This window comes from Mesoplodon mirus (genome assembly GCF_964341445.2).
Source record: "Mesoplodon mirus genome assembly, chromosome: 3".
NCBI classification, from domain to species: Eukaryota; Metazoa; Chordata; class Mammalia; order Artiodactyla; family Ziphiidae; genus Mesoplodon; species Mesoplodon mirus.
In genome coordinates, this window is record NC_138978.1 from 85,311,263 (window position 1) to 85,426,714 (window position 115,452).

A 115,452-nucleotide genomic window follows, 5' to 3' on the forward strand; every position below is an offset into this window, starting at 1 on the left:
AGTTTAAATTTGATAAAACCAAAATAAGCTGTTAGATTGCTTTTGTTACTTCTTAATCAGTTCTTTTGGCATTAAAAAGACACAATCTCAGATTATTTCTTTGGTTAAAAAAAGCAAACAAAAAAACCCCAGAAATCCCTTGACAGGCGTAGCCCTACAGGAGAGCTTTATAGGGCAATGTCCAGATTCAAAAGATCCACAAAAGCCTGAAACTTTGTCCTATGGTTATAACTGTGTATATTTAGAGGACATTGATTTTGTTTAACAGCAGGTATACTGAGATGCAATTCACAAAATTCACCTTTTTACAGTGTACAATTCACTGTTTTTTTCATATAGTCACAGAGTTATGCAACAATCATAACTATCTAATATCAGAACATTTTCATCACTCCCAAAAGAAACCCTGTACCCATTAGCAGTCACTTTCTGTCCCTTCTCTGCCAACCTCTGGCAACCACTAGCCTTCTTTTGTGTGTGTGTGGATTTACCTATACTGGACATTTCATATAAACGAATCACATATTATGTAACATTTCATGACTGTTTTCTTTCATTTAGCATAATGTTTCCAAGGTTCATTTATGTTGTAGCAGATATCAATATTTCATTATTTTTATGGTCACAAAATATTCCATTGTATGGATATACCACAATTTGTTTATTCACTCATCAGTTGGTAGACATTTGGGCTGTTTCTACCTTTTGGTTATTATGAATAATGCTACTATGAGCATTCATGTACAGGTTTCTTTGTGGCCATGTGTTTTCAATTCTTTTGAATATATTCCTAGGAGTAGAATTGATGCATCATATAGTAATTCTGTGTTCAACACTTTGAGAAACTGCCAGGCTGTTTTTCAAAGTGGATACACCAATTTACAGTTCCACCAGGAATGTTATAAAGGTTCCAATATCTCCATATCCTTACTGAGATTTCTCATTTTCTTTTTATTTTAGTCATCCTAATGAGTTTGAAGTAGTATCTCCTTGTGATTTTGATTTGCATTTCCCTAACGACTAATGATATTGAGCGTCTTTTCATGTGCTTATTGTCCATCAGTATCTTTTTTTTTTTCCCAAGAAATGTTGATTCAAATACTTTGCCATTTTAAAATTGGGTTATTTTTCTTTTTATTGTTGAGTTTTGTTTTTATATACTCTGAATACAAGCCTCTCATCAAATATACAATTTGTGAATATTTTCTACTATTCTGTGTGTTGTCTTTTCACTTTCTTAACATTAATATTTTATTTAATGCTACCCTTCTGTTTTTATTTAAAATGAATGAGAAAGAACACAACATTTGTACAAATGTGTAGATACAAGTGCTCTGGAGAAAGAGCAGAAATGCAAGGCAAGGAAAAGAGTCTTGGGTTTTAGTGCAAATCACTCCATTCTCAATGCCATAACACCAAATCTGTACTTGCAACACAGCAAAATATGTCTACCTACTATATTCTATTTCTAAAATCCAAGACTTCTGAACTCAAATAAGAATCTGCCATCAAAAATCCAATCTATCATGAATTCCTGCACTATGAATATCTCCAGTAGAGAGCACTAATGTTTCTTAAATATTTTGTGTAAGTAGCTTTAAGCTAGAAAAAGCTTAGGAAGCAGTTATGACCCTTTTCTATTCCTACACACCTGGGAACATAAGACACAGGCATTTATTCCACATTCATTAATGGTTTATAGAGCACTCACTCCCCCCAGGTACCATGTTAGTCCTTGGGATCCTGAAGAGGAAAAGATATACTTCTTAACCTCAAGGAATTTAGAGTCTAGTGAAGAAGCTTATCTCAATCTCCCAATAGCCCCATCTTCCATCAGTCAAGGAAAGCATTTACTCATGCACTTCCCCATCTCTAACCACATACATATATGGTAGAAAAATGCCTGGACTGTCTTCACTTGAAAACAGGAGGGCCTTAGAGATAATCTAGTCAAAGCCTCTCATTTTATACATGGAAACTCTAAACCCAGTAAGTTACTTCCCCAAGATCATGATAAAACCTAAGATTAATATGGGATTTACTATGTGTTTGGAGCTACTCTAACCATACTATTCATTTAATCTTCACAACCCATTTTCCAAATAGAAAATTAAGGCACAGAGAAATTAAGTAATGACAAATATCAAGCAGCTCATAAGGGCAAAGCCACGATTTGAATCCAAGTAGTCTTGCTCCAGAATCCCTGCTTTTACACTATGCTATATTCAAGTAACTGTTTCTAAAGGTAGTCATGACTTTCTGACTCATGTCTTTATACTGTCTTGTTACTTTATGCTAGCAAAATGGTTTCCAGCATCTCTAAAGCCAATCCTTTGGTCAAAAATTATCAAAGAAATCTTAAGATATTATGGCACCTTAAAGTCACAAGACACTCAAGTTGGAAAAAGTGGCCCAATTCAACGTGGATATATATGTTACCAGGAGGAAGAGATGAAGACATACATAGCCATGAGAAATATAATAAGTAATCTTGTAATAAGTAATTTTTTTAGCTAACTTTGATGAATGTTGCCACCTGTGTATCATTCCCTTGTCTTCTTGACTCACCCCCATGTACTCCTTCCCACTTCCAAATCCCAGTCTTTTAAATTTGTTGATTTTTCAATCAAGTAAGAACATGTTAAAATATGAGAACCAAAGTGGACAGAGCTAGGGGTTAAATCCTGAGATGACCTTAGAATACACAAATTAGAGAAGATGTGCATTTCAGAAGTCTCAGACTTCATTTCATTTCACTCTTTCAGTTATCACCCAGCAAATACTTGTTTTGTGCCTACTATGTTCAAAACAATGAACGTGTTTCTGAGGATGCACTAGTCCATGTGATGGATGTGACCTTTGCCCTCCTGAGTTCCACAGCCTCGCAGCATTCCTCCAGAGGATGTTAGGGATCTGTAGTTAAGCAGTTGTCAACTTTCAACCTATTGGGCCTCTGAATGATGACTGAGCTGCAGGAGGATTAACAGAGTGACTCAGCAAGGCTAGAAACTGCTAATAGATGCCATCACTCTTAGGTATACAGACTATAGAGGTAAGAGCATATTGTTGAGAAACGCCTATAATACGCTATTTGAGTAATTTGCATGAACTATCAAATAGTCCATAAATAGAAATTATTTGTATTATAATTATATTTTTTCCTTGAGGACCCTAGAGAACAAAATATTATATCTGCTTATTGAATTGGTAAGTAAGTTAAGGAAATCCAGGAATTTTATTTGACAATCGAGTTCACTCAAAGAAGATAAAATTATAAATTTCCACCCACCCATGTATCTGTTTTCATCCTTCAGTTTGCTTCTGCCTCATCTTTACTTGTAACCAAACTGTCTGTAACTCCCCCACCTACACAGAGGCCTTTGTCAGCCACCAAAAGCTGTTCTGCTCACCAAAACATCAGGCTTCCTTTGAGCCCTAAGTAATTTACCCATTAGGTCTGAATTTCTCTGAGAAGTCTTCCCTACTTTAACCCACTCTTTCCTCTACCAGTGTGAGACCTGACTACTTGCCCTTCAATTTTGTAATGAGATAAAGGACACCTGGTTTATTATCTTACTATTCTTTTTCATAAGGTAACCTAGTTATATACAGCTATTATAAAGCGTATTTGAGTTGTAGGTTCTGAACCATGATAATATACTGTATTAGGAGATACTACTTGGCCCCATACTTGCTCATATAACCAGCTACCTATTTGCCTCTATTTTTTTTTTTTTTTTTTTTTTTTTGCGGTACGCGGGCCTCTCACTGTTGTGGCCTCTCCCGTTGCGGAGCACAGGCTCCGGACGCGCAGGCTCAGCGGCCATGGCTCACGGGCCCAGCCGCTCCGCGGCATGTGGGATCTTCCCGGACCGGGGCACGAACCCGTGTCCCCTGCATCGGCAGGCGGACTCTCAACCACTGCGCCACCAGGGAAGCCCCTCCCTGCCTCTATTTTTTTAAGTTTTAAAAACTTCAAGCTTCTTCAGGTCACATGTCTTATTGCTCTGTTATGCTCCAAAAACAGCAATTTCATGCAGATGGTGAATTGGATGTAAAGAAGTCTGCAGAGAGAAGTTAGTAGAAGAAGAAGCAGATAATTCAAAGATGTGTCTGCATTTGGGTACATAGAGTTCAGGAGATAAAGCCAGAGAGTATGGTGCTGTGGGGACACACTGGAGTTTGGTTAGTCAGTCCTCACTGATTTATCTTGTCCAGTCTTATATTCCCTGGAGGCGTGCTGGGAGTCTATAGACCCCAGGAGGGCAAAGATCACATCTATCACATGGACCAGTGTATCCCCAAAAACCAGTATAGTGTTTTTCACGTAGTAGGCACAGAATAAATATTTGTTGGATGGTAAATGATTAAAATGAAACAAAATATGAGTTATCTGAAACGTGAACTATACTTATCTTCTTTTCTTATACAGTCCAGGATGGATATATTAAACACATTGGAAATTAGAAACTCCTGCCTAGACTGTTAGTGGCTTGCCCTAGGCCTCGTGGCCAGAAGAGCCACCAGCAGAACCCAAGACACTAGGTTCTGTGTTCTTTCTGGCATATATCTCTTTCTCCTCCATCTCTAAAATGCTCTGAATCTTGTTCTTTTACAATTTATTTTGATTTTTTAAAATTCTTAATAAACCACAGATATATATATATAGATAGATAGATAGATATTAGCTCCTACTCTTACAGAATCATTTTATATGAGAATTGAAGGCTAGTGTTCGATGTGTATTATAATTAACAGATGGCCTTATATTAGGCCAAGAAGCACACACACACAGAAGCACATACACAGACAGCTGTTGAGAAAAAAAGGGTGAGAGTTGGTGGGAAGAGTCACTGTCTGGCTGCTGTTAGACCTGGGGACCCTCAGATACCAGCTGTTTTTACAGTACCAGGAAACTCTTTGACCAGATTTCAACATGGTTTAGGGAACACAGATTGAATCCTCACAGGGATCTCAGCAAGCATTGTCTCAGCCACTAGCAGAACTCCTCCGGGCTTTTTTTATACCACTTTGCAGGAGCTGAGGGGCACCAGCTCTGCTTTAATTCTAAGCTTTCAGTCTGGCTTCACTTGCAAGTATTTTCTTAGAAGTCTTCTTTTTATGGATGGGAAAGGGACAAGAGTCAATAATTGGCTGGCTGTTGTGTGGTGGATTCCAATATGTGACCCAGATGACAGTACATAGTCTTTAAATGGGACGCGTAGGAAACTTCCAAAGAAATATTTGGGCATCTTCCCAGAAGACAGATCAACTGGGAATGTTGGGCATCCTGCTGCAGGAATTCTTGTTTTTCCTTTGGAGAAGAGGCTGGAAAGTCATCTTCCTAGCCCCTGTCTCATAAGGACAAGGCAGAGTATACTTAAGGCAGAGGGGGCAATCAGCACAGTGGGTAGTAAGAACACAGAGTAACTAGTCATGAATATTCCATACTGGGACCATGATAAAGGATCAACTCACACAGAAGTGCACAGCCGGCCCTGCGCAATTAGTTTCTAGTCAAGCTACCTTATTCCAAAAACATGTGCAATGTCCTACTCATCCTATCTTTGGAATTCTCACTACTGAGCTCATTCTCAGGTGTCATTCTCAGAATTTTCCCCAGGCCCAAGGCAAGTTCATGTTAAACCTCTACAACCAGGAGATTGAAAAGGTCGGGAAAACATGGTGAAGTGTTTGGTCAAAAATAAATAAAAATTCTTTATCAGTGACAATATGCTCAGTCATACATAGCTGAACCAGGAGGATTCTGGAAAACGTTCTGAGAATGCAAAACCATGAATGCCTTCTTGCTCTTGTTCTTTTCTTCTGATTTGATGTCTTGGTAGAGCTAACAAACTTGAACCATAATGCTCAGAAAATAGTTAAAAGTAATATTTCAATTTAGAACCTTAAAGCTAGCCAAACTTCTTCAGACCCAAGTTCATATGATTCTCCTCCAACCCTACATAGCCCACCAACCTCACCTCCCCTTTAAGATGCTATATGCTATCTGGATAAACCTTCTCTACTAGAGTACATATCTTTAATGAAAGGAATTATTATATTTATCTTGGTATTCTCCCTCACCTCTGTCAGATGGCCAGTGCTTTCTTTTATATACTGCAGACATTCAATGTTTAATTAATTTAAAGAAATAGAGGATTTTTCATTATCAGAAATCATTTTAGAATTAGAGAAGAACTGTTAATGCTGGATCATATTCTGCCTTCCATTAATCATAAAAATTCTCAAGACAAAGAGAAAATGGAACCCTTATCAAGGCAGCCGCATGGAGCATAGCTTAATGCTGATGTCACTCAGATTATTTTTTTTCAGGGAATCAGCTCAGAAAGGACCTGCCAAACCCAGGAGTTAGTTGATTACTTCGTGTGGGGCATGCATTTCAACAACCAGATGACCAAATTGCAATGATCCTTTTATTTCTATTATTTGTGTCATTCGACAGAGGAACCAGCCACATGCGCTGTCCATAGTCATCCTCTTTTTCATATGAATGTGATCAACCTACCACTAGCTATTCTACTCAATGGGATGTTGTAGAAAGTAGAGTATTTCTACTTCTGCTTCTTCTAGACAGTCTCGGCTTACCAGAAGGAGATTGACTGAGCCCTGATTGGTCATTTTAAGACAATACTTGGGGTAGATAAGACAAAGGTATAGGATTTAGTCTTTCTAAATTTTGCTTCTCTTTCAATACTTAAAGTTTCCCTTTCTTCATGAGACTTTGTTTATTACCATGTGCACTGATCCCTCTCTTCATTGGAGCATAAGTAGCACTTGATTGTTTTCTATGTGTTCATCTAACTTATGAGCTGCTGAGGTCAGGGACCAAGTCTGATGCTTTTTTGGTATTGTCCACGATGTCTAGCATACTGATGGTGACATAACAAGTGCTTAATGTCTATGATGGGACTTTTAAACACTATTTTAGACTTCAACGAATTTGGCTGTGGAAATAGTGACTGAGTCTTTTAGAATTTCCTTTGATCAGAATAATTGACTTTCTCTGATCAAAATAATTGATCAGAGTCCCTTAGAGAATTTCAGATACTCCTCTAAGGACTGAGCATATATCAAGACTCCACTTGTCCTGTTTTCAAAGAGATTACAGTGTAGTAGAAAAACTGGGCACAGGCATAAAAAGTCAAACAGTATTTTTATTTCTCATTATAAGGCCTACCCAGGGTCAATAATTTCTAGTTACTACTAAATACTCTTCTTTATGAGCTTGAATCATGTACAGAGTATTAAAGTTCTATGAGAACAGCATTTGGGGTCATTCATTTTTCTCCTGTGATATAAGCAGGAGCTTATATGAAGTGAAACAGAAGGAAGAAGAAACAAAAGAAACATCTGTTTGATGCTACAGTTTCAGAGGAGGGTTCCCAGAAGCAAAATATCACAAATTCAGAAGCCCAATTTCTTCAGTGTCAGTAATAAATGTTGTCACCATGGAGGGTGATTTTGTTAATGAAAATTGGAATAAATACATTCATAAGCCACATATCTGAGGTGAACCCAGAGCTAATACAGTTTTAATGAACTTGAGCACTTTAACTTCCTGCTAATGGTGACTTGGGTTACCAAGCATGGGAGTCACTTTTTTATTCATACCCTCATTGGAATTGGAATCTTAACAGATCATCTAGTTTTTAATCTCTTAATCTCAGAGGCTGAGTCCCAAGGAGGTTAAGTTACTACTCCAGTCACACAAGTAGTGATATTGCTGTGATAGAAGAATGGATTCTCTGTTCGTGGTTTTGGAAGGGGAGACAATATGCCTTTCCAAACATTCAAAGACACATATGGAAAATTAGACACTTAAAAATTTTAATGCCATGACTTTACAATCAATCAGTATTTCTCATAGCACTCACTTTTTTCCTTGTTTCATATTTAATTCTGAATACTTTTTATCTTCCTCTCCAGGTTGTAAGCAGTTTGAGGACCAAATTCAAATCTAAATTAGCTTAACAGATCTGTACATACACAGTGTCTCACCCTCATAAGTTCGATAAAAACTCTATCAATGACTAAATGAAGGAATGCTCTTTCAGCCTTTCCTCCAAGACAGCTGCCAACCCAGAATGGAGTGGACAAGGAGAGAACAGAGCAGTGTCACAAAGACAACACTCTTATCCCCTTTTGGGGTAATTTAAATTGTAGTCCTAATCTCAACAGTCTCTGTCTGACACCACTTGGTCTCATATAACTCAGTTGTTCCATTTTCTTTACTCCCATTTATACAAAACGATCAGATATGCTCCAAATGCTGAGTCTTTTATAGTCTTTATTTTGTTCCTTCCGGAGGTTCCCGTACATTTTTTTTAATGGTAATGTGATTGCCATAGCAACTCAAAGATATAAATGTTGCCTAATTGAATCGCAGTGTTGAGGATGATAGTCTGCAAAAAGACTGACTTAAATCTGGGGTGGGGATGAGAGTAGGGGGTGAATGAGGATGATACAAATTCTGTCCCCCGAATTCCTGGGTTTGGATTAATTTTTCGTTTGTTCTGTAAGGCACATTGTAACTTTTCCCACTTAACTGTAGAGGGAAAAGAGCGGGTCAGTGAATAGGGTAGACCGGCAGTTTCTTAGCAGTAAAAGCCTAGTTATGAGTAAAGCGAGACCCCTCTACCACGTTGCTCCCTCCCCAGCCCGAGGATAAAGACATATGAGAGAGACGAATGCTATTGGAGGCCCAGAATCTTAAGCCGCTTAGTTTGGTACAACTGTAAACTGCCACACAGGGGCTCGGCCCTGCATCTTAAGTACGCAGTATAAGGAAAGGTAAAGGGATTTCCCGCAAGCTCCACCCGAGCCTTCCTTTCAGGTTCAAAACACGTTATGTAAATAACAAGTTACTCGGGGTGCACATGTGAGAAGGCAGTGGTCCGACACATAAATGTACTTCCAAAGTCCCTTGCATGTGCACCTGGATAGCCCTAAGCCCCTCTGCCGTCTCTTGAAAACAGCTCCCCGCTTTTCTAGCCCCAGCGAGACGTGAGCTGTGCACTGCTGCCTGCGCACCCGAGGCTGTGCCGAGCGGGCCGGGCGGCCACATGGCGCGCTCCCGGGTGATGGCAGCCGCGCTTTGTTTCCATCAGCAAGGGGTGAGTCACAGGCCCCCGCAGTCCCTAAGCTGGGCAAACACTCGGGCAGAGGCTGCTGCAAATTTAACAGCAGGAGCAACTACCGAAACAGCTGCTGCCCGTTTCTCCCCTTCCTCCTTCTCCTCCGCCGCCACCACCGCCGTGCGGCCAACGCCTCCGCCTCCTGCCTCCGCCCAGTACCCTCCTTCTCCCCCCGCGAACTTAGTCAGCGGTTCGCGCCGCTGCGCCCCGATTGGCCGGCGGAATGCGCCGCGTCACAATGGAGCCGGTCGGAGGCGGTGAGCCTGGCAGCGCTGGGGCTTCCCGCTGAGCCCGCAGCAGCCGGCAGCAACGAAGTGCGGGCGCGGGGCCGCCGCCGGCGCGCCCGGAGCGGCGCGGGGCGCACCCCGCGAGGAGCGCCGGATCCGGGGGCCGGAGGCACTCAGGTAGGTCGGGGCGGGACGCCCCTGGTCACCGAGGAGGAGCCGAGCCGACCCAGTTGGTGGGGGCGGAGGACCGGGTGAGGGGACGCAGCAGGTGGGGTTGGCCGAGTAGGTGCGGTTACCTGTCCGCGCCTCACCTGCGAGCCGGGCCTGCGGGCAGGTGGCTGGGCTAGAGAGATGAGGCGCGGTTTTGCCACTCCCTCGTCTCTAGGAGAGGGGGAGTGATACCCCCGAGGGACTTCTGGGTGCTGGGATCATTCGGGGCAGGAGGAGTGGGCGGCGCGACGAGGCGGTCTCATGTCTCCCCCAGCAGTCACGGCGCCGCACCTGAGTGTGAGTCCTCGGGGTGGTGCGGGAACCGGGTTCTGGTTTCCTGGGCTGGAGTCTCGCCCTCCCTAGATGAGCAGACCTCTCCGGAGGGCGTCCGCGCTCGGGTCGCTCTCCTTTGCCCCCTGCCCTGGCGCTGTTTGTTGGCAAACATTTTCTACTCGTGGGAAATCTACAATTGTTCGCCTACAATTTAATGGTGGTGTTGGCATTCGTTTGTTTGAAGGAGAAGGGAGCAACCTATACCCGTTTCGAGAGAGAAGCTAAGAGTTTCCCCTTACTGGGCTGCAGTTGAGCAGGTGCTGAGAGGTCAGAGGGAGGAGGCTGGGTGTTGGCTCATCACTCTGTGTCCTCACCTGACTTCCCAAAGTCCATAGGTTGCTTTTAGTCAGATGACATTTGTGGAAGACTTCTTTGTGGTCAGAAAGACTCCCTCTCAGCGGCCCCCTTCCCACCTCCCCCCAAAAAGGATAAACCTGATTTAAAAACGAAAACCTACCCGTGAACTTCCTTGAATAAATTCGCCTTGCCAAAAACTTTTAAGTCCGTAAAAAGATATCTGTATGAAAATTTTAAATTGCAAATAGTTAACCAACTTAACACAGGCAAAGTGTACACTGCTTTCTAAGAGGAAGTGAAATGGTATGTGTCTTTATCAGACTGTTAGGTCTCCTAAAACCTAAGTGTCAGGTTATAGTACACAGAAGCAATCAAACTGCAGTATAATTGTTTAAAAATTCCAGTACCCTCTACGTGCTGAGGTTCCACCTCCTGAGAACCGAAAATGCTCTTTGATTTGTGAGTGCCAAGGTGACTTTCTTTTGCCCCTGGCTTCCCTAGTCAACAGCTTCACCCTTGAAGGAATATAAAATGTCAGCCAATCCCACAAGTGACTGAGCCCCTAACATGTCAGACGTTACTCTTAGTTCAGGTAATGAGGGGGACAGTGTTGTTGCTGAGTGTACGGTTGAGTCATGATACCTACTCTCCGTCTACTACATGTTAGAATTAAATTTACTATTCTTTGAAACGTTCTTTTTTTCTTAAATTGGAAAAGTGTTCCAACATGTCCAGCCTAACAGGAAGATTCTCACATTGGGAGTGATTTCACTTGACTGGTTAAGATTTGCTTTTTAAAGACCATTCCCCTCCCCATTGCTGTTTCATTCCTCCGAATCCTCAGAATGAAAGCACCAACGTTAATTAAAATGAAAAAGGGCCCTAATCAATATCACTGGAAAAGGGTACCAGGTCTTTCAAGTTTTTCTTTTTTTTTAATAGAGTTTATTTTTTAGAGCAGTTTTAGATCCACAGCAAAATTGAGAGTAACTGCAGAGAGTTCCCATGTACCCCCTGCTACCATTCATGCAGAGCCTCCCCCATTATCAACATCCCCCACCAGAGTCAGTACACTTGATACAATAGATAAACCTACGCTGAGACATCATTATCACCCAAAGACCATAGTTTAGATTAGGGTTCACTCGGTGTCGTACATTCTATGGGTTTGGCCAAGTATATAACAACATGTATCCACCATTATAATGTCATCAGAGTATGATACTATATCATATTATCACTGCCCTAAAACTCCTCTGTGATCTTCCTATTCATCCCTCCTGCCCCCCCAACCCCTGGCAACCACTGATATTTTCACTGTGTCCATTTTCCAAAATGTCTTGTAGTTGGAATCAGTCTGTAGCCTTTTCACATTGGCTTCTTGCACTTAGTATTATGCATTTAAGTTTCCTCCATGTCTTTTCATGGCTTGATAATTTTTCTTTTTAGTACTGAATAATATTCCATTATCCCTCCACATTTTTTTAGGCTGTGTGGGTATTTTCCTTCAGTGGTTTGAAATTTGTGATTTTTTGTTTTGTTTTCTGGAGTTGAAGGTTGGAAATAATATGTAGAAGATTCTTGTTTGAGCCAAAATTTTTATTTATAAAAAAGTTTTTGTAATTTTAAAATCCTTTTTGATGGTATCCAAGTATTTTTATGTTCCTTTTTGATTTTTTACTGCCCATAAAAAATAGCCTATTTAATATCTGATGTTCATTTAGTGTTTCTCAAGTTGAATTTCCAAATTTATTTTTTGCTTCTCTTTCCAGCATCCTTCTAGCTTACACTGATATTATCAGAAACAAATGTATGCTCAATCTGTCGTGTTACTCCAGACTCGGTGGCATGGTTTTCATTGCCTCCTATATAGCATGTCCCTCACTGCTCTCCTGACGCAGGGAGTATTGCTTACTCTGCAAACAGTACAGACCTGCGACCACTCATAGGAATTTGGGAGGTCCAATTATAGTATGGAATTTCTTAAACCAGTTATAAAATACATTCTAATTTCTGTCATGTCTGTTTTCATATTGCTGCCTTTTCTTTTATTGCTATTGCCCACTTGCATTTTATTTCCTATCTATATTTCCTAAACTTCCTACACACCTTTATTATGACTTAGGTTTTTTTCTCGTGTTTAAAATAATGTCTTTGGCAGACATAACTTATTTTTCCTTTTCTGGATCATTAAGATTGATCTTAAATAAAATTAGGCCTAACTCCAATCACTGTATCTCTCTAAGTTCTTTTCAGTGCTGTTCATTTAGAAATTGAACAAAGGGTAATAATAAACTCCCTGTTCTATGACTTCCTTTTATTTAGGATTCTACTCAATTGCAACACAATCTAAATTCACTTCTGCAATGCTGTTGTGAACCCATGTAAAGGAAATGAATAAAAATGAGTTGTCAGAGCTTCAACCTTGACCTTTACTTTTGCCTTTTTGGTCTTGATATGGGTCATGTGATTCTGCTTGATATGGGTCATATAATTCTGCTTGTTTCTTTCCAGACTGTGTATCTTTGAACTTCATCTCCTGCTTCTTCAATTTCAGGATTCCTTGTAATTCTTTGTTGTTTGTTTCATCCTGTGGCCATTTTCAGGGCTCTATTCTACAATGCCCGCTCCTTGGTCAACAGCATCTTTCAGAGACATTATCAGCTACACAGCTTCTATTTCTCTTCTCTTTCCAGCTCCATGCAGGTGACTGAGGTCTTCCTCAGCCCATCTATGATGGAGACTAAATTTTTTACTGTCCAGTAGCATATTCCCTTTGATTGTCTCAGGTATGCAGATTTGAAAGCATATTAAAACCTTCCTTCTTTTCTTCTTTCAAATTTTCTTTCAGCATTTTTACATTTCCCCCTCAAGTCTATTGCAGGTTATAATCAGGAGTTCTTCAGGCTTCTGCCTAAGAGTGTGAACTGTGCAGACTGATGAGCCTGGGTTTGAACCCTACACTATCACTTTGGATGAGTTGCTGGATTAGTTAAGATTAGCTGTCAGTTACAGAGACCTCAAAGAAAAATTGCTTAAACAAAGTGATGTTTGTTTCTCTTTCACATTAAAAAAAAAAAGCTTATGGAGGGACACTCCAGAGCTGGTATTATGATTTTACAAATCCCCTGAGACCTAGGCTGTTTCCACCTTTTAGAACTACCAAACATCAAATGAGGCCCTCAATCTCATGGTCCTAAGTGGAGCTTCAGCCATCACATCCAGGTTCCAAGTGTAGAAGGGAGGACGAAAGGAAGGGAAGAAGATGGGAAAAAGCAAGAGCCCAGGGTCTCTTAAGGAAATTTCCTGGAGGCTGTCATACATTTCTTGTTAAATCTCATTGACCAGACTTTAGCAATATGACCTCACCTAGCTGGAATAGAGACTGGGGAATATTGTCCTTACTGTAGACAACCTTATGCCCAGCTAAAACATGGGATTTTCGCATCCTTAGTAAAATGGGGGAAAGGAACATTGGAGTAGTCGAACACCACTCTTATTCTACACCTTTTTTTTCTTGACTATTGTTATCCATCTCACAGAATTCTTAGGATTAAAAGAGCTCTTAACATGAAAGCATCTAATCCAGTATCCAGTATCTGGCATAAAACAAGCTTTCAGTAAATGTTAGTTCATATTCCTCCTTATTCCTTTTTCATGAATTGTCTCATTTCTCTACTACCACATCATTGGCATCCAAATCCTATTTTAAACACTGGCCCCAATCGATGGTACTAGACTGTAGTCTTGTACCTTATCATGGGAGGGAGTAACGCCTTACTACTCAATGTCACACCTATTTCTTAGCTTATAGTGTGGCTTAGATTTAAGATATAGCTCTTGGAATCAAATAGATCTAGATATGAATCCTGACTCTCCCACTTACTCAGCATGCCTCTTGCATCCTCAATTTCCTAATCTGTAACCTGGGGGTAAGGTTCAGATATGAGGAGTAAATGAAAAAAATGTATGTAGATTACCTAATAAACTGTGCCTGATGAAGTAAGTGGTAGCTTTTCTTTTTTAATTTGGCCTAATCTAGATGAACCTTTTTGAAAATGAACTCTTATTCCATTAAAAAAAAGTTTTAAAATTGGTCACCTCCATACATATCCAAATGAGTATTGTTATATTGTTAGTCAGACTTTTTGAGAATTGTCCCCCAAGTCAGTTTAAACCTAGCAAAGTCTTTCCTCTGTGTGTGTGTGTGTGTGTGTGTGTGTGTGTGTGTGTATATATTTATTTATTTATTTTATAAAAACCAGAATAGCTCAGCCTTAACCTTTTCCAGCCTTGATTTGAATGATTTTTTGCCACATGCACTCTCAGAAGCAGAAACTTTCCACCAATGAGTATATTTCATCGCATTTTTTTCAGCAGCTATTTGTTAAGCACCTACTGTGTGCCAGACACTGTGCCGGCTTCTAGGGACACAACAGTAAGCAAAAATGCACGTGGTCCATACCACCATGGAGGTTACATGTTACTGGGGGAGACAGGAGAATCAATCACTGCAAATACATGAAAAATTGCTACTACCAACGTTATTAGGTGCCGTGAAAGTATGTGCAAGCGTCTTATGGTTGGAGGTTGTATGGTGACTTTAGGAACAAAAATTGGCCAGGGAGCAGGAGCAGAGATGTTGTGGAAGTGTGGCTTGAAATGAGCTTGGACACGAGATGAGCCTGCCTTAAGCAGGGATCAGTGTGCCACAGGTTTCCAGCACCATTCCAAAGCAGCTGTAATGTTTGGAGTCATCTTTAAGTGTTCATAATATATAACTTCTCCATGTGGTCCTCTGAAAGGGGTCACCTAACTCAGGAACAATTTAATTCTTTTCTAATTTATTCATGCTATATTGACAAACTTTAAATTCAGCTACTTTTTTCTTTTGGATACACCAAGCAGATGCATCTGAGAAAATTGGCTGTAAAGTAGGATCTTTTCAGAGAGGGTCAGAGGGTTGATCTGCATCACCCTTAGCAAGGGGAATTTGAAGCCATTTGGCTGAATGGGGGCACATGAAGGAACGTTGGCAGAATAGGTAGACCACAAAGCAGCAGTGGAAGATGACCACAGGAGGGGAGGCGTAGGCAGTATGTTCCAGAGAGCTGGCTAGACTGCTGTGCTTGGGATGGCGCATCTCAGAGCCAGCAGGCAGCCGAACATCCAGTCTCTCCAAGGCTTTCAGGCTCTCATTGACAGGACCCAGCTTGGCACCTTGGCAGTGGGGCACCATTTCTCCTTATCCTGTCCAGCTGAGCTAATGGGGCATCCTTTGGAGAAAATGTTGCCTCACTAGTCCCTTTGAGGGCCTTCGAGGGTGGCTGGGAGGCTCTGCTCCCGTGTAACACGTGAGGACATGACAGAGCCTTGGGGGCAGAGCCGCCTGCCATTGGACTGCAGGTTATTTCTTGCTCTGAGCAGATGAATTTAAGATGAATTCTGTTCATCTGAAGATTTTAAAGTTCATCTCTCTAGGCAAAACTAAGTGAGTTTGTTCCTGGCCCTATTTCAATGCCGAAATAGGGAACTGAGCAATGACTTGTCTTCGAAAAGTGTGAGTCATGATGCAGTTTCTGGATGCACGATGCTGTGCTTGGTGGGCAGGTTCCCAGAGTATTTATGCTCTGCCAGCACTGCCCTAAGGGGGCGCAAGGCTTTCACCTCCACCCTCCCAGGAATGCCTTTGGAGCCGGGGCTTCCTCTGGCTCACCACTTGCCAAGTATTTGGAATTCCTCCCTCAGGGCACCCCAACCTTGTTCCTACCTCTGGGGCTTCTCAGTTGCTGCTCTATGCCTGGACCGCTCTTCTCTTATGAATCTGCATAGCTGCTTCCTTCTCAATGGAAGGTCAGCTCCAATGACCTCAGGTATAGTTTCCCTGATCACCTCAGATAAAGTACCCTTGCCTTTCTCCGTCCTAGTCTTTCAGGCTTTGGTTTATTGTTTGCTGGCTTGTTTATCTTCTGTTTCCCTCCCCGCCCATACCAGAATATAAGTTATGTGAAAGCATGGATCTTGTCTCCCTTGTATATCTGCCCTTAAGCCTGGTATGTAGTGGACTCCCCAAACTGCTACATGTGATTTTGGGCAAAAAAAAAAAAATTACCCCTTTGAACTTAAAATGGGGATGATATCACTGGTGCTACCTGCCTTATGGAACAGTAAGGGCCTGGAGTTAGTGTACCAAAGATACTTTTTCCCCCACCAAAACTTGCTAATCATCTTTAGATTCCATATTTTTGCAAATAGCAATACCATGTACCCAATTACATAACCCTAAAATGCGTAGAACTCACTCTGGGCTTCTCTTTGCTTTGTTCCCCCCTTAACTGCTCCTTAAAGGATGGTGACCAGTTTGTCCAGAGGCCACACCCTTAAGGTACCTCCCAACAGTGCCCTTCCTTTACAGTCTCTTGACTGCCTTGAGTCTTTTCCAGGACTGCTGCTAATTGCCTCCAAATGGTAGTTAAGTTTGTAGTCTTTCCTATCTTCCCCCCACCAAATTGGTTGTCCACACAACAGGAAAATAATCATTGTGAAAGGCAAAGTTCATACCACGACTACCTGGTTTAATAATCCTTTAATGACTTGCTTTGCCAAAGGATCGATTCCAAATGCCTTGGAGAGCCATATAATACAGTCTTCCTCCGTCTGCTTCTACAACTCTCCAGCTTCACCTCTCACTGCCCCCCGCTCCCCACCCCGTCATTTCTAAATCACCAACGCGTGCACCATGGACACAGCGTGCACAATCGCACCCCCATGCACCAGCCATCTTAAACTGTCTGCAGTGCAGGGAGGAAGGTACAAGGTAGCTAGATGGCTTCACTCCATGGCTTTTTTTTTCCTTTTCTCTCTCTGTGTTCATATCCCCTTGTCAAACACCTGCCCATCTTTCAAGAGTAAGTTCAAGCATACCTATTGTGGAAGACCATTCCAGACCCTTCCCTCTGCCTACCACTCGTAGGAGCTCCTGAATCCCGTCCCTGTGTTGCCTCTGATGCTTGTGCATCTGTTATATTCCCTCTGCCAGAGAATGCCTCTGCCTCCTCCTAGGTGCTCCTTCATGATAAAGGATGAATTTTGTTCATCTCCCGAGTGAGCTTCCTGAGCCAGGCATTATACTTGGCATGTAAACTGATATGTGGGAAAGCATTAGGCAATAAAATTCAGTATACTTATTATCTAGTCCAGGGCCTTGTTTCAATAGTGTACTTTTGACTGGTATTTGGAAATCTGAAAGATTTCCTTGAAGGTTAGAAGTAGGAAGAAGAGTTATTGTATATATGCTGTTAATAGATATCAGTTGAATGACCAAAATATTTTGTTAATGAGCTAGTGTTTACTGAACGCTTACTGTGTTTAGAGTTCTGGATTTGGCCATTTGCAGGAGATGCTTGACTCAGCTCTTGGACTTTACTGAAATAATTCTGGCTCTTTCTATTAGAAGTCAAAATTTTAGATGGTCAGCACAGGTTCTTGGCTTACAGGCAGTTTATGATCTCCAAGGGTGCTTTCAATTCCAGGCTTTGGGGACTAAACTTGGGCACAGAGTACAGCAAGATAGAAGCAACTTTTTTTTTTTTTTTTTAAATCTGGCTGCATGGGGTCTTAGTTGTGACATGTGGGCTCTAGTTCCCTGACCAGGGATTGAACCCAGGCCCCCTGCATTGAGAGCGTGGAGTCTTAACTGCTGGACCACCAGGGAAGTCCTTACAGGCAGTTTAGAATAAAGTGTCTGATAATGTTTTTATCCAGTACCCCCTAAAAGGATTTTGAAACACTGTGTCCTCTCCTCATACATTTTAAAAGTTAATATCTAAATTTTTTATAGTTGTAAAAAATGGCACTTCTGATATTAGAAATACTGATTTAAAAAAACACTTTTTAATGTACCCAGTGGAAGCTAAATTAAATACCACAGTGATTTCATATCTACCATGTCATCCATTTAAAAAACACACAAACAAGCTGGTCTAGAAAAGCTGGGAATTTTTACATAGTTGTTTCCCTTGTGGAACTCATTTCATTTTTCTTCTATATAACCTAATCCCCATGTAACAGTCTTATGTTTGAAAATCTGTCATTGATTACCTTATCATACTCTTGTGATGCACATATATACACACTATATTTTTTTAAGTTCTTGTGACAATAAGCCTCTAAATGTTAAACAAAATTTCATTTGGATTGAGTTTTTATGATTTTGACTAATATACGATTGACCAGAACAAGTATATTAGAATTTTGATGAGTAAGTATTAAGCATAGGTAAAATTTTATGGAAAATAACTTCTCAGTGAGATGCCTGGGGCTTAAACAAAGTTTATTTATGCATAAGTAAAACTTATTGCTAAAATAAGGTAGGCTTCATAATCAAGGCTTCTTTTTAAGTGTAAATGCTTGAGACACCTTACCACATAAATAAGTGTATGGGAATGAAGGCAGTCTAATTCCACTCTATTTTTTAAACTCCTGAGGTGTATGACAAAAGTTACCTAGTGATTGATCACAAAAATGATTTTCCATGTTCTGTTGTCTAACAACTTGATTGGGTCTCCCTCCAGTGTTGTTTGAAGCAAAGAAATGGATACTTTCCCCAACTCCCAAAAGGATTTCTCAGTCTTGAAAGTCAATCACTTTCTTAACATCTATAACCCTACAAGTATTTCAAATGACCCTCTCAGCTTGGAGCCCTGGAGAGTTTTACTCCCCAAGGCAATGCACCACACGCAGACTCCTGAGAAATGAGATGTTTACCTTTCTTGTGGAACGTGGGGAGAGGATGACTGTGAAAAGGGAAAAAAAGGGAGATGGCCAGAAGGAACCAGCTGGACATCAGGTGTTCTGAAACACATACTTTTAGACGAGGGTTAATTGGTGATCTGGAAGTAGATTCTACCAGAGTACTCCTCCTTCCAAAAACAAAAAGCCCCCAAACCCCTTACCCCACTTTGAAGATCAACTGGTTTGGGTGCTAAAGAAAACTTTTCAGTCAAATTCACTATCAACTCTAAGGAAAAAGTCCCCAATAGGCCAATTTAAAGATTTCTTCTTGGTGGACAAGAACATTCAAAAGGGAAAGAACATGGTTAGAGCTTATCACTCTTTTAAAAAGACTTGATGGAAGCTAATTTGATACCAAAGTGATAGAATCACCATTATCCATTTTAGGAATGTACACTCAAACTCTCCTAGAATATTTAGAAATAATACATAATTTTTTATACGCATTGTTAGACTATATACAAATAGAATGTTGGTAAGGATCACCAGGTGCTTGACCGACAGTCACCTAGGTCAGTGGGTGACTGATTTCTAAGAGCAAGTCTTAATCCCATTGAAAAAAAGTTTTCTGCCACGTTTTAGCAGGAAATTAGCATTAACAGGAATGCTAATTTCTTTCCAAGAGGAGGTTGTGAATTACATGCAAAAAGATTTGGTCCCAGGCTAGGTTTGGGACATTTTTTTCTTTACAGAGTAATGCATTCTGAAGGGAGAGGAGTTGAGCCTGGCTGTCATTCCCATTGATTAGTAAGTCTTTATTGGGTCCTCCTGGATCCTGGATGCTCTTGACACCCTGTATGTAAGGACACTATACAGATGTCCCCTGTGCTCTTGCCTTCTCCCAGCAGCTTGTAGCAAATCTCTCCTGAAACACTTTACAGGGACCCCCACCACATTACTTACTCTATTATACATTTGTACATCACTTCTAACATACTGAAGCATTTATATGCACATTTATTCTCCTGATGACCTGTGGGAGATGGGGCAAGTGTTATTCCCAGGATACAAATGTGGATACTAAGTTATAAAAGGATTGTGGCTTGTCTCAGCAGACTCTACAAGTTAGCTGTAGATCTGGTGCCTGATGAAACAACTTTTTCTACAGTATGTTGCCTGCCTCCTTTTCCCAGATGTGTTACTTTATAGAAGGCTCTAAAAATTGAAAAGCTTGCCTTAATGTGATCATATGAAGATTAAGTAAGACAGATATGCTCACAAAATGCTTAGTAGAGTACATTGCTCTTAGCAGGCCCCCAGAGTTAAAAAAAAAATGTATTTGAATTTTGGGTCTGCCATGCTTCATTTTATGGATTAAGAAAAAATTTATTCAATATTTTTTGAGCACTTAATATTTGCCAGGCACTGAGAATAAATCCAACAATGAAGAAAACAGCATGGAGCGTACATCCTAGAGGAGGGAAGATAGACGATAAGCAAATCCAACATATGATATCATGTACTGAGTGCTCTGATGAACAATGAAGCAGGGTACAGGCCTAGAGAGTGGTTGGCGGCTGGTAGTGGTTGGTGACACAGGGTGGTCAGGGAGAGCATTCCTTGGGTGAGGACTTTTGAGAAGACCTGAGTATTACACTCACCTGAGTCTGAGCTCAAAGCCTTGAGTTTATTTGGGTAAGTTGATTCAAGTCATGGTATTCTAGAGTTGTGTGGAAGAGATCTTACAGAGTATCGATTTTTAACCTTTTTTATATTATAGGTATCCTTGAGGGTCTTTCCCAGAATACTACACACATATGCATAACATTTTAACATGCCTTGAAATCATCCTTAGAACACCTCAAGTTCATATCCCTGTTCCATCTCAGTTTTTCTTTTTACTGATAAGACATTAAGGTTGAAAAAGGCAAAGTAAAAATCATCCAGTGTCACAGCTAGTTAGCGGCTGAGTCAAGGACCTAAGATTCCCATAAAGTTGTCCATTGCTTTTGCTGTTAAACTCTCTAAGTTGCTAGTGTTAAACTCTCTCAATTTGGTCCATAAAGCATCTCTTGTTTTTTAATATATACACCATTTTTATTTACGTAGAAAACCTCCCCAAGTAGCTTATGCGGCCAGTGTGGCTCCTTGTTCTATTTCCTGACCAGTAACAATATAAATAATATCCCAAGCATTCCAAATGTCCTAGAAAATTATGAACAAGGAGGACTCAGGGTGGCAGTAGAAAAGGAAAAAACAAACAAAAACCAAAATAGAGACCTTGGAGTGTGAAGATGTTCTTACCGACAGCAGAGGGGCTGGAGGTGGGAAAGGCCTTGTCCCAGTTTTGATGGGGACAGGGACTCCCTAGGGTGAAACAACAGTCACCCTCACCACTCCACCCAGTGATTTCCTCTGGGGATATTTTATACAAAAACTTGGAAGATAAACTTGTCACTTTCAGGAAAATATTCATTGTATCAACTTATCTTCCCAGCCACACTTCCTTAACAGATGTCTCAACTTTAGTACAACAAAATAACCAAAAATTTTAAGTAGTAATCATCCACGCTGTGGAACTATGTGTAATTTCCAAAATTGGATGCTGTGTAAAGGTTTTGATTTGCACACAAGATTTTTTAATAAAATAGACCTGGCTTTAAAACCTCCAAAAGTTAGCCACTCTACCTCCTACAAACACTGATATTTATTGAATTTTTAGGCTGCTTTCTGTTGTTGCAAAGAAAACCTACTTTTTCCATTAGAAGTGTCCCATAGTGTTGTGTTGATAGAATAATTCTAGCCTTTTCTCTCTTAACCAATGAAAGGCCCTTTCTTCCATAGTCCCCATCCCCACCCCCATTTCTAGGTATTTCTAGCCTACTTTTCCATCTGTGTGCCTTGTTGCTATGGTGATGGGCACCCTAGAAATAGAGAACAAAGCAGATATAATAAGCATCTCCTACATGGTTCACAATGCTAAAAAGGGATCTAGGTTTTTTCAGGCATGGATGGTTCTTTATTGGTGGTAGAACTGAACCAACCCAACTGGGAGGGGGCACTAGGGTTATGAGCTGATTCAGGCCCTACTTTTCCCATTGTTCTACACTTCACCAGACCTTTCTTTACCCACGATCATGAAGGTGAGCAAAGAGCATTAGGAGCCTGTGGAGCGGATGTAGTACAGAAATTAATGCCACAGAGTCACCCCACTGCAAAAGACAGATCTACTGAAGCATATTACATGGGAGGAATCTTGGGCTGGTCTTACGGTTTACCAGTTGTTAATCCTATGCTTGAGTTAGTATTGTTCAACTTAATCTTGCAGTAGAGGAGATTTGCCAGTTTAGGTTTTCCTCCAAAGTATTTAGTCAGTATTAGACTTTTTAAAAAATTAAATAAAAATCTTTCTTGATTACCGATAGCTTGCAGTATTTGCTCCCATCCACTGAATTTTTAAAAAATAAGTGGTTAAACTAATGTGCACTTATTTTGTACTTGTTTTAGAATTACAATTAAATATTCTCTCTATATTATGGAAATTAGTGTTTTCCATAAGATCTGGGAGAAGGTGCCCACAGGTAGTTTTTAACCTTCCCACATGTATGTTCATTCTTTCATATATTACATCTTCAAGTATCAGGTTCTTAGACACCCATAATGAAATACCCAAAGATTAAATAAAATATTCCAATTAACCAATTCCAATTTCCAGACACTTATTTTTAAATTGAATATTATGTTTTATAATCACTTATAAAACACTTATGCATCACTTATGTTTTATGTTTGTGTTTTATGTAGAGGGAAAGTAGTTTTTAGCACAGTGTTTTAGCTTGTAAAATCATGGGATGTGAATCAAATTTTTGGAGCTAAAGAAGGTGAACATTCTATGTGTCTGTTGCATTGTGGCATGAGGGCCTGAAGTTCTTTTTGGCTCTAAATTCTTGTTTCTTTGGCCATGTGGCTCCTTTCTTTTTGCCTGATGAAATAGTATTTTGCCAGTTTTATCTGCTATAATGTCTCTTACACTGATGTGAAAATATGCTTGGAATCAATCTCACACTTCAAGATTTTTAGGTATATACCCAGTGTAGCCCTCCCTGCCAAAGTCAGCTATTCCCCTTTGTGTCATGAATGGAAGAATGAGAGCACTGGAGACTAGAGTGGGAGTTGGAACTCCCAGTGCTGATTCTGGCTCAGCCTCTGCCTGGGGTGGCCTTAGAGATACATTTTTAACCCCATAAGCAGCACTCAGCTTCATCAGGAGGAGCCCAGGAGCCACAAGGAAGGTTTTGAAGCAGAAGGTAACATCAGATTTGTTTTGGGAAGTGATGCTGGCCGTTATGTGGAGGATGTGTTGGAGATGTGAGAGATCATGTTGGGAGACCCAGTAGGGCAGTGGGGATGGAGCAGAGGAGACTCATATGAAACAAACTTGAGGAAGAGGTCATAGGAGTACATATTCTCATTTTCTTTTATCACAAGCATCCCATGGTAATTACATAAGTCCATCTATGCTTACTGAAATTTTACTAGTTTTACTATAATTTATAACTTTTCAGTTTTTTGTAGAAGGAAGGGACTAAGTTCCTTCTGATTATTTATGGAGTCCCCCAAATCCTCAAATTTCAGGTTACCAGTGAATGTACTTATATTAGCACAACTTTAAAAATCATAGCTTTGCTATAGGCGATGTCCCCCGCAAAATTCATATGTTAAAACCTAACCCTTAAGGTGACGGTATTGGGGGGGGTGTCTTTAGGAGGTAATTAAGTCATGGGGGTAGAGCCTTCAAGAATAGGATTAGTGCCCTTATGAAAGAGACTCCGAGAGCTCCTTGCCCTTCCAACCATGTGTGGACACAACGAGAAGAGGTCCTTCTGTGAACCAGCAAGTGAGCTCTCAGCAGACACTGAATCTTCTGGCACCTTGGTATTGGACTTCTCAGCTTCTAGAACTGTGAGAAATAAATGTTGTTGATTAAGCCACCCAGTCTATGGGAGTTTGTGATAGCAGCCCGAATGGATTAAGACAGCTTCTAAACATGAGTGTCTTACTAGAAATGAGAGAAGACTTGGGAGAAGTAGTGTGTGTTCTGTGGGAAGAATAATGACTCTTTTTGCACAGGAGAAGTCTGTGGAAAGCAGGTAATCACTCTACACAGGACAGTTCCTTGTTTCCCAGAAGGCTTGAAAACTGTGGGCACGTTGGGTAGGTTTTATGGGGGGAGCAGGGCTTGTATTTGCCAGGAGTTTCCTCCTTCATGGGCAGTTGTTTTCTTATGCCTCCTGGGCGAAAGGAGTATCCATTGCATTTGATGTTATCATCAACGTGAAGGGAGAAAGGCCAGGTAGAACTATGTCTATTTTTACGATTAAACTGGCGTTCTGAGTAGCTTAGCTCCCAAATAAGGTAGATGTTAGTCAGGATAAGAGTTCACTCTCCTTAGTCATTTTGCTGACTCCTCCTACTACACCTATGACTGAAGGAAGGGGTGATCGAATGAATGTACGTTTAGTGTGCTGTTCATTTTATTGAGCTGAGCTACTTTTTATTCCCCTCAGAGATGTCTTTGAAGATTATCCACATTCTTGCTAGTCTTACGAGTTTACTGGTTGTGCAGGCATAGATAAATCCCATAACTGTCTCAGTTGCCTCATCTGTAAAGTGGAGATAACCTCATGGAGGTGTTGGGAGCATAAATAAGTTAATTGATATAAAGGGCTTAGTAGAATATTTACATGTGGTTGGTTATCTTGTGGTGAGTGAGCATTAGCTTCCACAACTGAGTGTTACAATATGCTGAGCAAACTTGACTACTTCAGCCTCACATCAGCTACTTATAAGGGCCTCACAAAACACTGGGCTTGTTTTGTCTTATCTACCTAGGAAGAACTATTAGGGCAGGTTCCACTTGATTTGTCTTTTGATGATTTATAACTTGCTGTTTCAGTTGACTAGGCTTAAATGGACTTTTTCCTGGTTATTTTTAGAGTCAAATTACTTAATGCTGGAAAATTAGGCTTTTATATAGTTATTGATTGTACAGGAACACTACAAATTAGAAGAAATTATAGCTGTCCCAGGACCAGATTGGAAAAGCCTCTAAGTTTTTGTTATAGCCTGAAATTTGTTCAATCTGCACATTCTCTGAAATTCAACCTTGAATTATTCAGCAAATGAACAAGTAAAAAAAGTATGGTCCTTCACATTTTTAATGCATATTTTGAGATATGTAGACTTTAACTTTGAAAAGTTTTTCATGATAATTGATCAGCATGGGTAACAATACTCAAAAGCCACATAAATCTAGATAGCATAAAATTCTCATTTTTATCTGTAAGAAGCCTTGGAGCTCCTTTGTTTCTTTTCCTGTTCTGCATGAAGGTGAAAGCATCAGTGACTGGTAGTTTCCTTATCTTAAAGTGATCTAGACGAGAGAAAGTTTATTCTAACAATATGGTCTACTTTTGAAAAATGATGATTTTTTTTTTCAATCTCTGTATCAGTGTTTGTGTGAATGGAGAATGAGTTGTAAGGAAGCAGAGAGTTGCCTGGTGTGTGCATTGGCGAATGATGAGAGGGGAAAGGGAACAGAGGAAGGAAACTGTTCTGTACTTCACTCTTGATCCTGTGTTTTTCCTCTCTAGTGAAGTCCTCAGAGATGTTACACATGGTGCAGCAGTCTTATTTAAAAAAAAAGTTCTTTCTAAAAACATTTCCTTTCCTAATGAGATTTCACTTTGGTGCTTTGTTGTCAGTGTGCTGGGAGTTCTGAAATGTTCTCTGTATTTCTGTGATTTTTGACCTAATAATCTCATGTGGGTTTACCAGGCTTAGCAGCTGTTGTTTTTACCAACTATTGCTAAATTCTGTTAATGTCCAAAGTTGAAAAACCCTTTTTTCTACATTGGCCTAGATTATCCAGAGTTTAAAAAAATTTAAGCCTTTTCCTCACCCCTTGTAATTTTCATTTACTTGCAAGAAAACGTATAATATTAATATTCTAATGTATGGTTTAGGTAGGCTGAACCTGTCTCTCACAGGACTCCAATGACAGCTTGCAGTGTCAATTGCAGAACAGCTTTTTTTTTTTTCTGTACGCAGGCCTCTCACTGCTGTGGCCTCTCCCGTTGCGGAGCACAGGCTCCGGACGCGCAGGCTCAGCGGCCATGGCTCATGGGCCCAGCCGCTCCGCGGCACGTGGGATCTTCCCGGACCGGGGCACGGACCTGTGTCCCCTGCATCTGCAGGCGGACTCTCAACCACTGCGCCACCAGGGAAGCCCAGAACAGCATTTTTTTTGATAAAGCCATCTATCCTCTTTTCTGCTGGAAGAAGGAGAGGCCTCAATTCTATTGTAATTTAAGTAGTGTTTAGTGTAATATGATAAATGTTTGCAGAGTGATAGTAATGATTGCTCTTTGACAAAGCAAAAGGAAAAGTTGAGAAGTCAAAGACTTTGAAAATGCCCTAGGAGAAAATAAATTCAGAATTATAGCCATTTTGGGGGATAATTCTGCAGTTTTCTTTGAAAGGAGGGCATCAGATGTTGAATTTTGCCTTTTCATGTAAGTAATGTAACAGGAATTTTTCTTAAATAGCTGACTGTATATCTTGCTTCCTTTGCAGTCTCTTTTTAGGGGTCCTTTAATTGGTCTGTTTTAATTATAACGCAGTGGTTTTTGAACTAGAATCTAGGTATGCTCTTGAATTCCTCTAGGGTTAATTTTGTTGGTTCTAAATCCCATCTGATCTCTATACTATCTTTTACCTTCCCATTTTCCCTGTTGAGAGCTTCAATTTATTCCCATATTTCAGGATCCAAAGCAATAGTTTTTCTTATTGTCAAATCAGATGGCCAGCCGTTTCTGCATTTACAGGTAATGATGTGTATCAACAACATGCTTTATAATTACAAGGCCATCTTTACATACCTAATCGCATTTGACTCTGACAGTCCAGTGAGAGAGAGAGAGAGAGAGAGAGAGAATGGCTACAGTTAATTCCTATTTTATAGGTGAACTTTGAGAAGTCACTCAATATACCCAAAAATGACACACAAACACACAACTAGAACACACAAACTAGAAGAACTAGTTCTTTTAGCTTCATGTCTAGTGTTCTTTCTGGCCTGTCATACTTTGTGGGCACACCCTGTTCTATGCCATGAGACGTTTGCCATATAAGCAATTGAGTCAATATGCTGTGTGAAATTGGTGTACCAAATTTTAATAAACTTTCTAAAACCAGGTTGTTATTCTTTAGTACTCTTCCTACTAATCATTATCATTGCACTGTCTGTGTAGTGAGAGCAGTTTCCTGCTTTCCAGGCTAATGACATTGTGAGTATACAGCTTAGGAGGTACAGAACAACAGGACAGCAATAAGAGAGATGCCCAAGGAGACATATAACTAAGTGACAAGTTCAGTGGAAACAACGCAGGAAGTGAGACCCAAGCTGAGCCTGGCAGGATGAGATAGAATTAGGAAAGGTGAAGGGGATGGAAGGGAAATATCTGAGCAGAGACGTACGGGACAGAATGTATGCAGTACTGAAATAATTGTGAAATGATATGTCCAGGATTTGGTTCAAAATAATCCTGGGCATGGGTGTGATATGAGTTGATAATTGTTGAAGCTGAGTGAAGGGTACATGGGGCTTCCTTATACTATTATTTATACTTTTATATTAGGGATTTTTCATAATAAAAAGTTTAAAATATAAAAATGGTATGTAATATTTTTGGACAGTGGGTAGGCTGGCCTATCTGGAATAAAGGGTTTGTTCAAAGGCACAGTGGGAAATGATGTTGGAAAGGTAGTTTGGAAACAGATTTGGTGGTGGGAGGGAGTTCATGAATATACACTCTGGAGTCTGGGCGAGTGCTGGTAGACACTGGTTCATTTACGAGACTTAAGTTGGACTTGACTATGAGCTGAAGGTGGGGTCACAGTGCAGCCTGGCATCCTCGTCAAGGATGACAGCAGACCCACTTAGGGGGTTTCTTAGGTGCCACCACACCTGACATGCCGTATTCAGTTCTGGAAGGCACATTTAAAGAGGGCTTCTACAAACTGAGTTTCAATGGTGGTGTGACAGAAGGTGTCACACCTTAGGAGTCTTTCTTGTAGAACACTCCATCATTTTATGGTTGTTTACCTGGAAAGGACTTATCTTCCCATCTGCCAAGTTCCTTCTCTACTCCTTTTTAAACTCTCTCTCTCGTGTGCCTGAGAATGGGCAGTAAAAGCAAAATAAAAACACTGCTGATTGCCCAGTAATATAGAGGCACATGTGCATGACGGCACCTAATTTAACCTCCTGGAAACAGCCTTTAACAGCAGACAGTTACAGACAGAAGCACCCAACCATTTAGAAAGCCTAACTCTTTGGTGTAGCTTTCGGAAGCAAAGTTCCCTCTTCCTTCCTGCTTAAAATGTTTCTCTATTGCTGAGGAAAAATAGGAGAGAAATTTGGATAGTTGGTAATATTAAGGAATTATTAATTGTTTGGATGTGATTCAGTGGTATGCTAGAGTTGACGAGAGACGATTGTTACGTTTTCAGGAATTTTGCAAGCCAGTTGTTAAACACAACCATTAAAAAATTATACAAACTTGAAGTATTAAAATAAAAGTAACACCCAAAATTTATCATTTCCTATTAATTTTCCTATAATTTGCTGTTATCTGTGCTCTTAAGGTTATTTATATCTAATGTCTCTGCATAGTCGAGGTACTGAATGTGTGCTGCACATTTCTTATCAACCCCACAGAAATTGGCAAAGACTACAAATCAGGGCCTTCCCCCTCCTCCCTCCCTGCCCCCCTGGCCAGAGAACTGGTTGTAAAATACCTACCAGCACACTATTGGGTGTGATTATGATATTGTGGTTATATTTTTTAAACTCTTTACCTTTTGGAGATGCATACTGAAATAAGCCAGATAAAATATAATGTCTAGAATTTGTTTCAAATAATCCAGTTGGAGTGGGTATCATGACTGTTGTATCAGAGTGATGGGCACATGGGCTTCATTATACTACTACTCTCTACTTTTGTGTATGTTTTAAATTTTCCATAATAAAAAGTTAGTAATTAAGGAATGTTACAATATAAATAAATAAGTTGCCTATACCCAGGAGGCAGTCTGGTACTTGTCTATCCCTCAAACTTTGATGCTGACATTGATAAAATATTATTCTCTAATTTTAGAGACCTTATTTGTAACTGGTTGACATAGATCATTGAGCTTAAATGTCTGTTTCTCATTAAATAAAATCAAGGAATCACTATGTGCAGTTTACCATACCTGTAAGTATAAAGGAATCCAACACGGCCTTCCCTAGGGCACTGAAAAGCTCTCTCTTCACAGTGGGGCAAAAATGCATTGTTGGATTGCAGTCCTGTTTGCAGAACCAGTTGTACAGATAGGGAAAAATGAATCAAGTTATTGCTCAGAGGACTACTTTGGGCTGTATGACAGCTGTGTACTCTCTAGATTTATTTTCAGTCTAACTGATTTGAGTCATTTCTCAAGAAAGGAGTGCTGTCAAGTGAATTGTCTTCTCTGCAGATGAAGAGAGCCTTTCTAAACATTGCCTTGCTGGTAGAATTGATACGTTTGGAATTGTTGGCCTATGAATTAAATTAGACCCAATCCAATAACTTAAAGCACATAGCCTAGGTTGTATACTGACTACATCTCACAAAGAGTGCAGAAGTACAGTATTTTTTCTAGTATATATCTAGACATCAAATGGATAATTTGTAGCATAAATTTGTAGCTTAGAATACATCTCTTTTTTTCTGAGTTTGAAGTCCTTTTAAATTTCATTCGTAATATGCATCTGGAGAATGGTAGTAGTTTTCTTCGTGTCTTTGATTGTATAATAATTCCTACTTACTAAATGTAGTTGACCAGAAAAAAAATTTATGTAGAATAAGGAATGCAAGTGGTCACGGTGATTAGCCTATCAGACAGAGTGGTACGGAAATTATTAGATTTATAAGGGGGACAGGGAAAGGCAATAAGAACCTTGAGGGGAAAGTAGTCTATAATAGCTTATAATTTTAAGTTATGTGAGTTTCTAGGCTGTGTAAGAAATACAGGTTTAGACCGTTCTCTAGGTTTAACCCCCCTCACGCACACACACACAAAATCAAAATGTCAAGCAGTGAAAATAACAGATGTCAAACTCAGGTAAGCTGGGGTCAGAATACCAAAAGGAAGTCTAGCTTGAAGCAGATGCTGTAAACAGGAATTGAGATCAGGAAACCAGAAGTCAGAATAGGAGGGTAGAAGAATCATAACTCTTCCTTATAAGACAGAACTATGCAGAGGAATCACCTGGAGAACCTGGGAGGTTTTGACACTTGGCTACAGTTTTCCCCATGTTCATTTCTTTGTACCAATAACCTTCAATGCCCTGCAGGATCCCACCATGATACAGGTCCTAAAAGAATTTCTTTGGAGTATGTAAATAGAAAGCATGGTTCAAGATGAAGTTGGAACATGGAGATTGAGTCATGATTGCTAAGGAGAAACACATGTCAAGTTCTTGAAGTACAGGAATCACAGGACTGTGATTTATTCACTCAGCAATTATTTATTGAGCTCCTACTATCTGAGTTAAAAGCTGGGGATACATCATTGAACCTTACAGATAAAAGGTCTGTGCTCTTGGAGCTTACTGCCTAGTGGGTAGACACAGAAAATAGACAAAATAATTATATAGCACATTAAACAGAGATAAATTACATAGAGAAGAACAAAACAAGAAGTATTCTTTAGAATTGGATTCCCCAAGGATACATTTCCCAATTCTATCAAAGCTAGCAAAGGAAAGATTGATATTTATAAAAATACAAAACATACCACATCTGAAATTCCTTCCTGTTTCTATTAACTCTGTTGATGAACTAAATATATTCACTGTTTCTACAACCAACCAGTAGGTTTAAAGCACAAAATGAAGTTTAAGTAGCGTGGGAGAGCAGCTTTTTTACACTGAAGTACAATGAAAAATATGCCCTTACACATTTTGTTAGAGAGTTGGCCATTCATGATCAGGATGGTAGTGAGCACCTACAACAGGGAGGCTGGAAGTTATTTAAAACCTTCCAGTCCTGGGCTTCCCTGGTGGCACAGTGGTTGAGAGTCCACCTGCCGATGCAGGGGACACGGGTTTGTGCCCCGGTCCGGGAAGATCCCACATGCCACGGAGCGGCTGGGCCCGTGAGCCATGGCCGCTGAGCCTGTGCGTCCGGAGCCTATGCTCCTCAACGGGAGAGGCACAGCAGCGAGAGGCCCGCGTACCGCAAAAAGAAAAAAAAAAAATCTTCCAGTCCTGTTTACCTCCAGTTGGGCAGACAAGTAGAAGCCACACAAAGAGATGTGTGTGTGTGTGTGTGTGTGTGTGTGTTTTATAACATATAGACATTATGTTTTAGTCAACTTGATTGCCTTCATAAAAAATTAAATTGTCTCATCTTTAAATAGAAATATTCACAAAGGCAAGTATTAAGTGAACTAACTCCTTTATGCAGGAGATGGACTCAGTCTACATTTACGTCTCTATTCCAAATTACCAAGTGCAAGCCTTTAAATCCAACATTGGCCAAGGTCAGCAGCAAAAACGAACAGTCTAACAAACACATATGTTCTCCTCTCCCCAGGGCTCCAGTTTATTTCCAGCTGCCTACTAGACCTCACCACCTAAATGACCCACAGGTACTGCAAACTCAGTGTTTTAAAAACCACATTCATCAGCCTCCACTGACCACTTTTCACCATTGACCTTGTGGCCAAAACCAGGGTGGTCTCTTGTCCTTGAGTCTTGGCTTTCCTTAATACCTAGTCTGCCACCAGTCCTGATCAATACCTGAGTAACTCTAGAATCCATGCCCATAAACTATTTAGCCGAGTACCTGCTTGAAAGTACTACAGAATGATGGTACTTAAAAGTGCTTAAAAATATTGGCTTTTATCCCCCCTTCTCCTCACGCTTAGTCACGTCTCAGTTCAAGCCTTCTTTCTTGTTTTTATCCCTTGGACTATTGATCTGGTCTCTTAACCTATATCGTGCATTCCCCCTTCTAATGAACCCTCCATGCTGCTATCAGAGCAGCAAATACTAAATTTCTAAATTTGCAATTTGACACTGACCAGATCATTTCACTTCCTTGTATAAAAACCTTCATGGATTCCATAGCATGGTACCCAAGTCTCTTTATGATCTGAACCTAAATGGCCTTTTTACCTCATCACCTTCTTCAACTTTTCCACAGGGTTCACTCCCAAGAGTAGTACTTGGTCAAAAATTAGCTACACCAAATCCCTAATAAAGGTATAAAACCTTAATTATGTTAGTAAATTATCCTTGATTCATAGTGGAAGAGCAAATTTGCCAGATTGCTCATTGATCTTCCAATGAATATTGGAATATTAACTCACACTTTATGATCAAGCCTTTCACCCAACTTTATTCCTATTTCCTTTCCTCATCTCTCCCATCAGCCAATAGTGTCCGATTTTTTCTGTTACTGCTACTTAAATTCACTCCTGTCATTTTCACTGACACTCCCCTGTTCAGGTCCTGACTACTCAGTTATTGAATTACTGCAGTAGGATCCTACCTGGTACCCTTGCCTCCATTCTGCCTCCCCTCCCTTCTCCTGCCCCAGTGTTATCTCCCATGCCCCACTAGGTTACTTTTCCTAAAACATTGCTTGCACTCTGTTTTAGAATCTGTAATGGTTCTCTTTTGTGAGTCAAGTCAAGCCATACTCTTCATTCTGGAATCTTAAGTCCTAACTGTCCTTAGTGCCTCACTTATTTGTGAAGTCATCTCTGGCTATGAAGATCCGCTCCCCAGTGGGACCTCCTGCCTCATTGCTCTTCCCCACTCAAGACTCCCTGCTCTTGCCCTTCCCCAGCTGGAGGTCTTCTTCCTGATCTAGCTCCTGCATATCCCGAAAGGCTCAGATGCACATCACCTGTGCTGCTTTCTCCATTCCCTGAACTATAATTGTTGGCCTTTGTGAGAGGCAGCTTCTGACGGTGAGAACAACACGATATTTGGTGTCAGTTATGGGATCAAGCTCTTGTTCACCAGACATCTGACTTAGGCAGCTTACTTTTTTCTCTCTGAGCTGGTATCCTTATCGTCAAGTCAAGTGAGTGATTTAAATGACTTATGGGAAAAAATGCTCCATAAACTTTAAAGCATTATGCAGATGTATCTCATTGTTGTCTCAACTATACTGTTTAATTCTTGATTATATGTATTCCTGTTCCCTATTCATTTTGTGTATGTTTCCCGTCTCCCTAACTTTGGGTATTTTAAGGGTAGACATGAGGTGAAATGCAGAAGTAAAATAAATTCTCATTTAGTGACTGTCATTCCTTCTTGTCCTATTTAGCCCACACCACAGCCAATGTTCAACAAATTCTCCCCTGTCAAGAGAATCCAGTAATTACAAGCATAAAGTATCAGGCACTAGAGTGAAAGTACAGGGAGTGAGAGAGTAACCGGGAGAAAATGAGGTGACCAGAGAGAAGGAGACGGCTTAGGCAACTGGCCTGCCTCCATACTGACTTACTTTATGGGTTCATAGACGAGCTCATTAGACTCTGAGGCAGTCTTTTCAATCTATTTACACGATGGCAATAGAATTGCCTCATCTTCTTAGGAGTAATACACTTCTTGCATAGAGTAGGCTAGCAAATGTTTATCGAATTCACTACCCGCATGATTATGTATACTATTATGCACACACACATGTTTATACAGGCACATATACATGCCAGTGGATGTCACTACTTACATAGTGTTTTTTTCCCTTTAAATTTCATTCTCGTGTGTAGCAGCAGTGTGTCTGCTTTGTCTGCAGAGTAGCACTGATATTCGCATTTGCATTGTGTTTGTGCAGTGTCTGACAGGGGGTACCTGATTACTTGCTGAAGTCATAAGTAGTTTAGGAACTACCTTATTTAGATTGCTAAGAAATACCCTTACAAATATTGCATTATTTCTCATATTAAGCTTACTCAAATCCTGCTTAAAATCAAAAATAAGAATAAAAAATAATAGTGAGAATTCATTCTGGTTTTGCACAGGTATCTTCTAGCTGCCTCTTCCACAGGCATCCTTCTAGGAATGAGGGATATGGTGGTGGAGTGCAGGGATTTATGATTCTGACTAGAAGGAAAATATGAACTGTGACAAGTCTTGTTTGATGACACTATCCTTGAACAATAAGAATAATCGTTGTATATTTATAACTTTTGCTATGTCTGGGTCACTGAGTCTTCATACTCAGTTAAAAAACAAACTAATCCAACTGTAAAATATGGTTCCTGTTTTTAAGGAGTTTATAATTTAAAGTAAAATACAGGGAATGACAGTAATCCCAGCAAAACAATTAGGAGAAATGGGATTTGCTTGTTACCTTAGAAGCAAAAGGTACATTTCTCCAAAGTAAGTCTTTAAAGACTGTGATTGTTTTGTTGCAGGGCTGACTTAGTAGAATGAAAATGATAGCTTAACCCTGTTCTGCATTCACCAGGTAAGCGCTAGCATTTCAGATGAGCCAGCCTGGCCGCAGGAAAAGGCATTTGCATGGAGGGAAATTGCCAGACAACAAAATGAAGACTTCTGCTTTTGCAAGTCCTCTTATTACTGCTTTAATTAAATTGATGTTTCCAAGGGAAAGTTTTTAAATGAAATCTTAATAGTGCTTCAGCTAATTCCAAATGTACTCTTTCATTTTACTCTGCTTTCACAATGTGATCATATTTGGTTTCACTTCCTGGTTTGTCCACACAAGGCTGTTGCTGGGAAATATTTAAACAAAGTGTTTATGAGACATGAATATTGTTTTTTAATGGATGCATTTTGGTTTGATTTAGATTTAGTTCATGTAGTAATTTTTGTAGAAATAAGATTTCTGATGCCTAAATTGGTAAGTCAGTTGCTTAAAGAAAACTTAAGGGAAAAAAAAAACTTTTTGCCACTGAATTTAATTAAGTTACCTTGTGTTGAAGCCTACAGAACTGTTTGATTAGGCACCAGCTGTGAATCAAGTGAAATGTAGGCCCATGATTAGAGTAATTGTAACTTGATTTTAAACAGAGGTTTGATTGCATGGTGAGTGACATAATGCCTAATGATTTTTCCGGAAGAAAGGCCCAGTATACTCTTGGGCTGATGGCTTGCTTAGGGTGTATCTAACATGGCCACTAGTGTATCAGGCACAATTTTGTGTGTGTGTGTGTGTGTGTGTGTTTTAAATGACTGTTCTTATGTGTTATAACATTGCATGAAATATTTGGCTACTAATTCTAAAACTGATATTTTTATCCCAATGCATCTAATTTCCACTAAAGTATTCAAGTACCATCTAGTGTAGAAAAGCTAATCAAATCCATTTCTTTTGAAAACATCAATTAAGAGTTTTAGGAAAAATTTGCTCCCTCAAAATCTAATTGTTTTGTCCAGTTGAATCTTTTTTTTTTTTTTTTTTTTGCTGTACGCGAGCCTCTCACTGTTGTGGCCTCTCCCATTGCGGAGCACAGGCTCCGGACGCGCAGGCTCAGCGGCCATGGCTCACGGGCCCAGCCGCTCCGCGGCATGTGGGATCTTCCCGGACCGGGTCACGAACCCGTGGCCCCTGCATCGGCAGGCGGACTCTCAACCACTGCGCCACCAGGGAAGCCCCAGTTGCATCATTTTACTGGCTAATCTGAAAGCGTAATTTTTTAAAGCATAACTACTTTTCCACTTGATATTTTAATTATGTTTTATTTTATGTTTTATTTTACAAATTGATCTGATATATACCCTAATATAGAATTAGGCTCCCTGCTCTCATTCTCAAATCCCTTCCATGAATTCTTCCTGATGCTTTCAAATTAATTTCCCTAATATACGCTAATATGTCCTTAAATGTATTTTTTTCCATCACTCCTCTGCTCAGATACCATCAGTGATTCCCTACTGCTTGTATGATCAAATCTAAATTCCTTCTGCTCTCATGAAAATATATGACTATTAATTCAACAAGTGATATTTTTATCTCAAAACAATTACTTCTCAGGTGCCTGTTATATGCTAAGGGCTGAACTGTGTCTTGAAAAATTCTTAGCCTGACATTCTAGACTTTATTTGACCCAAATCTACTTTCCACTCTTATCTCCATTATTACTGTCTGAAAACTTCCACTCCATCCACACATGTCTCTTCACTAACTTCTTAAATTCACCTTGGCTTCCTCCTACCTTCTTTATTTGTTCCTCATTCCTTCACATAAAATATTAATCCTCCCTTCTACCCCTCATCCCTTCACCTCCCATTTATATAAATCCTATGCATTTTTCTTGGTCCAACTCGTAACACCTGTGCAATGACTATTATTTCTTTGGCATATATTGCCTTAAAACATAACTGTGTAATCCATTTGTTTGATCTTTCTTGTATTCATGCTTTATTTACCAAAGCATAAGGTCTTTTTGAAGTTCATGTTTGAGTTTGACACCTTTCTGTCCCTTTCAAAATCTGGGATGACGATGCTTTGCACCCAGCAGAAGCTAGGTCATGATTGTTGAGGACACTTAGTGGATGCAAGATGTGACAATCCTCCTATACTCTATCGGTACCCCATCTCTGGCCATGACACAAGTTGATGGCACATAGGGCCCTCTTCATTTCTATCTCTGTTCAACTAACAGTGACTAAGTTGTTGCCTTCCTTCAGTGAATAAGACTTCCCACAATGGAAACACACGATGTTGTCAAATGTAAATAGAAAAATGTTATTTCTTGTGTATGGGTTAGGGGGAAAAAATGGAGACAGGAAGAAAAGACACCATTAGCTTTCTTGCTGCAATCCTTCTACCTTCAAGTTTGTTACTGAGAAATAACTGTAGATTCATTTGCTGTGCACAAAGGAGAAACCTAAGTCACTGACAGGAGATGATGCATGCTGTGCAGCTGGATTTGTCACTGAGCCACACAAAGCCCCACCCTCGTTTAGAAGTCATGTGTTAAACTTCCAGATTGGGAATGTGGCTTTTGTTTCCTGGGAAGCCATCACAGTTCCAGAGAGAACATGGCTTCTCTTCTTTGCTAACACTAAGTGAAGCGGCAGAGTCCTCTGAATTCTAAAGCCCAAGGACAACCCAATGTGCAGAAACCCTACCACTCACCGTCTCTGGAATGTGGACAATCTACCTGATTCCTATTAGTTCTTTGTGGGTTCTTTTAGAAGCCTGACCTTACTCTTATCACTTCAATATCCCCAGAGCTGCCTCAAATTATTCTTAAGGCCATGGCTAAGCTCAATCTCTTTTCTCTTTTTGATAGGTCTGGAATAGAGACTTTATCTCCTAAAGGATTCAGGGGCCTTTGCATGTCATGTGGAATTAGGTGATTTGAAGATAAGATACTGTGGTGATTATAGGAAGTTGTTCTGGTCTTTGCTCCAAGCTAGAGGGGGAGGGGGTTCTCATTTTAATTCTTTTAATGTTCATTTAATATTTACTAGCAGCTTCTGCCTACTAAGCCCTGGGGATACAATGATGAGCATGAGACATGTAGACCAGACCTCCTAGAGCTTATACTTTAGTGGGAGAGAAGTAAACCTTAATCGAACAATTACACGAAGGTGTGTGCTAAGTGCTGTGAAAACAGGAATAGAGAACTAAAAGAACACATTGTGAAGGGCCTGGTCAGAGACGGGGTCCCTTAAGAAGTAACTTCTCTAAGTCATTAACTCAGGACATCCGTGGCTTAAATGACTGCCTGCTCTGTTTGGCCCTTGCAGGTGAGCTTGGCCTTCTAAGTGGACTGCTTGGCGCTGTTTCAAATTGCGACTAGTTTGAGTAAGAATTAGCCCTCCTGTAAGACTATTCTCATGCAGTGGGAGATATGAGTGGTATAATAAGAAATACATATATATTTGGTCTTTGCCCTCAGTTTCTGGCACAGAGTTCCTAAAACCCTTGGAATTTCCTGACAGGAGCATCTTTTATTACTCATGATGAGCCCTTTCAGCCCTACGTGGCTTTATGCTAATGGGGTGACTCTGGATGGGCCCCTAGAGAGCTTCAGGATGAGGGCTGGTTGCCAGAGGGACCAGCGGGGTGACTAGAGGGTTGGGACTTTCAGTCTACCCCTTGACCTCCAGTGGCCTGTGATTTAATCAATGATGCCTATGTAATGAAACTTCCAGAAACGCCCCTAAATGACAGAGTGTGGGAGCTTCCAGGTGAGTGAACATATCGAGGTTCTGGGAGGGTGGCGTACTCAGACGGCGCATGAAAGCTCCACACCCACCACTCACCCTCCCCACACACCACTCACCCTCCCCACACACACCACCAAATATCTTTCCCTATGCATCTCTTCCATTTGACTGTCGCAGAGTTGTATCCTTTACAATAAACCTGTAAACCTAAAGTGTTTTCCTGAGTTCTGTGAGTCATTCTAGTGAATTATCAACCTTGGGGGGGGGGTTGTGGGAGCCCCTGAATTTGTAATTAAGTTGGACAAAAGTGTGGGTAATCTGAGTACCTGGGACTTGAGACTGGCATCTAAAGTGGGGGCAGTCTTGTGGGACTGAGCACTTAGACCTGTGGAGTCTTGCACTAACTTAAGTATCAGGATAGGATTGCATCTCAGGACACCCAGGTGGTGTCAGAGAAGGTAATGTCAGAAAAAGAGACAACTCACTATGTTTATCCTAAATGGAGACCAGACATTTTTCTGCTCCAGCAGAGGAGCAAATGAAAACCAATGTTTGAATGAAATGAAAACCACCAGCAGCCATTAACCAAGTTGCAAACATGAAGCACTGATTTAACACCGAGGTGAAAGTGGACTTTTTACCTGAAACACAGATGACATAAGAGCTGGGTTTTTTTTGAAACTGACCTATTTCTCTCTTAATGCTCTTGCTCAATCCTTTACTTCCCACACCTTCTTTCAGTGAAAATAGGAGCTGGAAGAGATAAGCAGTCTTGGCTGACCCTAACGTTTTAAAAGTCCTCTCTGGGTTGGGCAGACAGACTGTGAGCCAGAGGTTGCAGGTGTTGTTTTTTTCTTTCTTTTTTAAATCCCTAGTTGATAGTGTGAATGGTCCATTTTCAGTCCATTATTGCAGGGTGGATTTGGGGAAGAACTTTTCTGCTCGCGTTATTATCTTCTCACAGTAAGGAGACTACTGCCAGTTTTGTGTTTTGGTCACATATTTCTACCTGGACCCCTGTGCCTTTTTAAAAAATTCTTTCTGACTTTGTAGTAGGACTTAAGTGTGAGGGGGTGTCAGTGACCTTGTAACACTTGCCGTTTTGTTTCCTTGGAACCAAGATGGTGTAAATAAGACTCACTTCATGGGTTGTTTTGTTTCAGTTTAGGATAATGCTCCAAGGCCAAAAGCATCCTCTTCTAAAATTACTTTACTGGCAAAAAAAAAAAGGTTTTCTCTAATGAGTTCCCCTTTACATTTATGTGCACCTTTAATGATTTCAGAATGCTTCCACAGTATTTCTTTTACCACTACTCTCAGCTTAGGGCCAGTATGATTGGCCACGTTTTGAAGCCAAGGACATGGCGGCCTGGACTTGGGCGAGTGGTTTGCTTTAGCCCATGCAGATGGCGGTGGAGACGGGCCTGGGAATCGTTCCAGTGCATATTTTCCACACCGGGAGCAGAGAAAACCAGCCCCTACCTCTTACCCTCACTTGTGGGGGGACTGGAGGGTTAGGGGAACAAAAGATATGAAGATAAATAAAAAGTGGGCAGTTCGCAGTTACCTAAAGCAGCTCCAGAACATCCACAGAGCAACATCTCAGCAGGAGGGGTGATCATCGCTCTTTGCTTCCAGAATTGACTGCCCTAGCAATGACTGCTGCTGACCAGGAAGCAGAATAAAACTTCTGTAAATATGCCTGATACCTGGGAGCGTAGACACCAGTAACATGTAGATAAAAACAGAGCCAGAGGCTTTAAAAATGCCTTCCTCTCACAGCAGTAGTCCAAACTGTATCAGAATCCATGACACGGGCAGCATGAGCTGAAGTTAAAGGCAGCCATATCCAACTTGTGAGGTTGTGTGCGTGCCCAGGGTGAGCCATGTGGCCATGTGATTCTTCCTATTCCAGCTGTCCTCAAGTGAGTGGTGATCACAGAATATGTCCAGTCTGCCCAGCCTTTTGCGGTCAGACACTAGCATTCCTGGGAAGGAAATAGCAAGAGCTAATAAAACCACAAGAGAAGCTGGATAGCACTCGTTTCCATCGTGTTCCAGTGCCAGCTGCTGCCCCCCACCACCTCCCTGAGACATTGTCCTCATAATAACAAATAACCAAATCAGGAGGTGATGTGTTTTAGAAAGAGCTCTCTGGCTGCAACATGGAAATGGGACTAAGGAAGGGAAGGGAGGAGAATATTTCAGCTGTCTTCCCCAAAGATGAGGCAGCCTCCACCCAAGGCAGTGGTAGCAGGGATGCAAAAGGAGGGAGTAGTTTAAGAAAAGAACCAATTGATTTCAGAGAATAGAGAAAAAGAAGGTTTGGGGTTAGGTGCGTGAGCTCTTGATGTTGCTGTCAACCTTCAACATCACTCAGCTAACAGTGTTAATGTTGCTTCCAGTGTTCAGGCACTCAGGAAGAGCAGGTTTGGTGTGGGTGTGAGAAGAAATGGCAGGTTCAGTTTGGGACATGCTAAGTTTAAGGTTTCTACACATCTCAGTGTAGAGCTGGGAAGATAGCGGGGAGATGATTCTGCAGTTTAGGATTAGGGAACTGGGCTTGTCATATAATTTTTGGGAATCATCTACAGGGAGGTGGTGGATAATTCCTTTATCTTGTTTTTTCTTTTTTAAAAAATTTATTTATTTACTTTTGGCTGCATTGGGTCTTCGTTGCCGCGCATGGGCTTACTCTAGTTGCAGGGAGCGGGGCCTACTCTTCGTTGGGGTGCACAGGCTTCTCATTGCAGTGCTTCTCTTGTTGCAGAGCACGGGCTCTAGGTGTGAGGGCTTCAGTAGTTGTGGCTTGCGAGCTCTAGAGTGCAGGCTCAGTAGTTGTGGCGCACAGACTTAGTTGCTCCGCGGCATGTGGGATCTTCCCGGACCAGGGCTTGAACCCATGTCCCCTGCATTGCTAGGCAGATTCTTAACCACTGCACCACCAGGGAAGCCCTGGATAATTCTTAAGAATAGAGGATGTCATCCCAGGAGAGCATGTGCATGAGCAGAGAAGCTACTGGTCAGTGACTGAATCCTGGTGAACCCCGCTGCCTGAGAGATGGTAGTATTAGGACCCTTCCAAGGTTCCCTCTTACCTTTTTCCCTTCAATTAAAATCAATGCTTTCCTCATATGCTTGACCTGATGACCTTCTTTTCTTGCTGTGACCCAGTTTTACTCTCTTTTTGGCAAGCCCAATTTATTAGTTTCCAATTTCAGATCATTCAGAGTGCTCTCTTTCTAAGGAAACACGAAGCAGCCATCTTTGGGTTAATGCTTTTCCTGGTGCTGTCACCTTCTTCTTTCAAAGCCCTTCTTGATTCTCACCACTCCATAGGAGTCTTTTCAGATTAGGTCTCCCTTAGCTCCAGCGGCAATTAATCAACTCGCAGGATAGTGGAATGCAGGAAGTGGAGGGTCCAGCTATCATTTGTCTCTCTCTTGAACATGACAAGTGAGGGAAGTCAGGTCAGATGATGTGAGATGACTTGCCCAACACTATACTGTCAGTTAGATGTTAAGTAGAGAGTAGAAATGTCAGGGTCTCCTGACACCTAGTCAGGGGTTCTTTCTGTTAGGGTGTGATGCCTCTTAGTCTTCTTCTGTGTGCCATGGTGATGGTTACTTTCCTTCATTTAAACATCCCGTTTCATTACTACATTCCCTCATTCTTCTTCAATATAGCCCTATAGAGAGGCAGAGCAGCTCTTGCTATTAAATTGTCCCCCGTTTGTTATGGATCACTACCTTTACTCACTCATGCCTTGAATGGACATTTCTACCACACATAATCCAGAGACCAAGGAGGTAACAAGGCAGTCCTACAAAAATACGTGTTATTATGAAAGCCTCAGGGATTGATTGACTAGTGTAAGTGCCTGATAAGTATGTCTGCTAAGGTAAAGGATTATGATGGCTCTTCTCTAACCACTTACACACATACACACACACACACACAATCTCTCTACCTTACCACCAACCTCTTCCTCACCCCGACTCGCACCCTATAAGGCTGTCCTAGATGCTTTCTGCTGAATTGACCTCTAAATAAAAGAAGATTAACAAGAGGATCAAATACTTGGCAAATTCATCTCAAGTTATTAATGATTGTTGTAAGCATGTGGGTGCTTCAGTGGTTATTTTAGGAGAAAAAAAAGATCTCGTGTGTGTTTACCTAGCTAGTCACTAGAAGATATTTGAATGTGTTAGCTTCATATATGGCTGTTTATCTAGTATAAAAGAGACCCACACCTTTTCTAGGCAAATTAGTGAGATCATATCTCCCCCACCCAAATCCTTCCAATTAAAGGTAACAAAAAATTGATAATGAAATATTTAGTATTTATTATAATAACCTATGAATTATGGACAAAGCAAATTTGACACAGTAAAATAGTATTTTTATGTGTTGGTATGTTTTCTAGTACATGGGGGCCCACTGTATATTTATTTTGTGTAATCCATTTGTGTTCATTTTAAAGCAGTCAGAACAGTCTTCCTGTTTTACATGATAGATTTTTTTTGTGGTAAAATATATGTAATATAAAATTTACGATTTTAACCATTTTAAAGTGTACAGTTCTGTGGCATGAAGCACATTCACATTGTTGTGCACCTGTGATTACAGATTTTAAAACGTGGCCTTGGGTGATACTGGCTATATCTGACTTGTCTGCAGCATGAATCTTGATTGGGAAGGCAGGCATTGCATCAAAAAGTAGAGGGTACTTGCACAGGTTAACTTTTTTAAAATGTTGCATCACCTTGTATTGTTTTGGCTTCACGATACTTGGTCTTCCCTATGTGTCATATATTAAATAATTGAGGTAAATTACATTTATATTTATATTGCACAACACTTTCTAGTAACTGGAGTCATGTGATACTTTGCAAAACATGGCATGGAAATCTCTAGCTTGGGTGGAAAACCAAACCCCCTAATATCCAGTGTGGTTTCTCTTTACAGGATAATTTAAAGCCAACCTTTAAAGAATTCACTTTAAATAAACCTACTACTCAGTTAATAAATTATCATTTTTGAGCATTTACTTTGTACCTCCTGCTATGCTAAACATTAGATTTATAGTTATCTCATTTAATTCTTAAAACAACTCCATTATTATCTCTATTTTACAGATGAGAAAATTGATACTTAGTTTATCTAAGATCAAGCAGGTGGCAAATGACACAGTCAGAACTTGATCTTAACCATTCTGCTATACTCCCTTCCTCCTAAGAGTGTCAGGTAAGAACTAAGCCTAACAAAGTAACTAACAGATTGAAGACATGCGATACTTCTTTATTAAGTCATTCAGAAAGAAGGTCCTATTTAGGTGATATGGCATAAATTTAGTTTAACCACATTTTAATAGTAAAGCCAGGAAGAAAACCCATGTAAAAGATCATTTAAATACAGATTAAACTTGGGTTATTCCTCTTGTCGTTACAGGGGTGGGTGAATGTTTCTCTGTAAGAGGTTGTGCCGGTAGGATGCACTCCTGTTCATGTTGATCTTCACTACTTAATAGAGGCAAGCAGGGTGGAGGGAGCAGTTGCTGATTCAGTTTCACTAGATGGAATACTGAGTAATGAACAGGGAAACTGTATAGATCTGATTTTTAGATTGTGTCTTTCAGTTTCTCTAAAAGATATTGTTGGTGTTTTTTTAAGCGATGTCACATTCTATGTAAAACTCCTTTTAACATAGCTTATTGGAGAGGTGGTGTAGCAGATGGTGTGAATTCTTCTCTTTTGTGAGCTTGAGCATGAGCAAGCTTCTTAGTTCCTCCCATCCTCACCCTTCCCACCATTAATAAGAGTTGAGGTCATTCTCTTTCTGACTTACTTTACTCTGTATGACAGACTCTAGGTCCATCCACCTCATTACAAATAGACAAATACTGTATGCTAACACATATATATGGAATTTAAGAAAAAAAAAGTCATGAAGAACCTAGGGGTAAGACGGGAATAAAGACACAGACCTACTAGAGAATGGACTTGAGGATATGGGGAGGGGGAAGGGTAAGCTGGGATGAAGTGAGAGAGTGGCATGGACATATATACACTACCAAACGTAAAATAGATAGCTAGTGGGAAGGAGCCGTATAGCACAGGGAGATCAGCTTGGTGCTTTGTGACCACCTAGAGGGGTGGGACAGGGAGGGTGGGAGGGAGACGCAAGAGGGAAGAGAGATGGGAACATATGTATATGTATAACTGATTCACTTTGTTATAAAGCAGAAACTAACACACCATTGTAAAGCAATTATACTCCAATAAAGATGTAGGAAAAAAAAAATGTTGAAGTCATACTACGTACCTCACTAAGTGCACAGTAAATGGTAGCTTTCCCCTTTCCACCTCCCACCACCTTTCTCCATTCAACAGACAATTACTGAGAATCTCTTGTGTGTTAGCTCCTGTCTTGCACACTGAACTCTTCTAAGAGCTCACAGTGAGAGGCCGGGAGACATCTGACCAGCTATTGGTGATGCAGTTTAATAGAAACGGTAGAACACTCACCATTCCCTCGATGCCAAAGAAGCACCAGGTATGGAACAACTACTTGTTGGGGGTGGGGGGAGGGGGTTGAGTGAGTAGCAGTGTTTATTTTAAACATCTTTTGTGTTTAATGGTCATTCAGTACTCGGTGAACATTAAACTTTCGTGTTTTGTGGTTAGAAATTAACTTGATGTAAACACTAGTCTGATTTGCAATGCATGGCAATTGATTTTTGTCATTGGGTTAACAATATGGTAGAGCAGATATAGCATTCCATATACTGATCACTATCAGAAGTTACTGGTTTTATGAGACTGAAACCATCCCTGTACCTGAAATATCGTTAGCTTGATAATAGCACACAGGGTTGTGGAACTACGACACTTAGGGGGCATCTCATATGTGGCAGGCCCTGGGTGACAAGGAAAGTCCTTACCTTCCCAGAGCCTGTGGTCTTGGGGGAAGGTGGACTGGACAAGAAATGGGCACAGAACAGCATGGTACACAGTATCCTTGTTGGGTGGTATCTTGACGCTTCCGCTGGTCCCAGCATTATTCCTGTTGCATTATACTGTTAATTTGTACAAAAGAAGAATTTTGAAATCATAATTTGGTATGATATTAAGGTCATTTAAGACTGCTGTGGCATTTATGCATTGATCCATCACTGATTCAAATTGACTCACCGTCATTATAATGTAGCCAGTCAGGCTGAATTTGACAGCACTTCTGCATTCAGATTTTTGAGGTGTCATGTTTGGTGAGTAAGCTGGCAAATATGAAATTTTCTCCTTTCTTTCTGAAGGGAGAAGACTTAGCCTCTGCCTCTGAATTTCTGTACCTGTCATGAGCAGGTGGCAATGCCTGAGGCTCTGTCCCCACTGCTTTGCTTATCACCCTTCCAGGCCCACCGTGTCTGTACAGCAGATGTGCGCACAGGTCTTCCAGAGAGCCAGGCCTGCTCCTCCATACCCTTGGTTCCTAACTGGGTGGGGAAACCTGATCTGGTATTATTGGTTCACTCAATAATTGCTTACTCAATATTCATGATGAGTGCAGGGGCAGGACTGAGACATGGGCGCACCCTAGGTGGGCTATTAACTTGTTACTCTGGGCAGGCTAATGATTTGATGTCACTTCAGACTGCTATTCTTTAAATATTTGTTCACAACATTTTTTTTTTTCTTTTTTTTGCAGTACGTGGGCCTCTCACTGCTGTGGCCTCTCCCGTTGCGGAGCACAGGCTCTGGACGCCCAGGCTCAGCGGCCATGGCTCACGGGCCCAGCCACTCCGCGGCATGTGGGATCTTCCCGGACCAGGGCACGAACCCGTGTCCCCTGCATCGGCAGGTGGACTCCCAACCACTGCACCACCAGGGAAGCCCTGTTCACAACATTTTGAAGAGAAGCCAGGAGCTGTATGAGAGGGAAGAGGGTAGCCAAAGAGCCCCTCTAGTTCCCCCTTCTGCCAGTTCCCAGGATCTCAACTGACCAGAAGTCTCTTTGTCTTTCCTTCCAAACACATTCTGAACAATCCATGAGAAAAGTCTGGTAGATACTATTTTACTTTAATTTAGCTAACTTTCCAAAGATGTTTCAACACCCCATTGATGAATTGGTACAGGGAAGCTGCCGTAATATCGAGGCGCTTAACCTAGCCTCGGAAAGAGTTGCTGGGATAGATCCTGAGAATATAGGTGAATAAGATTCTGCCCCAGTCCTCAAGGAACTTGAGGCAGTAGCTTATTACATGTCATAAGACAGTGTGAGAGAACTATTGATAAAGTATTCCAGGAAAGCAGATGGAAGAGCAGTGAACGCAGCCTGTGGAGGTCAGTGTGGCTCATGCGGTGATTCATGGAGTGAGGCTAGGGTGGGACCGATGGTGAAGTGAAATGTCCCTCTCTTAGGTAAATCTGCTATTCAGAGTTTGAACCTTTCAAATTGATGAAAATAGGATACTTTAATTTTACACAACCTAAAGCCTTAATCTTATGGAATTGCACAAGGCAGGTTGAATAAGTGTGACATTGTAGGGATTCTTGCCATATTGACCTGCAGAGATTCTTGACTTCTTGCTAAATCTTAAAAGTAATCTAGGGCTTCCCTGGTGGCGCAGTGGTTGAGAGTCCGCCTGCCGATGCAGGGGACATGGGTTCATGACCCAGTCTGGGAAGATCCCACATGCCGCGGAGCGGCTAGGCCTGTAAGCCACGGCCGCTGAGCCTGCGCGTCCGGAGCCTGTGCTCCGCAACAGGAGAGGTCACAACAGTGAGAGGCCCGCATACGGTGGGGGGCGGGGGGGAAGGAATCTATCACTGAAAGACAAATTCTCCCAAATGGAAAGCCTTTATCAGATTCTAAAATTTTATAGTAGGCCTTTGCTTTTACTACAAAGGAGTTTGTTTTGTCAATCTCCACTGTCTCCACTGGCCAGAAGGAAATAAGAGCACCCAGACTTCTCAGTTTTCAAAGTAAAAGCCTTAGGGCCTTTTGTTTTTCTATCAGAAAGCTGATTATCCCCTATTGTTCCTTAATCCACAGTCACTTGGGAGCGTTCCCTTCTGTGTCCCTCACTGGGAACCTTCTGAAAGCAGCTCTTATTTGAGAAAGGGAGCTCTCAGTGTTAGGCTTGTCATCTCCAAATCTTCCAGGATACATTTTTTTAGGTTATCTTGGAATTGATATTTTCAGTGAAAATACACATCTTGTGTCTTGCCTCTGGGGAGAGTAAATGTTTTTCAGAGGGTAGGTAAAGCCGGTTTTATAACACCCATCCAGCATGGCTAGCTGGGGAGCCCACTGATGCTTCCTCAGAAGCTGGGTCTGTCACAAGTACTGTGACAGTCCGAGTCCTGTTCTGATCTTGCCTAGTATGGACTGTTTATTTCTATTCTTAGAAGCGTTGCCATTTAGTACTTTCACATTTCATTCTTGCAACTTATACTTTGGTTCGCTGCTGGGGAGGAAGATAGGTGATAATGTTTGCTGTTGTTTCTAAAATTAGTTTGAGTGATTTTAAGCTGGATAAAGAAACTGAGCTACATTTTGTTTTTTTACTTGGCAGCAGTGGCTGCACTCTGAGATGACAAGTTGTCATTATGAGAGAGCTTTCATTAAGTTCTGCATTTATATCTTCTCAGCAAAATATTACTCTGGTTTAGGTAAATGTGAAACAGAAAGGAGGAATGAAACTCATTGTTAAAACATGTTGGGAAGCATTCAACCCAATTCAGAGAAATGCACAATAAAGCAACAAGATCCTTTTCATGTGTGGAATTAGCAAAGACTTTTATTTTTAATGATGATTCCCACATCTGGTGAGGGTACTACTCATATTGTTTATAGGAAAGAAAATTAGCATAATCTTCTTGGGAAGTAATTTGATATTATATATCAGAAGCCTTAAAATGTTCATGCTCTTTGATCTATTACTCTTACCTTTGGAGGTCTATGCAAAGGAAATCATATGAACAGAGTTAGAGATGTTTACAGCATTATTAGTAATAAAAAGGGAAAACATAAGGTTCAGTAGGGAAATGATTTTGTAACCTATGACATAGCCATGTATGAACTATTATGCTTCAAAAATGATGTTTCGAGAAACTACAACAACATCGAGAAAGCCTATGAGAAATGATGAGGCAAAAAGAGATCTCAATATCATAACACTGAATTTTATAATGGCATAGTTATGTAAAACTAGCTGGCCGGCAAAAACAAAAACAAAACTGGAAGGGGAAAACGATCCTAAACATTAAGTTGTTTTTTCCCCATGTTTCCCTATTTTCTGTAAGAAGCATAGATATTTTCAATGAGTTTTTCTATCTTTTATTTATAAAATGAGTGGTGCCTCATAATGCTTACCTCTTTCTTCATTAAAAATTTAAAGTTCATATTTTATGCCTTGTAAATTGCCATGGTGATGGGATTAAATGTGTAGCCTGTGACAGTGATTTTGTTTCTCTCCCTGGGTTTTAGTTGACACCTTTTGTAAGAGGTCAGAAAGTGATCTCTTTAACAGCAGTGGCTTTTTAAAAAAGTTATCTTTTATATGTTTCATAAAGTTATTATAGATGTTTGAAACTTTAGAACCACATAAGTGGATAAATTGTCTTGCAATCCTATGATGCATAAAATATAACAATATGTTTATGATTTCTCTTTAGGAATTTTTCAAATAGAAACTAATTGCAGAGTTTCCGGTTGACCAGGCATTCATAGGGTAAGATTAATATTCTGAATTGTGAACACATGGTAAAGATAATTACTATTACACTGGTAGCTTGGGGCAAATAAGTACTGAATACTTAGTGTGTAAAAAGAGATTACTGTTCTTACAGATGTTTTGAGTAAAGTCCTTTTGATGTTTTTAAACCAATTAAACAGAAAATTAAATCTGTATACATTTTGGTAAAATGTCATCTTCCTATCCTTTGTTGGTTTTGTATGTAGAAAAGGATATGTGTATGTGTTTGATATTTGTCATTTTTTTAACATTAAAGATCTAAGGAATATAATAAATGTCTATGAGAGACTTAGACTCCATGACTCCATGTCTATATTTTTCTGATTTTTGTTTAAGGTAGCATTTTTTTTAATTAATTAATTTATTTATTTATTTGGCTTCATTGGGTCTTCGTTGCTGCGCATGGGCTTCCTCTAGTTGCAGAGGGCGGGGGCTACTCTTCAGTGCGGTGAGCACTTCTCATTGCAGTGGCGTCCCTTGTTGCGGAGCATGGGCTCTAGGCTCGTGGGCTTCAGTAGTTGTGGCATGCAGGCTCAGTAGTTGTGGTGCATGGGCTTATTTGCTCCGTGACATGTGGGATCTTCCCAGACCAGGGCTCGAACCCGTGTCCCCTGCATTGGCAGCAGATTCTTAACCACTGCACCACCAGGGAAGTCCCTAGGGTAGCATTTTTAATGTATAGAATTGGTTTGCCATGTTTCCGTAATGAAAACATGGCCATGCTTTCCTAGAGTAGGTAAGTCAGAAATAAACAAGTTCTATATCCTGTTGCTTCCTGCAGACATCATTCATCTTTTACAGTTGTGGAAGTTTAATCTTAAATTAGCTCTGTGGAAGAGGTTTTGACTTTGACATGATGAATGATTAATTTGTACACTGTATTAAATTGCATGGCTCTCCAGTGTTGTGAATATGGCATATGTCTTAAAGCTGTGTCACCCAGCTCTGAACATATAGTCCAGGTAAAGCAGTGGTGAGGACAGTGGATCTATCCCCTGCTGTATTCTGAACACCATTCTTTTTACAGATGAAGGTAGATACTTGGACTTCTCGAGTATATCCGCATTTCCCTGCTGATTCATTGAGTTGACTGTGAATTCTTAAAAGCTAGTAACAGATCAGCTACTTTTCTCCTTATGACTCTTCAGTGGCTTTTCCACCACTCCTATACTACTTACTATCCAAACTCTTTATCTTGACTGCAGGCCCTCTGTTACTGTACTTTCCCCAGGCTTCTGACATTCCAGCCAGGTGTCCTCCTTTCTGATCTGCACGCATCCTAAGCTTCTTGCTCCTTCTCCCTGGAATGATCTTCCCCAGTATCATCATCTGGTAGGCTCCATTTAGATCTGTGTTCTAATGGTAGTCCCTCTAAAGAGGCCTTTCCTCACTCCCCAGTCTAAAGTAGCTATGTATTCTTCATAACATTTCTGATTTTATCATGTGTGTGTATTTGATTTTCTCTCTTTCCTTACTACACAGTAAGGTCCTTGAGAGCAGGGATCTTGTGTCTTGCACATCTATATTTCCCTAACACTTAGAACTCTGCCTGGCACATAGTAGACATTCTAAATATTTGTTGCATGAACAGACTAAATCCTGACCTTTGTTTGACAAGTACTGCTTTACCATTCTCAGTAATGTTTCACCCATTCTCTTTGGATATTTTGTTTGTGTAGAACCAAATGCAGTGCTTACTTTTGGCCATCATCCCACTCATTTTGGCACTGAAATGACAGTATAAGATGGTGCTGCTAACTCTCAACTATGCATGTCTTCTCTCCACAATAGGATTGTAAATCCCATGAAAGCAGAAACAAGGCCTCATATTTCCTTGGTATGCCTTTGTAGTTCTAACCTCCATAATTGAATGTATATAAATGTTAACTTTAGAGAAAGGGTTAAGACTAGTGGCTTAATCATATGTTTAAGTATTTCTAGAATATACTGGTCTGTGTGTCCCAGAGCTAAAAAAAAAAAAAAAATCTCATTTTGATTTATAGTTTTAAAAAATTATAATACAGAAATGTTCTGGACTATTTTTGCAACTTCATGTTCCAAAACCCTGTTTTATTTGGCCTATTATTACTTAGGCTAGGTGACCAGAAGCAATGCTCTCAACCTCCCAGTTCTTTTCAAATTAGGCAAGGTGGCCTTAAGGCCATGTTCTACTACCCTGTGACCCTAGAGAAGCTGCTTGAACGTCTTTGAAATTTAGTTTCCTTATTTGTGAAGAGTTAGACTCTGATCTCTGCGGTTTCTTCTTGGGTTAAATAGTCCATATGATTCTGCTCCTGTGAAAGGTAGGTCACCTATGGAAGAATTACTGTAGAAGCAAATGGACTGATGATCAGTGCTATCGGCTAGTCATTTGAAAGGAGAGCATGTGTGATTCCCCAGGGACTGCACAGGGACTGGGTTTGGCTCGACTTTATGGCTTGCTGACTCTGGGGTGATGGGAGGGGGTCAGGAAAACGGTTTTATAAACAATGAAGATGGCGGAGAAGGGTTTGAGGTTGCTGTCTGTTTACACATTCTAGGAATTATGTAGCTACTGGTGGCTTATGCTCTAGTGTTAATATTACAGTAATGGGACTGCAGCTTCTCTTCATTTTAAATGTATTCTAGATAATTTGGTAGCTTAAAGCATCAAAGAATTGAGAGGTCTTTTTCTAAAAACACAATTACCATCTAAATTAAATGCACAATGTATTTCATAACCATCAGAAACAAGGAATAGTGAAACAATGTTCTTTAAACTTCAACAACTCCGATTTAATTAGGATTTCTAGAGTTGTTCACATGCTCTTAGTTGTCACATTCAGTAACTTTCTCCTGGGACTTTAGATGATATGGGTAATTTTTCTAATATTTAGCATATTATTTGATTGTTTCACAGATCCATTTCCACTCTACAGCTTTGTGTAAGAAGCTGCAGAATGATAGTTACACATCATTATTCTCCTTTGGTTTCTCTGTTTTGACTATGATGTCAAACCCTTTGATTTCTGTGCTCCAGAAACACTGTGCTGCTTTTTTACCTCACTGACCCTGCTATTCTATCCCCCTTTACTGTCTGATAGTCCTTCCTCATCTGATACGTTATAAAGGGGAGAGAGATTCTATCCTTCACTCACTAAATTCTTTCAAAGAATTAATTCATTTCTGTGGCACTATCTACTACTTAAATGCTCTTGACTTCCTATAGTGGATTAAAGATGGCTGCAAATACTTTGTGATTTTTCCCATCAAGAGATGGAGTCTGTTTCCCTTCCTTTTGAATCTGGGCTGGATCTGTTTCCTTTTTGCCCCATCAAGAGGAAGAAATGGTGTGGAGTAATTTCTAAGGCTGGACCTTGAGGAGATTTGTAGCTTTTGCTTTTGTGTGCTTGTAACATTCCTACTTAGAACTTAGCCACCTTGCTCTGAGGCAGCCTAAACAGCCATGTGGAGGAGTGGCAAAGCCCCTGGTCATTAGCTCAAGCTGAGCTCCAGGCCAGCAGCCATCCAAAATGCCAGCCCTGTGACTGAGGCATTTTGGACCTTCCAGCCATCACAGCGTTCCAGCCAACACCATGTGAAACGGAACTGCCTCATCATCCCACAGATTCATCAGAAATGATGAATGGTTATTTCAGTTGCTAAGTGTGGGGATGGTTTGTTACATAGCAGTAAAGAACCAGAACAAAAATTGGTACCTAGAAGTGAGGTGTTGCCACAAGAAAACATCTGGCATTGGCTTTGAGACCAGGTAGCAGTGAACCTGAAGGGGAAGTAAGAAGATTATTGGACTTCCCTGGTGGCGCAATGCTTAAGAATCCACCTGCCAGTGCAGGGAACACGGGTTCGAGCCCTGGTCCGGGAAGATCCCACATGCCATGGAGCAACTAAGCCCGTGTGCCACAACTACTGAGCCTGCGCTCTAGAGCCCGCGAGCCACAACTACTGAGCCCGCGTGCCACAGCTACTGAAGCCCGTGTGCCTAGAGCCCATGCTCCAAAGCAAGAAAAGCCACTGCAAAGAGAAGCCTGTGCACTGCAATGAAGAGTAGCCCCCACTCACCGCAACTAGAGAAAGCCTGTGCGCAACAACGAAGACCCCACGCAGCCATAAATTAATTAATTAATTAATTAAAGTTTTAAAAAAAGAAGATTCTTAATGGTGGCTCGAAGAGCAGTGAGGAAATTACTATTGGAGGATATAAAACGGTACCCTTGTTATGTATTGACAAAAAAATTAACAAGATTGACACTTACAGTAACATGGAAGATAGAAAATGAACCTAACTGATTTGTGGATCTAGCTTAGATTTCCCAGCGGAATATTGGAAGTACCAACTGACTTTTTTAAACCACTTATGACCAAAGTATTGTAAGAGGGAGTTTAATTATAGAAGAAATGGTTCAGATTTTAAGTAGACTTTAGAGGACATATTTCCAATCCAGAATTTTCTGGGGTCGTGAATAAAAACTGTTTCTTTCAAAGTAAGAAATGGCCTCAGGTCGAAAGATCAGATCCAGAGTAGCACTAGTGCAGTAAAACTTGGTCTTAAGGTGCAAATAAAAGCCAGGACACAGGTCTAGGACCCTGTATTAAGACTTCAAAAAGATTTAAGGCAGTGCCTCTTCTCAGCTAGATAGAAGGGCTTCTAAGAATCTTAAGGGTGTTGTCCCATAGCATCCTGGACATGATTTAGATGACAAGATCCTAGACTTAAAGCCTGAACTTGATGCCATAGCAGAATGAAACTTTTCGGGGACTTGGCAGAGGGTGAGGCTTTCATGTGGGAGGAATGTAAATCATTTGTGGGCAGAGAGTAGACTGCAGTGGATTAAACACTGCTGCACATTCTTTGCCACTTTTCCCACTGAGAGGGGGCATTTGCCTCCTTGAATCTGGGCTGGTACCTGACTCCTTTGACCAATAGAATACAGTGGACATGACACTGTGTAGCTTTGAGAGCTGTCTCATAAAAGACTGCAGGTTTTACCTCTTTGCTTGGAATGCACTGTTTTAGAACCCAACCACCAAGCTATGTGAGGACACTCAAACAGCCACAAGAAATCTCACACAAAGTACCAGCCAGCAGTCAGCACCAACTACCAACCTGATGAATGAGGACATTTTGGAACTTCCAGCCATCTTTGTGCCAGCCAACACCAGCAAATAAAAGAACCACCCACAGAATCACAAGAAATAAAACTATTTTTAAGCTATTAAGGTTTGGAATATGCAGAATAGTTAGCCAAAATCCTTCCCATCTATATGCTTCCAAGTTCTAGCCTCTCTGTGGAAAGGCTTAATCATCTTAGATACACCCTGCCTAACACGTGAACGTAATATTCTTCTGCCTTCTGCATTTTTGTACGTTCAGTTATTTATTGTACAAATACTTACTGTACACTATGTGGTATAAACTGTGGAAGATCCTATAATACCACAGGATCAGAATCGGAATCCTTTGACCCTGTTTCTCCATGGACCTCTCTTAGGACATTTGATTTTGCTAAGTGGCACTGAATTTTCATTTACAGTGACTACTTCATTCACTGCTTTCTTTTCAAATATATTACAAAATTTTCCATATTATTTCTGGCCCACGTGATTGAAATAGCCTTTCAACCATCCCCTTGTTTCTAATCCTTCTCCTCAAATCCATCCTGCAAATCTCTCTAGCTCAGTGACTCAGTATTCCTCTACCTTACACCTGAGTCTCAGAAGGTTCCTGTAGTTGATGGTAGCTGTTACTTTGTAGTTTGTGGGGAGGGGGAGCACTCTAGACATCTGAAACTTCAGAAGACTTAAAAGGTAGGCACTTTCCCCAGATATTTCATTGCCAATCTATCTTGTGAGCTTTCTCCTCCTGGGAGATATGAAAAAAAAAAAATTGCTGGCCTCACCTAGACCAACTAAAGTTTTCTTTAAGAGTGGCCCTGGGTTTAAGTTTCTTATAAAAGTGCCCCAGGTGATTCTAACGTGAAGCCGAAGTTGAGAACCACTGTCTTAGATCTGTGATTCTCAAAAAGTGGTCTCTACACCAGCAACATCAACATAGGAATTTGTTAGAAATACACATTCTTGCGGCCTAATGCAGACCTAATGAATCAGAAACTCTGAGGGTGGGACCTATCACATTGTGATTTCATAAGCTCTCCAGTGATTTATGAACATTGATGTTAGAGAAACACTTTACTAGATGAATTCTAGTTCCCTTCTAGGTCTCAAAACTAGTGTCTGGCTAGTGATCATTTAAGTGCTTGAGAAATGCTAAGTAATTGTCATCAGTTTTCTGAAGAGTGGTTCAGGGGGTTATTTATAATAGTATAAAGCAAAGGAGCAAATTAATCCTGGATACTAATGCATCATTTCTCAGAGAGACAACTCAAAGAGCTCAGTGCTTTGTGACCACCTAGAGGGGTGGGATGGGGAGGGTGGGAAGAAGATGCAAGAGGGAGGAGATATGGAGACATATGTATATGTATAGCTGATTCACTTTGTTATAAAGCAGAAAGTAAGACACCATTGTAAAGCAATTATACTCCAATAAATATGTTAAACAAAAAAAAGACAAAAAAAATTGCAGTTGGATATATGTTAGACCCAAGAAACATCTTTTTTTTAATAAATTTATTTATTTTTATTTATTTATTTTTGGCTGCATTGGGTCTTCGTTACTGCACGCGGGCTTTCTGTAGTTGTGGCGAGCAGGGGCTACTCTTTGTTGTGGTGCGCGGGCTTATCATTGCAGTGGCTTCTCTTGTTGCAGAGCACAGGCTCTAGGCACACAAGCGTCAGTAGTTGTGGCAGCCGGGCTCAGTAGTTGTGGCTTGTGGGCTCTAGAGCACAGGCTCAGTAGTTGTGGTGCACGGGCTTAGTTGCTCTGCGACATGTGGGATCTTCCTGGACCAGGGCTCGAACCTGTGTCCTCTGCATTGGCAGGTGAATTCTTAACCACTACACCACCAGGGAAGCCCAGACTGAAGAAACATCTTGATGAGAAGTAGGACTAAGCATTTTGAAAGGATGTAAGGTGATTTTAAAATCAATTTTCAGTGAGAGTAATATAGAGAAACCCCATTCTGTATTGTTTGGCTGTGTCCCTGCCTGGGGCCAGAGACAGAGAGCTTTGAAGTAGCATCCAGTTCTCATCATACAATGACTCTAAATACCATCTGATCATCATTTGTTTATTTTTTCACTGGTTGTTTTGGAAATGCTTTCAAAGTAAAACAAGGACTAGTGGGAAGTAAAGACTGGCTAACTTGAGTGTTGTTGTTCCAGTCTTAGAGACTTTGGGGTGAGATTGTCAGATGAATTCATGTGCTTTGAAAAGCTTTTATGATTTTTTAACAAGGTTTAAAAGCTAAAGGAATGGGATTAGGACCATAAAATCCTTTACTTTTAACATTGTTTCTTTGAACTAATTTAGTGCGTTTGTATATTAGAAATAGAGATCTGATTTGGATTGGATCCTCATTGTTTGCAAAAATATGGTCTGGAAAAAATTTCCTGGACACACAAACAGTATTAAGTTTTGTAACGACAAAGGACAGCTATGCTCTAACTCTCCAGTTAAGCACTTCAATTAGAAAAATTAACATCATTTAACATATAGGAATGCTTGAGACTTTTCATACATCATTAAATCCAGATGCTATATATTTATATAAAGTCTTAAATTGTTCAGTGGAAAATGTTCAGTAGAAAAAGTCTAGCTGAGAAAGCAGATTATATAGTATGTAAATGGAGACATTGTGGAAAGCTATATCCTTTGTATCTTTGTCTTTCAAAGATTAAAATGGAACCCAGTTATAATGCAGATGTTGGGGTAAGTTGATGTCTTAGTCCCTTCAGGCTGCTATAGCAAACTACCACAGACGGATGACTTAAACAATAAACATTTATTTCTCACAGTTTCTGGAGGCTGGGAAGTCTAAGATCATGGCACCAGCAGATTCAGTGTCTGATGAGAACTCACTTCCTAGTTCATAGATGGCCACGTTCTTGCTGTTTCCTCACATAGTGGAAGGGGCAGGAGAGCTCTCTGGGGTCCCCTTTATAATGGCACTAATCCCATTCACGAGGGCTCCACCCTCATGACCTAATCACCTCCCAAGGCCCCACCTCCTCATACTATCACATTGAGGGATTAGGATTTCAAAATATGTATTTTTCAGGGACACAAACATTCAGTCCATTTCAGTTAGGGGAGGGAGTTAAATATTCAACTTTTTTTTAGCTGTTGAAAGAACTCAGACTGGCTTAATTGGATTAAATGGTCTGGACAGTGTGGTCTGGTGTGGACAAGGCCTGAGATTTTAACCTGAGGACCTGGGTTCTAGTTGTTACTATTTCTTGCCAGTTTCGTCACCTTGGACGAGATAACTCCTTTGGGCCTGCCTTATTTTCCATGTTTATAAAATGTGAAGAATAATATTTATCTTAATGGTTTGTTGTAGTTATGAAACAAATTAATGTAAGAAAGTGCTTTGAAAGTAGGAAAACGGATATTAGATTATTAATAACAGATTTTTATTTGTCCTCTTATTGACGAGGAACTCATCAAAGGAAATCTGAATTAGATGATTAGAGGAAAAGTTTATAATTCTTAAAAAGATGAACAGGAAAAATTCTCTACAAATAATTCTCAGTTAGAATAAATATGACAGGGCTTCCCTGGTGGTGCAGTGGTTAAGAATCCACCTGCCAATGCAGGGGACACGGGTTCAAGCCCTGGTCCAAGAAGATCCCACGTGCCGTGGAGCAACTAAGCCCATGTGCCACAACTACTGAGCCAGTGCTCTAGAGCCCATGAGCCACAACTGTTGAGCCCGCGTGCCACAACTACTGAAGCCCGCACGCCTAGAGCCCGTGCTTCACAACAGGAGAAGCCCCCGCAATGCAATGAAGAGTAGGCCCTGCTCGCCGCAACCAGAGAAAAGCCCACACGCAGCAACGAAGACCCAACGCAGCCAAATAAAAAATAATAATAATAATAATTAAATAAATAAATAAAATAAAAATAAGAAAAAGAATAAATATGGTGAACTTGTAGTCAGTTGTGGTTTGCAAGCAGGTTAGTTATTGTAGTTTCCCATTCTGATTATTTTAAAATATTACTGTAGTTGGAGGTTTGTGACTCTTCTTTCTTTTTGTGCTTAAAGTAGAAAATATATTTGCAATATCTAAAGGAAACTGTATTGTGCAGGAAGTATCATTACAGCTGGGTAGCATTCTGGAGTTATGCAATAAATTCTTTCCTGGCACATTACGGATGCAATGCAGTGGAAGAATATGTAAAATGTTTCACAGATCAAATGTCTTTATTGTGCTTAACTACACATAAATGCAGTTGTGTATCATATGTTGTCAGTCTTTTAAAAATGAATTGTGAATAAGAAACTCATATTCCAGTGGTGCTAAGTATGAATTAATACACGCTGAGTTGTCACACACTAACTGTGCTTTCTGGCCTGCAAAATAATTTGATCTTCAGTAGTAATTATAAAGAAGGCTTTACACATGGATTGGTAAATCCAAAGTAAATTTCAGACATGCTAACTCTTTGATCTTTGAAAATGACAAGGTTGCAAGAGTATTGCTAAAAATACCTTAAATACAATTCGGGGTCAGTACTCTGAGCCGGATTTTGAGTACTTAATAAACCAAAAAAGGATTGTATCTTCCAGGCAAATATATAAACCTTCTCAACAAGTTTCCAGAGGATACATAGGCACTAAAAACTGCAATTTTCACACCCAAGCTAAAAAAAAATTTTGTGTGTTTTAGAATGTTCTCACATTTCAAACTAATCAGTATATATGTAATTTAAGCTATTGCAAATGATTGAAGTAGATGCTAAAAATGACTTTTATTAACCTATAAGGTAAGAAACAAAAACCAATAGGTTTTAATATAAAGGTAGCTACATTTAATAATGTCATAATTTCAGAGAATTTCAGTCATATTTCTGAGCTGTGTCTTAAAAAGTTATTGACTTGTAACTATATTTAATGAGTCAGTAGGCTAAATTTTAAGAGCACTGAGTCTCATTTGGATAGATATATGATAAAGTGCAGAAATTATATGGTTTGACAGGCTATCTGATGAATGCAAATAAGACCAACTGTGTATGAGGATTGAATGAGCGAAATTAGCATATGGAGACTGCTTGGAAGAAGCTAAGTGTTCATCTAAGTGTTGTAGATACAGCATTTTAAAATATGTTAACATATAAATTTCTGTAGAAACTTCTCTGTAAGTTAAGGAAGTTCAGAGGCTGAGTGCAATCTGGTATGTGGATGGGGTCTTATATAAATAGCTTTGCCAGAATGTCTCCCAGTGTGAAAAGTAAACTGGTCTATGAAAATCCACTTGCCATGTAATGTCTTATGATGGAGAAGGTCTCTAATGACAGTATCTCCAATTTTGTTTGTTTGGATGACCACAGCTATTTCAAGATATCTATACTTTCTCACAGAATGAAGACAATCACAGAGATGGTGTGTCTAAGAAATTTCAAAAGGTGTAGGCCTCCTGACTGAAGCACAGTCAACTTATTGGAATCATTTTTCTTCATTATAGTAAGTATAAATATTTAAAGTATATTGTTTTGGCCAATGTTGACTTGTGCTCTTTGTTGAATAAATATTTGCTGTCTGTGAAATACCCTTATTGTTAGAGCTGTTTGTGTTTACATTCTTCTACAATTTCAGTTGTGTATCTGAAATGAATATAACTCCCAGCATCTTTGAGGGGACAAATAAAGCCATAGACTTTGAGCTGGCAGAGCCCTTAGAGATGATCTCATTCACTTTCTTTATCCATTACAAGAAATTCTTTTGCAACATCCTTGACGGATGGTCATCTTATTCAGCTCAGCCGTGGTAGAAGGGCCTGAACTATTTCACAGAACTATTTCTATGGATGTTCCACTACAAATTAAATCAAAATGTCACTTTCTAAAATGTGCACCCACCTAGTTCTGCCTCTGGAACAAATCCACTTATTCTTTTTTTCTTTTTTTTTTTTTTGTGGTACGCGGGCCTCTCACTGTTGTGGCCTCTCCCATTGCAGAGCGCAGGCTCTGGACACGCAGGCCCAGTAGCCATGGCTCACGGGCCCAGCCGCTCCACGGGATGTGGGATCTTCCCGGACCAGGGCATGAACCCGTGTCCCCTACATCGGCAGGCGGACTGTCAACCACTGCGCCACCAGGGAAGCCCCCACTTATTCTTTAATCCAAGAGGTAGTCCTGCAAAAATGTAAAGATAAATTCTCAGGTTCCCCTAGTCATCTTTTATCTCAGCTGAATATCATAAGTTACCTGTGTTCCTCCATAGGAAACGGTTCGTAAACAAGTAGCTCCTGATTATTTTGTTGCCCAATTAGTCTTTAACCTATGACTGAATGTTGGGTTCCAGGTGTGATCTTACCAGGCAGAGACAGAGGACTGTTGCCCCTTTATCTGGGTTCATGATTTAATATGGCCACAGATTATAGTCATATTATGGCTATATTTAGCATAAAGATAGCATATGGCTATATTTTGCATAATAGCTATGACACAATTAGCTTAATGAGTGCATTCATGTCAACTAAAATCCTTAGATATTTTTCACAAGTTCATCCAGCAATGTTTTCTGCCCTCCTTTCCTCCCATCATGTTGATGATATGTTGGGGTCTCAGCCCAGACTTTCTGTCGCATATAATCCTCTTGTTTTTGGTTTTTGTCTTGTCTTGACACACAGTTATGATTAACTGCAGTGGATTGAAGCAGAAGGGGAGGAGTTGAGAGTTAGAAATAGACCCACTAAACCAGAGTAAGGGAGGGAAACCCTGGAAAATTATTTAATCAAGCATAGGTCCTAACAGGAAGTTGAATCCATATAATATGATGATGGCCAGAGAGGATGCAGGTGGAAAGTGGTGCTCCAGGCTAGTAGTTAAAATCAAGGATCCTGGGATGCCTTAGCAAGGGGGAGAGCATGAAGGTATAGGGTTCAGGGTCAGATGGTCAGGAAGATGTTAGGGCTGACCAGCAAAAGAAAAGACACTTATTCATAAGTATCAGAGCCTCTGTAATGGGATTCTAGGGTTCAAGGCAGGATACCAGTCCCTTGAAGGAAGACTAATGAGAACAAAACAGTTTTTCTTGGGGGTGCTACCAGTACTAGGGTATCTAGAAAGAGAAACTCAGACCCAGGAAAGATAAGACTTAAGACTCAAAAAAGTGCAAGAGAAGTCCGTGGATGAAGGTTGCAGCTGAACCACCAGCAAAGATGACCATGCTACTGTGATTCTTTTTAACCAGAATTGTTATAAATCCAAATATTTCCTTTTATCTGTCTTACTCTGTGCCATCTTATAGGTGGTCTGGATTTTATTAGTTAACAATTTTTTTAACGATTTAGGTAAGGCTGAATACTACATAAGTCATTTCTGTAAAGAGCATTGTGTGAATACTTTAAATATGAAAATGCAAAATCCACCTTGTTTTTCTGAAGGCAAAAATAATAGTATGTGCCCTTAATCATTTATACTATTAGTACTTTGCCATCAAAACATTAAACATGAGAGAGAGTCCCTTCCACAGTGTTGTAACTGGGGCTTCCTTCCCCATCCATTTTTTAAGCCATTACCATTTTGTGCCAGCTTTTAAATATGCTAAGTTGGATGCGAACGTAAGTTACAAAGCAAGAGCTTGGGGGGAAAGGAGATAATGTATTAAATCACAGTTTGTTCTGAACATAGAATTGGTACATCCCTCTAATCCTAAGGGATAATTTTATAAAGCAGTGCTTCCTCAAAGGAAATTCCTTATCATGGTTGAAACACAACTCTTAGGCTGTAACCGATGCTCCAGACTTGGGAGTGGAATGTGAAAGAGAGCTTATTCAGACCATTTGGAAGGTACAAAATGTGGCTGTTAGAAATTAGTAGCATAAGAACAAGTTTTCCTAAAGTTGATTGAAGAAAATTTGGCCTCTGGTTTTAGTAGCTTAGCATGAAGTGAAGATGCAGGAGGAAACTAGATAGTTGCTTCACATCCTGCACCAAATAAATACCTTTACAGATCCAATCTGGCAGTCACCAAATGGTCTCTCATCTAAGGGACTTTACAGTGCTCAGTTGGCACAGCCTAAGTTTTCGAATGAAACCAGGAAACTTTGGTACCTTTTGATCATCAGTCCTGCTTCCCAGGTTTTGCCCCTGAGCTAAATCCTACTTGGTTATGTACAAGCCTTAGAGTTTAAGCTTATTTGGGGTACTTGCTTCAGTGGTTTTTCTTTTATTTTCCTCCTCCAGTTTCTGCCCTCCTACAAGGGAAAGTCATGATTACACTAACAGAGCTAAAATGTTTAGCAGACGCCCAGTCGTCTTATCACATCCTAAAACCGTGGTGGGACGTCTTTTGGTATTACATCACCCTGATCATGCTGCTGGTGGCCGTGCTGGCTGGAGCCCTACAGCTCACACAGAGCAGGGTTCTGTGCTGTCTTCCATGTAAGGTGGAATTCGACAATCACTGCGCCGTGCCTTGGGACATCCTGAAAGCCAGCGTGAACACCTCCTCCGATCCCGGGACGCCGCTTCCGCTCCCCCTCAGAATCCAGAACGACCTCCACCGACAGCAGTACTCTTACATCGACGCCGTCTGTTATGAGAAGCAGCTCCACTGGTTCGCAAAGTTCTTTCCCTACCTGGTGCTCTTGCACACGCTCATCTTTGCAGCCTGCAGCAACTTTTGGCTGCACTACCCCAGTACCAGTTCCAGGCTCGAGCATTTTGTGGCCATCCTTCACAAGTGCTTCGATTCTCCATGGACCACCCGTGCCCTGTCAGAGACGGTGGCTGAGCAGTCAGTGAGGCCCCTGACACTCTCCAAGTCCAAGGTTTTGCTTTCTTCCTCAGGGTGCTCAGCTGATGTTGATTCCAACAAGCAGTCATTGCCCTACCCGCAGCCTGGCTTAGAGTCAGCTGGCATAGAAAGCCCAACTTCTAGCGTCCTGGACAAGAAGGAGGGCGAACAGGCCAAAGCCATCTTTGAAAAAGTAAAAAGGTTCCGCATGCACGTGGAACAGAAGGATATCATTTATAGAGTGTATCTGAAGCAGATAATAGTCAAAGTCATTTTGTTTGTCCTCATCATAACTTATGTTCCGTATTTTTTAACCTACATTACTCTTGAAATTGACTGTTCAGTGGATGTGCAGGCTTTTACTGGATATAAGCGCTACCAGTGTGTCTACTCCTTGGCAGAAATATTTAAGGTCCTGGCTTCATTTTATGTCATCTTGGTTATACTTTATGGTCTTACCTCCTCCTACAGCTTGTGGTGGATGCTGCGGAGTTCTCTGAAGCAATATTCTTTTGAGGCGCTGAGAGAAAAAAGCAACTACAGTGACATCCCGGATGTCAAGAATGACTTCGCCTTCATTCTCCATCTGGCTGATCAGTATGATCCTCTTTACTCCAAACGCTTCTCCATATTCCTGTCGGAGGTCAGTGAGAACAAACTGAAACAGATCAACCTCAACAACGAATGGACGGTCGAGAAACTGAAAAGTAAGCTTGTGAAAAATTCCCAGGACAAGATAGAACTGCATCTTTTCATGCTAAACGGTCTTCCAGACAATGTCTTTGAGCTGACAGAAATTGAAGTGCTAAGCCTGGAGCTGATCCCTGAGGTCAAGCTGCCTTCTGCAGTCTCACAGCTGGTCAACCTCAAGGAGCTCCACGTGTACCATTCGTCTCTGGTGGTCGACCATCCTGCCCTGGCCTTTCTAGAGGAGAATTTAAAAATCCTCCGCCTGAAATTTACTGAAATGGGGAAAATTCCACGCTGGGTATTTCATCTGAAGAATCTCAAGGAACTTTACCTGTCAGGCTGTGTTCTACCTGAACAGGTGAGTACCATGCAGTTGGAGGGCTTTCAGGACTTGAAAAACCTGAGGACCCTCTACTTGAAGAGCAGCATCTCCCGGATCCCACAAGTCATTACAGACCTCCTGCCTTCGCTGCAGAAGTTGTCCCTCGATAACGAGGGGAGCAAGCTGGTTGTATTGAATAACTTGAAAAAGATGGTCAATCTGAAAAGCCTGGAGCTGATCAGCTGCGACCTGGAACGCATTCCACACTCCATTTTCAGTCTGAACAATTTGCATGAGTTAAACCTCAAAGAAAATAACCTTAAAACTGTGGAAGAGATCATTAGCTTTCAGCATCTCCAGAATCTTTCCTGCTTAAAGTTGTGGCACAATAACATAGCTTATATTCCGGCCCAGATTGGGGCATTATCTAATCTAGAGCAGCTCTCTTTGGACCATAATAACATTGAGAATCTGCCCCTGCAGCTTTTCCTATGCACCAAACTACATTATTTGGATCTAAGCTATAACCACCTGACCTTCATTCCAGAAGAAATCCAGTATCTGAGTAATTTGCAGTACTTTGCTGTGACCAACAACAATGTAAGTAAATCCATTCTGCCCTTTATTTGGCCAGTCATTTGAGCATCTGCTGTTGCAGTGTGATGTAGTTAAAGATAATGGACTTTAAGTCATACTAAGCATCCTGAGCTCGGCCTGACTACCACTTCTAGACATGTGACCATGGACAAATTATCAAAACACTGAGCATCAGTTTTTCATCTAATTTACCAGTTGTCATGGAGATTTTATGAAAAAATATATAAGCATTTGGCACAGTTCATGGCTTTTACATAAACATTACAACTGAAGTGTTTTAAACTAATTAATTAGTTATGGCAGGGCTTGCTTTCATTTTGGAAAAGTCTTAAGTATTTAGAAAGTTTCATAAAACTTTTCAGCTTTCCAAATCTGTCATAGGAGAACTTTTTGTTAAAAATACTGTGATCATGAATTATTCATAAGTCTTTTTTGTGATACAGTAAGAAAGACTTGAAATCTCCATGCATGTCTAGAAAGACAATTCAAAATGAAAGGCCTGGTTCTATAATGCAACACTAGGGCTCCTTAGAAGCTTTTTCCAGCATCTATGCTTTAAAAATGAACCATAATTTGCAACAGTAAAGCCAAATTAAGGAAAACTTAACTTTGCTGAAACAAGAAAAAACAAAATAAATGAGTAGTTTCCTAGGTTAAAATGTGAAGGAGGAGGAAAAAGACAAAAAATCATGCTGGCTGAAAGGGCAAGAGGATGACGGTAATATCCATATGGGAAGAAGAAAAAAAACCTGTCAGAAATCAGGTCTGCCAAAAGATGAAAGTGATCCTCCTCTAGTTAAAAATGAGAACTATTTTCTTCCGCTCTACCCAAACAGGTACTATCTCCTGGACTTTTTGTAATTCATATTTCATGCTAAATATAGCTACAAGCACGGTGTTGGCTAGTAAACATATTAATCACCAGACAGTATCTTCAGAAACCATGGATTGTTGGAAAAATACCAGAGAGTTGGGGAATGAGGCAAAATTCATACTGAATTTTAGAATTCTATGACTTTACTCATATGTAAAAGGATAGAACCCATTATACAATAAACAAAGCATCTTCATGTCTTAAAGGATTATGAGGTTTTAAAACTCCTTTAAGGTTGATCTAGATTAGCAGTTAACACCAGAATTACCTGAAGGGCCTGTTAAAACACAGATTGCTGAGCCCCACTCCATGGTTCTGATTCAGTAAGTAGGTCTTCAGTTTGCAGTTCTAAAAATCTCAGGTGAAGTTGGTGCTGCTGGTCTGGTGACCATACTTTGAAAACTACAGGTCTAGAGATTCATCATGTGTCATTTAATTATGCAGTTGATTAATATTAGTACTTTGGTTACACTTTTTCTGTTGTTAAACCTATAATAAAAACTATAAACAATTCTTCTGAAAGGCATTGGTTTCACCAAGTTGTTGTACAGTTAAATCACTCCATAAATTTCTTTTTTCTTCCAATGTGAACAGATTAACACACTTTTATTAAGCAATCTCTGAATATATGTAGGAAGAATAATACCCCAATACCCTTCAGTTCTGCTGCTTAGGCTTACTCCATGAGGGAACAACCCATTCATTTTTTATAACAAAGTGAATCAGTTATACATATACATATATCCCCATATCTCCTCCCTCTTGCGTCTCCCTCCCTCCCACCCTCCCTATCCCACCCCTCTAGTTGGTCACAGAGCACCCAGCTGATCTCCCTGTGCTATGTGGCTGCTTCCCACTATCTATCTATTTTACATTTGGTAGTGTATATATGTCCATGCCACTCTCTCACTTCGTCCCAGCTTACCCTTCCCCCTCCCTGTGTCCTCAAGTCCATTCTCTACATCTGCGTCTTTATTCCTGTCCTGCCCCTAGGTTCGTCAGAACCTCTTTTTTTTTTAGATTCCATATATATGTGTTAGCATACGGTATTTGTTTTTCTCTTTCTGACTTACTTCACTCTGTATGACAGACTCTAGGTCTACCCACCTCACTACAAATAAGTCAATTTCATTTCTTTTTATGGCTGAGTGATATTCTATTGTATATATGTGCCACATCTTCTTTATCCATTCATCTGTCGATGGACAATTAGGTTGCTTCCATGTCCTGGCTATTGTAAATAGAGCTGCAATGAACATTGTGGTACATGACTCTTTTTGAATTATGGTTTTCTCAGGGTATATGCCCAGTAGTGGGATTGCTGGGTTGTATGGTAGTTCTATTTTTAATTTTTTAAGGAGCCTCCATACTGTTCTCCATAGTGGCTCTATCAATTTACATTCCCACCAACAGTGCAAGAGGGTTCCCTTTTCTCCACACCCTCTCCAGCATTTATTGTTTGTAGATTTTTTGATGATGCCAATTCAGACCGAGGTGAGGTGATACCTCATTGTAGTTTTGATTTGCATTTCTCTAATGATTAGTGATGTTGAGCATCCTTTCATGTGTTTCTTGGCAATCTGTATATCATCTTCGGAGAACTGTCGATTAAGGTCTCCTGCCCATTTTTGGATTGGGTTGTTTGTTTTTTTGATATTGAGTTGCATGAGCTGCTTGTAAATTTTGGAGGTTAATCCTTTGTCATTTGCTTCATTTGCAAATATTTTCTCCCATTCCGAGGGTTGTCTTTTCGTCTTGGTTATGGTTTCCTTTGCTGTGCAAACTTTTAAGTTTCATTAGGTCCCATTTGTTTATTTTTGTTTTTATTTCCATTTCTCTAGGAGGTGGGTCAAAAAGGATATTGCTGTGATTTATGTCATAGAGTGTTCTGCCTATGTTTTCCTCCAAAAGTTTGATAGTGTCTGGCCTTACGTTTAGGTCTTTAATCCATTTTGAGTTTATTTTTGTGTATGGTGTTAGGGAATGTTCTAATTTCATTCTTATACATGTAGCTATCCAGTTTTCCCAGCACCACTTATTGAAGAGGCTGTCTTTTCTCCACTGTATATTCTTGTCTCCTTTATCAAAAATAAGGTGACCATATGTGCGTGGGTTAATCTCTGGGCTTTCTGTCCTGTTCCATTGATCTATATTTCTGTTTTTGTGCCACTACCATACTGTCTTGATTACTGTAGTTTTGTAGTATAGTCTGAAGTCCAGGAGCCTGATTCCTCCAGCTCCATTTTTCTTTCTCAAGATTCCTTTGGCTATTCGGGGTCTTTTGTGTTTCCATACGAATTTTGAAATTTTTTGTTCTAGTTCTGTGAAAAATGCCATTGGTAGTTTGATAGGAATTGCATGGAATCTGTAGATTGCTTTGGGTAGTAGAGTCATTTTCACAGTGTTGATTCTTCCAATCCAAGAACATGGTATATCTCTCCATCTGTTTGTGTCGTCTTTGATTTCTTTCATCAGTGTCTTATAGTTTTCTGTATACAGGTAGTTTGTCTCCTTAGGTAGGTTTATTCCTAGGTATTTTATTCTTTTTGTTGCAGTGGTAAATGGGAGTGTTTCCTTAATTTCTCTTTCAGATTCTTCATCATTAATGTATAGGAATGCAAGAGATTTTCTGTGCATTAATTTTGTATCCTGCTACTTTACCAAATTCATTGATTAGCTCTAGTAGTTTTCTGGTAGCATCTTTAGGATTCTCTATGTATAGTATCCTGTCATCTGCAAACAGTGACAGCTTTACTTCTTCTTTCCCGATTTGGATTCCTTTTATTTCTTTTTCTTCTCTGATTGCCATGGCTAAAACTTCCAAAACTATGTTGAATAATAGTGGTGAGAGTGGGCAACCTTGTCTTGTTCCTGATCTTAATGGAAATGGTTTCAGTTTTTCACCATTGAGGATGATGTTGGCTGTGGGTTTGTCATATCTGGCCTTTATTATGTTGAGGTAAGTTCCCTCTGTGCTTACTTTCTGGAGGCTTTATATCACAAACGGGTGATGAATTTTGTCAAAAGCTTTCTCTGCATCTCTTGAGATGATCATACGGTTTTTCTCCTTCACTTTGTTAATATGTTGTATCACAGTGATTGATTTGCATATATTGAAAAATCCTTGCATTTCTGGGATAAACCCCACTTGATCATGGTGTATGATCCTTTTAATGTGCGGTTGGATTCTTTTTGCTAGTATTTTGTTGAGGATTTTTGCATCTATGTTCATCAGTGATATTGGCCTGTAGTTTTCTTTCTTTGTGACATCTTTGTCTGGTTTTGGTATCAGGGTGATGGTGGCCTCGTAGAATGAGTTTGGGAGTGTTCCTCCCTCTGCCATATTTCGGAAGAGTTTGGGAAGGATAGGTGTTAGCTCTTCTCTAAATGTTTCATAGAATTTGCCTCTGAATCCATCTGGTCCTGGGTTTTTGTTTGTTGGAAGCTTTTTAATCACAGTTTCAATTTCAGTGCTTGTGATTGGTCTGTTCATATTTTCTACTTCTTCCTGTTCAGTCTCAGAAGGTTGTGCATTTCTAAGGATTTGTCCATTTCTTCCAGGTTGTCCATTTTATTGGCATATAGTTGCTTGTAATAATCTCTCATGATCCTTTGTATTTCTGCAGTGTCAGTTGTCACTTCTCCTTTTTCATTTCTAATTCTATTAATTTGAGTCTACTCCCTTTTTTTCTTGATGAATCTGGCTAATGGTTTATCAATTTTGTTTATCTTCTCAAAGAACCAGCTTTTATTTTTATTGATCTTTGCTATTGCTTCCTTCATTTCTTTTTCATTTATTTCTGATCTGATCTTTATGATTTCTTTCCTTCTGCTAACTTTGGTGTTTTTTTGTTCTTCTTTCTCTGATTGCTTTAGGTGTAAGGTTATGTTGTTTGAGATTTTTTTTTTCTTAAGGTGGGATTGTATTGCTGTAAACTTCCCTCTTAGCACTGCTTTTGCTGCATCCCATAGGTTTTGGGATGTCATGTTTTCATTGTCATTTGTTTCTAGGTATTTTTTGGTTTTCTCTTTGAATTCTTCAGTGATTTCTTGATTATTAAGTAGTGTATTGTTTATCCTCCATGTGTTTGTATTTTTTACAGATTTTTTATTCTAATTGATATCTAGTCTCATAGCATTGTGGTCGGAAAAGATACTTGATATGATTTCAATTTTCTTAAATTTACCAAGGCTTGATTTGTGACCCAGGATATGATCTATCCTGGAGAATATTCCTTGAGCACTTGAGAAAAAAGTGTATTCTGTTGCTTTTGGATGGAATGTCCTATATATATCAATTAAGTCCATCTTGTTTAATGTATCATTTAAAGCTTGTGTTTCCTTATTTATTTTCATTTTGGATGATCTGTCCATTGGTGAAAGTGGGGTGTTAAAATCCCCTACTATTATTGTGTTACTGTTGATCTCCCCTTTTATGACTGTTAGTATTTGCCTTATGTATTGAGGTGCTTCTATGTTAGGTGCATAAATATTTACAATTGTTATATCTTCTTGGATTGATCCCTTGATCATTATGTAGTGTCCTTTTTTGTCTCTTGTAATAGTCTTTGTTTTAAAGTCTATTTTGTCTGATATGAGAATTGCTACTCCAGCTTTCTTTTGATTTCCATTTGCATGGAATATCTTTTTCCAGACCCTCACTTTCAGTCTGTATGTGTCCCTAGGTCTTAAGTGGGTCTCTTGTAGACAGCATGTGTCCAGGTCTTGTTTTTGTATCTATTCAGCCAGTCTGTGTCTTTTGGTTGGAGCATTTAATCCATTTACATTTAAGGTATTTATCGATATATATGTTCTTATTACCATTTCTTAATTGTTTTGGGTTTGTTATTGTAGGTCTTTTACTTATTTGTGTTTCCTGCCTAGAGAAGTTCCTTTAGCATTTGTTGTAAAGCTGGTTTGGCAGTGCTGAATTCTCTTAGCTTTTGCTTGTCTGTAAAGGTTTTAATTTCTCCATCAAATCTGAATGAGATCCTTGCTGGGTAGAGTAATCTTGGTTGTAGGTTTTTCCCCTTCATCACTTTAAATATATCCTGCCACTCCCTTCTGGCTTGTAGAGTTTCTGCTGAAAGATCAGCTGTTAACCTTATGGGGATTCCCTTGTATGTTATTTGTTGTTTTTCCCTTGCTCCTTATAATATTTTTTCTTTGTATTTAATTTTTGATAGTTTTATTAATATGTGTCTTGGCATGTTTGTCATTGGATTTATCCTGTATCGGACTCCTTGTGCTTCCTGGACTTGATGACCTATTTCCTTTCACATATTAAGGAAGTTTTCAACTATATTCTCTTCAAATATTTTCTCAGTCCCTTTCTTTTTCTCTTCTTCTTCTGGGACCCCTATAATTCGAATGTTGGTGCCTTTAATGTTGTCCCAGAGGTCCCTGAGACTTTCCTCAATTCTTTTCATTCTTCTTTCTTTATTCTGCTCTGCAGTAGTTATTTCCACTATTTTATCTTCCAGGTCACTTACCTGTTTTCCTGCCTCAGTTATTCTGCTATGGATCCCTTCTAGAGAATTTTTAATTTTATTTAGTGTGTTGTTCATCATTGTTTTTTGGCTCTTTAGTTCTTCTGGGTCCTTGTTAAACATCTCTTGCATTTTCTCCATTCTATTTCCAAGATTTTGGATCATATTTACTATCATTATTCTGAATTCTTTTTCAGGTAGACTGTCTGTTTCCTCTTTATTTGTTAGGTCCGGTGGGTTTTTTTGCTCCTTTGTCTGCTGTGTGTTTCTCTGTGTTCTCATTTTGCTTAACTTACTGTGTTTGGGGTCTCCTTTTCGCAGGCTGCAGGTTCGTAGTTCCCGTTGTTTTTGGTGTCTGCCCCCAGTGACTAAGGTGGTTCAGTGGCTTGGGTAGGCTTCCTGTTGGAGGGGACTAGTTCCTGTGTTCTAGTGGATGAGGCTGGATCTTGTCTTTCTGGTGGGCAGATCCGTGTCCAGTGGTGTGTTTTGGGGTGTCTGTGACCTTATTATGATTTTAGGCAGCCTCTCTGCTAGTGGGTGGGGTTGTGTTCCTGTCTTGCTAGTCGTTTGGCATAAGGTTTCCAGCACTGGAACTTTCTGGTCATTGAGTGGAGCTGGGTCTTTGCGTTGAGATGTAGATCTCTGGGAGATTGTCCCCGTTTGATATTACGTGGAGCTGGGAGGTCTCTCGTGGACCAATGTCCTGAACTTGGCTCTCCCACCTCAGAGATACAGCCCTGACGCCTGGCTGGACCACCAAGAGCCTGTCATCCACACGGCTCAAGAAAAATGGAGGAAAAAAAGAAGAAAAGAAAGAAAGAAGATAAAATAAAGTTATTAAAATAAAAAATAATTATTAATAAAAAAATTTTTAAGTAATCAAAAAAAAAAGAAAGAAAGAAGAGAGCAACCAAACCAAAAAACAAATCCACCAAGGATAACAAGTGCTTAAAACCACACTAAAGGGCTTCCCTGGTGACGCAGTGGTTGAGAGTCCGCCTGCCGATGCAGGGGACGTGGGTTCGTGCCCCAGTCCGGGAAGATCCCACATGCCGTGGAGCGGCTGGACCCGTGAGCCATGGCCGCTGAGCCTGCGCATCCGGAGCCTGTGCTCCGCAACAGGAGAGGCCACAACAGTGAGAGGCCCGCGTACCACGCACAAAAAAAAACTATACTAAAAAACAAATGGACAGACAGAACCCTAGGGCAAATGGTAAAAGCAAAGCTATACAGACAAAATCACACACAGAAGCATATACATACACACTCACAAAAAGAGAAAAAGGGACACAAATATATATATATATATTGCTCCCAAAGTCCACCTCCTCAATTTGGGATGATTCGTTGTCTAATCAGGTATTCCACAGATGCAGGGTACAATAAGTTGATTGTGAAGATTCAATCCGCTGCTTCTGAGTCTGCCGAGAGAGATTTCCCTTTCTCTTCTTTGTTCGCACAGCTCCTAGGGTTCAGCTTTGGATTTGGCCCCGCTTCTGCGTGTAGGTCACCTGAGGGCGTCTGTTCTTCGCTCAGACAGGATGGGGTTAAAGGAGCGGCTGCTTCGGGGACTCTGGCTCACTGAGGCCTGGGGGAGGGAGGGGTATGGAGTGCGGGGTGAGCCTGCGGCGGCAGAGGCCCACATGACGTTGCACCAACCTGAGGCGCACCGTGCGTTCTCCCGGGGAAGTTGTCCCTGCATCCCGGGACCCTGGCAGTGGCGGGCTGCACAGGCTCCCCGGAAGGGGGGTGTGGATAGTGACCTGTGCTCGCACACAGGCTTCTTGGTGGTGGCAGCAGCAGCCTTAGCGTCTCATGCCCGTCTCTGGGGTCCGTGCTAATAGCCGCGGCTCGTGCCCGTCTCTGGAGCTCCTTTAAGCAGCGCTCTTAATCCCCTCTCCTCGCGCACCAGGAAACAAAGAGGGAAGAAAAAGTCTCTTGCCTCTTCGGCAGCTCCATACTTTTTCCCGGACTCCCTCCCGGGTAGCCGTGGCACACTAGCCTCCTTCAGACTGTGTTCACGCCGCCAGTCCTCTCCCTGCTCCTCTGACCAAAACCAGAGCCTCAGCTCCCAGCCCCGCCCGCCGCGGCGGGTGAGCAGACAAGCCTCTCGGGCTGGTGAGTGCTGGTCGGCACCGATCCTCTGTGCGAGAATCTCTCCACTTTGCCCTCTGCACCCCTGTTGCTGCGCTCTCTTCCGTGGCTCCGAAGCTCCCCCCCCCCGCCACCCGCAGTCTCCACCCGCGAAGGGGCTTCCTAGTGTGTGGGAACCTTTCCTCCTTCACAGCTCCCTCCCACTGGTGCAGGTCCCGTCCCTATTCTTTTGTCTCTGTTTATTCTTTTGTCTTTTGCCCTAACCATGTATGTGGGGGGTTTCTTGCCTTTTGGGAAGTTTGAGGTCTTCTGCCAGCGTTCAGTAGGTGTTCTGTAGGAGTTGTTACACGTGTAGATGTATTTCTGATGTATGTGTGGGGGGGAAGGTGATCTCCACATCTTACTCTTCCGCCATCTTGAAGCTCCTCCTGACCACTCCATACATTTTTGAAAGTCGTGGCTGATTAAATTGTCAGCGGGCCGTGAATTATCTAAATGTATAAGCAGGTTAACAGCTTTCTGTAGTTCAATGTTAAATTTAAGATCATTGGTACCTTTGACACCAAGTTTACTGACTTCTTGTTTGTGGCTAAAAGGGAGATTAGGTGTTAGTATCAGACATATTTTGTCTTGAAGGGTACTTGGGAGCATATGAAAAGTCTTATGCTGAAGATATATGGCCAAAGTACAATGGTGTCTTTGGCTGTGTTGTCTCAGAAATGTGATAGCCAGCAGTTGTGGAGCATCCTCCGGGCCATAATGATGACTGCGACGCCTTTGAATGGGTGAGGAACACTTCATCAGAACTATGAAGAGACTTACCTGCTAAGGATGTGGAGAAACTGGAGCTCAGAAGACAGTGACCAGACAGATGAAAAGTTCCTCTCTGATGGTATAGTGTATCCTAATTATAAGAAGTACTGGGGAGGGAAGGGAGAGAGAATAGTCCACAATATTGGTCTTCGAATATTTGGAAGACCTTACATAGGAAAGAAAGCTTATTGGGAATAGCTGTAAGTGTTAGAGCTCGGACAAGCAGGAGAAGATATCTCATCTTTCCCCAGAAAGCTGTCCAAAGACTGAATGAACATTTGAGAAGGGAGAAGTGATTTTTTTTTTTTTTTTTTTTTTTTTGCGGTACGCGGGCCTCTCACTCTTGTGCTGTTGTGGCCTCTCCCGTTGCGGAGCACAGGCTCCAGATGTGCAGGCTCAGCGACCATGGCTCCCGGGCCCAGCCACTCCGCGGCATGTGGGATCCTCCCGGACTGGGGCACGAACCCATGTCCCCTGCATCGGCAGGTGGACTCCCAACCACTGCGCCACCAGGGAAGCCCCCTGATTTTCTTATTAATAAAACTGTCCACATATAAATTGTCAACCACTTGGTAGGAATATTGTTAAAGGGAATTAAGTATTAATGTTTCATATAGAGATTTAACTAATTTCAAGGTTCCTTCTTGAAACCTAAGGTTCTCATGAGTCTATGAAGTAGACCAAAATATTTATAAAAATTAGAAAATAAAACATCAAACCTGCTGCATAAATACTTAGATGTGCATATACTCAGAAATGTGAGTTGATTCCTCCACTTAGAATGGAGGTTGGTAAAGATTCCTGAAAGAACAGTTTTTAAAGACTTTTTTTTTTTAAAACAGCTTTATTGGAGTATAATTGCTTTACAATGGTGTGTTAGTTTCTGCTTTATAACAAAGTGAATCAGCTATACATATACATATATCCCCATATCGCCTCCCTCTTGTGTCTCCCTCCCACCCTCCCTATCCCACCCCTCTAGGTGGACACAAAGCATGGAGCTGATCTCTCTGTGCTATGCAGCTGCTTCCAACTAGCTATCTATTTTACATTTGGTAGTGTATATATAAGACTCTTCTTTTTTAAAGACTTGGGCAGTGTGTCAGGTTTATAGATGGAGGTAACAAATACTAACTCTGGGGTTAATCAGAAAAGACATTTATTGAATGGCTGTCATGTATCTCATCCCTGAAAAGGCTGAAGAATGAAGCTTGGGAAACAAGCACAAAGTTAGATAGCAGAAGAAATGCAGCCAAAATCATAGTACAAAAGTAAAATAAAGAAGATACCTTCACACTGACCGTACCAGCACTGGACACCAATGCTACCCTGAAAATGATGCTGCTGCTACTGTGGCCCTTGCCCTCCCACAAAATCGGTTCTTCATGGTTTCTGCTTCTTTGTGACACAAGGCCCACATGTGAGCACCTGATAAAGCTTAAGAATGCTCACACTCGAGCTGTAAGTTATCTGGGAACACAAGGATCTTGTGTTTTCGGTTCCTCTAGTTGGAAGTGGGCTCTGCTTCCCACCAAGAGTCCCACCAAGATAAGGTAGGGAATTCTCAGGACATAGAAGATGTGAGGCAGCCCCCCAAATGACAGACATTCACTGAGAGGGCACTCCAGAGTTTACTCCACTGAATAGTACTAAGTTTTATCACAAAAAAACATTAAACATTTTTTAGCATATTTTTGCTGCTGGATTCCTCAGAGACTTTAACATATGAACATGCATTGTGCTTCTCCAAGAGGGAGATATGGTGTGCAACGTTTGCCACACATAGTTGAGCAAGGCGTTCTTTTCCATGGTAATTCTTGAGAAGAGTGTTCCTGAGAACATTGACTGGGGAAATGTGAAAGGATAGAGGTCATGCCCAGAGGATTGCAACAGGCATCGGCAGATGTAATAAGAGATGAGAGCCTTTAGAAGGTGGGTCAGAGTGGAGAGTGCCTTGAATTCTACCAGTCTAGTTCAAGTTTGAATCATTGGATAGTAGCTGAGGTGAGGCTTGACCCTAAAAGTGCTAGTTAGCCTGAATCAGTACCTTCAAAGGAGGCTCTGGTTGTAGCAGACACAAGGGTTGGGAGAGGACAATCAAGAAACAAAACCCTGTGGAAAGGTTTAATCATTATGATTTAGAAGTAAGAATATAGATTAAGAGACTCTTGTATCTGAAAGGAACACTATGGGTCATTGGTCCTGAGGTCAGCAAACTACAGCCTGGGAGTCAGATCCTCCCACAGCCTGACCTAAGAATGGTTTTTAAATTTTTAAGTGGTTGGGGAAAAAAATCAAAAGAATAATAATAATATTTCATCACATATGAAAATTATATGAAATTCAAATTTCAGTGTCCATGAATAAGTTGCATTGTTCTCCTTAGTGGGCCTGTATTACAAAGAAATTGTACTCAATTGTGTTATTGTATTTTTAATTACATCACTTAAATGTATGAAATTTTTTCTCTCTTGTTATTGTAAGTACCTACATAATATTTTCAGTTTTGCCACTTGCCCTGCAAAACCTAAAATATTTACTGTTCCGCTCCTTTAGAGAAAAACTTTGCCAAGCTCTGTTCTAGTCCGCTGCCTTCACTTTACTGATACTGAAACTGAGGCTCAGAGCAATTTGCCTGAGGTCCAAAGCTTCCCAGTGATGGATCTGGGATGGAACCCATGTTCCAGCTCCTGCTCTAGTGCTCTTTCTCCTACAGCTCAGATGCATCAGTCCACATGATGTTCCACGGGAAGCAGTGGTGTGTGTAGATGATGGGAGAGGAAGAGGCAGCATCCACCTCTATCCAGTGCCAAAGTATAATTGGATTATGATGGTGTTGGATGTGATGGAGAAGCACAGGAAAGGGGGAAGATTTAATAACCTCCCTCAAATCTTAAAAACCACTCCAATTTACACCTAGGTCTTCCATTTCTGCATTTAATGCAACTCAACGACTTTAGCCAGAAGGTGAATAATGTAGAAATTCCTTCTGCAGATCATTTATGTGGCAGTGCTCCTTGTTGGTTTTGATATTACCACTTAGATATCAAAATATTCAGCTTTGCTTCTTGAAATGATTGGATTTTATAGATTCAGGTTGACATGTTCTGAGATAGCATGTGTCAATGGCCAGAAAAATAGGAAATCTGACACTGAAGAGAATCCTGAAATGAGGTCCCAGCCTCTGAGAAACAGTGGAATATTTAATTATCAATGTCAGCCATGAATATAGGATGAGAACCATCCTTCCTTGGATGTTCTGGGGGCTTCAATACATTTTGTTAAAAGTATTTGGTTGCCAGAAAATTCTAGGATATAGAGGGATAATGTAACCATAGTGAGTTTTTTTTTCAGTTTATTTCATAGTTTATTAAATATATGTAATACAGTTTATTCTGTAAAACCATTCTGTTTATATAGTTTATCATCTGATCGTCTGTAAACATTTCTTTTGATTTTTGAGAAGAAATCAGTGGTCCACTGGGGAAATTTTTTCCTTTCTGGCTCATGTATTATATGGTTTAAGAAAGAGCATGCTAAATGAATTCAGTATAAATAAATGCTATCTAAATATTTTTTTAAGTTATTGGCTCAGGCAAAATTTGTAAGTCGATTTTTCAAGATAAAACTGCTGACTTGAAAGAAAGTCTTGAGTCTCTAACACAGCTCCCCAGCCTCCTTTAGCAAAATTGAATTCCATTACATGAGTTAAAGCCCTGTGCTTGAGCTGCGTGATGATGCTGGGAGAAAGCCCCTGAGACGGATACTTACCGCTCAGGAAGTGTGCCGCTAACCACAGTCCTTAACTCACTTTTACGGCACAACTGAGGGACCAACCCCAGAGGCTCGCTCTCATTGCCTGGCGAAATCCCTTGCCTGTACTCTGGGGGCTGAGAAGAAGCTAAAATCACAAATTCAGAGAGATGAAAGAAGATGGGTGAGACATGGTAGTGTTGACAGCCAGACAGAAGGAGAATGAGGACAATGGCTTTAGGGTCTTCACTCAATAGGAAATCAGTGCAATCAAGCAAGGCACCTTCCGGGGCCTGGAAGCTGAATGAGGAAGGGAGATTGGGATTCCTTGATGCAGCCCTGGTTAAGGCACTCTTCTTCCTAGCAGCCGTTGTAGACTAATGATTTCTATAATTGTTTCATATTTCACTCCCCCTTTAGACCAGTGCTTCTCAAATGGGGGCAATTTTACCCTGCGGAAGACATTAGTCTAGAGACATTTTTAGTCGTCACAACTAGAGAGGGGAGTGGCACTGGCATCTAGTAGGTAGAGGCCAGGGATGCTGCTAAGCATTGCACAATGCACAGGACAGCCCCACAAAAAGAATTATCCCACCCCAAATGTCAACAATGCCAAGGGTGAGAGACCCTGCATGGATCTTAAAGACCCATCTGTCTTGCTCAGTACTTTATCCCCAACACCTAGCTGGGAACCTGGCACAAAACGAGGCTCCCAGCAGGCATTCACTGAATACAGGTGAGCCAAGTCTTCCCTCTTCCCAGCCTCTTTGCCTAAGTCACTCCTTTTGCACCAGCAGGCACTCTCAACCCTGAGCACACTGCACAGGACTGATCATTCCCTCTACTTGTACGTCACTGACACTACTTTTGAGCTGCAGATAATCTCTAATCAGAAGGAGGTTACATTTCTTCTGTCTCTCATCTCTCTGTCATATCTCTATACTGAAATTGACATATCTGTGGTTTTGCATCTGCATTCTTAAGAAGGAATGAAATAAAAGGGTAGATATTTTCCTTTGCTTATACCTAGTATTTTGGTGTAGAATGATGAGCTATAATGCATGGCTGACTTAGCAACAGTGATCATTAGATTTATTTTCAAGGATAGCCAGTACTGAGAGTATATGTGGTTGATGGAGGAGAAGGCAATTTCCAACATAATGAGCATTTTTGAATGCAATTTGACCAATTTTTTATGCTGTATAGGGAACGTTTACCCTTTTGAAGAGACAGTTCTGGAAGGCCCCACAAGTTCCAGCAGAGAACTGGCTCAGTGGGGCTACACTAGCCCATCAGAGGAGCAGATTGAAATCTGGAGCGCCCCTTTCATCCCTGTTTCTAACAAAGCCACTTCCGGAACAAAGGAGCCTCATTGTTTCATAGTTGCAAAGATGCCTGGTCCAGGCCTGTATAAATATGGGGAATGTTACAGGGTGGGGTGCATGCAATCCAGCTCTTCCTGGAGCGCACTTGCCCCTCAGTGGCAGGATGAGAGCTGAGGACATTGAGTGTGCTCAGCCCTTCTCTGGGTGTCTTTCCCCAATAAACCCTATTTCATATACACACTGTGGCTCCCTTAGAAACTCAGATGCAACCTTCCCACCAAATAGGGGAGCAGTTCAGTTGAGCAATTGTAGCAGTTGACCCAGTTGCAGGCTATTTATTGTATTTTAAATGATTTCTCTGTGTCGTAAGACTTAATCGAAACTCTCAGAGAGCAAGAAGAAGAATAAATACTCGTGAGTGAGTATGTAGAGGGGAATGAAATGTGCATGTATAGATTGTCCTATCTTGCATGGATTGTATATCTATAGATTGTGTATATATCTATTGTATATAGATTGTATATCTATATCTATAGATTGTCATATCCTGTATAGATTGTATAGATTGTCATATCCTGTATAGATTGTATAGATTGTCATATCTTCTTGTCTCTACTCCTGTCAACTTTTTTTTTTAACAGAATAAAGTTTTCAGTCTCTACTGTGAAACCCTAAAAAATAGCCTTGTGTCTGTTCTCGGGATGTTTTTGAGGGTATAGCTCATTATCCCACACAGTAAACTTATTATGAGGACTCTTGAGATCCCTGATTTCTAACTAGGACTCAAGAATAATTAGGCTTCTCCTCAGTCACTGGTTTGTTTTTTGTTTTTTTTTTTTTAGATGTTGGGGATAGGAGTTTATTAATTTATTAATTTATTTTTGCTGTGTTGGGTCTTCGTTTCTGTGCGAGGGCTTTCTCTAGTTGTTGCAAGTGGGGGCCACTCTTCATCGTGGTGCGCAGGCCTTTCACTGTCGCGGCCTCTCTTGTTGCGGAGCACAGGCTCCAGACGCGCAGGCTCAGTAGTTGTGGCTCACGGGGCTAGTTGCTCTGCGGCATGTGGGATCTTCCCAGACCAGGGCTCAAACCCGTGTCCCCTGCATTGGCAGGCAGATTCTCAACCACTGCACCACCAGGGAAGCCCACTGGTTTTTTTTTATCTCAGGGACAAAGAGTATGTAACCGATTAGGTTTCCTTTGAGAATTGAGAGTTGCTTGTTAGAATGTTCAGAGCCAAATCTGTTGCCCACCCATATACAGCAGGGGTTTATAGAAGTTCATGGTAGCCTCAATCCTGACTCCATGTCAGGACGACCGTACTTTTCCTTTATCTTTCCCATCTACTTCAAGTGTATCATCATTGTTATATGTACCTCTGTAAAATGTTAGAAATGTTTTTGGGAAAAGGTAGGGGTATAGATAAATAGATGTATTATGGTAGGCCATCAAAAAACAGTTTTACTGGCTTCTTTTTTTCCCTTTCCAGATTGAGATGCTACCAGATGGGCTGTTTCAGTGCAAAAAGCTGCAGTGTTTACTTTTGGGGAAAAATAGCCTGATGAGCTTGTCCCCTCACGTGGGTGAGCTGTCAAACCTTACTCATCTGGAGCTCATTGGTAATTACCTGGAAACACTTCCTCCTGAACTGGAAGGATGTCAGTCCCTCAAACGGAGCTGTCTGATTGTCGAGGAGAATTTGCTCAATACTCTTCCTCCCCCTGTAACAGAACGTTTGCAGACATGCTTAGATAAATGTTGACCTAAAGAGGAAAATAATTTTTAAAAGTACACTCCAGGGCTTTATCTGAGAACTCAATTTTCCTAAGTTATAAAGATGAACAATGGATAATTATGACTAACTATAACCAAATGTCTTATTAAAGCAACTCAGTGTCTATCCCTAAATTAAACAGGTAAAAAGTATTAACACTGAACTAAAGTTTTGTGAATAATTGATCTTTAACTTATGGAAATATAAGAAGTACACTTGGAGGGTGGAATGGGGACATGAAATTATTGAATCTCTACATTGCAGTTTGTATCTTTTGAAGATTAGGTATTACTTATTTGCATACTTGTTTTAACTGACTTCCTGTTTTGATATTTATCACCTAGACCATAAACTCATCAACATAAATTCCCTTGATGTACACTGAGCACTGTCTTTGATTTATGGTCTTAATATTTTTAGGCAGGGTACACTGTGCTAGGCAGAATTCCTTCTGGCTTAATTTTTACTTCCTGTCCCAGCTTGTTTTGAGTCCTCCTCCATCTGATTTTCTCTTAACAACAATGATGAACCCTGAGAAAGTGCCTGCCTTTGGCCTTTGCATAGAACAGGAGCAGGGTACTTAGGACATGTCACCCTCGGGGCATCCTAAAAATTAATGTATACTCAAATTTTTCTTATATATCATCAAAGCCTTTTTTATTTGCTAATGATTTTTATATTAAATGTAAAACATACAAATATTTTTATTGTATTATCTTGGATTCAAAATCTGTGAGAATAATTTTTGTAAGGTACAGAGAACACATCCTTTTCTTTAAGAATTTACTATTAATATACTTGGTTTTAGCTGCTTATGATTCTCATATTTGTGCACATTCTGTTCCAAAATGTTTTTGTACTCTGCAACTAATTACTTTTGGATAACAAAAGCCTTGTGTTTCATGCCCTAAAATATTTGGGGGGTTTCCTTGTAAGAGGATGGCCACATCATCTACCTCTCTCTTCCCTAGTGCTGTGCTATTGTACGGGTACAATTCTTAATTACTTCAAAAACTGTGATGGAGGGGAGAGGTGCAGATTTGGATCTTTAAAACTGATTTTAAAGCATTCTGTAGAAATTAAGTAAGAGTTAAGCAAAATACTTTCTTCTCCATCTGCATGATCTCTAGATAGGATTATAATGTAAAACACTCTGCTTAAAATTCAGTGCTTAAAATGAGTTCTCAAAGCTCACAAAGAAATAGATCTGGTTAACTGAAATTCATCTCATGCCTTTGTCTAACTTTTCTGGAATACATTTTGCTCTTTTTTATAAAGAGCTTTGTGTTTGGCTTTTTATTATCATGCATATTGTAAAATGACAAAATCGACTGACTCATTTTGGGGAAATGTACATTTTCAATGTGTTTTTCTCTAAAGGGTCTAGGCATTGTGATGCCATCTTATTTTGGATGTAACTATGAAGTAATCTATTAACTGCACCTAGACAAAACTGGAAAACACTATGGGTAAAGAGTACTGTAAACATGGAATTGTGTTGTATGGTATTTTTTTTTCTTGCTTTGTCCCTTCCAGAAAGATGAAAGTGAGTCTAAGTTATGGCAAAATGTAGCTTCCCTCACCTGCCACACACCCCTGGACTAACATTCAGAGAAAAGAATTGTTCACATCAAATGAAATTTGAGTAATAGCTATAAAAAATATAAAACACCAAAAGCTGCCTAAAACATTATTGTTTATTCTGAATGAGAAAGAACAGTGTAAAAATGCAATTCTTACCAAAACTTGCCTTTAGTCAGAACACTCAAGTTCTCAGGGAGCCAGGCGTAACTGATGAAACTTTCTTGTAGGATTTCAGAAAACAGATTCTGACTATATTTAGGGTTTTATGTTATTTTCAATCTTTTTAATATTGAGTTCTTTGTCATTTTAATGTTTCACATCCCTGTTGCACAATAGAATTGTCATGTGTACGGATTCCAGTGTTGGATAGGATTATCTTATGTTTGGAACATGAATATGATACATGGAAATATGTTTAAATGTTTTGGGCCATATAATTAGCCATAATGTGTATGAAAAATCTTACCCCCTTCTATAAGGAAGAGTTTTTAAAACAAATTTCAGATTTGCTACTATTCCCCTGACAAACTACAACTCCTCCCAGCTAGTCACCAGTTCTGTTCACCTGCAGAAGTCACTAGCCAAACCTTCCTTATCACCCTTCTAAATTTCTGGAAGCAAGTTACTATCAGAATCAATAATGAGTTTTGTAAGCTTCTTTCCAAACACTAGGGTTTGGTTACTAATGCAAACTCTGTTGTTCTTGATGCCCTAGTTTTTAGGTTTACTTTTTTATTTCAATCCTACACTCCATTGTTTAGGTAACTTTTGAAATGATGTAACACTGATGCCATGAACTCTGAGACCACCACTTAACACACAAAACTGTGGTGTTTGATGCCACCTTTACTGCAATGTTGGAGCAGATCTTCAATTTGGAAGAGGATTTTAAATGAAGAAAATGAAGTTTATTCAATTATAATTTTAAGACTTTAGTTGATACTTGATTTCCAAGAATGTGTAGTGCATTTTCCAAAAAATAAATATGGATGTTATTCAGAACAAAGTTGAAGGCTTATGCTAGCATTGGTTCATTTTATTTACATACACACAGATACACAATGATGAGCTTGCACATACACACAGACACACACACGCCCCATGTATACAAAATGTAATTTATTAGTTTTGGATATGTTTAATATTTTTCCAGAGTTGTAAGAGGTTGTAGGTTAATGCTAGTATATTAATTCTTTTTTATTCCTTACTTGTAATCATGGAGTATTCTATTCTCTTAGTTGTAATGTTAAAAGAAAACTAAATGCTCAGACTTGGTCAGCGACCTAAGTGGTTTTGAGCATTCCTTGTAAGGTGTAGTGTTCCTTCACTAACATACATCAGGGTATATCTGTGTGGCACATAGATTCGGTGTTTTCATTCTTCATCCTCAGTCTTCATTTTTCCTCTGATATCACCATGTTTCACTGTCACTTAGCAAATGTTTGTGTTAAACAGGGTAAATAGAGATCCTCAGGGTCTCGTTGTGGCAAAGCTCCAATGTGTGTGCTGTGGTGAGCTGCAGTGAGTTATCTGCATAACATTATTGTTTGATAGTGAAAATATTTGTTTCTGTTCTGCAGGTGTCTCATGATTCAAATTTTGTATGTTGAATTAAAGTATTGCATAATATTGATGGGTTCAGAAACCATTAAAATAATCAAACAATTATTCTGTGGATTTATAGCTTTATTTCCTTGTATTTTCAATCAAGTGTTCTTTCCATCGTCACTTTCTCTTAACATTGTCCCATCCACATAAGGTATTTTGTTTTCCCTCTCCACTCACCCATCTCCTTAAATTTATATAGTAACAAAATATATTTGTGCTAGAGAACTTGCGATAATACTTGAGCATGTATTTATTTGGGGGGAAGCCAGAGCCTATAATTACGCCTAATTGAATAGTTCTACTTGACCCATCCCTGCAGTCTTTAGAGCTGATCCAGTGATCCCTCATCTGTACCAACAGCATGAGAATATAACTGTAAATCCACTTTGTTTTCAGGAACTGTATATTGCATCAGAATCTGTGTTTGTTTCTTTCTGGAAACAAGACGAAGGCTGGTGGGAGAGGGGAGGAGTTATTTTGCATCCTGGTTTGAATTATGAAGACATTATATACATGAAATGGCCTAAACTAGTAACTGTTGCAAAATGCCCTGGATATAATTATTTCTTATCTTCAGCTGGATATGAAAGCTGAAGCGGTGAAAAAACTGCAGTCCTATTTAATTGGTTTCTTCCTGTTTCTGGTCCATCACTTCTACATCCACTGGGAACTATCTACTAAGTACCTTTGGTAATTGACTACATTCTCTTCAACCTTTTTTTTTTTTTTATATGAACAATTTCATCAACCCTAAAGCATTAACATGGAACATATGAGCCAAAGTACTGAGTTGAGCTGGCTTCTGGTTGAAATTAATTCATATTTAAATTTTGCATTTGACTTGTATAGTACACTACTGCTGAGAAAAACAATTAGGAATGCCTCCTGCATGTTATATATTATCTCTAACAGAGATGGTGCAATTTAAAAAATACAAAGGGGCATAGAATTAGAATGGATGTGTTTGTGTATATATGTGTTGTATATAAACCTAAATATTTATGCTTAAATATTTTAAAAACTCTTCAAATGTTTCACTCTCAGCAAAATAATGGGCCAATCCTGAGTAGAGACATTTTCTTTGGTTAGCTTCACAGTGAAGGCTAGCATTTGTTTTTTTGTCTTTGTCACATATTCTGAAACATGTACGTAATTGGTTTTCACTTCTGATAATGGATTCCTAGAAAATGTGAGATTGTTTTGAGTTGAATGATTTTGGCCCTCAGGTTTACCATGTAAATCTGCATTTTGGTGGTAAATCCCTCTGCCTGAGCTTCAGTAGGTTTTGGTAAACTTTACTGTTTTTAAAATAACTTTTGTGTAAAATAAAGATTCAATTTTTATAATAAATGGCAAATAAAAACAGATTCAGTGTTGGAAGAAGTTGACTGGACTAATTTTACCTGTATACACGTATCAGTGCCCAAGTTCCAGAAGTGATTCCCTCCTCTTCCCAGGGTTTCCTGTGCAGTTGTACTGTTATATTGTTCACCAAATGATGTATTTTAGATTTACATATGAATCTCATAACAGTAGTATGAGTTTTCAAAGTATGCTACAATGGCCACAAATTATCAAGTCCCTGAAAACTGTTGACTTCATCCTAGAATACATTGTGGGGGAGTGTTGAGGGTGTGGAATCTGTCACTCCTAGTAAGTCCATCTGTCGAATAGTGTTCATCTTTGGGGATGGATGTTCACAAACCAGCCCATCTCTCTCCCTCTCGGCTCCTGTTTCTCCACCTACTGTGAGTTTCGCACTAGCATTGAATAGTGGACCAGGTAAATAAAAAGTAAAAAACTACAAGACAAGGAATGTTGTGAAGGTTTAGTAAAGGGAGAAAACACTTGAATTATCGAGTAAACTAGGCACATAATAGTTTGAACTTTCGGATAGAAGACTCTCTCAACCACATACACAGTTTCAGGAACACATTAGAAAGCAGATAGTAAGAACTTTTCTCTGCTGGAGGACAGAACTCATTATAGACTGAACCAGATGATGAAGGAAACCAGATGGTCCTATTTTTCCCAGAAAATGCATACCTCAGGCAAGGCTTTCCCTCACCCTAAATGCCTCAGGAATGGGAATATGTTGGGGGAACAAAGCCAGTGCCTGACCTAAGGCATCACTGCAAGGTGCTTTGGGCACTGGGTCCTGTGCTCACAGGCCACGGGGCAGTCACCTGCCCCCATGAGCATGGGGACAAGGGTGGCTCCACGTTCAGCACTCACCTCCACTTTCCAAAATCACTTTTCAAACATGCTGTGAAGGGGGCCTGGCTGTGCAGACAGAGGCTGTGTCGGTGCTGTTGAGGCCACCGTTTGATGCTCTGGAGTTCCAGCTCATGTTTGAGTTTCTGACATGAGTGGATTCTCTGAAATCCAGGTTCCTAGCTTGTTTTCTGTGTCCCTCTCATCTCCGAAGTCCAGAGGAAAGCAGTTTATCCAAAAGCACAAAGCCAGACCTTGAACTCAGCCCCATATTTACAGAGGAATATGTATCTAATATGCCAACGAAGGATCAGAAAAAAAGTCATTTTTCAACATGCGAAAAATGCAGTCATTTTTCGACTTGGAAAATACAAGTCTCTTCACCCTGTGTTGTCTCATCATGCTTTAGACAAGAGTTCTAAGTCTTGCCTCCTAAATACCAATGATTCTATAGAACTCTCTGTGTGCTGCTGAGAAGCTTTTCAAATTATTTCTTACAACAAGTACCTTAAATTTTGTGTGCCTTTTTACACAGGCCTGTTGTTTATTCATTTAGGGCTCAGGCACATCGTTTTTTACTCTCTGCCTCCCTCTGCCGCTGAGATGAGAAGAAATCAAATAGAAGTTCGTCTGGTTCCTATTTCCTCCCCTTTTATTCAGTTTCTCCTTGCCCTGCCTTTATAAAATGCAGCACCCCCCCGCCAAGGTAAGATCTTGAGAATTCAGTGGCCCTCACTGAATCTCAGTGACTCCATCTCAAATGAGATGCACTTAGAAAACCCCATGCAGTGCCCAGCACCAGGACCAGACCAGACATGCAGGTGCCCTGGGCAGGTAACAATTTGTCACCCCTTTAAACATGCTTTGAATATTCATTCAATATGTACTTGGTAGAGATGGGGGAAACTGGTTTTCTATTAGTAAAAATCATGAACCTTTATGTCAGCTGTCTGTTTCCTTCTCCAAAAGCAAAGCTCTCACAAGAGTAAGGTAGAGCTTAAAGATGATTGAGCAGAGAGACAGGTGGAGGTAGGGGTCCTCATAGCATTTCTATCAAACACTCCCAGTGGACAGTCTCTTTTCCCAGGCCTCATGAGCAGGCCTCTCAGCTGCTGGGTCTCCCCTCTCTTTTTCCCCCTCAGAGCATCCTACTCTTTTGGCCCTTCCTAGATCTCAGGCCCTACACCCTCCAGTCTCTCTCTCTCTGACTGGGCTGTTTAGCATTGTCCTAACCACATATTCCAAGCTTACACAAATCACCCTTTACTAAATCCCAACTTTGAGAGTATTAAATGCCCATCATATCAAGGGAGATGTTTTAGTTTGTACTCATCAAAATAGATGTCTTTCAAGGGGAATGCCCTGGCAATCCAGTGGTTAAGACTTCGCCTTCCAGTGCAGGGGGTGCTTCCAATGCATGGGGTACAGTTTCGATCCCTGTTCGGGGAGCTAAGATCCCACACGCCTCGCGGCCAAAAAACCAAAACATAAAACAGAAGCAATACTGTAACAAATTCAATAAAGACTTTAAAAAAGTGGTCCACATCAAAAAAAAATTTAAAAAAAATAAAAAATAAATGTCTTTCAAATCACAATGTCCAGGGGAATGTGATTGTCAGCTGGCGAGGTGTGCTTGCAACCTTAGGAACCTGAGGCAAATGGGATTATAGTAGGGAAAGGATGGTTTCTCAGTTACCTCAGGTTGTGGTAACTTTATCAGAAGAGAAATAATCGATTTGGACCATTGCATATAACATGCTGAATAAAGTCAGAATGTATTTGAAAAAATAAATGTCTTTCAGTTATTAAGATTCTCCCTTCCTTCAAGGTGGTTTCCTGTCACAATTTTCAAATCCAAATAACAGACTTATTCACTGTGCTTAATGGAAGTAGGACCAATTTGCATTCCTTAGGCTGGTAACCTAATGAATGGCATGTGAAAACCCGCGTTAACTGGCCCTGACCTATTACCAATTATTCCAATAATATTTGGTGCTCCTTGTAAATTAGTACCCAGGCAAATGTTTAAACACTGGGGGGACCAAACGCCACTTGTGTGAAGAGAGTTTCCTTCTAGTCTTTCCTTGAACTGGGTTAGGATTCACATGCTTGTCTTATTGCCTCTATAGTATTTTATAAAGAAACTACTCAAATCATTATGGGGAGAAAAGAGCCATTCTGTCACTCTTTTCATAATAGTCTGAACAAGTCTCAGGCAACTGCTCTGTGAAAAGGGAAATTCTGAAGAAGTAGCCCAGTGAAGGAGCATTGATTCAGTCTGCATTAAGAGGCCTGAGGGAAATTTGCTGGACCTGTGATACCTGGGCAGAACAATACATCATAAGCCTCATTAATGGTTTCAAACTGAGGAAAGATAAAAATCTAATCATTTCATCCCTGCTGCTTCAGCTTGGAGTCTGTCACCTCGGGAGAAACGTCATATCGGGGGAAATCCATTACAACATAACATTATTTACCTCCTGCTACGGGCCAGGTGCTCCCCCAGGTTATTCATGCGTGCTGTCTCAATCCATCCAACAAGGTTTTACTTGGTGTGTTATTCCCATTTTACAGATGAGAAAACAAATGAAAAAATAACTTTCTCAACATCTCATGACTGTTCAGATAGGAATCCTATTTAACCTACAGGTCTGCAAAGCCGTTTCTTCAGAGGTTTAGGTAAACAGCACCCAAGATTAGCACTTTACCCCTTCTCACCCACCTGGGTGTTTGAAGGCTCACAGATCATGCTCTGGTTTTCAGAGCTCACTGGTCTCCTATCACCTTTATGCCCAGCGCTTCCTCCTATTCCATATCTATCCTAGTTTGCCTTCTCCTGAGCCAAAGAGTCACCTCCTATCCTTTTTATTTTCCCCCTTCATCTCCTAATGTAATTCTAGAATTGTGGAACTTTCCAACTGGAAGAAACCATGGAGACTTTTCTGAAGAGGAAAACCTAGATGGCTTGTCCGAGATCACAAGCCCATTGTCTGAGGGAGGTGGCACCTAAGTCTGCATGTCCCCCTGTTTAGTGCTCTTTCCACTCTCTGGTCTGGCTCTCAGGAGCACAGATAGTCTATAAGCAAAGCCTAGTGGAAGCGCCAAGACTAGCGCCCAGGCCTCCTCCCTAACTGCAGGTCCTGTGCCTTCTCTAACAAGGTGCATTCATTTTAGTTACGTCCTGCATCCTGATAATAACCCTTCCTGTGTCAATGCAGTACTGGGCTCAAAGCACGTGAGGCTTCTTTCCCCATTTCACTTGTAAGAAAACTAGACTCTGAAAGGAACCATCAGTAGTTACCATTACTGAGAACTACTAAAGCATTTGTCATAGTAACATCACGAATGTTTAAAACATGTTAAGATAGGTACGATCTCCATCTTATAGAAAAAAGAAATTGGTCCAGAATGGTTAAATGACATATTGGGTTATATGTTAGATTATATAGCTAGGATGTGGCAGACCCAGGTTTGAACTGGAGACTCTGTACCACCAAATTTCTGCTTTTTGTATAGTGCACGCTGCCAAGGTCATATGACAAGCAAATGATGGTGGTGTGAGAACAGCCTAGGGTTTCGACATCTAATCCAGCCCTTTAGACTGTGCAAGGCATTCTGGGAAAAGATTGATATGCATGCAGTTACATACATATACACAAACACACAGTTTTAAACACCCTTTAGTATAAATATAACAATTTCATCCAAAGGACTAATGTAATTTTAAACTTCATGGTTATTTTTGAGGCGGCAGAGTTTTTATCTCAATGTCCTAACCTAAACTATGAGCACATGTGCTCTCATTAGAAGAACAGAGTGCCATTCTGAATTTCAGACCCTGTGGGAGACGATGGATGAAGAAGCCTGTTAAAAAGAGTTGTCAACATTTTGGTTTTTGCTTCAAGGTACAAATGGGGCTCCCAGTCGGTTTGTGTTTTATACAGAATTGCAGTTCCAGTTTAACTCCCTGAGAGTCTTGATTTATTATAGGGAGATGCTGGCAGACATTTTAGACTTGCAAAATGACTACCAATCACAGTTCAGGCTAAATTGGTTCTAAATGCGTTCTGCTGATGTAGACGTTTGGAGAGTGAGGAAGAGGGACGGGTGATGCTGCCCTTATTGAATTCCTGCTGTGCTACAGATAAGAAGCTGTGTTCCTCACCCTAAGCCGATGGTGTGTCCCTCCCTGGCTCTGCCTATTAGCTGAACACACACTACTAAGCATGGAGAAAGCCTCACCTCAAGCTCTAAGAACCCACTCCATGAAGCACTGGTTCACTTGGCATTCCCCCTTGGTTTTTTCAAAATGCCTGCCCTTCAAGACAAGGAGCATGTCAGACCCACTGTGAGCTGCCCAGATCAGCCGCCTCCAAGGCCCTTCACACAGTGGGACTGCAGCTCTCACATGACACTCCACCTCTTTCACCAAGCTTGGCTCAGGAAGAAAAGATGACTTACCAAGTGACTTCGCACCATTACATTAGCTGCTTTTTTTTTTTTTTTTTTTGCAGTACGCGGGCCTCTCACTGTTGTGGCCTCTCCCATCGCGAAGCACAGGCTCCCGACGCACAGGCTCAGCGGCCACGGCTCACGGGCCCAGCCGCTCCGCAGCATGTGAGATCTTCCCAGACCAGGGCACGAACCCATGTCCCCTGCATCGGCAGGCGGACTGCCAACCACTGCACCACCAGGGAAGCCCACATTAGCTGCTTTCTATATTCTTCTAGAAGATGAAAGAAACTGGCCCGCCTCCCTTTTTCTTTCTGGTGGTGAGTCTAACTCCTCCAGCTTAGAAAAGAGCGCCCACAGAAAATTTTTTTTGTGAGACTGGAAATGAACCAGATGGCTGGGGTGCTGCCTCAGAGAATCAGCAGAGGCCCCAGCTGAGCTCCTGACCGGAAGGGCTGCAGGAAATCAGCTTCTCGGGGTGAGCTGTGGCTCGGGAGTTTGGAGATGCTGAGGATGCCAGAGGCCAGCTCATAGTGGGAGAGAATATGGGGTCCTTGTGACTTCTAGGATTCGGCATTGGCCCTTGCTGCTGCCGTTTCCAGTGTGATCTGAGAACTCCAGTGTGCTCAGGGTCTCCGTCTAACAGAGGCTAATGAGAGGATGAGCTTAGGTGTTCCCTGGGATGCCTTCCAACTCCAGTATCTGGATCTATATAAGATGCTCAGTGAGTGGGAAGTGTTGATGAGGGTTAATAATGAGTAATTTTCTTAAGAGCCTGAGCATGTCATACATTTATTTTTTAGCTTTGTAAATGACTCACTTTTATGACATATGAACAAGTCTTTTATTCACTGAAGAACTTAAAGCATAATAGCCAGTGAAGGAGGATGGGATGGTTTTCAAGTGTTGCTCTGCCAAGCACCCCATCAGGAGAGCCAGGTGTGCGGTGAAGAGGAGCCATGTAGGGCAGGGCGATAGGAGCATCCCCAGGAGGGCCTTCATCAGCTCTGGCTACATTTCCCTTACTAGGAGAAATGGCCTCAGGTTGCACAGGTACAAAGGTGACCTGGGAGGTTCTCTTGGGCTTTAACACCAAAGTGTGAAATCTGAGGCTGATCCATCACCACTGATGTCCAGCCCAGAGTCTGATCTGGGACCAACGGATGCCTCCAAGTTTTCAGTTTTGGATTTCTGTTTCATGGGACTCTGGGCCTAAGTGTTTGGCCAGCTAATAGGTTCCCAGCTGGAGAGACACACCTCCAGGCTTGGGTATACTAAGAGATGTCAGCTCCTCCCTGAATTTAGGGTAAAGCCCCAATTGGGTGCCAGCTCAAGGGCAGACTGTGTGCCCATCAGGCTGACCAGACCCATGGTGGGCTGTCCTGGAGCTGTGTGCTGTGTACCTGTTCTGTGCTCTGGTGCCCAGCTCAGGACTGCTCCAGGCCTCGACGTGGCTCTGCTGTGTCTAGAAGAGGAGAAAGCAAGTCCACTGCCTTAGAGCTGGGCTGTCAGCCAGCTGCTGGGAAGGCTCTCCGCTGCACCCTGGGCTGGAGTCTCATCTCTACCAGTAAGATTTGGGTAACCTCACCTCTCTGAGTTTCAGTTTCCTCATCTGTAAAATGTAGACTCTATTCTACAAATATTTAGTGTCTGCTCCTAACCAGGGCCTGCCTTAGGTATTGAGGATACAGTGGGATCAATGGGAACAAGACAAACAGGGTCCCACCATCATGGAAACAAACCTCTCTCGGTCTCAGGAGGATCTCAGGAAATTATGTACAATGCTTAGCATTTTGTCTGATCCCCAGTGGGTGCTCACTACGTGTTAGCTCTAATGAGTTTTCCTCCAAAGGTGGTAAAAAATCTTTTAAAATACGCTCTTTTCCACCTTGCTCTTTACACATGTATTTCTTTCTGCCTGGAAGGCTCTTCCATGCTCCATTTGTCTCACTAGCTCGGGTTCACCCATTTCTCCAGTTAAATGCTCACTTCCTCACGGTAGCACCTGCCTGACCAGATATACGTTCCCTCATTGTGCGTTCTCATGGCAACTGGCACTCTACTTTGAGACAGTATTACCTTGGTAATACTAGATACCATTACCTTGGTAACTACTACTTGTTTAATGTCTGTGTTCCTGACTAGACTGTAAACCTGGTGTAGACAGCATCCATGGCTATCTGAGCCTCAGCACCGGGCTTGGAGATTCTCCGTGAATGTCTGACCATCCTACTGGCTGACATGTGTGAAGGGCATGTTCTCCTCCAAATGAGAAAAGTACACCAGACCAGGACAAGAAGAATCTGACCCATCAGGAGCACATGGGCCCTTTCTTTCCTCCCTTTCTTCTCTCTTCTAATATGAAGAGGAGGGGCAACCAAGAGATGGCTGAGAAAACCATGCCCTGGGCAGCATCCTCATCTCCCTGGAAACAATCAGGTGAACAAGTTACGGTGCAAAGGAAGGCATGTTGGGTTTCCCATTGGTAAGAAGCATTTATCCACCAGCACTGAGGGCACTGCTGAGAACAGGGCAGTCAGAGTCTTCTTTGAAAACTCAAGTCACACTCTTTTTTTTTTTTTTTTTGACATGAAAGTGTTTTACTGTACCAGGAGTTCACAAATCTGTGGACAGCACACACCAGTGAGGATTCCACATCATTGGGGAGGGCAGATGCGGTGGTGATCAGCACCTGGACAGAGACAGAGACAGAGCCCTTGGACCCACTGTTCACACAGCTTCACATTGGGAAGGGTCGGGGGAGAAGAAACAGGCAGGGTCGGGTGTAGCCCAGCTGTGGGTTTTGGAGAAAGACTTCATAGCTCGTTAAAGCTTGTCCTTTTTTTTTTTTTTTTTTTCCACTTTGCCCTGGGCAACCAGGGTGCCTGCCCAGCACTTGGACAAGTCAGCACCCCTGCCCTTTTAGGGCTTCTGTCTTCCCCTCCTAGTAGGGACATTTCTGATGGGGAGAGGACCAGGGTGTGGGGAAGGTTTGGGGGATAGAGGGAAGGCCTGTGGAGGGGCCACTGGGGGACTGGGAAAGGCCCTGCTCTTCACATATTCCCCCCTTCCCTGGTTAAGTCACACTCTTGTCTGTTCTCTCACAGCCAGGCAGCGTGATTAAAAGAAGTCTTGCCTCTTGTAACTGTAGAGAGAAGAAGGTTGAGAAAATGAAATCCAAGGCCACGTGATGGGAATGACGTCAGCATCAGAGATGTAACTGTGTTGACTCTTTACTCTGTCGCCCGGTATGAAAGAAGCCCCCCACCCCCACCTAAGTACCTTGAGAAAGAGGCAGTCATTTACATGTGACTCACTGGAAATGTTAATGTTCATGCCCTTTGGTGCACTGCAGGATTTAACAAAGCAGCCATGTGACCTGACCCCCGTGGTTTGCTTTTGGCCAGACTCCAAATCCTCGGGGCAGTGCTGGACTTCCCATGTGCATTCCTACAGTCCCAGCGCAGGGAACGGCGTGGCAGTCCTCTGTGCCAGGCCTTTCCAAGCCTCCATGTCTTTGCCCATGCTGCTCTCTAAATCAGAGGTCCCTTCCTTAAATATAAATTTGGAAGACTGTCTATCATCTATCTATCTATCTACCTACCTACCTACCTATCTACCTGTCAAACTTCCATTCATTCTTTAAGACTAAGACAAAATATTTTGTCTCTGACCACCTTCCTTCCCCCAAGTTGGAGTTCAGTGCTTTTATTCCTGAACTTTATAATAACGTAGTGAGGTTATTTATAGATTTCCTCCTCAGTAAATTGACAACAGAAACCAAGTCTTGTTCGTCTTTGTATCCCCTTCAACTAGTATGGTGCCTAGCACACTGCAGGTGCAGAATGAATGAAAAGCAGAAAGCCAGGCATTGGCAAACCTCATCCCAGGGCCAGTGGGTCAGCCAGAAAGCCTAAGGACAAGTGTATGTGCCAGAAACTGCTAGTGGGTACTTCTGTGGACAGACTGTGAAAACAGTAAGTTGTCGAAGTCTTGTGGGCAAGTAAACAGCATGAGGAAGTTTCAATAGAACTTTGGGTACGTGATTTGAGGGTATAATAGGTATGATGAGGTTACAGCATGAAAATCTTATGTTCATTCTACAGATGAGAGAACTGAGGCTTTGTTAAATGTTTTACAAAAACACACACAGTTAGTAAACAAAAAATCTGGTTTAGAATCCAGATGTGATTTCAGAGTTTGTGTTCTTAGATACTATGCAAAAACTCAACCAAGTCTACAACCACAACCTGGACCTGGTGTCCTTGAGGTCTTCAGGGAACATTCTCCCAGCTTGTTAGGTGACTCCAGAATGTCACTAACCCTGACTAGGCCCACTTCGGTTTCCTATTCCGTAAAATGAGGAGCCTTGAGCTAGGTGACTGTTAAGGCCAATTTTAGTCTCTGAGATGTTATGATTCTCTGTGGAATACAAATGGACTTCCTAACCTGGAAATCAGCATGGTCAAAACGTAAGTGCAGGGCTTCCCTGGTGGCGCAGTGGTTGAGAATCTGCCTGCCAATGCAGGGGACACGGGTTCGAGCCCTGGTCTGGGAAGATCCCACATGCCATGGAGCAACTAGGCCCATGAGCCACAACTACTGAGCCTGCGCGTCTGGAGCCTGTGCTCTGCAACAAGAGAGGCCACGACAGTGAGAGGCCCGCGCACCGCGATGAAGAGTGGCCCCCACTTGCCTTAACTTGAGAAAGCCCTTGCATAGAAACGAAGAGCCAACACAGCCAAAAATAAATAAATAAAATTAAATTAAATTAAAAATTAAAAAAAACGTAAGTGCACTCATTTATTGGTCCTGAAAGACTTTCACAGTTTGCAATCGTGACTCCAAAACACAACAAAGGCTATGACATATTACCCTAAGTATTATCTTAAAGGCTTAGTTATTCTTCCCGAGTGGGCATTTAAAATATGCCCAGGCACTGAAGTATGACTCTTGAATTCACAGAAAGCATCCATTTACATGAATAGTCATACTTAAGTCACAGCAAAATTTTCACTCACTCTCCACGGCTTAGGGCCTTTATTCTACCTGTAATTCTGTATCATACTGAAAGAAAGTTCAGCATTGCACTACCCGGACCTGTGGCACCCCACCCCATCACATAAGTCTCCATCAGACATACATGCACTTCTCTGCCTTCAGGCTGAATTTTAGGGTAGAGCGCCCCTGAAAATGTCTGTGTGGTTCAGAATGAACTCTGAAATGAAAAGTTCCCATCCAAACCACTGAATAGCATTGTGTTGTTGTTTTCATCAAATCTATGCTGTCACTCCTTTGATTTGGCTTTCGTTTGGAATGATCTGTCCGATGCCATTTTTCTGAAACATTCAGAACAAGATACAATCTCATTATGGTCAGCTACATAGAGTGGACCTTTCAGAGCATAAAGAAACATCTGTCCTCCATCTGTGGTGTCTAAAAAATAGGACTTTCAATAGAGTACATTGTAGGACTCTAATGCTTTTAAAGGGCAAGAAATCCATTTTTGACTAAAATCTCCAGAAATATGTCTAACAGAATATTTTCATCTTACATACTGTTTTTCAAAGAGCATTTCAAAGGCCACTAGTGCAGAGCATTTAATAAGAACATAATCTTTAGGTTCAACCAGACCTGGTTATAATACTTGTTCTGTCATGTAGTAGCTGTGTGATCTTGGAAAGTGACTTAATCTTGATAATTTTAGGTTTTCTCAGGGATGTAAAATAGAATAATTGTACCTGTCCTAGGAGATAATGTTTTCAAAGAGAATGACACTTAGTAGGGCACTAAATAAACGTCAGTTGTTGTTCCTGCTTCACTGTTGCTGTTGTCAATACTTGAGGCAGAGTGGCCTGATTCCTCATGCAGCTGAAAGAACACGGGATTTGGAATCAGAAGACCTGAGTTTGCACCCCACTGCTGCCACTTACTAGTTGGGTGACCTTGGGGAAATCACTGAATCCTTCTCAACTCAGCTTCCTCATCCTTAAAACAAGGAAAATAAAAACTAACTTACCAATAACATATGTGAGGTGTAAATGAGGTGATATATGTGAAATTTCTGTGCCAACTGCCAAACTCTGTATGCATGCATTATTTTGTCATTGTTAATATTATGGACTCAATGTAAGTGTCCCCCCCCAGAATGCAGATGTTGAAACCCTAACCCCCAATGTGATGATGTCGGGAGGTGGGGCCTTGGGCAGTAATTAGGTTTAGATGAGGTCATGAGGGTGGAGCCTCCACAATGGGATTAGTGTCCTTATAAGATGAGAGAGTGTGGAGCTCTCTTTCCTTCTCCCCATCTTAATTCAGCTGTCTACTAGCCAGGAAGAGGACCCTCACCGAGAACTGAATTGGCGACATGTTGACCTTGGACTTCTGGCCTCTGGTACTGTGAGAAATAAATGTCTGTTGTTTAAGACACCCAGTCCGTGACATTTTGTTATAGCAGCAGCACCACCAGAACTGAAGAACAGATCATTTTTTCTCAGGAATTTTCACTTACAGAAACCTTGGTTATGTGCTCAAGTGATGATAACTGATTTCCACTTAGCCTCTGAAGTGAAGATTCTGGGGATGGAGTAAGGCAGCACCGAGGGTAGACTGTCTGTCTTCCCCAACAAAACGTCACCATTATTGGGTGCTTGTCTTAGAGCTGACCTCTGAACATTTAAAGTCCACAGGTCTGAAGACGTGCTGAGACAGAGAAGAGTTGTTGACTACGGTCTCTTCCTGTTGCGTGTTGTTTTGATGTTATAATTGTTAGGTTTCTCAGATCTCCCAACCCCTCCCTGCATTTATTTTTATTTTGTTTTATTTTTATTTATTTATTTTTGGCTGTGTTGGGTCTTCGTTGCTGCACGTGGGCTTTCTCTAGTTGCGGCGAGCAGGGGCTACTCTTCGTTGCGGTGCATGGGCTTCTCATTGCGGTGACTTCTCTTGTTGCAGAGCACCGGCTCTAGGCACGCAGGCTTCAGTAGTTGTGGCACATGGGCTCAGTAGTTGTGGCTCGTGGGCTCTAGAGCGCAGGCTCAGTAGTTGTGGCGCACGGGCCTAGTTGCTCCACGGCATGTGGGATCTTCCTGTATCAGGGCTTGAACCCGTGTCCCCTGCATTGGCAGGTGGATTCTTAACCACTGTACCATCAGGGAAGTCCCCCTCCCTGCATTTAAAACAACTGGCAATCCAGGCCCTTCCCACCCTCCTGGGTACCTGATCCCTTTGTCCTCCCCCTAGGGTGGAAGTCCTTGGGCTTGGGGCTTTGAAACCTGCCAGACTTAAGTCTGAATCTTGCCTTCCCAACTTTCTAGCTGTGTTACCTTGGTCAAGTCACTTAACCTTTCCACACCTCCATTTTCTCATCTGCAAAATGGGAGAGAATGACTGGTTGGGAAAATTCAGTAAGACAGTAGCTTTAAAATTCTTAGAGCCACATCTGTCAGCCAGGGTCACTCACCAGCTTCACCCTCCTCCCTTGAGCTCTCGTCTTACCCCCTGCTTGCTTCTTTTACCTGATTATTGACACCTCTCTGGGGCCTATGGTGAGACTGATCACCAAGAGTCAATAGCTATTGTGCACCTGTAAGAAAGTGTCCTTGGGAAACACTAATCAATACTGTATCTCAGTAAAAACAATAGACTCAGTTGAGTACATTTGCTGATTGAATGTTTGAAAGAGAGAGTGTGTAAGCTTGGATATTCACAATATCTCTGGTGGATACACACACACAAAAATGATAACACTGTATACCCTTTTCTCTGCATATCTTTTTGTATTTTCTTTTAATTTTGCATCATGTACATGTAATACCTATTTAAAATTACTTTTAAAATGTCAGTGATGTTGGAATACATTCTTGGCTTAGATACTCTAGAAAGAGTTCTCCAATGCCTTGAATGTTAGCATAGACTCCAAAAGTTTCTAATATATGGACAAGGGAAATTGTGGTTCTTGAAGCTGAAAACCACTGTCTAATAATAGCCTGTTAAAAGCTAGAAGAAGAGAGTCTAATCCTGCAGCCTCTTTCCCTTAGAACATCTGTAACCTCTCTCCTCAAGGTTTGTAAAGTCACCATTTGTCACTAATAATAGTAGTAATGTTTATTGAGACCTTACTCTGTCAAGCACTGTTCTGCGTACATTTCACACACTACCTCACAACAATCTTCTTAATCTGTGTGAATTTGCACAACAGTCTTGTGAATTGAGTCATTGTTATTCATATTTTACAAAGTAGAAAGTTGAGTCTCAGAGACTTTTCCAACTAGCAAGTGACAGAGCTGAGATTCAAAACTGTTAGAGGTTTTTTAATGTTTCTTTTTTTATTATTATTTACTGGATAAATTTGACAGATTTTGTAAATTTAAGGTGACATTTATTTATCACATTACATACCTATAGTACAGTATTACTGTCTATATTCTTTAACTGTACATTACATCTCTATGGCAAATTCACTGCTCATTACAAGTCTGTACCCTGAAACACCATCAGTCTTATCCCCCCACACCTGATCCTCTAACCACCATTTTATTTTGGTTTTTGTTTGTTTGTATAGGTCAAACCTTTTGTAGGTTTATGATAAGGGGCATTGGACTGTTATAAGGATTAAATTAATTAATACATTCAAAGTGCTTAGAACAGGATTCCTTGTAGTATTCCTCCCCATTAAGTGCCAACTTTAACATCCTGGAGTCAGGGAGGAATTCTGTAAGTTAGAAACACGAACAAGTCAGCAAAAGTACATGAAGTCATTGTTATAAACTGAAACATAAGTCAAAGTCCCATTTATTCTGTGAGCTTTATGTTATTCAGGATAGTTTTCCCTTTGTTTTTATTTCCTATGCCATTGCCTAGAAGATCTCCTGCCATAAATTTTAAGTTATTTGTGCCCCCCTCTAGGATTTTTATGCTTTTTCATCACAGATTTTTAACATAAAATCAGAGAAAGGCAGTATTTTAAAATGTAGCCATTAGGATGACCACCCGCACCAGCAGAAGCTTTGTGATTGGATCTTCCTTCGTGGTTTTGATTGGGGTGTGTTCCTACCTGTGGGAGATAAGAACAAGTGAAGCAGGAGACTTGCAGGGCAATTTGCTGTTCCAAGTGGTTAAGGCATAAAGACACTTTGAGATCCTGTTTTCAACATGTACAGGAGTAGCAACCACATAACTGCCTGCTATATCAAGCCAAGGAACAAGTAATATCTGAGTCTGACTGACAAAATACACCAGGTTTCTATAGTCAAATGCCAGGTTCATAAAAATATAAAGCAAGAGAGGAAAATCCCTCCATTTTGCCACCAGAACTACCCTGTCCAGTATGGCAGCCACCAGCCGCATGTGGCCACTAAGCTCTTGAAATGGGGCTACTTTGAATTGAAATGTTCTGTAGGTATAAAATATATGCTGGATATCAAAAAATTAGTGAAAAACAATAAAACATTCCAATAGTTTTATATTGATTACGTGTTGAAAGGGTATAATTTGAGTGTTTAGGGTTAAATAATGTAATTAAAATCAACTTCATTGCTTTCTTTTTATTTTTTAAAACGTGGATACTAGAAAACTTAAAATACCTGTGTGGCTCACATTACGTTTCTACTCGGTAGAACTGCTCTAGACAGAAGTCTGAACTTTACGCTGACCTGACCCTTAAGTCTCCAGTACCTTAGTACCTTAGAACTATATAAAGTGACTAAATTCACTAGAAACAAGTAAATTTATTGTGCACATATTAAGAATACAAAGATTAGCACTACAGAGTTCTTGTCCTTAAGATAAAGAAAGTAAGTTTCACTGGGTCCTACTTGTGCCAGGCCCTAGGCATCCTTGCAAGCTAGATAGAATTTCCACTGCACAACTCAACTCTAGCTTCATGGTCTTCTCTGTTTGGAGGCCCAGAAATCTTCTCCAAACTGATATGTGCACAGGTATTCTCTTCCCCATGATCTTCTCGACACCCTTAGTCACAAATACCCACTTTCCAACTCTAGCCTATGTGTCAGTCCACTCAAGCTGCTATAACAAAACACCATAGGCTGGTGGCCACTCTGGACTTCTTGATATTCCTCAACAACAGCGAGTAATCTCCTTTTCAAGGCCTCCACCCAAATGCTCCGATATCAAAGTGGCTCATTCTCACTCCTCCTTCAAGCCTTTCCTCAGCTGCTTCCTGTCCAGTGAGCACTTCCTTGACCCACATACTTTAAACTGGTAATTGCCCATCCCAGATACTCATTTCCCCTGCTTTACTATAACCCTTATCACCAGCTAACATATTATGCCTCTTACTCTTTTATTGTTTATCTCCCCACAATAGAATCTAAACTCCACAAAGGTGGGGACCCTATTTTGTTCACTGCTATCTTGCCAGTTCTTAGAACAGTACCTGCCACAGATGTTCAACAAGTATTCAATATTTGCTAATGATTGAATGAAATTCTCAGAGCAGGATAACGAGGCACAGAGAAGCTCAGTTTTAACCTAAGGTCACAGGACTAGTCTGTGCCAGGGTCAGAATTAGAACTCAGCCAGCGCTCATTTCACCCTCTCAATCTGGTTCAGCAACTGAAAGGGGGCTCCGCATAGAACCACAAGAGCTGGCCGGCTGTGCTGTGCTGCAGGGGAAGCACACACCAAGGTTCAAATGCAAATCCTGTTGGAAGGACTGAGCTGAAACAGAACCAAGTCTTTTGGCAGCACTGTTGACAGTCTCTGAGATTAAGGAAAGTCATTTGAAGGCATATGCTGAAGCTTTCCAGTTTTAAGACTGGCTTTAACTGCTTTTCTTTCAGCTGTAGCTTTCTGGGATGATGAATGTACCATATGCCTGTATCTCCAGGTTCCCATACAAATTAGGAAACTAAAAATGCCCGATGATTAAAACACATTTCTGCTTGTTTCCATGGGAAATCAACTGCTGTGAAACCTTAGGAAACGGGAGGGAGGCTGTTCAGCTCGAGGTGCTGTCTGGGAGTGGCTGCACTCTGCCTAGGCTCCAGTCCAGTCTGTTCACAATTTTGGACAGGTGAGATGCTGTCCTAGGCTACTTGCCCTGCTTGTGGCCAAGTGCCACCGTGAAGATCAGTGTGTCTTGTCTGACTCCTTTGAGCCTCTGCCACCAGTGGACTGGCCGCTCTACTCCAGGCCCTCAAGTATTAGATCCTGAGCCAACCATGCTAGGTAGGGCCCCTTCCAAATGACAAATAGACACTGAACAATGCCAAAACCCCAGCCTCACCCTCCCACTGTGGTTTCAGCATGTGGTTGAGCCCACTAGCAGGTCTTCTGGTGGACAGAGGGATGCACCCTCAAGGATTCTTGCTTGCAGACTCACTGCTGGCTACTTACAAGTAGGCAGAGTTAATTTGGGGAAGAGGGGGGAGTGTCCTAAACACAAGAAGGGGGTCCTGGGCAGCTGCACCAAGGACGTCTCTAGGAGGCTGTGATGGTTGCTTGTTGCCACCTGTCCCAGAATTAGCACCAATTTACCTAAAGGAATGCTGAGAGACAAGACTGCTAAAAGATTTCAGTGTTGCTGGCCAGTGGTAATCTTTGACTTATCCGGGGAAAACTGGCTCAGGTGCTTACTCTAGCCTAAGTTGAGGATTGATTAAACCACCTCCACTCTCCTCCAACCCCTAGGCAAGTTGAGGGTGAAAAGATAACCATTCTCTGCTTTCCTAAACCATAGTGTAACTCAGGCTGCCAAGGTGAGGCCCAAAGCTGGAAACTTGGCAGTAAAGTTGAGTGTAGAGTTTAAACTAACTCACTAGCTGGGAGACATCAGGGAGCTCAGAGCCATAGTTTGAGTGTCTGTAAAGTGGAGATGACGATACCTCCTCCTCAGCGAGGTTACCAGGATGAAATAAGCTAACTTAAGTAAAAGCACTCATCCTGAGCCTGGTAGGCAATAGGTGCTCAGTGCCTGTGGTTTCTCTTTTTCTTTCCCTTTGTTGCCATATTTTACTGGCAAAATTGGAAACAGATAGCTTGTTGAACAATAAATAGGCAATGACTTCCCTCCTCCCATAACTATTACTACCAGCACTAGCAGCTCGAGTCTTCTCAGAATTACAACTGGGGATGCAGACAGTACAGAGAATTCTAAATCCCTGTACATAATACCCCTATTTACTTGTAACTCATCAACAGGCTTGGTTGTCTTGCCTAGGTGGCATGTTTCTCAGAGACACTAAGTGGAAAAGGACACTTATGTTGTCTTCTGCCAAAATAAACCATTGGTAGGACCTTGTGGAATTAAGACCATAGATCACAATACATTCCAAATGCCTTGCCCTAGGCTGGTCAAAATATTTTGACTCCTCTTGTCTTTAAATGACTCACAGGCATGATTCTTAACCATGAGGCCATCCTAACAGGTTCCATGTAAGCCAGATTAGAGGAAGCAGAGTTATCATATTGTGGTGCTGGGGAGGCTTTTAGTAAATCAGTCTTTCCATTACACCTATGATGTACAAAATCATGCTTTGGTAACTTGATCTACTTCCGTAGATTTCCAGTAAGAGCTTCTCAGTACTGTGGGCTCTCTTTCTACCCCAACCCAGTTCTGATACTGACCACCCAGAGTTGGTACAGACTCCACAGGTTAAGGGCAAAGTCCCCCGCAGGACTGCTCTCACTTCAGATGCCAGCCATGAGTCTTGGAAGGTCGCTAGGCCACCCACTCTTCTACCCAACTGGCTACAAATTTGGGGGTTCCATGACTCCCTTCATTTTGAAAATTCACTAGAATGACTCACTGAGCTCAATGATTACAACTTTATTGGATACAACGAAGAGCAGCCAAATGAGATGCATAGGATGAGGTCTAACAGAGAACACAGAGAGAGCTTCAGTGTCCTCTCCCCATGGAGTCAGGGCATGTCACTCTCCAGGCACATCTATGAGTTCATTAACTGGGAAGCTCCACTGAGCTCCAGTGTCCAGGGTTTTTATTGGGGTTTCATTACATAGACATAATTAAATCATCAGACTCATGATTGAACTCAATCTCCAGGCACCCCCAATCCCAGAGGTCAGGCTGGCCCAAAGTTCCAATACTTGAATTACATGGTTGGTCCTTCTGATGTCCAACCCCTATCCTGAAACTATCTGGAGGCCCAGATGAGTCACCTCATTAACTTAACAAAGGCACTTCATCACTCAGGAAATTCCAAAGGTTTCAGAAGCTCTGTACCAGGAATAGACAAATACCAAATATATTCTTTATTATACTACAGTCTTTTATTATTTACAAACCAGCAGGGCTTTGAGTTTAAGCTTTTTCCTTTGTGCAGTGGGGACTTACTTAAAGCAAGTTGAAGTTATCATGTATTGAGCAGCTACTATGGCCAGCCATTCATAGTATGTGCTGAGAGCAGTATCTATGGGCAATAAATTGGGCGATTGCATGGACAGTGGTCTGGCTGAAGCTAAGATGGGAAAACTGGGAAAGAGGCAGTGGCCGCTGTGTAGCCACGAAGTGGTGAGAGCTAAACTGGCAGAGCAGAACTGCAAATGGAAATGGAGGAAAGGGAGGAGTTGAGAGAGATTTTGAAGGAAGCTTTCGACTTATCATTTAAAGTTTTGTCTCCATTATAAGAGGCTACACAATGGACTGAGAAGTTAGAACTACTTGAAGAGTTAAACTATCTTCTAAAGATATCCAAGTAATATTGACAAAGTGGGTCCTCTGTGATTAACAGAACTTTGTATTCTAAACATTAAAAATTCAACTGTACACACTGCTATATTTAAAAAGGATAACCAACAAGGACCTACTGTACAGCACAGGGAACTCTTCTCAATGTAATGTGGCAGCCTGGATGGGAAGGGAGTCTGGGAGAGAATAGATACATGTATATGCATGGCTGAGTTGCTTTGCTGTGCACCTGAAACAATCACAACATTGTTAATCGGCTATTCTCCAATATAAAATAAAAAGTTAAAAAAAATTCAACTAACATTAAAGATCTTAATGCTTTACCTCTTGAACAAATTTCAGGCCCCCTGTCCTGATCTTTAATGCCATATTCCCATTCATTCTTCTGAACAAAATATGTGGACTCCTCTTGTCTTCAAATGGAAGACTGTTTCTGTTCTAAAATGAATACTGTCAGTTTTTACCTTTCAAACAACTGTCTGAAATTTGTTCACTTCTGAGTTCAAGGTCCTTCCTCTCCTTGTAGATCACAAATTCATGATGTATCCCTGTATAAATCATGTATAAAAGAGAACCTGTAATATTGTTGTGTGAAAAAAACAGCTATTTCTTCCTGCATACAGATTTAAGTAAACAATAAAAGTAATATTTCAAAATTCTCAGTGTATACTTTCTTTCCACACTAATTATTAAAACAGTGAATCGCTCATATCTGAGGAAGTACTGCAATATGACAGATATTTTAGATAAGAATTTTTCAAAAAAATAATTTAATGGATTTAAATTTGGGGGTGAAGAGAAATGATGATTATTTTAATGTATCATGGGTGATATGTTACACTGAAATAGAAATGAAATAGTAAAAATTATATATGTTTTACTCAGGCAGTAAGCACACATTATGTTTACTTTAAAATTTTTTTATTATATATCAAGTTAACAAGTTGACTTTTAAGAAAATTGGCAACTGGCAACTCTTCATGTTTGTCAATATACTTAAAAAAAACTTGACAGAAAGACTCCTCCTTTGACATTTTATTAAAATAATTAAGTGAACAAGTAATTCTTGAACATCAACTATGTGGGAAATAGGAAAAAAATGTAAAGTGTCAAAATAGAAGATGTAATTAGCTGTTGAATATTAATGAAAGTTAACATTTATTGAATGTTTACAATGTGTCAGGCACTGTGCTAATCTAATCATCACAGCCACACTATAAATTAAATACTATAACTATCCCCGTTAAACTATGCCTGAAGCTCAGAGAGGTTAAGCAGCTTATCCAAGTTCTCACAGCTATGGAAGATAAAAAGATGATTCATTACTGTAAGAGTTTACAGAAAAGATAGTGTTTTTAAAAAACTTTATGGAGAGAGAATTTGAATAGGACATTTTAAAAGGCTGACGAAATTTGGAGGAGAGTGGAGAGATGAGAAAAGAGAAATGAGAGAAAGCAGAAGGTAGTGTGAAGACCTGTACAAAATCAAGGTGGTAGTAAAGAGTTACAAAGGTATGTGCCAATGGGATGAGAGTGTCCCCTCAGAGCAAACAACTGCAACACTTTCGAAGGTGATTTGGCCAAAAAATGTTGGGTCCATAGGCATTCAGTTATCATATTAGTTACAAAAACACACAATGCAGATTAAAATCCAGATAAATCCAAATCCTTTTAGTTAAGGGATTACACTATTTCTGTGCAGCTACTTGAGGTCTCACAGAGGTCAGGAGATGGAACCATACCTCTGTTGGGGGAGGTCACCGAGAAGACGTGACCACTGGTTTGACCTGCAAGCTGGACCCGAGCGGTTGGAGGCACCCCACCCCTCCCGTCCTTGGAATATGCGCTCCACTTGCTTCCGCCATTCCCAGAAGCTGCCCCAAGGATGAAGCCTTGAAATCATAATGTGGTGATGAGATTATCTAGACTGTGTAGCGACTGAACCCAGTTAAGACCTCTCTATAAACTCTTAAGATTCCAGCGGGCAGGTGCGGAAATCTACTTGTCCTGCAACTGCACAAGATAAGCCTTGTAAGTAAATCTCCGTATGAAGCCTGCCACCTCCCAATCTGGAGTGGTCTGCCTCTTTCTTCTGTCTCTCCCTGCCCTTCCAGTAAGGGAGCCAGCAGCAGATCACACCCGGGAAGCTCCCAAGGAGCTTTGTGAACCATCAACTCACTCCTCTTAAACTTCTAGATTCACTCCAGATTTGAAACTTCTTCCAGTCCTTGACAGAAAGAAAAATACCGACCAATCTCCACAAAAGTCGTTCAGCAAAGACCACGATGACTCCTGCATTTTCTTGTGAAAATGGTGGCAGGAGATGCAGAAGTGGATCTTGTTCTTGTGGCTGAAATTTGTGCCCTACCATTTGTCTTCATTAGCCAGACACTGAACAGATCTAACCTTGCGGAGAGTTTTACATGAAACCTTCCTATCACAAATTTTCAGAAGTCATTTTGGAGTTCCAGAGGCTGGCCAACAATCTACAAATGCTGTATATTAAATGATTTCATCATTCTAAGTAGTAGTCAGCCAAGATTTTAAAAATTCCTTTCCCCTTAAAGCACTTAGAAGTCCCCTATTATTGCCCACCTCCATTCTCCTTGGTAGATTAGCTGGGATAAGCTGCCAGTCTGATTTGAAGAAAAGCACTGTGATGTGATGTGATTGTTAGCCTAGACAGGGTCACAATGTGTCCATCTGGGGACTGTGGCAACTGTGGGTGATTTGGGGACTGGTAGTAGCACCACTCCTGATCATGAAAAATTAAAGCTTGCCCAAGTAAAGAACTGGTAACTTTAAAAGTATTGTTACTTTTTCTTCCTTCTCTGGATACAGACTGAAAGAAAAACACTCAACATTTTGTATTTGTTTTAGATTATTAAAAGATTTTTCAAATGCTTCTTGTATTAGGAGTTTAAGGTGCATCAAAATAGAACATTTCAAGGTGGCTTAACTGGAGTGTCTCCCTGCTCAAAATGAGCTACACAATATCTCTCTTCTCAGTCAACATGGGCTGATGTTGGACATAATTCATCCTTAATGGTCCTGACATATATTCATTACGGAGAAATGAAGAACAAAACGTTATATCTGGGAAGATAATCTACAGATAAAACTCCAAAGAAGCAAGGAAATTGATGTTTATTTCCCTTAAGCATTACAGGAAAAAAAATATAACATTTTCTAGAAGTTTAAAAAATTCTGATGTTATAAGGCAGAAAGGAAGTACAAGAGTAGAGTAAGAGTGTAGGCTTGATTCCACTGTAGGCGCCTTGATTCTATTCCTGGCTCTGCCACCTACTAGCAGCATGACCTTGGGCAAGTCACATTACCTACCTGTGCCCCCAGGTTCCTCATCTGTGAAATGGGGACAGTGATAGTACCTACTTCATAGTGTTGTTACATGGAGTAAATGAAACCATACATGTAAAATGCTTTAGACCCTGCCTGGCAGAGAGCACTCAACAAATGTTAATTTACTACCCTATTTGTGGCATTCAAATCACTGTAGCAAGTTATCAGACTACCTCTTAAAAATTCCAGACCAGGTTGCTCACAAACCTATTATTGTTATGTTCTAAAGTTCCTGAAACCCTTCTGATCAGAAAATATTTGTTTCAAAGCAATTGGTCAAAAGCATTATTACAGAACACATAATTTTGAGTTCTGGTTTAGCCAATGAAATCAACAGTTAATATGAAATGACATCAGATAAGGTGTAAATAGACTGTTGTAGGGAGTATCTTACAAGCTGAAGAATGTTGTTGACATTCAAGAAATCTGGATGTTTTCAGTTTCTTAAATGTGATCACTGTTGTTTTCATGTTATGGTAAAATCATGCTCCCTTTGGCCACATGAAGCAATTTATCTTATCCAAACTCTAGTCTTTTTTTTTTTAATTTTTATAAATTTATTTATTTATTTATGGCTGCATTGGGTCTTTGTTGCTGCGCGCGCGTTCCCTAGTTGTGGCGAGCAGGGGCTACTCTTCGTTGTGGTGCGCGGGCTTCTCATTGCAGTGGTTTCTCTTGTTGTGGGGCACGGGCTCTAGGCATGCAAGCTTCAGTAGTTGTGGCACGTGGGCTCAGTAGCTGTGGCTCGCGGGCTCTAGAGCACAGGCTCAGTAGTTGTGGCGCACGAGCTTAGTTGCTCCGCGGCATGTGGGATCCTCCCAGACCAGGGCTTGAACCCGTGTCCCCTGCATTGGCAGGTGGATTCTTAACCACTGCGCCACCAGGGAAGTCCCAAACTCTAGTCTTTTCCTTTATCTACATTGCTTTTGGAAGAAGTCAGGGCAGTTAACTCAGAAGTATCCACCCCTCCCGCCCTCAGACACATACTTATCCATTCTTTACTGTAAGATGGTACTCCCTTTTCACTGAGGATTAATTTTTAAATTCCTTTAAAATAAGATAGAAAGTAAGATAGTTTCTAATCATTTTAATGAAATATTATCATGCCAGACAGAAATTCATGGTGCCTTTCTTTGATATCCCATAATCAGAGTACATCATTTCTATCAGCCCTCTACTGAATGTTCCTCAGAAAGAGGGCTGGACAGCTATTAATGTTACAACAGGCCTAGAGAAGCACTCATAGGAGAGTATGTTCACGACACCAGGGAGGGAGAACACCTAAGGACATGAAGTTATTCCACCACTGTCCAATTCATAAGAAGGAAAAAGACAGTTACTGTTAAGGACTGTGAAAAGCCTGAGACTTTATTATTTGCAAGCTAAAAAATCAGCCTGCTCCAGTTTCTTGGATTCTGGTAGAAGACATGAAGCTCCTGGATCAGAGATGGAAAAATGTTCATCCCTCATAGCAACAGCAGTAGCCAGAAGCATCAGCATTTTTTATGTGTCTGTTCCAGCATTTTTTATGTGTCCGTTCCTTGAGCTCTAACATATTAACAGTAGGTTGTTTTATAAGAGAGGGACCATGAGCTCAGCGAATGTGAACCCTTTATAACGAGTGTGTCTGCCTGTCCTTTGCTCTGGAGAGAGCCATTATCTTTATTATACTGGACAGTAAGTATGCATGCCTTTGCTCTAGAGGCAGACATTATCACTATCTTCAAAGGTTGTTCACTATACAAATATCTTTGAAAATCTAGTCTGGAAGAAAGGGCAGTTAGTGTCTTGCTCATAAGATGTACAGAAATACTAGAGACCTATGGAGAGTTGTCTCCCAGTGGTCACTGATAAACTATTCTATGATATCTCTTCAAGTGCACAGAATTAAAGTGTTTGTCTTATACCACTTTCAACTATTTCTAAAAGAATGTCAAAGAACCTAGAGGCCAGTACAAACGTATAAAGGCAAGGGAATATTCCTCAGTGTAAAGGAACAAGGTTACACTATTACCAGTGAGAATGGGGGCTCTTTGTCCTATTGAAGATAACAGCCACTTTATTATGGCTGTTTGTAAGGAAAATGCCTGCAGATCGCATCTATCAAGAGGGCTCATCTTTGTAGGCATTCATTAAATTAGTTAATGCGGCCTATAATTCCCTTCTCTTTCCAAAGGGGGAAAATCTTATGACTGTTCTGAAGTCTTTAACTCTAGAATAACAATTCAAATATTCTATTCTGAGAGAGTTTATTCTTCTTGGAATTTCGATAGATATGACAAAGGAAATAGTTCCATGGTAAATGAAGTTAGAGACATGCTAGGTTCAGCAAAGTCAACAAGTATTTTTAATGCAGGACTTCTCAGAGCCCTAAGCATGTTAATCTGCATTGTGAATCTCCAAGAGGAATACAGTGTTGCCCAAACGACTTTGACCACAGACACCTATTTCTCAGGGTACTCAAAGGTTCTACAGAATGCTACTTGGAAATGCCTCAGTAGAGGAATGGATCTATCTCACTGGTAATGGATGGTGGAAGACAGAGGTGCTTTGAGAAGATATTGCCTGATTGGGCTGCCCTGCTCTAGACATATTTCCCATAGATAGCAGCACCGGATGCCTTCTTGGATCTTTGGTTACATATTGGTGATTATATCCATTACTGACTGAAATCTAGGGAGGATAAATATGTATCATTTTAAGATCAATGTGAAAAGTTCTAGCACTGAATTCTAAAAAATCACCTATTTCAACCCCTTCATTTCAGATAAAGAGACCAAAGATCCAAAGATATTAAGAGGCTTGTCTTAAGTCACAAAGTTAGTCAGTGACAGAACCACACCTGGACTCCAGGTCTCTTAATCTCGGTTTATGCTCTTTTCACTACTAGCAATAAACGTGATCAAAAATGATCATTATCATTGATACTGAGAAAGCTAACCAGGCTTTCTTATTGATTTTTTCGCAGAGAGGTAAACAACATGAGTAAATTCAGGAAATTAATAAGTGAACTGAAAAAATGCTCAAGAAAATGTATCTTGTGTCAGTATGGGTGGAAGCTTTAAGAAGAGAGCATCCAGGCATGCTTGTAGCATCTTCTAAGTAAACAAAGCACAGTCCATGATACTTTTCCAAAGAGAGAGTCATGTTTATGTGAGTAACAAGAGCATCTTCAATTTCACTACCCTGATAAGGTGTCTTGAGCCATGGATCTTCATGCCTCAGAGAGAGAGAGAGAAAGAACAGCTTTTTAGTCAAAGGAAAGAAGCAATTCCTTAGGCCTGAAATTAGGTGCTTTGTCAGGGCTGATGTCACTGAAATTTGAAGCAAGTTGATGTTAAAACGTGATCTGAGATGTTCTAAAGTACATTCTACATTCATAATATGATACGGTATTGAGAAAAGGCTGAAAATGTTGAGTCCTGGGAAAAAAATGAGTTGCCTTCCATAAGAGGTAAATCCTAATGTATTTTGTTTAATAACTAAGGAAGTTCTAAACCCCTTAAGAGTGTTTCATTATCTTTAGAATAATTTACTTCATGGACAGAGCCAGTCATTTGTAGATTTAATTAATGACAATACATATAAGGTTCTTATATCAGTGGCTGTACATGATTAATAAATAGAAGCAAGCAAATATTATTTAGTAATGCAGTTATAGCAGTGATATTTGGGTACAAAAAGTCACTCCTGAGAATGTCAAATTCATTTTTTACTTTAAACTTATACTACGTATCTATCATGTGAAAGTTATTCATCATTGGTCCATATAAACAATAATTCTAAGAATGAGGCTCTCTGCCTGGTATATTTCATATTGCCTAAACTCAGAACCACAGACACTTCATGATCTTTCATTAAGTTTGCTTTCAGTCATAAAATGCTTTTCAGTTAAAGAGTAAGCTGTGAAATCACCCCAGGGAGGCACATTTAGGATATGAATACATGATTGAGAAAAGTACAAATGAATGCAATTTCAAAAACTACTGAAAGGGCTTCCCTGGTGGCGCAGTGGTTGGGGGTCCGCCTGCCGATGGAGGGGAGACGGGTTCGTGCCCCGGTCTGGGAGGATCCCACGTGCCGCGGGGCGGCTGGGCCCGTGAGCCATGGCCGCTGGGCCTGTGAGTCCGGAGCCTGTGCTCCGCAACGGGAGAGGCCACAACAGTGAGAGGCCCACATACCGCAAAAAAAACACAAAAAAACAAAAAAACAAAAAAAAACTACTGAAAAAGTACATCGTTAACCTTACTGAATATACTTGATGGATTCAATTTAAAAATAAATATTCCTTTTCCATGGATTGAGTAGTGGTTAAGCCTGAGAACTCTGAAATTAGACTCACCTGGGACCAAATCCTAACTCTTCCACTCATTGGTCATGTGACCTTTGGCTAGTTACTTGATTACAAAGGGCCTCAGTTTTCCCCTCTCTCAATAGCAGAAAATAACACTGCCTACTAGTGGATGGTGACAGCGACTCAATGAGACAATACATATAAAGCTAGTACTTAGCACATACCATGTACCTAGTAAGTGCTTATTCGTTATTATTATTTCCAAAGAATATCCCACAAGTTAGTGGTACCAACCACTTCCAACTCGTGTGCATGTGTGTGGAGGGAGGTGTACAAATTATACAGGGCTGATTTTAGAAGAATTTGACCCAAAGTTTTCTAGAATCCTATTTTTAAGTCCTCAACGACACCACCCTCTCCTCTGGCACAAATTCTTCTGCCTTTTTAGGGTCAAGACCACATTTGACCACATTACCTCTTGGGCAACTTCCTGCTCACACGACTTTTTCTAGGGAAGGTTTCCCTAGCATTTTTATTGGTATAGAGTCAAGGATTTCAAAACTGTTGCTAAAGGTGGGTCTTATCTTGCAGCTATTAATTCAGAAAGTGGTAATAGTTGCAACAATGTTAACAGCTGAAACTTAAAACAACCATGTTTCCTGTTAGGTCCGGATCTTTCCCACAAAGCTCAGAAAAGGTCTGGGGAGCAGATGTGCACAGAGTGGGTAGAGAATGCTGAGTAAAATCCTGCTGGTGGTTTTGGTTTAGAATTTAGATTTTACTTTCACTATTACTGGGCAGGATCAACTGACATCACAAAACAAAACAAGCATAGCAGGTTGGTCTTAAAGAATAAGCCCAGCATTGAAAAATCAAGGTTTAAGCAGATACATGTTCATAATACATAATTTTAGTATAAACTATGAGCAAAAGGGTTCAGGTTTTAGAGCCTGCAGTTTAATACAAATTATAGTGAAAGTCAGAACCAGTACAAGAAATTGAAATATTTTTAAACTTGTTCTTTCAAAATTTAATGCCAAGCTCTCTGCTAGGTGTTGATGTAGAGATGAATATACAGTAGAGAAGCAAAACGTAAAGAAATAAATGGCAGAACACCAGTTAAATGCTGAAATAGAGGTTCAAAAATAAGTGCTGTGGGAGCACAAGGAAGAGAGAATTACACTTGGCTGGAGCCTGCAGAGCTCCACAGAGAAGGCGGCTTTTGAAATATGCCCTTAAGGAATGATATAGTCCAGCCTGCTTTTTCTTGTAGCTAACAAGACAATGTAATATAATCACCACTTCCGTACAATCCACCAGAGCGACTGCAGATATTCTAAGCCTCACTAGAACCTTAAAAAGAAGGTATTGCTATTCTAAGAGACAGATGGGGAAACTGGGGCTCAAAGATTATGAAGCTCAGGGTCACATAGCTGGTTAGAGGTGGACACAGGATTTGAGCCCAGATCTACATCATTCCAAATTTCCTATCATGGTCGTGCATTGCTCAGAAAGGTCTACTTCTGCTCCTTATTTGTCAACCAGTACATAGTTAACTTCTGTGTGGAGTCTAAGTATGGAAACTCACTCTGGAAGCCCATTTGGAATGTCAAATTTTGGCCTAAAGAATTGGGTATTAAGTGAAAGATCAAGATGGTGGCTCTGGCCCACAGTTCCCTCTCCTTTCTCTGAACTTCAACCACATTTACTTAAAAATGGTTTATTTTGATTTATATGCATGCCAGATTCCCTCTCTCATGCTCTGTGAACACCTTGAAGTCAGGGAATAAGACGTACACTTCTTTGAGACTCTCAGGGTTCAGCCTTCACAAAAGTTGGCTGATTGACTGCTGATTCATCTAGTGTTTTACAGAGGGCTTGATAAGTGTGTGTGTTGATTTCCGGTAGGTTGACTGAAGTGAGGTGACTAGACTTACAGCTTACATTCTGTAAAATAAGAAAAGGAGACCTAAGCAGTACAACATAGTGGCTTTTAGCGCCTCTCAGACTTTAGTGTGCACAGGAATCACCTGACTACATGTAGAACTGTCCAGTTCACCCTACTAGAGAGCAGGCACAGAGTAGACAAAAGTATCACAATTAAGCAGCTGTCGGGGATGAGGTGGGGGAACTCAACTTGCAGGGATTCAAATCCATCTCTAAACCTCCTTGCTGTTTCTGGTCCTTTTGTTCTCAGGGCAATGAACTGTAGTAAATACAACAGCTACCATTTACTGAGTACTTATAAAGTGCTTGGCCCTGTTCTTGGTGATTTAAGCATGTTATTTAATTCTCACAGCACCCTATAGTACTAATATTGTTGATGGAAAAAAAAATGTAGCAGTAACTTCCTTACATTTACACAGGAAGAGTAGGGATTTCCTCCTGGTTCACCTGTGTCCAAAGTCTAGAATTGTGGTTCCTTGACACTGGGTAGTGTGGGAGCATTTCAGGGATGACTAAGCTTGAGTTTAGGGTGCCAGTGGCACAAGGAGCATAGAGGTGCACTCAGAAAGCCCTTGGAGAATAAAGCTCTCCACAGGACATTTGTGCCCTTAGTACTCACCTCATTGAGCATTTAAATCCCAGCAAGGCATTGAAGAGCTGGAACTACCTCAGCTAGTACCTGGTGGCCTGCAAGGTACTCAGTACTTTTTAGCAAATTGCTAGTCAGCCTCTGTCTTTTCCCCGGGAAACTTCCAGGAATTTTTCTGCCTGCTATCTAGGAGGATGGCCCCACTCTAGAATTTTGTGTTGATCTAGGTTAATTAAGGCTAGTATTTGGGTCATCTCCTAAGGCCTAAGAGGGTTTCAGGTTGTCTTCTGGGAAAGACACCCAACAACAGTACTGGAATTGGAAAAAAAATGTAGGAGTTTGCCAGAGGAACATGGAAAAATCAGTAAAAAGCCTAAAAGAACAACTTTTGGACACATTTTAATTTTGGCTTGGGGTAAAAGGAGGTGCCTGCTTTCTTAAGAACCAACCAACCAACTGTGTAAGAACCAACCAACTAGTCAAAGAGGACTAGTTGTCTATGAATTCCTCTGTTGGCATACACCTGTCTTTTCCTGAATGCCAGGACAAAGCAATAGTTTAATTTTTCGTGTTCTTAGAAAAGCTCGTATTGCATCCCAGAAGGCATCCCAGAAGACCCTATATTACTTAGTAATCTTTTCTGGACATTTTTCCACTGGGCAGATTTTCCATACAGATAACTGTCAGTTTTCAAGAAGGCAGAGTTCGCTTTTCATCCTGAAATTGGGTAGGGAAAGGTGGAGAAAAAAATTGTTCAGATCGATTTAAAAGAAAAAAAGGGGGGGAACCCCTCCCCCATACTCTTTAAACAACAGGTGGTTTTGACGTGCCTGGTCAACTCCTTCGTGCACAGCACGAAACTGTAGGCGGAGCGTTCAATTTCAGCGTCCCTGGAACCTGCGGCCGAGAGGTCCTGGCGCCCTGTTGTTAAGGTCCGGGAACTTGGGGGTTCCTTCTAGACAGCAAGCTCAGGTGTCAAGCGACCGGCTCATGGTCTTTATGGTCCAGAAAAACTGGTTTTTGCCTTTGTCCTCTGTCTCCTTCGATGCGTCCCACCACCCCTTCCCACCGTTATGTTCTTCTGTGCGCGGAGGATGATAATGAGGAGGGATTATCTCTATCCTGACCCCGGTCCTTCCGAGGAGTTCCCAGAAGGGCTATTTTTAGGGGTAGCTGC

General features: G+C 40.9%; 1 protein-coding gene across 4 annotated transcripts; it reads left to right on the forward strand.

Annotated features, from left to right (window-relative positions):
- Window positions 1–9,419: 9,419 nt before the first annotated feature.
- LRRC8B (leucine rich repeat containing 8 VRAC subunit B) lies at window positions 9,420–83,771 on the forward strand. Of its 4 annotated transcripts, XR_014293540.1 has the most exons (6): window positions 9,420–9,562; window positions 48,887–48,942; window positions 59,447–59,549; window positions 62,276–64,440; window positions 74,904–75,168; window positions 80,272–80,315. XR_014293540.1 is itself a non-coding variant. In XM_082615691.1 (5 exons), exons 4-5 carry the CDS (start codon window positions 62,302–62,304, stop codon window positions 80,542–80,544), a joined length of 2,412 nt encoding a protein of 803 aa, XP_082471817.1. In that variant the 5' UTR covers window positions 9,420–9,562; window positions 48,887–48,942; window positions 59,447–59,549; window positions 62,276–62,301; the 3' UTR covers window positions 80,545–83,771. The 4 variants fall into 4 exon arrangements, 3 of the variants coding, with proteins under 3 accessions (XP_082471817.1, XP_082471819.1, XP_082471818.1); XM_082615691.1 differs by lacking the exon at window positions 74,904–75,168 and having other exon boundaries at window positions 80,272–83,771; XM_082615693.1 differs by lacking the exons at window positions 74,904–75,168; window positions 80,272–80,315 and adding an exon at window positions 65,090–65,721.
- The last annotated feature ends 31,681 nt before the right edge of the window (window positions 83,772–115,452 follow it).

What these genes read in the sequence shown, in the direction of transcription:
- LRRC8B (XM_082615691.1), top strand. Translation starts at nt 62,302, where the DNA reads ATGATTACACTAACAGAGCTAAAATGTTTAGCAGACGCCCAGTCGTCT. An exon ending in TTGCTGTGACCAACAACAAT is followed by an intron (nt 64,441 to 80,271) that starts GTAAGTAAATCC and finishes TTCCCTTTCCAG; the next exon opens with ATTGAGATGCTACCAGATGG.